The sequence below is a fragment of the Pelodiscus sinensis genome, chromosome 6 (assembly GCF_052426305.1).
Source record: "Pelodiscus sinensis isolate ZL-2025 chromosome 6, ASM5242630v1, whole genome shotgun sequence".
Lineage (NCBI taxonomy): Eukaryota > Metazoa > Chordata > Testudines > Trionychidae > Pelodiscus > Pelodiscus sinensis.
The window spans coordinates 104,856,287-105,000,465 of NC_143057.1; the positions used below are offsets into that span (position 1 = coordinate 104,856,287).

Consider the following 144,179-nt stretch of genomic DNA (forward strand, 5'->3'; position numbering starts at 1 on the left):
TACATAAAACAAATCAATGTAAACATATACACACTGGGACCAGCCTTTGGATCTCCTCTCCATTGCCAGATCCTTGAAATGTTTTCTATACACATATTACACATATTGTGAGCTACAGACCTTCAGTCCCCCGCCCCCCATTCCTTGTGAATTCCCTCTGATTTTTGTACGACACATATCTAATTTAAGAAACCTCTGACTTTCCTGTCGTGGGTTTAAAAATCTCCCCTTTCGTGTCATTCTCTCCTCTCTCTCCTGTAGTGCTCATTATTGCATAAGAGCGCAGCAGCTCTGATTCCCTTCAGCCCTGGCGTGCAAAGGGTTAAGTTTGGAAGCACCGACACGTTGAGGGGGAGTAGCCAAGCCCAAACAGCAAAATCATCACAGCACATTCCTGGGTAGTCCTCAGCTGCCAGCATCTGATTAAAACCATATCTCTCGCTGTGAGTGGCTAGCTCAGCTGAAGGCTGGAATACAACTGAATATTTAGCCGGGCCCACGGTGTCAGCTAGTCTGCCGGCTGCCGCCCGAGGATTACGCAGGAGTAGCTCGGAGCTAGTCTGTAAGTAGTTTTTTCCAAGAGGGAGGTGGATTTTCCTCCGATTTTTTTTTTAAATGGAGGGGAGCAAAGTAGAGGGGGGGAGCTTATTGTAACGTTTCCTGGGGTCTGTAGGGCAGGGTGACTCTGGCGCAGGCTGCGTTCAGACGCATTTCTTCAGTCAGCAACCCCCAGCCGGTTCTCGATTGTGAAATTTAGTCGTTCCCTGGGGTTGCTTTGATTCCTGCCTCTGAGCCGGACGCTGCAGCCTTCTCTTCAGCGACCCGTCTTCTCAATGTCGGGGGAGTGTTCTGGGAGGGTTCTACCCCCCCCCCCCCGGCCTCACTAGCGTCTTCTGCGAGACTCTGCCCCGCTTCGGAGGGGGCTAAGGTGGCCCGGGGAAGGCGACCTCTGCGAACGTGAGCAGACTAATCGCCTACCAGCTGGTATTCGTTTGTGCTTTTAGGAAAAAGCCGCTGGTGTCGAGTACCACGATAACTCTTCCAGGGCGGCTAATTGACACGAGCTCGTGGGGTGGGTGGTATTGTGGCAACACGCCGAAGTAAAAGGCTCTGCCGAAGGCAGACGCCCCAGGGGGTGCTAAATCCCTTAAAGCGTGAAGCTCCCAATTTTGGAAGTGCTAGGGTGGGAGAGACTGAATGGGTTAAATCTCTGGAGCCAGCTGTGACTATAACGGCTTTCATAGCCCAGGACTAGTGTCCCATAGATATGGGGGAGGGAATAGTAATGCTAGTCAGTAGCATGACACTACTCATAAAATGTTCTAGCTTAAAATTGGGTGGAAACGTCTGCATCCTGCCTCCAGGAGCCTGAAAAGGCCTCTTGACTAAAGAAGCCAAGAACTCAAAGCTAAACAAACAAGCACTTTCTATGGAAAGGCGGGGATGAAGACAAGCAGATTATTTACATTGCTATATAGATAGTAAACCCCTTCTGTTGCTCTAGAAATAGTTTCTCTGAGAATCTAGTCACTCATTGTTAATAGTGTGTGGAGGGAGGAAAGGCCTAAGAAGCATTTTGGCCAGAGCAGTTTGTCTGTTGGCTTTCTAACGTGTTTGCAACTGGGGCAAATAGGTGACACTCAGGAGTGATGGGAGGTGGGGAAGGAAGCCTACAGGCAAAAGTGAGAGGTGGTGTAGTAAAAAAGCTCTGCCTAGTGAAAGGGAGCTCCTCTTTTCAACCTGGAGGTTGGTTGCAGGAGAAATAGATGTCTCAGTGGTCAGATCATCATGGTGACACTCAAGTAGGGTCTTATCAGTGTTCAAGGTTGTGTCCTAAATCTATTTGCTCACAGTAGAATTTACTAGGCAGCTTGGGGTAAACTTTCTCCAATGCACAACACATTTTTAGAGTTAAAAAACCCAGCAGTGTACTCAATTAGCTAAACAAGCTAGGAAACAACTTGTCATCCAGTGAAAGGGTGGCCAATCAAGAGAAATACCTTTCTAAGGGCACCATGACCCTTGGGAGGAGGCTACACACTAAACCTTAAAGCTATGAATCTTGATCCCCTTCATTGCTGGTGGCTTCCACAGGTAACTAGGTATGGAAAAGTGGTCTCAGCACAGAAAACACCTGAAACTGATGCACTGAAGAAGCTTGAATCAAGATGAATAAGAATTTGTGCAAACCCCTGAAATGCTAAGTTGCATCTAGTGAGAGATTGTCTCTTATTTAGGCATGTGCTCATCTGCCCACACTTTAGGGGTGGGCAGAGACACAGTAGAAGGAATATTTTCCTTCTACACTTTTTTATTGAAAAGAAAAACCTTAAAGGTACCTGTGCCATCATTCTGATGGGTACTAGTACATGTGTCTACTAACCCTAAGAAATGCACATTCTGGGATGGTAAACCTACCTTTCAGCTCTTAGGTGTTATTTCTGCTGTTCCTCATTGTTAGGAGGGGAAAATAGCTTATTCATTCACAGAAGCTAAAGGTCTGATTTCAGACTTGGTTCTGGAGGAAACTTTTAATCATTGGCCTAGGAGCAGGGAAGGGGATTGGAAGGAATGTAATCAGATTTCTTAGAACTGGTCCTCAAAATAGTTCCAAGGGCAGTAACTGATTTCACAATTAGGGAGAATCCCCTAATAAAGTGATACTACATCTCAAAGCATGTGGGGGTTGAATGTGTAGAGCAGCTCCTACTGCTCTGCAAAACCAAAATGGCTCTTGACCTTTGTATGTACTTCTGAAATGGCAAAATTGCTTAAGTTTGGGTTTTAAGCATGATTGATATTCCTAACTTTGAAATGGAACCAACATAAACAGTAAAATGGAGAGCTCCCAAAGGTGTTTACGCTATAGATAGGTGAGCCACAGAAATAAAAGCCTTAATTGACTGAGGCATTTACTCCAACCTCTTCAAGTCTCTAGGGGTAGATCTACAGAACAGGGCTCAACTCTAACTAAGCTATGTAACTTGAGCTACACAGTTAGCATCTCTCGTCAAAATAGCGTATTTCAAATTTGGGTACAACTACACAGTACCTCAAAATAGAGCACTTTCCTCTGACTTCCCTTCCTCCTCAGAATGGGATTTACAGAAGTTGGAGTAAGAAGCCTGTTATTTCAAAATAATAGGCTTGCTGTGTAGGTGTGCAATATGTTATTTCAGAAGGATATCCATTATTCTGACATAATACTGTTGTGTAGAACCAGGCTACTCAAGACACAGCCTGTGGGCTGCATGTGGCCCATGGGCCACTTGTTTGTGGCCTGCTATGCAGCTTGGGTTTATACAGGGCTCAACACACGGCCTGCAGGTGAGATCCTGTGAACATGCTCCCCAGCAGTGAGCCAATATAATAGACTTCAATTGATGTGCATTTTAGTAGTTAAACTCCTGCACTGTCATTGCTCTTTAGAAGTGCTGTCATATGGGTGGAAATAGGGAAACATGTCTTATCAGCAGACTGACTTAAATGAGGCCTGTGTGTTGTGTAGTCTTGCCTTAATCTTTGTATTCATGCCCATCAGTGTGGAAAAACTATTTGCTTATATATGCCACCACACTTAACTTGTGACCCTCAGCATGTGCTGGGAGTATCATTGTGGCCCCCGGGACTTCCAAAGTTGAGTAGCCCTAATTTAGAAGTACTCTTGAACTCTTCTATTTACTTTTAAAGAATGGCCAGAATTGAAGATGGTATTCCAAGTCCACTCAGGTGACTCTTAACATTTCTGTAACAGAGTCTAAGTGAAAAAGTATTATCAGTCTCCTCCTGGCAAAAAAGGGCCCTGTCAGCTAAAACAAAATGCAAATTAAGCACCAGCTGTCTATTTGCCATGCTATGAACACAAGATGTGGTCCTACCCCAGAAAATGTAGCTAGCTGTGACTTCCAAAACATCTTTTTTTAAACAGTCTCCCTAACACTTCACATGAATCCTCCTTGACGGAAGGAAGGCATGTCAACATAACTGGACAGCATGGAGACAGGAGCAGGAATAGGGCAAGTAATTCTTGTAAAGGTCTTCCCTGTTTAGAACTGAAGCAGGGATAGGATGGGGGAGAGCTAGAGATGCATCAGTAAGGATTTACTTGGGGCAATGGAGGGCTGGCTCTAAATATATGCTTCTAGATTATGATAGCTGGGCACTGCCTGGTGAATGTGTATACCTGTGAGGTCCAAACACTGATCCATTTTATAGATAGTTTATTCTGCATTTAGGAAACTTGCAATACGTGGGACACTCAATGCAACAATGCAGAGAATACATCTGTCACTGTATCCCTGGGCTCAGTGGGACTTACTAAATATACTTGGCTTCAAGGAGGGATGTTGTAGCCTCCCCACTGCTGAAAGAGGGAACTAGAAGCTGTGGATGTCGGGTAAAATGGGTGGTATGGAACTGTGCTGTAGCCTTTAGGTACTATTGTTAGGACCACAGGCTTCTGATCTCCTTGAGGAGCTGCATGTTTCTAGGATGCTTGAGTGGTCACCTGGGCTGACCCTGCACTCTGAGGCTTAATCTACACTGCAGGGTTTTTGAGAGAAGCCTTTTGCAGAAGAGATCTTGTGCAAAAATGCATCCACACCTCAAGTGCACTGTGGAAAAACAATGTGCTTTTGCAGAAGAGAGCATCCATGCTGCACGGACACTCTGGTGCAAGGAAGCTCTGATGGCTATTCTGTTAATGGCCATCAGAGCACCTGTGATCTTTTTCTGATAGGGTTTTTTGTGCAAAAACTCCTCCAGAGCAGCCACAGCTGCAGCCTTGTGCAAGAGCTGTAGCACAAATGTTGTTCCTTGTTACTCTAGTGGCAAAAGCCCACTGTTCTCGTGATTTTTCTTGCACAAAAACACACTTGAGGTGTGGATGCTCCTTTTTGTTTTTGTTTGGTGCAAAAACTTTGCAGTATAGACATAGCCTGAGATGCATGTGGACCACAGTCAGCAGGGCCAGCAAGTCTGATGACATTGCTCTAAACTGAGTTCATGCAAAGCAAGCAGAAGCATTTATTGTCCACCAGGGTACTTCAAAGATATAGTCTGGCAGTCAAGTGACAGTAAGATCCCTCAAGATAGGGGAGGGATGAAGGTAATATTTAGTCCTTACTAGTGCCTATCAATTAAGATCTAGCTCAGTTTGGCTAACTGTAACCTTCAATATGTGCTGGATATACAGTGCTTCCTGCAGCACCCATTGTCTCACATAAGGCTTCCTGAGAACTTCAGTGGAAGAAACACTGGCTTTGTCCAACCTCTGTAGTAGTTTAAGATTGAAGTTCTACTATGGAGAAGAATGCAGGACCAGAGAGCAGTCAAAATTCTCTTTAGAATGGGTGTAATAAAAAGCAATCACGTCTTAACAGAACTTGATAGCCTTAGACTGAAGTCTCTTGCAGGAGTGGTTACTGAGGCTAGTCAGCTTACTGAAGAGGCTTTCTTGTCTTTTGATAGTGTGGAAGTGCTAATGTAAGCAGCTAAAATTCCCTTGGCTAACTTCAGGGAAGGGAGATGCCTTGATTGCATAGCAAATGGCTACATCCAGTTTGCTGGGGATAGACTCTGGCAGGCTGCTGCTACTGTATTCACTGTGCTTCCACAGGAATAAGTGATTGCAGCTCCCACTGGCTGAGGATCACCATTCCTGGCCAACAGAAGCTGTGTCCTGGGACAGACTGGCCACAGTTCCAATTGGCTGGGATAGGAGCTTTAATCCTCCATATGTGGAGGGGCAGGTAATTATAGTGGCAGTGGCCCACCATAGGGGCAAGTGGAATAGTGAAAGAATGCCCAGTAACAAGAAAATTGAGTTGGCTGCCAAATATTGTGGTCTGTCTGCATCCAGCTTGTTAATCCATTCTAAGATCTTGTCTAGGCAAGAAGAGCCAGTTTAGTTACACTGATTCAGCCAGTCTAGCAGCAAGGCCTGTCCTCTAGTATTGCTAATGAAGCATATTTACAAGTACTTTGCCTTGTTAAACATTTAACTTCTTCATTCTAATACTTTCTAAACACTAATCCCATTACCCCTGGGAGTATAGACCCCACCCTGCAGAATGCATCATGGCTGAGATGTGTATGACCTGATGGAAGCAAAGAAACTCAAGTTTAACTCTACAGCATTGGGGAGAGGGGAAACATTACTTTTTCTATTCCCTCTAACTGGCTCCTAAAGTAACAAATGGAAAGATAATAGAATCTTAATCATGACCCTTTCAGTCCAACAGGATTAGTTAAGTGCAATGCTTTGGTCTTAACTGAGTTTCTTCCTCATTTAGCCATTTCTATCCCATAGGGATAGTCTCTAAATTGGTTGATATTCTAACAAGGTTAAGTGACTGTGCACATACAGGAGTATTGTATAAAGACTGACGAGACATTTTCCCCCTCCCTTGCAAGAATGGTACAATATACACTAGCTGGCAACTTTCTTGACTGAAGTACCACAAACTGCAAATCTTCTGCTTTATAGAAGCATAACTACTGGGGAATTGTCACATGATATCAAGTATAAGACTTGTCTGCCTAGCCTAGGCTAGGCAGACTAAGAGCTTGGAAAGAGACAAATTCACTAAGTTTCAGTCCTTGTAGTATAGTACTTGCTCCTTGGGCTCATACCTTAGACTTCACTAGAGACAAGGATAGTACACAAGGCCAAATAACATCTTGAAAGGGCAACAGTGAGAAGGCAGTTTTGCTTTTCAACAGCAAAAGATTATAAGGGTTCAAATTGCAAAAACTTGAGGTTGATTTGCAAGTCGGAACTGAGTAGGATTAAAAGTTGGTGCCTATCCTCATCCTACCGTGTAGTGTCACCCTCTCTAAGCACTCTGAGAAGTGATGCAGCTAAAATTCTCAAATGGGAGTGGGTGGGGGGTGGAAAGATGGCAGGAAGGAGACAAGATGGCCCTAGAGATGACTGGCATGTAAAGCTATGAAGGAAGACTCCCATCAGAATTAGAACTTGGTGTTCTTGGCTGCTAAAGCTAGTCTGTCATGCTGTATGTCTGTCCTATTCTAACTTTCTAGAACATGCAAAATAGAGAGAATACTTCCAGGAAAAGGCTGCAGTCTGCCAGTAATGTCTACTGGGAGAATTCATTTGCACTTGTAAAATGCTGGATGACTAAGCCCACTGAAGTAGATTTATAAAAACAGAGGCCGAGAACATTTCAGAGGAACATCCCGTTTACATCTTTTGGGCAGAAAGCAGGCACATGTGACTTCCCCCTTCTGTAACTAATAAGACTAGTGAACAAGAGCTTCAGGTGCCAAAATTGAGCAAAGGCAGTAATGGCACCACTCAGACCCCTTTTGGGCTATCAGTGATGTAAAACTCTGTATCCTAGACTTGTAAGACCTCAAGAGGTATCTGACAGAGCATTTCATGTTAAACTGAAAGCTAGTAAATCTCCCTGGGAGACTAGTCTATATAGCCTTAGTCTTTACTACTGTGCTCCTTAACATCTGTGCACCTTCCAGTGCATTAACAAGCATGTGATGCATCTCACTGCTTCATGCAGTTCACTTATCTGCTGATCAAGGGTGCAGCTACACAGTGATAAAGCCCATAGCTGTGGTTGGCCTGTGGTGTTCAAGAGTAGTGTGATCTAAGTAGTTAAGATCTATTGGGTGAGGACACTGAACTAGGACTTTAGGCTCTGGGGCTGGAAGTAGGAAAGGGAAAATGTCTACATAGTTATGTTGCAGCCCAAGTTCTGGGATCTTGCGAAGGCTGGAGGGTCCCAGAGCTTGGACAGCATCCTGAATGTACACAGCACCTCCTTCTTCCCATCTCTGATTCCGTTGCTTGGGGACAGTGGTAGGCTTTTATTCCCATGTGGACAGCAACATATGTATGGAAGTAGACTTGTGGGTTTTTTAACATATCCAGATTAGCCATTAGCCATTCTTGGCTTTTTATTTCTTTAGAAACACTTCTGTAGACCAAGTTCTAAGCATTTGCTGAACAAACCATTGCCTGCTCAGACCCTGAGCATGCTGCAAATTCTCAGCGTCCTAGCCCAATAGATCTTAACGACTAAGATCACACTACTCTTAAACACTGCAAAGGTGATACAGTAAATCTCTTCCAGGTTAATGGAAAGTTGGGGCACCTGGACAGTACAACATGGCAGACCATAAAGACTGTTGTGTCTAATAAAAGTCACATGCCCAAGCTGCAAAAGATAACAAGAGTGGCAAATTCCACAACTAAGAACACTAACTGCTTCAGTGCAGGGGGAGAGACTTAATGTAATTCCAAAATCACCCTGTTTTATGAGATTTCTTCTTAGGCCCTCTGAAGCTACATCTTAAAATGCTTGTGGCAGATTGATACTGAAAACTCTTGCTTCCAACTTCTGGATCTTTACAAAAACTCTGGCCTTGCAGCGATCCATGAACTTCTCTAAAGTTTCCTAGTAAGAACAGTATCTTTGTCACCTATATAAGTTTTGGCCATTGCAGTAGCCAAAGATCATAGTCATGTGGCTTTAACCCATGTGAAGCCAACTGGTTTTGGGAGATGTGAAGATCAGCTTAGGGCACAATCTGGCAAATAACTTCCAATTAATATTTGAATACCTTGGTATCTGACTGGCAGTGACATCCTGGGTGCAGAACTAAATTGCCAGTAAGTGGAATTCTATTGTAGCTTAGAGATGCTGCATTCCTAGAGTTCGATCAGCTCTGTTGGGAACTAGCACAAAGATTTAAGTGTGCTTTTATTCATGGAGTTATACACCAATATTACAAGCTGGCCAAAACCATGCCCATAAAGCTGGCTATTGAATGGCTTCCAGCCAGATCTCAAACATGTGACATTCTAAGGAATCTACTTTCAAGAGAACTGATTTGTAATATGTTAAAATCCTGTAAACTGCTGAATAGTCAGTTCATTTGGAGAACTGTTAGATGAGTAGGCAACAGATGCCTGGCTGTAGTCAGCATTTACATAACTTTATCTAAAAACCTTCAACTGTTCTTGTACTTCCTAGATTCTTAACCGAATGAAATCCAAAGTAAAGAACAGGAAACCAGTGGAATGATCTCATCCTGAGAATGTTGCCCAGTTGATGGAGCAATAGTTAGCAAAATAGGCTGAGATGGAGAAGGTATTTGGATGGTAGGTCATCCAGTGCCTCCTTGTTGCCTGTACTAAGACCCTGGAGAACAAGGAGTTGTCCCAAATTAACCCCCCTCCTTCCACCATAGTGGCCACCATGAATGACTTGATTACTTCAGAGCCCTTCCAAACTCTAGTGAACAATTTCAATAATGTAAAACTTGGAGGCAGTGATGGAGACAGCTCCATCACTATTTCTTAACTTTTTACTTAGTGTTAGATGGGAGGAGGAGAGCCTAGTCTGGGCAGGGGATTATCCAGTGCCTTCTAAAATAAATGCAAATAAAGCACATAGGTCATGTGGTTTGACCAGAAAAGCTTTAAGAAGCAGGCCTGTGACCTTTATTTAATGAGGCCCCTCTTTGAGTGGTATAAACCCAGTATAGGACTGATTACAGCAGGTCATTTAAATGATGGAGACAAAACTCATTGGAAAAGTACTCTAAACTAGATAAGCAATAGCCTTGAGTGTGACTGCTACTTGTTAGCAAAGGTCTGACTAGCTACACTAAAACTGATTGTAGCCACACTCAGACAAGCTTGTTCAAGTGTGAACTTGGGTTGTGGCCACTTTAAAAAAAAAAAAACTAAAAAACAAACAACACAACCTCCAGCTCTTTAAAAAGAGGAAGGACTGAGTAGCTGGAAGGGGAGGGGGGGCAAGCATTTATGATTGGTGTGGAAAGAATGACAGTAATAGCATATCAAAATGATTCTAGAGTAACTGACTCAACTGTCTGAGTTTTGTCTGCATCACAGATGACAAGTGAGCTGAATGAAGTGCAGCAGTGCTTTAACAGCAAGTGGCCCATTGGCAGCCATCAAGACTTGGTTCAGATTTAGACCTCTTGGTTGCTTGAGTCTTTCTGTATATTGCTAGAACTGGATGGGGGGGGGGAATACTCCTGCTCTTAAAACTTGTCATCTGGTGGCAATGACAAAGCTTTAGGTCAATTCCATGCCAACTCTTGCCTGGGTTTAGGCACAGAAGAAGCAAACACTGCCAAAAATGCAGTGTGGCATAAGGTTTACCCTTACTGAGAGGGAAATGCTACATAAGCAGGTTTCTTCCGAAGCTTGCTTTATTTGCACTGATACGCCATGATGTCACTGGAACACTAAATTCAGAAATGTAAATTCATTTAAACTTCTCTGCCATGAGAACCAGAAAGGTGAAGTGGTAATCTCCTGACTTCAGTTGTCTACACTTCAGGGGAAGGAGAGGCTCCCATGGAGGCTAACCTCACTAGGGTCTCACATTAGACTCTACAACATGTCTGTTACCATAGTCAATTAGCAAGCAGTATGACCCCTTGATCAAAAGAAGGAAAAGTTCAATTCTTACTCAGCAGGTCACATCACAATCTCTGCTGTCAAATTACAGTATGTTTAGTCCATTGAAAGTGGAAACTCTATGCCCTTGTCCATCAAAGGAGTGCTCAACCTTTGTTTTAATAAAGCAAAAAAATTCCAAGATAGCACTAACTTTTCAGACATGCATAAAAGACCCTGTTCAAAAGGCAGATGTATCTGAATAATGCCTTCATTTTTTTCTCTCATTCACTAATGCTGGCACAATGCCTCTCAAGGTTATTCAGTGCATTGCCAATGCAACAGTGTTTAAAGAAAAATGTGCAACATTTCAGCATCAAGTCTAGAGATTTATGTGCATAATTGTTGTTGGTCAAGCCATACCAGAACCTACATGAATGTGCTATTGTCTAGCAGAAGCTGCCTCAAGTGTTAATGTGTAGTGGTGTTAAATTGATTATTCCAGATCTTATGAGAGCAATGTGGCTTGTTTAGCTTCAGCTGATCCCTAACTTTTTTCATATAAACTAACCTACTTCTAGGTAGTATATTCATTTTAAAAAATCAGAGCTGCCAAACACAATGCAACTTATGTAAAACAGTGCACTGCTGCTGGAGACTGAAAATCATTCAATAGCTCTTTAATAGACTAAAGATGTCTCTTTGGCAAAAGGTTTTACTTGGTATCTTTATACAATGACTTAATCATCAGGAACACTATTTGGTTATAGTGTTTAAGTACAAAAACCTCTGAAATTTCTAAACTATTAGGAATTCAAAGAGCAACAGTGCAGGCGTTAACACTGCCTTACAAAATTGTTCCTAGTACTTGTTGTTGTATTGCAGCAGTTCTGGCAACTTCTTCCCAACAGGATATGGTGGAGTCGGCAGGAAAGCAAGGCTTTATTGCCCTCTCAGCCGCCTGTGTTCTACCGCAAGGTTAATATTTACATGCAATAACTTTGAGCTACATCAAGTACATGCAGTACCAAGGGACAATGAAGAAGGCACATGCTGTGAGGACAATGTACTGGGCAGTTTAACAGAGATGTTTTTCCTCTGGCCTCTCCATGTTCCCCCAATTTCTTCTTTCACACAATTTTAACTTGCATGGTTCTTGATGAAAGGGTAGCAATGGAACTAGTTCAGCTTTTATAAATGGTAGACAAGTTCTCTTTAACGGAGTATAGAAGATAGCTGTTTCCAAATAGCAGAAGGAGCTGGCATACCCGTAATTGAAGTTTGAAAAATCCCTATTTGCTCAACTACTTGAAACAGTGCCACCCTTGAGTGATAGCAGCGCACTAGCTTATTGGCCACAACCTAAAATGAAGACTGTCTAAAGCAACTATCCAAAGATCCTAGAAACTGAGGAAATTAAACCTTTTAAAAGTGTATTTGTTAGCCTTTCAAGAAGTCAGCCTGCCTTGTTAAAGGGTCTAACAGTTTATGAAGTGTGTGCTAAAACTAATCTTCACCAATTGGGTGGATGATGGTCACTAAAATGCCTGAGTTAAGACTGAGCCTCTCTCAGGCATCTTAGTTTGTAAGTGGGGGGGGGGGGTGGGGGGAGGATAAACTATTAATCTGAAATAGTTACACTTCCTGGAACCACTCTGAAATCTCAGCAGGATTTCCTGCCTTGAGGTAGTTGACTGGGACATGTCTTACTATGTGGTTTCTTATCCACAAACATTACTATTCAAGAATTGCAGCACCACCTCACCTTCAGTATGTGCCTGTCTTGTGCTTTATGCATGGTCAACCACTAAATACATTTCATCACACAGGTTCCTGACAGTGCTAGGCTGAAATAATGCCACTAATTGGCTTTAATGGAAACTGATCTCATTACCACACAAGGAGAGGCATTAAGATTATTCATTTGCAGGCTCTTTCTGGAGACTCCAATGTAGACAATACCTTAGGTATCTAGATGGTCAACTTGTCAGAGCTTCTGCACATAGCTACTAAGGGCCAAATTCTACCCTTACTTACACTAGTGTAACTCAGGAGTATCTGAGGACCAATATTTTCAAGTGTCTAAAGGCTAGCATATTCTGACCTTACTAATTCTCAAACCAATTACTTCATGCTTTTTTCAGGTAGCACTTGAAGCTGCCACAAGTAAACATTTTTTTTACTCCTGAATTGAAAGTCCATTTAGGGGGAATAGTCCCATAGCTAAAGGAATGGGGGCAAAAGGGGAAACTTTAAGAGCTAAATGTGTCCCTCTTCTCAGTGCTATTGTAGACATGCCTTCATAAAGGACTGGCAACTAAAATAGCAGTGCAATGTACTCTGTATACACATGCAGAAGGGGGCAAATTAAGTTCCTTCCAAGATCTAATCATGCTCCTGTATCAAATCACAAATAATACAGCATGAGAAGTTGCCACGTCTGTGTGCCTGCCCTGTTTGACAAAGCAAGAGTAGATCTTGAAAGGAAAGGTAACCTGTGGTCTTTCAAATAGACCATGTAGCAGCTAGCAAAGTCAAAATACTGTTTGGCATGAGTTTTTAGTGGTAGAAAATTTTTTTTTAAGGCCTTCCACTTTCCTGGATGACTCTAGTATCAACTGTGGGATAAATATTGCATGCACCTAATGCTGAAAGTTGCACAAATCAGGTGGCTGTATAAGCAACAGGCCTATACTGGTAACAGGGTAGATTCCATATTGTATGTATAATAAGGTGATCATGACAGGCAGATGGACAGCCAGTTAAATGGGATTCATTGAGCATCATTTCTTCCCCTGAGACTGAAGCATTTCTTACAAAGTGTGAGCTTTTTTTCTTCAAATTCTTCTGAGAAGAATTTTACCTTCATCTAAATTGACTTTGATGGCACTTCTTCCCTCCTTGGGCTGTTGATAAAGTTGAATGGTGTATACTATCTTGGCTGCAACTAATCCAAAAGCTCTTTGCAATGGGATCATGATAGTGTTAGCTAAATGATTAAGTAAAGGCATCTGCTAATGAGCACTGGATAAGTACTGACTTGTACCTGTGAATACGGTCCCTTGCATGGCACTGCTTCTGATACTGAAGTGCACAATAGTGTGGCAACCAAAAATACTAGCTGTAGCTGAGCTAAAGCAATTGTTACTATTTGACTTGGCAATATGTTGTCCTCTACTGAGCCTGTCTGGGTTCCCACTGGCCTTGGACTTGGCAGTCCTGCTCCAGTTTGCAGCCAAGGAAACTAGGTTGAAAATAAGTGTCCTGTAAAACTGTGCCTCACCTGCTGATCACTGGGCTAGGGAATACCCTGGGAACACTAGAAACATTAGGTGGTCCAATTGATCACATTTGACTAATCTTCAGCTTCTTTCAAATGTGGGGACTACTTGTATACAGCAGACCCTCCCATCACCCCCCTGGTGGAGTGTGGGGAAGGGTCATTTGGTGTACATCTTTGAGATAAGATACAGATGGGGGAACTCTATTTCTGGCTGGGCATGTGTAGCATCTGAAATGACAAGGCCCTTAGGATCAGTTAACTCTCAGATGTGACCTGAGTCATGGTTTTACCTGAATCGCCTAAGAATGACTCAAATTAGGGCTACCAGCAGTCCCAAATCAGACAGGAAGGCCCTGAAATTTAAAGTTCCAGGCTGAATAACTCCAGGACCATTTGTAATCAGGCTGTCTGCAACTTTGAGGTAGCACCTGCCTGAGGCTCACTTGCCCCAGCCTCTTCCACACCAGAAGCTGGAGATGGACCATGGTAACTACCCTGGATGGTGAGCCTTGGGGGCCACTCAGGCATTCTGCTCTGAGCAGGCAGAGGTTTCGGGACTCCCCACAGCACCTTGGGCTCCCTGAGCATCTCTCACAATGGCCTGGCTCTTGCTTCTCTCCCCCCACCAAGGCTTTGTCCTGGCTAGGAGGAGTTCTGGCACATGCTCTCCTTCTGAAAAGATGGTCACCCTACTTAACGTGGTCCTTGCTGCAGGAAGTAGCCGTTTGTTCATTGCATTATCTGCAAAATGGCGAGGTAAAGTTCATACAGGACACATTCTTCTCACTCACTCCAGTGAGTTTTTACAATTTGGTGCTTTCGTGCTATTGAGGCTCATCTAAAGAATAAAGAAGCCTACATCGCTAAAACATTAACTTTTCAATAGTGTAACCTTTGCACATTGCTGAACATCTGGCTTAGTCTCCTAGCTAGCTAGGAGACAGATTCTCATGACATGGTAAAGGACTTCCAAATGGACTCTTTATCAAACGTAGTCTGTCTCTTCAGTAAAATCTGAAGGACCATGTTCTAGAGTGAAATGCTAGTAAACCATAGACTGCAAACTCCTTTTCCTAGTACAGGGTGGCAACAAGCCAAGGGATTTGAACAGGGTTTCTCAAACTTGGATTATTGCTGACTCATAAAATACTTGGTGAAAGCTCTGTATAGTAGGCATTTGCTGTTGGCTTCTGATAAATGATCCAGTTAGAAACTAGACACCCCTACAGGAGAGAAGAGACTTGGACTTCCACAATAAAAAATGGTTGTAAGTTTTCCTATCTAAACACTAGGAAGACCAAAAATGTCTTGGAACCTAAACTTGTGTAGACTAACAGGTGAGGAGGGGTGAGTTGATAGACAGGGTCATCTCTGTTCTGAAGTTGTTCTTGGAACTTGTGATTTTTTTTTCTGCAGTGAGTAGAGGAGTATATACCTGCAGTGGCAGAAAGTCAGAGGAAAGGCAGCTTCCATCTTGGGTATATAAACTCTGTAGGAACCAAGCTCCAGATAATCCCTTGCCTTTAGTGGGCAGTTGCAGCCTAAACTAAGATAATATTCAACTAAACTGGCATCTCAAAGCAGTTGTCAGTAGGAAATCAATGAGTATGAATCTAGTGGGGATCTGCAGAGCTCACTACTGGGATCAATATGATCTGTGATCTAGAAAGCAATTCAACATGAGCTCTCTGACAGTGTAGGAATGTAATCTCAGGTATTAGGATTAACTAATTGTAGAATTGCAGTACTGAATTGCCTCCCTAAAGGGCTGGGGTAGGGAGATGAGTCATTTAAAAGTTTTAATGGAAGAGTATAGCTAAAACTAGAATACCTGTGCATAGGAATCTTGTATCATAAAATGCCTACATATCCATGCATACCAAGTTACTCTTTTTCTTGTTTAAAGCAGATGCTTTTAGTGACTAAATGGGGTGAGATTACAGATGACACTGGTCACTAACATGTAGCTGACATCAGCTTTTTGGTTGAGTAGACTCTACTGGAAGTTGAAGGAATCTTTTCCCTGGATCAGACTGTCTTTGCCAATCAGTTTTCACCTTTCCCTATAGCATGGTAGAGTTCATTTGCAGGTTAAAAGTAGCAAGTGATGGATTCTAATTCCAATTTCTTCAAATCCTGACTGGAGGACTTGAGTAACTCAGGTTGAATACTACAGGACTGGGGTGGGTGAGGTTCTCTCCACCTGCATTTAGGAGATCAGGATGGGTCCTTTTGGCCTTAATCTACCTGTTGCTCCATTATAAATCTAAAGTTACATTGTGGTAGGGAACAAAACAAAAGTCAACTGTACTCGCCAAGAAATCATCTAGCTAAGGAAAGTCTCTTGTTGGGCTTTTCAACTAATATTGCAAACCAGTCTTTAAAGAGAACTTCTAGAATAAATGCTCAAAACTCCAGATCCATCAAATCTTGTTGACTACATATGACTTAATAGACATATAGTCTTAATATCAGATTTAAGATAGTGTTCATATTGTTTCTAATAAGCAGTCTTGAACAACATTCTGGATTGTCTCATTTAAATAAAATTGAATTTTTTACACAAACTTGTGTAATCAATGATCACTAGAGTTCACAGCTGATTGATCTTGCACTAACTTAATGTTGGCTTTGGAGGCTTCTCCAGAAGTAGGAGGAGCAAACTATGCCCAAGACTTATACATACTTAAGTCATCTTTTCTGATAGTGCAGAGTCAAACACCACTATCTCTGACTAGGTTGGAAACTCTAAAACAGGGTTTCCCAACCTATGGGTCAGGACCCAAATACGGGTTGCCATGACACTTCAGAATGGTTGCCAAGTGTCTTCCCCAGGTGGCTCTACCCCCTTCCTTCCTCCTCCCCCCACTTTTTTTTGAATTGCCTTGGGTCACCAAGTCTTCCTGAATTGTCAAAATGGGTCCACTTGTAAAAGGCTGGGAACTGCTGCTCTAAACTCAGCTTCCTGGTCTGCACAGATTGGTTTGCCTGCACCCTATCTGTAGGTTGTCGGGGGGGGGGGGGAGGCTCTGCCCTTCTAAGCCACCTCTCCCTACAAGAAGACCTAGGAGAAGTAGCAGGGGCCTAGTGCTGGGATCAGGATCCCCCTTCACTGGCAGTGGTCCCACCCTTCCAGCTGTTAGGGAAACAGGGCTTAGGAGCCAAGGGAGCAGGCTGGCACCAAGCTGCTCCATTTTCCCCTACTACCACCAGTGGATATGGGGCAGGCCTTACACCTGCTGGAGACCCAGGCCACCCTGGATTCCACGGCATGCATGTGCCCCCCCCCCCGCCCCCAGTATAGCATGAGGGACAGCTGCCCTAAACCATCTTATGGACCAGGATGGCTCTGCCTGTGCTAGATGCTTTATTGGCAGGTATAATTGCCCTCTTAGGGGACTGGCAGAGGATGGGGATGGGGAGGGAGCTGAGCACTGACTAGATAAGGAAACACAGCACCTTTTTGTTAAACTCCCAATGGGTTCTCTGGGTAACCTTACTCCCAGTCTTCTTTAAAACCAAGTCTTGGGTGCAACAGTGCAGCTTTCACTTCTCTAGTCATATTGAGAATGTACTAACCTTCCTAGAGGATGCTGTAACCTTACCCAGCAGCAGAACTGCATCTGAGGGTAGTATAAAATTCCAAATCTGTTTCTCAAGTTCTCTAATTAGACACCTTCATTGCTGTAAAAGTGGTTTTTTGACTCTGGTTTACCTTAGGCTGCATGTTCACAATTTCCGATGAAAGCAAATTGAAGTGCAGCATGTATCCCACCCCATCTCCACTAAATGTTTAATAGTGGACACTGAATTACTCCCAGTACTAACACTTAAACTCTAAGATGGTCATTTTATTATCCTTCTGACTTTTTTGGGGGGAGGGCGAGGAGACATTGGAATGTATCTAGATAGTTTGGTTTTCCCTGTGGCTGAGTCACTAACTGTTAATCTTCTAACATTTTGCATAAGAGACCCTTATGCTAAGGAGCACTGGATTGGAACTAATATTTGTCATCTGTAATCAGTATAACAGCTTTCTAACTTGTGTCTTGACACCAAAAAGTAAATCTGCTTAATTCCCTCAAGTGACCTAGTTTTAAAAGATTCTTAAAGTACTAGCTCATTGTGGATGACTTTCATATTTTGAAATCCAGTTTGGCCAGGTAAAGTACTAGTGCCATTTATTTGTTGCCTGTGTAAACCTGGAAATACTAGATCAGGGCAGTCAATCTCTTGTCAAGGTCCAAATTTCTTCAGTAAGGTATCAAGATCCAGACTCATGATAATTATAGATCTGTTCAAAAGCATGTGGGTCCAGATTTAGGTAGTCAATGGGTGACCTACAGGCTATCAACTTGCATGTTAAAACTAAGCGGTTACTTTCTGTCCCCAAACCAAAGGGGAGGGGGTAAAATACAGTCCCTGGGTCACATCTGGGCCCCCCACACTTCTCTGGGCTATGTGCTAGAGCTCAGTTGCATCCTCAGGCAGGCTCCCTGTCTGCCATGCTCCAACACTGCTCACCCATGGCCCCAGCAGCTGGCCACTTTCTCTGCACAGCATATGCCTTATGGCGGAGCGCCACATGCTTAACCTGCCACAGCACAAACCTCAGTTATGTCAGTGAAACTATTTGAGACCACTTCTTCCAACCTGATCAGGACTGCAGGATCAAATTACTTAATGGCTTATTAATCAAAATGACTCAGAACTAGGGGTACTGACACACCCCTGGTTTGAAGTGATCTCTCAAACTGTAAAGCCTGTTCAATGGCTCTCAGTACCTGCTCTGTATACATGTGTATAAATATATTCTAGTACCCTTGGAGGAACTTCTTGCTTTCCTTGGGCTGTTTGAATACCAAGGATCTTTATGCTATAAGACTCTTATTCCCTACACTTAGTTCTGGATATATTTTACCTTATGGCGCGCACATGATTTGTCTTGGATGGCTTGGCTGTCTGAAAATGGGCAAATCTGCAATAGACCTAGAATCTTTCAACTTTCTCATGCTAGCCAGAACTACCCTTTAGAATAATTAAACTTGTAGAACCCTCGTATTGAATGGCTTTTTGCTCCTCTAAAAGCAGAGTTCAAGTACAAGGGTTCTTCTGAAGACCTACATGAAGGGCACATACTTTACCCTCTTGTCAAAGTGGTGCCTCTGCCTACAACATTCTTGTTGGCCCAACTAGCATAACAAATGCTGTCCCTACTTGTATAATCCACATACAATACATGACTAGTATTTCCACATCCATGGATAGGCTTCATGTGGCATGTGAGGCCCTGAACTTCCAAGAATATGGAACACTTCTGGACCAATAGGTGTGACAAATGTTCTAAACAGACTGTCTTGTGCATTATTGGTGCCCAAAGGCTACAAAACTCATTCCCTAAAGTGCAACTGCAATACTTAACCACTTCAGATTCCACATGAGGTTGACATCAGTAGCTTTCCTCTTCTCCTTCACCCTCCTAAAAAGGCAAGGACTAGCCCGGGGAGGGAGGACGAGAGCCGTTTTGATCAGTCTAGACTAAACCAGCATCTGTGTGGCAGATAAAGCAAAAAAAAGCTTACCAAGATATATAGGAAACTGACATCTTGACCTCTTTAGCACACCAGGCAAAATAGTATCTAGATCTTAATCCATGTCCTGTAACTAAGCAGTTGCATCTAGTAGCCTAAAGTGACTCTTGGTGTCCCTTGATGGGAGACATTAAAGCTTCTTATTCAAGATCTGTAGCTTCAGTTAAAACATGTCAATTGTAACTGCTATTTTATGTATAGTGGGTCAATGGCATGTACACTTTCAATAGTCTTAACATTGTGACATTTTAAGTGAACAAAATTGGCAATTGAACTAAAGCACTTAATCTCCTTCCTGTAGGTGAAGTATTATGCCTGCCTGATCGCTGCTGGGACTTCCAACCCATAGCAAGTATCACTTTAATGTTCTGGAGTTGAGGCTAGCCTCCATCTCACAATGTCTAACGAAGTAGAAACCACTAATGTCAACAATCAGCCTGAACAGCAGGCAGCCCCAAAAGCACCTGCATCAAAGAAAGAGAAAAAGAAGGGTAAGCTATTCCATCTCCAGTACGTTGCTTCATATGCAGTTTAACTCTTATCCTCCCTCAAGCCCACAGTTCCTCAAAATACCATTTGGTATTCTGGGTTAGCAAGTAAGTAGTTCCTAAACACACTCCAAGATTTTGGAAAGTGTGTAAAAGCAAGTGTTCTGACTTTTTTAATGAAGTTGCTCATTTCATAGCCCTTAGCATCTATCCACTGCCACATTTGGTTTAATCCTAAAGGTATTGATACTTGCCTATTACCCTCTCCTTCTGACAAGACTGCTTCATTTAATACTGGATTTAAATTCCACTGCCTGCAAAACTCCTGCCAAGCTCTGCTTAATGATGAGCACAAGAGCCTTCCTTCTAGGAAGTGAGGATTCTGGCAATAGACTTAAATCCTCTGCACTTTGACCTGTAAGGTTTGGGTTTTATTTGGGGGTGGGGAGGGTTAATTCGTTTTGTTCATTCAGAACTGGTATTACCAAAGTGGAGGTCTTCTGTTGCAAGAACTGTATCTGAGCACTAATCCTTAGAGCTGACTTGCTCAGAAGCTTATTCCAGCTATTGCCAGTTCTAGTGTATAAACAGCTTCTAGTCAGTCCATGTGAAGTACCACCTCCAGGGAACAGTAAAGCAAGCTACTATAGTGGCAGGGAAAGCATAAGGTTTTGCACTAAGGTAAGAGTACACTAAGCCACACCACCAATTTTGCCTTGCTTTGACCCCTGAATTGGCTGTGCTAGAACAAACTTGCTAAAATCATCCTGGTCTGTAGACAGATGTTTACACTGCCTCAAGTTATGTCTTCCTGCATCAATTCTAGCAGTGCCTTAAGTCAGCATAGATCTGGGAGAGGGACTCCTTCACTAATCTGTCATAGGTGCCAGTGAACTTGGCTGTGTATTCCACTTAATTACACCCTTTGAATGTTCCTTCAGAATATTGGCTCAAGTAGCTTCCACTTTCTCATGGGTAACTAATTCCCTGATTAAAGCAGGAGAGTTGGAAAAGCTGTGTGGTGCTGTCCCTTTTCTAGCTGTCCTCAAACAACTCATTTGTAGGAGTTGTGTGTTTACTCTTTCACTTAGAGGAAGCTACACCAGTACAACAGAACTGCATTACTGGAGCTGGTTAAAGGGCAGAAGTAACATGAAGTCCAGAAAATAGCTGCAGATAGGACTCTGACATCAAATGCTGCTCCATCAGCACTATCACATAGTGTAATGACTAATGCCAAGTCTATGCTCAAGCATGTGCGAGCAAAGCAAACAAAATTGCTATATATTTGGTCAAATGACTGATTTATGATCAATGCAGGAACCTGTGTAAAGATTTGAATTGAATTTGTCCATACATTCTTTCACATCCAGAAAGGTTGAAGATTCTAGCAAACTTGTGATGCTGACTTGACTTTATCCCCTAACTTGCTAGAATCCACAATTGGAACTAGGTGGTAAGGAGGAAGCAACTTGAGTCAAGTTAACTGATACACTTCTATTAAACCTTCCTCTGTTAGTGTTTAGAACACTCTTCAAATGAACATACTCTTCCATCCTGCAGTGAGGAATAAAATTGGTCAGACCACAGATTTTAAAGCTTAGTGCCAGATGTTGGTATAAAACAGGATTGCTGGTCCAGAACCAGTGGTGATAGTAACCCTGTCACTCATCACTAAAGCTTCTTAGACTGTCACTCATTTACCTTGGGTCTTGACAAAGTAGGATATAGGAAGTCCAATAACATAACTAGACAATAAAGGAACAGGGAAAGAAACAGCAATTGAGGAAATTTGCTTCAGAGAATCCATGACAAGCCTCTAACTCTCTCTCCCCCACAATTCCCCCAACTGCCATATAAAACAAGAGTATGGACACTGTTAGCCAGTACCTTAAAAGCAATTCCCTAAACATGCAAGCATAGAAATGTTTGGTAGCACCAGACAAATGGATTGCAGTGCACTCTCTTCAGAGACTAGGCACTTAAAATTTGATCGCCATCACTTAATCTCTACTTTCAGGATCAGAAAAAACAGATGAATTTCTTCTGGCCAGATTCAAAGGGGATGGAGTAAGATACAAAGCCAAGCTGATTGGCATTGATGATGTTCCAGAAGCAAGAGGAGACAAAATGAGCCAAGATTCAATGATGAAGCTGAAGGTAAAAGCCTGAATTTAAGACCATGCATACTACTAGTATATGATGGTGAAAAGCACACCATGCTGCAATTCCCACTCTCTATCAAAAGTAACATTGAACACACTTCAACGTCATCACTGTTTGACACAGATTCTAACTGGAAGAAAGGAGTCTCTTTACTCAAGAGACTAGCAGAACTAGTAATGAAAGTAAGCAGTTGTGTTGGCAGAGCAACTTTCAGATTAGTGAGCACTTCCTAATCCTGACAAGAACTGGAGGAACTGGAAATTGCAGGTGGTGAGCCAAAAACAAACCCTAAACTTGGCAACTTAAGTTTCCTGGAAGGGAGAATTTCCATAGCAACTGAAGACTCAAATTGGATTAGTCTCTTCCATGTGAGTTTGGGTTCTATTAGACTCTACTGATGCAATTAAAATAAATTGCATGCTCTTCTAGCAATGCAAGGTTTTATTGAGAATTAGTCTTATAACCTATAGTAGTAAAGCCTAGAAAATTGAGGCCAAAGTGGAGAGTAAACTACTAAGCTCAGTTGGTAACATTAGTCATGGTCAGGATTACATGACTTACTGGTCTGATCAGCTTTTTCATGACTAATGGCTTAGGGTTTTTGGTTGCCATTAAAAACAGCACAACAGGTATGGCTTAGTTACTCTGGTTGGGAAGTATGGATCCACAACTAATCTGTCACCTATTCAGCTTAAACCACAAAGGAGATTTAGCCTTGTAAGGATACTGCCCCTACAGCTTTTGACAGAATTGCTATGTAAATGAGGTCTGCTTTAGACTTCTCACCTGCACTAGGTTAGGCTTGTAAGGAAAGCAGCAGGTCTCTTAACCTAAAACTCCAGCATGGTCTATAGTAGCATGGGTGCATAATAACTTCATCTCTAGTGAAGACCTATGCAGGCTCATGAAAGCAAATAGGCTGCACAGATCTCATGCTGTAAATTGTGCCTCAGTTAAGTATCTTTGCACAGATTTTACTTCAAAATGAACAAATTACATACATTCTTGTACTCTAATGGTAACCTTCTTCCCATTTTAGGGAATGGCAGTAGCTGCCCGCTCCCAGGGACAGCACAAACAGAGGATCTGGGTGAACATCTCCCTTTCTGGTATCAAGATAATTGATGAGAAAACTGGGGTAAGATACTACAGAATTGGCTATGGTCCTGACCTTTTAAGACCATGCAGATGGAGAAGAAACTAACCTAGCAACATCCTCAAAAAAAAAAAAACAGGAAAGTGTTCTACCCATACAGAACCTCTGAGGACTCTACTGCCTAATCATAGGAATTGATCTGCTCAGACTGTTTTGGAGGGAAGAGGACCCGGTCTGACATCTGTAGGCACTGAACTTGGCACCAATCTCATGTTGCATGAGATGGAGTATGCTGATCCTTAATGCTGACTTGCAAAGAAACTTGCATATTGCTTTGTTCAGTCTTTAGATTTGTTGAGCATGTCAAAAGACTAACTACTTTTAATTCCAGGTCATAGAACATGAGCACCCAGTAAACAAAATCTCCTTTATTGCTCGAGATGTGACTGACAACCGTGCATTTGGCTATGTTTGTGGAGGAGAAGGACAGCACCAGTTTTTTGCCATAAAAACGGCACAACAGGTATAAATCCAGGGATCTGTTGGGCCTTAAGATTGTCCAGTGGGACTTGCATGTCAACTTTTGCACATATCACCTATGATCTTCTACCAGTTGCACTAAGTCTTATTTGAAATGGTTATGAAATCTGTGGACCACTCAATCCAAAAATGAGCCAGTTTAAGGCCAACTTGAAGAAATGAAAAGCCTATTCAGCAGGCATATCTGAAATTAACTCAAAGTTAGTCTGTACAGAAAAAACAACAAATGGCACTTGTAGACAGACAAAACATGTACATGGTGGTATGAGTTCTTGGGCACAGCCAACTTCAGATGACTGGAGTGTTGAGTTTAAGATGTGCAGATTCAAAATAAATAGAAGGGGAGGGGGGGAGAAGAAGAGTGGGAGACAAGGAGCTAAAGCAAATTAGAGAGAATAAGTAAGTATCTGAAGATTGGGTAGTTAAATGAAGCGATAATCAGTCAATTCATAATATCCTTCCTGACAGGAATTTACACAGAGCTATTCGTACCTTCAACTATTCAGTTGATAGTGTCCCAACCATCCTTCATCACAATTGAGTCCATTAGCATGTGAATTAGAGTTCATCTGCAAATTCAATTCCAAAGTTTCTCTGATCTGGCTAGTATTAGTTTGTGACAAGACAGCCACTTGAAGATCTCTTTAATGTTCCTAATCACTGTTTAAGTGTTCCCCAATCACTGTTTAAGTGTTCTGTATGCTTCCTTTACATATATCTGACTTGTGTCCATTGATTCTTTCGTGTTGTGACTGCTATATATCTATCTAGGAAACTGGATAGTGGGGCATTACTGGCATTTGATGGCAGAACACATTACTGGATGTGCAGTTAAATGACCTTTTGATTTGGTAGCTTATGTTGGCTCCAGTAATGAATTTGCTAGCATAGATATGTAGGCAGAGTTGGCATGTCTGGTTGCAGGACTGGGTTCCTGGATGCTTATGACGTGGTTGTGTGGCATGGTTACAGAAATAATTCTTTTCAGGTTGGGGGGCAGAGGGGTATCTAAGCAAATAGGCTTTTCTCCCAAGACCGCAGAGTGAGGGGAATTACAACCCATCTTGGGATGCAGATTGTGTAATGTGCTGCAGGGGTCTGAGTTGTGGACTAGAGGTAATAGGAGTTGTGGTGGCTTGAGTAGTTCACGTCGAGGTACTTTTTTTTTGGCTGTCAATTTTTTCACTTCTCCAGGTGGGTATTTCAGTTTTAGGAATGATCTGTAAAGATCCTGTAGGTGATTGTCTGTTTGTGGGGTCAGAGCAAATCCAGTTGTAGGCAGCCAAGCCCTAAGATACAATAGACAGAAATGTCTGGGATGGAAGCTGGAGGCATGAAGGTAAGTGTAACAGTCAGTGGATTTCTGGTATAGGATGGTGGAAATGTGTCCATTTAACTGAATTGTGTCCAGGAAGTGGATTTTTTTGTGTGGACTGGTCCAGGCTGCAGTTGATGGTGGAGTGGAAGTTGTTGAAATCCTTATGAAATTATGCAAGAGTTGTTTTTCCATGGGTCCATATGTCATTGATGTAGGGGTGTTAAAGGCGCATCAGTTGAGGAATAATTCTGTCTTGGGTGTCTGTGGCAGCTTAAACTCAGGCTACATCAACACTGCAGGCTTCTTGCACAAGAACTGTTCTGCACAAAAGATCTTGTGCAAGAGCACATCCACACTGCCATGTGCTTTTGAGCAAGAAGTACTTTTGCGCAAGAGCATGCATGGCAGTGTGGACGCTCTCTTGCACAAACTCCTGTTGCCCTTTACACTGCTGCCTTGTGCAAGGGGGCTTATTCCTAGTGGAGTGAGGAATAATTCTTGTGCAAGAAGACCTCTTCTGATGCTTTACTGTAAATTACTTGCACAAGAACACGTGTGCAGTGTAGACACTCTGCAAGTTTTTGTGCAAGAACAGCCACTCTTGTGCAAAAAGCTTTCAGTGTAGATGTAGCCTGACTGATCTGCTTGGTTAAGCTTTCATGGGTAAATGCATCTAACAAAGTGGCTCTAGCCACAAAAGCTTATGCCCAAATAGATTCTTCTAAAGATTAAAGTACTACAGGACTCCTTGTTAGTCTGTATCTGCAACAAACATAGCTACCCCTTGAAGACAGCATGTAAATTTCTTACTGAAGCACAACATGGGTGTTTAAACCCAACACAGAGGTTGTGGTTACTGAAGTGACCTGAGCTATTGATTTGGTAAAAGTGCAGTAGCCAGTCTTCCTACTACCCAGAGTGCTACTGCTGGCCAAAGGCATGCTTCTCAATGGGAGCCACTTAAACATGTGCACACCATACTTTTGTATTCATAACCAGGAGCTCTGGTCTGCACTCTTAAGACTAGTAAAGATTTCTTAAAAGACCAGCTCAAATGCAATGTCTTACCATAAACACTGACTTGTGTCTGTTAATCCTGCAAGTTTGACTAATTGAAATTTCACTTTTCCTGCCTAAAGACTTCTGCTACTAGATGACAAGCTTCTCAATACTTCATGCCTCTTTCTGCTCTTGGAGCAGAGAAGCTAGAACACATGGATGATGGGACCTGGGATTTCTCCCAGAAAGTCTCTCCTCTTAAACTGTGTGACCAGAGTGGTATCTTTTCTGGACTCCACCTAATGTTTATCATACCTGGGGCAAGGTGGTTTGCTAACACCTGCCTTTAAAGGCTGACAAACGTTAAGCAAGAGTAATGGATTTAACCAGTGGCCTTCTGATCTATAGGGCTGAGAAACATTCAGTTCCTTGTATAACTTTGCCAAATGTAACCACTTGCCTTGAAATTGTGCATACTGGGCATCTGCCTAAAGAATTGAAGTTGGGAAACTTCAACCAATGTGCTTCCTTAGTTGCCCAGAACAAGGCAGAGGAATGAAACTTTCTTTGAGGCAAGGACTTCACTTGGCAAGGAGTTACTTCTCTTGTTGTCCCTAAACAAGCATGGGCAAGCTCTTCAATCTTAAGTACTTGCACATGCTCAGATTCTGTGCCCACTGGCCATGCTTACTCAACTGTTTTTTTTGGCTAGTAAAAGCTATTGGGTCCAGGCACCTGGAGTGCAGGGAGCCTGTAACTCTGCTCTTCATCCTACCCTAGTGCCTCAGGCAGTGTGGAGGAAGTTCTACACATAGACCAGGAAGGAACAAGAGCCAGACCTTCCCAGGGTCAGGTGTGGCAGCAGCAGCAGATACCATATGATATAATTAAAGAGTCTCTCACTTAGCAATGCTTTAAAGCTTCAAGGGCAACAGTAATTCTGGCACTACCTGGCTGAGTTTGATGTATCCCCTTATGCCATAGTATAGATTGCTGTAGCAGGCACATCCTAAACCAATGTAGGTAGAGCTTTGTATGTACCTCCTCACAAAGGGTAAGAGTTCCTCTGTCTAGCTGCATCTGCAGTGAAGTTTAGGCTGACCTAACTACATGTTTCACAGCTGTGAGACACTTCATGCTCTCTGGTAGCTAGGTCAGTTAACTTGTACCCAAAGACCATTAAAGACTAGTCTGCCTACAAGGGGTTTCTGTGAATTATCTCAAGTAATACAAATTTTGCTTTAAATAGATTGTTAGGAATGTAGTCCTTGATGTGGAAGGCAACTGGGGAGGAAGGCTAGGGAGCAAATGGCTTTAGCATAGTCTTGCTTGGAGAGCCTTTAAGACTCTCTGCCTACATCTGAGTGAGCATGGACAAGCCAGCTGTAGTTCAGCCTCTGGAAGAAAACAGGGAATGTAGCAAAAGCTCGATTAAGCAATAATTGTCAGAATGTGGGAAGCAGTTACCACCTACAGGGTTCACCAATGAGTATCTGCATCTCTTTAGACAGCCTGCATGATCAATTGTGTTGCTGAAAGCACTGTGTACCTCTTCTGGGCACATTGCTAGGCATGTTCTGGGAAGGCACAGTCCTTACCGTGGGCTGTTTGTTACATGAAACAGGTCATGCATCACTGCCCTTCAACTAAGTACAGAAATGCTGCTGCTTGTTGTACACATGAGCTCAAGTATTTTCATTAACTTGGTTGGTTGTGTTTTTCTGTTACACTCAGCTTCGCTTGCTATTGCAGTAATTCCCTTTAGTCAAACCCACTTATTAAAGGCAGCTGCATGTGACTGAATACACCAAAACCACCTTTCAGTAAGAGCTCCATGATAAAGCACTTAGCCTAGAAACTGCTAGTAGCCTACTAAAGGAATAGTGACACAGCATTTCCATACCACATATTGTTCAATATGAACAGTAAGGCACCAATTAGAAAACCTTTTCTGCAGAAACCTAAAGTCTAAAACTTTCCCTTTCAGGCTGAACCGCTAGTAGTTGATCTTAAGGATCTCTTCCAAGTAATTTATAACATCAAGAAAAAGGAGGAAGAAGATAAGAAAAAGGCAAGTAACTCTTGTCTCCAAAGGATCTTACCTGTATTGCTTATCAAAATGGCTACCTTGGCATTCATTTCAATGCCAGTATCACCCAGTCGCTAAGCAACTATAAAGCTGTAGCATCACTGAATCTGTCTGCTCTACTAGTTTCTGCAATAGTTATATGCAATGTACATACAAATAACTAGGAAGCATAGAGATTTAAAGAATTCTTCTACTTGAATTGTTCATGCACTTGGTGATTAAGGTTGGAGAGGCTAGTGCTCCAGTGCTTAGCTTTATTTTAGGATTATATCAACACTTATTGTTCTTTTGCTTTTTGGCACCATCTGCTTGGCTACCATAGCCTAGTTGAGTCCAATTAGATTCCTTCTTGTAAATGTTCAAATTTCACCTCTAGCAATCAATGTATATTAGCGTCTGGCCATTACTATTTTTCCATCTTGGCATGAAGAAGCCAATAAGACAGTTGAAGTAAAACTTTTGCTCTTTAAATCTGAGTAATACATGCACTTTGACCACGTGAGATTCTAATCTGTTTCCTTCCTTTTCCTAGCTAGCAAAGCTGGAGGCAACAACCTCAGAACACATGAATGCAACTAGTTCTGTAGAGCAAAACACACACTGCTGCACTAACAGCCTACATTTAGTCCAGTCTCCATATTTGTGGAAACTTGTGAATCAGTTAAAACCTAAATGAAACCAGCTCTTTATTCCAGTGATCAAACTTGGCTTGGCACTAAAGTTACCTTTATTTTCCCTTCCAGAATGGCAGTGAAGCCCTGACTGATCAAGTTGACAAAATAAAACTGGTATGTTTACATAATGCACGTGTGTGTAGTGTCCTTAAACCACACAGCAGATCTTAGTTTCTAAGCATACACATGTATGAAACTATTATAGTAAGCAGTTTGGGCTAAAAGTGGAATATCTTAACACATGTACACTAAGCTGGAGCTTACATTGCTTTACACAGAATGGAGGGATGATAGGAGTTACTATAGAGAACTTTCTGGGTGTCTGGCTGGTGAGTCTTGCCCACATGCTCAGGGTTTAGCTGATCGCCATATTTGGGGTCAGGAAGGAATTTTCCTCCAGGGTAGATTGGCAGAGGCCCTGGAGGTTTTTACCTTCCTCTGTAGCATGGGGTACAGATCACAGCTGGAGGATTCTCTGCATCTTGGGGTCTTCAAAGTATTTGAAGCCTTCAATATCTGAGAGAGAGGTGAGAGGATTATTCTAGGAGGGGTGGGTGAGATTTTGTGGCCTGCACTGTGCAGGGGGTAAGATTAGATGATCATAATGGTCCCTTCTGACCTTAAAGTCTGAGTCTGAGAATCTGAACCTCTTCCAAATTCCTTTTCAAGGGTGTTGACCAGATGGATTTGTTCGGTGATATGTCCACTCCTCCTGACCTGAACAGTCCCACAGTAAGTAAAGACCTGTCTTGTACTATATCTAGTTGCTAGCTGTTGTGTTTTGTGACTAAATGCAACATTAGGTCTATCTGAAGTCTCCTATAGATTACTCAAGCAAAGTGGAAACAGACAATAGGTGCAAAGGCAGCTTTGCCACTAATTGGAAGAAATACAACTTCAACTTCTGTCAGTGCTCATGTAGGAAGTCTGTTCCTACTAAATATCAAATGATGGTTCAAGTTTGTTCCCTCTATCCTTTCACAACCAACTTCATATCTGTCTCCTAGTTTAAACTTCAGTATTTGATATAGTAGCTCTAAGAGGCAGCCAGACTTCTGTACACACTTCAACTTTTTATGGTACTTGGGCATATTAACTTTTTATCCGTGTAATGAGTTTAAGTGCCACACTTAAGATGTTGGCAAAAGAACAGAACAAATTCTGGGTAAGGACCTGAGAGGCTCTTGCCTCTTGCATCTGTCAGATGCTGCTCCTCTGCAGGAGCGATGAGGCTCTTCAAAGTTGCTGTACTGCCCCCTCACACAGTGACTTCATAATCCACAGGCCTCCTTATTACTGACCTTGCTGAAATGTGAAACCAAAGAACACTGCCAAAATAAACTCTGCTAAGCTTACTCAGGCACCACCTACAGTGTTAACATATGTTTGCTCATAGATGCTATTCATCCAAAGAGTGGCTGGTGCCTTCAAGATGCCCTAGTAGACTATGCTTGCATTTGAGATCTAGAACAGAAAATGGTACTGGACTGCTACTCATCTGCATAAAGACTATACTTCAGTTGCCTGCATTCTTCTGGATAAAATACACTGCCTTAATGTAAACTTGGGCAGAGTTATGAAAGTCCTAAAGTGTCGCAGACTTTAAATGGCTATAAGTGATGTGGGAGAAACTTGCAGCATTTGAATTTAAACTCAGGATGGATTAAGGGTTTGGGCCATGCAGAAGACACTAGTTAAGCACTAGCCTATAGCTATTGAAATAAGGGCTCAGAACAAGGGGTTCTCATACTGATAGCATCTGTTATTGCAGAGTTAATCCTGAGTACAAAATCAGATGCATATTCCTGGCCCCTAACCCTGTGCAACTTTTATGCTAATTTGTTAAACAAGGTTGATCACTAGACTTCCTGGTAACACACCTGAAATGCTAGATGGTGCTTTTATTTTCTGCACAGTCATGATCAAATGCATTATGTGCCTTGCATCTGTTAAATCTTCAATTAACCTTTTTTTCTTTCCAAACTAATAGGAGACTAAAGATATCCTGTTAGTGGATCTAAACTCTGAAATTGAGAGCACTCTCTCTTCTGTAAAAGAGAGTCCCTTCTTGAATGGCATCACCGCCTCTCTTCCACAACCCAAGTCACAGACACCTTTCTTGCCTGAAAGTTCTTTCACTACCAATCTGAGCTTCTTCCCCACACCCAATCCAGATCCTTTCAGTGATGATCCTTTTGCACAACCAGACCAATCTGCACAACCTTCATTTGATTCTTTAAAATCTCCAATTCAGAAGAAGGAAAGTCTGAGCTTCTTGAGTAATGGTGCTGTAAATGGTGATATTGACTACTTTGGTAAACAGTTTGACCAGATTTCTAATAGAACTGGCAAACAGGAGATGCAGACAAGCCAGTGGCCAGTTGAGAGTAAGCCAATGCAGCCAGCAGCAAGGACACAAAATGGGGTGCCCGAAAGAGAACAGAATGGTTTTCTGACCAAATCATCCAACCTATTTGCGGAAAGCCCTTCCAAAGGACTGTTGCTACAAAATGGAGCAAAGCTGGACTCTGAAAGCAATATCCAGCTCATGTCACATGACTCAATAACAATTAGCCCACCTCCACAAAGTACCAAGCCAGGAAGAGGAAGGAGGACTGTTAAGGTGAAGCATCTTCAAATATATAATGGTGACATGCATGCTCTTAGATGGGCTGGGTGAAAATTTCCTTTTTTTACCAAAACATGGTGTGATACTGGCTAAACTACTTCTGCTATTCTACAACACCACTGTATTTATTCTTCTATTCCACTCACAATGTTCCCTCTGCAATCATGTTTTCTGCTTTCATGTGTACATTATAATGGTTATCACTAAGTATACACTTTTTTTCTTTTCAATGCTGCCATACTTCACTATTTCTGGTAAGTATTTTGATCTGAAACTAATGCAAATGTATCTGGGGCAGTTGACTTTTTTAAATGCTAAAAGTACATTAAGTTAAAATGCCAACTTAGAATTCTAAAGCTAGCACTACATTTTTAGTGTAATCTCTATCAGATGGTCAAAAGAGTACTTGAAGTTCCTCAAATTTTAGTAATTGAATACAATACATATGACCACTTTGGGAAACACTGCACTATATAGCAAGTTCAAGGCATGTGTTTCTCATGCTTTCCAATTGGGCTGTATAAGACTCCAATCCTATTTAGAGAACTAAAAGGGCCATAAGTTTCTACTTTGTTTTACTTAATTCTTTGGCTATATGATGTGAGCCTTTAGAACCCTGAAATCTCAAATATGAGTAGCCTAGATGTAACAACCTTTGACTTGCAATAGAATTAAATCTCATACTGCAAGTCCAGTATGACAATTTATTTTGCCAGCATGCTTCATTGTTTAATTCATAAGAATATCAAATAGTAGTAAAACGTTACTTATGCAAGAATCTAATTTGATATGCCTGGTATTCTAAAATACAACCATTTGAAATCTTCCAAGCTGGCTTTAGACAAACATCTAGTCCTAATTAAAACTCTTAATTTTCCATCCCACCAGTTATTAAAGGCTATTTTGGTTCTGAAATTGGGTATTGCCCAAGACAAGAGAAGACCTAGATAACACTTCCTGAAAATGAGGCCCAAAACTAGAATCTGCCCAAAACCTAGCATCTGTCCATAGTTTTACTGGGATATGGTAACCAATTTTTCATCTTGTTTCCAGACCCCAGCAAGTGACTTGTTCAGCTCAGATATCTTTGCATCTACTACAACAGAGGCCCCAGGCCTGACTTCTGCATCACAACCTTCACTGGTGCAAACCAATCCCCTGGATCTCTTCCGAACCAGTCCTGCCATCACACCAATGGCTGGCCTAGGTTAGTTCATTACCTTACTTAAGGGAACACAATTAACCTTATTGGTCACTTCAGTTGATGGTCTCTAACTTGTTTTAGCAAGTCAGACTTGCTTGTTCTCTTAACAAGCACATGCTATAGTGAATGTCTCCTTATGTCCCCTCATGCAGCAGTTCCCTCCTTCCCCCAACCTGACAGCATTTCCTTAATCTATTACTCAAAATAGATACAATCCTCTGGGGAGACTTCACACTGAGCTCATAGCTAACACTAGGGTAACAATCTCTTATCTATTAGTCTGTCTTTACAGTAAAGAACCTCTCTAAACTTCCTGATCTCTGTGGGGCATGTGAACACAATACAGCAAGAGTCTGGGGGTGGGGGGGAGGAGGGAAGAGAGTCACTTTATAACTGATACTGATCATGGGCTGGCCTTGCCCAGAAGGGGTAGGGTTGGCGGCCACAATGAGACACCGTAGCATGTATGTGCACACAGGGCATGTGACAGTGACTTTGCTGGCTGCTGTTGGGTACATTTCTGAGAAGCCACTCTAAGGAAAGTCTGTCCTGCTGTCACTCCCTCCCCCACTCTGCACTCCTGAGTCACTTACCATTCACGTTTCAGATTGGAGCAGTTCTGTTGTCTTCCCTCTCCCCAATTCCTGCTCTGCAGGGGAACACCCTGACTTCAGACGAACACGAGCTATCAGGCACCTCAGGCCACCCAGCTCATTGGCAGGATCCAGTCCCTGGACCTTATTTTTTGCCCACCCCGGTCACTCTCTCCCCTAGCTTCTCTAGCTGACATGTATCAAGTCTACACAGCAGCTGGGGGGATGTCTCTCTGGATACAATATTTTTAGCACATTAACTCAAGTACGTGTGCTACCTTTTGGGAGCACATTCCCACCTGAATAGCAGACATGCCTGTGTTTGGCTACTGCAATACAAATTGTAACGACTCAGTAGGAACTGGGGATATAGAGCCATTCCAATTGGAATGCCTCATGACAGTGAGACTGAAGCGACCTTGTGACTTTCCCAAGGTCACATGTCATTCTCAAGGATAGATTTAGTTCCCACCCCAGCCTGATACTGACACCACTTTTACGAGTGGTGTAACTTCTCAAACTCTACATAGATGTACTTAGCTTACCCAAGCCAGTCTGACAGCCAGGGCAATTGTTGCTGGCTGTGCAACTTGCTGCTTTCCTTACTCCACGGATTCTCAAAAGGATACTGCAACCCCCCTCTAAGTTGCTTGTGACCCCCTGCGGGATTGGGACCCACAGTTTGAGAAACACAGCCTTACTCCACTGATACTGCATATGTTCCTTGACAGTTGAGCTAGTGTACTAGATGTGTTCAGCAGTAATTTAAGTTTCAATAATGACTGAGATCATAGGTGCTGAGAACAAATGCAAGTTTTGCTTGCTGTATAGAATATATTTAGACTATTTGATAGCTGGTACAGCTATCAATCTTTAACTGTCTTCAGTCTCACATGGCAAGTGAGTTAAGTGTGGGTGGCTAAATGCCCTATGCAGGTTTACAAGAACAGATGAATAAATCTTCATGGTGGGAGGGGGAGGAAAGTGGGGCTTACAACCTGAGCTTCAGTCTTAGCTTCTGTGCATGATATGACCTTCCTCTTTCCCCTTCTCCCCCCCCCCCCCCCCCAGCAAAGCTCTCCTGCAGAGAGCTATGTAGGGCAGCAGTGGGACACTTAAACCAGATTCAAAGCAACTGTGTTCAGATCCAAGTCCAATGATCACTGATCCATCATGTCCTACTTGCATTGGGGATGCTAATCTAATGCTTCCGAAGCTTGCAGAAAGGAAACTGGGTCCCCTACAAGATGGTTCCTTTTAAATTTGCACCTTTGTTAAACTAAGGCTAATATGCAACTAGCTAAGTCAGTGACTCACTGGCCCCTTTGGATTTCTGCAACTAGCAGCAGTAGACGCTAAGGCTATTGTACTTCTTGTGGCAGAAGATCTGCTAGAGGGACTAATTAGCATGAGTTGTGATGTCATTAGCATATTGTCCTTTTTTGCAGAAGGGATTTTTGCACAAGATCCTAATGCCTCAAGGATAAGGCATAAGGATCTTGTGCAAAAGAGGGTTTTTGTGCAAGACAGAAGCAGCTACATTGCTTGTGCAAAAAATCAGCAGAAGATCCTAATGACATCACAACTCATGCTAATGAGTCCCTCTAGCATATTTTCTGCTGCAAAAAAATTGCAGTGTAGACCTAGCCTAACTCAGCTAAAGTGGAATACTCCCATCCAGTCACTGGCAAGCTCAGATAGAACACTAGTAACTGGGATGTAAGGCTTCCTTTTTTGGGAAGGGGGGGAGGGGAGAGAAGTTTAAAAATCAGCCTTAGATTTCTAAACTTTAGCTTGAGTATCAGCAGGACACATTGGTAAGAAGGCCTGGGGGCCATAACGGGAGTGGAGGGATGTAGTTAGCTCAACAAGAGTTGAGGCAATGTCCCTGTATTATGATGGATATTAAGTATTGATTAAACAAACACCGGACTATGCAGCACTTTAAAGACTAACCATCTTGTTAGTCTTTAAAGTGCTGCATAATCCTGTCGCTTGTTTCAGCAAGACCAGACTAACACGGCTGCATCTCTACAAGTATTGATTACACAGCTCTTGTATGCTAGTTGCCTTTGGAGCACAGGCCTCAGTTGAGGGTCTTGCTCTAAATCCTTTACTAGAGCAAGGTAATAAAATCCTGACTAGATTGGTGTGGGACAACTTATGGGCTACATGGAGTCAAATACAGGAGCAGAGGAATCTGATGCATAGACCCTTGGATCTTTAGAAGCGATGCAAGGCTTGCTTCATTCTGAGTTTAAACAGAGTAACTCCTCTTCCCACATGGCTTCTGCACATAATGGGATGCAAAGATACAACTGCAGTGGCTCTAGATAGTCACATCTAGATTTACTCCACTCTAAACAATCCTCATTTTAAGAGTATTAGAATGCACAGGCAAACTCGCATCATAGTAAAAGTCTTAGTTCTAGGCTCTTTCCTTACAAGAATTGATAATCCAATGTTTGCATTGGAATCTGGCTTGCTAGAGTAAGACCTTGCTGGAACATGTTACCCATGTCTCATTAAGCCACTTCTCCCTAACCTCAGCTTTGAGGATAGCTGAACCATCTGACAATGGCACCAGCAGCAGATCAGTCACCTTTAGAAGTGGTTTGCCTGCCTCCAGGGAAGCATGACACACAGTCTGCAGTCAGCCAGGTTCAAGCCAGCATGACTAAATTTTCTTTCAGTTTGTGGTCGTGTCTGTTGGACACTTCCAGTGACATTGTGCTGTATAGACATGGTCAGTGTAATGTCTGAGCTAGACTGCTACTTGCAAGCAAGACTTGCACTTGGCACTAGACATGGAGCTAACCAGGGTTAACCTGACCTCAAAGGCATTTGAGTGCCTTTGTTTAACATGCAGCATATTAATGGTGTCTAGAGCAGACAGTCAACACTTGCTGACAGAATAAGAACAAAGTTTAGGGCTACCACATTAGATTTTTAAAGTGGCTAAATACTCCATCCACTCTAGGATGAGGTAATATCTTATTGGACCAGCTTCCAGTGGTGAGAGAAGCTTTTGCACTAGGTAGAGCCTTGAAAGGGAAGTTTGCATGGGCACTAAAGTAACTTCTTGGTGATCCGTGTATATATTGTACTGTGAATTCAAATAAGGAGCACAAGTGCATTAAAGATGCCCCCTGGACCATATTTATAAGTCTTGCCTATCCTCTCTCCTAGGTGGCTTGCCAGCAACATCTCCAACACCATGGAGTCAGCAGTCCTCAGTGTTCAGTCCTGCCTCATCAGTATTTCCTGCATCCGTGATGGGTGCTCAGCCTACAGGATTTACTCAACCGCTGGCCTTCAGTGCTCCTCCAGCAGTCTCTGGTTGGGGTCAGCCTGCATCCTTTGGAGCCCCTTCTCCATCTCCTGGTCTCTGGGGTCAGCCAGCCCATGTCTCCTCTACTACATGGGCACCACCATCCACCATTGGAAATCCTTTCCAGACCAGTGTGTTTCCAACTCCTACACAGTCTCCTGCTATGTTGTCTTCTGTCTCTGCAACTAGCCCTCCTCAGCCACCACCAAGAATTGCACTCCTGAAGGAGCCATCCAAGAAGGAAAGTGATGCCTTCACCGCCTTAGACCCACTAGGGGATAAAGAGAAAAAGGATGTAAAAGAGCTGTTTAAAGACTTCCAGCTGACAAAGCCACCCGCAGTACCAGCAAGGAGGGGAGAACAGCAGCCAAGCCTTCTAGGTGCTTCTGGTGCTTTCACTAGTTACTTTAATAGCAAAGTGGGCATTCTGCAAGACAACACTGATCATGACGACTTGGAAGCCAATCAGTTGTTTACTAAAATCAGTGGTAAATTCCCTCATGCTTCATCAAGTCAGTGGGGAACCTCTCAGTTTGTTCTTCCCCTTCCAAGCAAGCTAATTTTAATCCTGTGGGCTCTAGATGGCTAGATTAGCATCTCCTCTTGACTAACAGGAAGTAGCCTGATACTGCAATAGTGTCATGAGGGTAATCCTTAATTTACTGCTGCCCAACACTGCCCTCTAGTATTCAGTTACACTAAGTCACTCAGCTATGTCTCCAGCACTTTCAAAACTGGGAACTTTAAACTGAGCTTAATTCATACTGAAAGCAACAAAAGTGACTCTTCAAAAGTAGAAATGCTGCACAATGTAGTGTCTAGCTTGACATCCACTTTCTGAAAACTAATCTTCAGGTTCTGGAAAAATCGTCTTCTGCATTCATGCAGAAATCCAGGCCTGCATAAACCTGAACTTTCTGTAAGGGAAGTAACTAACTTGTTTAAACTCTCTTCCCTGTAGAACCACCGAAACCTGCTCCCAGACAAAGCACTGTGCCAGCTTCCAAGCCTGACAGCCTGTTTGAAAACCCCTTTGAAACAGATCCTTTCAGCACCTCCTCACAACTCTCTGTAAGTACTAGACAAGTGTTCAGCTATCTGTACTCCTCTGAAGCCTCCAGTATTAGAAACCTGTGGGGTTTGGCCTCTAGCGGGGCACTTCACATTGGTAACAATTCCTTAGCATGGTCAGCAAATTCAACTTGTGTTCCGGTGACTTCAAACTCCCTGCTGCAAGGGAGCCAGCAGAGCTTGTCACAGGAGAAATACCACTTGTGAAACTGAGTAACTCTCAAATTTGGCTAAATCCCAGGGTGCATGTGCCACTAAACTGTGGTATGAGGCATCCTTGTCTTGTGCAGCCATACTGGCTTGACAGAATAGCTTTTCCAGCTAGCTTAGGCCCTTTGCACACCCACCCCTTTCTTCCCTGCCCTGCAGGGAGCTAAATATATAGCTTCTCTGTTCTGGCTGGAGGATGGAGCTTTCTAAAGTGGGAGGGAAGTAGCCTAACCACAGTCTGGAACATGAGACCTGAAGCCCTTCAAGGAACCTCTCAAATGATGAGTTTATTTTAGACAAATTTGAAAACTACCTTACTGGCTGAATTCCATGAGTATTCAGTGCACATGGTCTTCTCAGAGGTATGAATCAAGCTAAGTAGACTTTAATTCTAATCTAGTCCTAAAAAATTTAGGTCAATAAATTAAAACAGCTGGCTGAATTTTCATATTGTATGTCATTCAAGCACCTATAATATGGACTGTTCAAAGCTACTTGCCCAACATCTGACTCTTCCTCTAACTTGCATGGTGTATTGAGATTCCTGCCTGCTTATAAGCTATCTTCTATTTTAGACTGCATCTCAGCCATTGCCATCTTCTGATCTGTTTGATCCTTTTGGAAACCCATTTGCATAATTTGGTAAGTGGTGCTCTCATTCACCTGTTGCTTAGTTGATAGACCTTACGGGGAAACCACTGAAGGAAAGCTATTCTGACCACGCCAACTGGCATGGGAAGGTGGGTCAGTGCTGAAGAGTCTGACCTTAACTTGTATTTACCACCAGTAAAACTATTTGCCTGCCCAGTGGCTGTGGAAGAGAATGTTTGGATGTTAAAAGCAAGTACCATTAATAATGGGTAGCAGGTTTCAAACTAAAGCGACAGTTCTTCACACAGTGCATAGTCAGCCTGTGGAACTCCTTGCCAGAGGAGGCTGTGAAGGCTAGAACTATAACTGTTTAAAGAAGCTAGATAAATTCATGAAGGTTAAGTCCATAAAAGGCTATTGCCGGGGGTAGGAATGGTTTCCCTGGCCTCTGTCAGGCTGGAGATGGATGGCATGAGACACATCGCTCGATCATTGTCTAACCTGTCTGGGGCACTCAGTGCTGGCCACTGTCAGCAGACAGGCTCCTGGGCTAGATGGACCTTTGGTCTGACCCAGTACAGCCATTCTTAAGTATTTCAATTTAGAGCAATGTAAATCATTGACCTTAATGCCTAAACTGGAGGAAATAGGAAACTCCTCCTTGAGACCACTTAACAGTGCAGTAGGGAGCTACCTCCTTCTCCTAAAGTCAGTCTCGAAATTGGCAAGATTTAGACATTACCTTGCAGCAGTGAAGGACTTTGACTAATATGGGGGTGCAAGGGAAGCTTTCATGTTCTTAGAGAACAGAGGTTCACTGCATGTGGTCTGCTTTTTAATTTTGTTTCCAGAGTCAGATGACTGAAGTAGTAGCTGGCTTTAAAGCTGAGAATACTCCTCTCCTGAGATCAGTCTAGCTTTCCTCTCATAGTCCCCTGTTTACAGCAATTGTTTGTAGCAGACTGATAGTTGTCAGCATGAAATCCTGCTTTGAGTAAATGACACGGGCAGCCTGAACTACAGTGAAATGTAATTGATTCCTCAAACTTACTTTCTAGGTGTTACTGCAGACTGAAATCAACTTGTGCTAGTTAATGAAACTTGTAACTGCTATGGGAATGCTTGCAATACAACTTCATTTGTTAGAAAAAATATTCTACATCTCAATCTGATTTAGTCACTCCTAGTAGTGCTGCCAGGTGCACAAAGTTGGGAATGGACTGTACTTGAAGGAAAACTTTGCCCTTAAATGACAATAGTCAGGACAACTTGAAGAGTTGGCTAGCTTCAGACTGAGTAGATAACCATTTCCAATGTAAAAAGGCACTCAGCAGGACACTTTGCCCAAGACTACACTTGGGTCAGATTGTCTGAGTTAAATAGAAATCTACACACTACTCCACATAGCAAGCTTACAGTTAGCTGGGCAGTATTCCAGAATTCAAATTTCCACATTTGATAGAAGGCCCTAATGTTAAATCTTTAGCAAGAATCTGATAACCTGAACAAACCTCAATTCTAAACTTACCAAAAACTAAAGGGTTTCACAATTAATACAAGTGAAAGCAGAAGTCTCATGTAAAAACTCTGCCCACTTATCCAGTAAAACTGCTAGTAAACTGTTTTATAATTCTAATTACTAATCACTTTCTCTCTGCAGAAAGGTGTAATGAGCAAAGGACAAATGGAATAACCAGATACATCACCATTTTCTACAAGGGGTCTCTTTCTTTGCATTGCCTGTCTGCCTTCATCTTTGTTGCCTCTGAGTGTTAAATGTCTGCTGTGGACTGAAATATGAGCCCTCCTAGTGAACCTGCTGTTAACATAATTCAAGATGAAGCCAAGGAAAACACCCATACTTTCGTGCTTGAGGTCCAGATTCAAGTTGGTGGATGTGAATTCTTGTTCTGTAGCCTCTCCAGTTTCTTCTGATTAAGAACTACTTATGTCTTGTAGGAACACTGACTTTTCAGTCTTGTTATGGCTTTTTTTAAAGATGATCACCTACACTTAAACCTTGAGGCACTTGATTGTAATAGTTGGGTACCCATTTTGAGGCAGAAATCATGCATTCTCCTCCACATTGGGAAAAGGAATTGTGGTTTTAGAATTTTGCAAATTCTGCATCACTTGTATTTCAAGTGTGGGGAAACTTACCTGTATTTCACTGATGGTGCTGTCTCTACAAAATGGCAGCCAACTAAAGGTTGTTTTAAACCTCTTTTCAATGTACAATAGTCTTCTTGCATTTATGGTGATAGTACAACTGGTGATGTCTTATGGCTTTCCTCTTTCTCTATAGCAGAAAACAAAGTGCATGCCAATTCATATTGAAGATGGCAAAACATGGCTGCCGAATCTGGAGAGGCAGGGAGTATATGGAACAAACTCAATCAAAACTGTTTCTGCTTCACAAGTTAAAGTTTTAGGATCTGAATTGGACCAAAAGCTGCTTAAAAATACCTCATACAAATTTCAACTTGTTAAAACCTCAGGCAGTAGACTCCTCAAAGGGTTTTTGGGGCACAGAGGGAGAGCAATCAAATAGGGTACTGGATCCTATTTTCTGTCAAAGCTTGACAGATGACACTAAGCAAGTGGGTTTCTTGTGGAATCTAATTTGGTAAATGTCCCTATTGCTCTGAACACAAATCAATGAGCTGTTGTCACAGCATGGTTCCTGTATCGGTTGGAAAGGCAAGTGGCAATCTTGTATTAATCTTTACTTCACTTGATTGATACCTTAGTCTTGTGCATTTTGATGCACCTCATTTGAGGTAGCTATCCATCTCTCAAACAAGATAGTACAGAGGTTCAAAGATACTAACTGGCTTGTATGTAAATCAGTCACTTATAAACTAAATTGTTAGGGTTACATAGATGATTGGACAAAGGTCTAAAAAGCAATTACCATTCTGATGGCTAGTTTCCTATTCAAGTTTAGACTTGAATACTATCTTTAATGTTCAATTGGCCATCTAAACTCAAGCTAAACTGAGATTTAGGTCTGGAAAATCTGCTTGAAGGCAACTTTAGTCAATTCAGCCAGTTGTGCAACTTGTTCTGTATATAACCTTTTCTTTTGTGCACTTTCCTGCAATGCAATGAAGTTATGAATTTAAGTACTTGTGTCAAACTGGAAATGTAGAAACTTCAGATGTTACTATTATGTAAACTGTAGTCTCAAGTAATGGTTTCTAATGACATTAAAAAATGCAGCTCTTAATATCGAGTAAGGGTTTTCTGTTTCCTGAAAGAGCAGAAAGTACAGCAAGGTATATTGAACATGCCATGAAGCACATCTTGCTCCTTCTGGAGCAAGGAATTCAGCATCCTAGGAGTGTTTAGCTATTAACTTCCAATGTTATGACTGTTCTAGATAGATTTTCATAGTCTATGATCAGGGCTCATAGCATTCTGTGCCTTCTAGTTAGAATACTGTTAGTGGCTGTTCAGAGTTCGAGCCATTTTCCTCCAGTTTACTTCAGAATTTCAAGTAACTTTTGGACTAGTTTTTCTTCTCTACACCCCACCCCAAGCTATAGAAAGAAGCCCTAATACTCAACAAGAATAAGCATTGACACATCCCTCTAACACTGCAATTGCTTGTGGTTTTTAGCAAGATCCCAATCCCTGCTGGTCTTGAATCTTCTAATAGATTATCCAACTACAGGCAGTCCCCAGGTTACACAGATCCGACTATTGTCGGATCCTTACTTACGAACGGGGCTCTTCTCGCCCTGGAGGACACGGGCGGCGGGATCGCCCAGACGCGCCATGGTCCTGCTGCCCGCATCCTCCAGGGCAAGAAAAGCTGCTCTGCGTCTCCCTGGTCTGCTGGGGGGGGAGGTGCAGAAGACTAGTCTTTTCTCACTGATGCCTGTGGTAAAGCAGCTGGGGTGCCGCTGGGTTGGTCCTGCAGCGCTGCTCCTCGGCACTACTGGACCAACCTGGCAGCACCCCAGCTGCTCTGACCCAGGTGTCCAGGTTCAGCTGCTGTTGAAACTGATCAGCAGCTGATTCTAGGAAGCCCAGGGCAGAGAAACTCTGCCTCGGGCTTCCTGTAGTCAGCCGCTGGTCAGTTTCAGCAGCAGCTGAATCTGGATGCCAGTTCCGACTTACATACAGATTCAACTTAGGGACTGTAGGTTTGTTCTTATCTTGTACATAACCTGGGGACTACCTGTACATCAAAGGTTCCTCTGAAATAGCATTCCATTTACTCATGCATTTGTGAAATGAGATGATGGATGCTATGGAATAATGACATAGCCCTCTTCATCTGCTCCTATATTTGAGCCTTCCTTTCTCCAACACTTGCCAAAAATCACAATAAAATACTTGAATGTGAAATTACTCTTAAAAAGTACCTTTGCATATGATACATGCAGGCTGCCATAAGTGAAAGCTATTGGACTGTCTAAAGTAACACAGCTGGTCAACAGTCAAAGTGCTGTTAGTGAAAATGTTTAAATATTTAAACAGACTATTTGACTTGGATTGCTACAGAGTCAAATGGTCATGTTGTCTGACAGGAATGACATGCCTCCTGAAATAGTAAATCTTGCACCACAATATACTGGTTAGGAACAAGACTGGATTTCAACAGTTTTGTGTTAAAGTGCACCAGTAACTGGAAATTCTTCAGATGTTAGCCAGGCTTTCTATTGGCTCAAATAGCACTGCTCTCATTCAGTGGGCTATAGTTTGAGTTGAGGTACTGTCAGTATGCTCAGTTTGGTAGTGAAACTCATTTGGCAACTTCATCTCTTGCAGCAGCAACAACTGAAATGGCATTGAAGGTTAGATTCTAGCTTAAAGGAATAAGCTTGGGCCAGGTCTACACAACAGACTTTATGAACATAAAATCACTACTCGGGCTCCAAAATCCACATCTGAGCAACATCCCTGGAACTGCCTAAACTCATGTAGAAAACCCTACACCATGGCTATGTTGGTAGAAGCTCTGAATTTCCCTACTCTGAAGGGAGACATTCTTGTCACTTATGTGCCACAGCTGCCCCAATGCAGCATTTATGTGTTGGCATATTCTGTTTTGGGGAGAGGCTGGTAGAAAGCTTGCCAAGACCAGAGTGAGACCATCTGAGTTAAGTCAGATGGACTAGATCTGGAATCTAATGTTCAGTGTCATATCCAAGTTGCCATGTTAACACCACTAAGAGCAAGTGGCTTCTGTTGACTTGGCTTTGAAAATTCAAAGCGGATTCTGATAGAACTTCAAAGACAAAGATTATAAACAAAATAACCATACCTACTACACAGCCAACGATCCAACCTTAAAGTTTGGCAGAATTTCTACTGGATGTAGTAGTCTGCTATACAAGGATACATAGTTACTGCTTCAAACTTCTGAAATGGCAAACAGTTGCAGTATGAGATGTCGTTTAACCTAAGGTCCCACTTAGAAATAAAGCACAACTACTCAAAACTAATGTTCCTAGGACAATGTGCCATGCGATTTTTTTTTCTTATCCAAGACAGCCAACTTTTTGGGGGCCACATGAACAGATAAGTGTCTCCCGTGCCTAGCTATTGGGCTAGTCACAAGAACCAGAGCCTTAACTACAGGAGAAATCCCTAATGAAAACAGCCAAAAAGTTACACTGCACCCAAAGGCAGACTAAAGTCAGAGGGAGCAGTGTTAGTCTGTAATGTTAAAAATGAGTAGGCTTGGGGTAACTTAGACTAACAAATATAAATATCAGAGCTTTCAGTGGGTAACCAACTTCAGAATTTATAACAGGGAAGAGAGACCTCTCAATTATAAAGCACTCTGTCCTGGCATTTAACAAACTTTTGCATCCATAACTATGGGACACTTAATTAGCCTCAACTGTAGAACTGGTACTAACAGGTACCTTTTTGTTATAAATCCTGGGTTTATTTCCCCAACTCCAAAGTAGGACAGAACATTTAGGCTACATCTACACTGCAGGCTTTTTGCACAAGAACTGTTTTGCACAAGAGTTTTTGTGCAAAAATTCTTGCATAAGAGCATGTGTTTTTGCACAAGAGCATCCATGGCAATGTGGCTGCTCTGATGGCCATTTGTTGCCTGTTCACACTGCCGTCTTGTGCAAGAGGAATAACTTGCACAAGAAGCCATCTCTTCTGATGCTTTACTGTAAATTTACTTGCACAAGAGCATGCATGCAGTGTAGATGCTCTACAAGCTTTTGCGGAAGAACTGTTCTTGTGCAAAAAACCTGCAATGTAGATGTAGCCTTAGCTGATCTCATCTCTATGTAGTCATGAGGTTGTTTGGCACTGTTTTAGGGACTCATCTGATGTTCAGCACTTATACCCTTCAGATAAACAATTGATCCTTCTTGACCAAAGACTCTGACGTGTCTTTCAGTAGCATAGTGAGGCTCAAGAGAAATAATTTACACCAACTTGAAGTCTTAAACCATGATTTGAGGATTTCAGTAAACTAACCAGAGGTAAGGAGTCTATTACAGGAGGATTGAGGTTCTGTGGCCTGCAATGTGCAAATCCTTTAAGCTTGCTACCCTTCTCCCTCCCCCCCCCCCCCTTCCAAAAGAAACCCCTTCTAGTTCCTTAACCTAGACAATGTCTGGACAGTGCATTCCTTTGGTAGAGATCTCCAATGGAAACATATGTGCACTCAATAGAAGAACTCTATTACATGTCTAGTTGGCCAAAAGGAGAATTATCTCTGTTGGGGAAATGCTGCAAAAAAGACAGCCAGAAAAATTTTTTAAAGACTGACTCTTTCACCATACCTTAAGTCAACATTAGCTGTGGCCTATCATTGGCATGCTCTGTGTGGGCGTTGCCTTTGGTCTTCTGATAATAAATGACACAGCGAACAAAGACTCTCTAAACTTAGTTGCAGCAGTTTCTTCCCTCTAGCTAAAAAAAAAAATCTAGAAGCATGTATCCTATCCTGCTACTTACATATGCACTATGCATTTTGGAAGCAACTACCTTGGTTTCAGGAGAGATGAGAAGGTAACTTCCTTTCATTTTTCTTTCCGTCAGCAGCTTTGTATTTTGTTTTACCCAGGATAGCAAAGTGTGTGCATTCATCCACAAGTTGCATTTTCCTTGTAACCAAGAAAGGTTCTTGTTACTTTTTTAAAATGCCACTTTATGGTATTAGTTTTAGGCTCCTTGGATTTTATATTGCATCTGTATGGCATGATCAAGCGCCTATGATTAAAGATAGCAGTGATGTTATCTGTTATCTTAGCTCTGGTTTTATTATAAACACCGTACTTAAGTTTTGTTGCTTGTTTTGCCTGACACATTTCTCCCTGAGACTCATTCACTTTTCTAGTGATAAGACTACAGATTGTCATTTCAAAGATCCTACTCTATACTCCATTCTCTGAAGCCAGATGTTAATAGTGATCAGCTCTCTGAAGAGCTGTGCTAGTTGTATGGTATCTCCATAAAGAAAGATGTATTTCACCAGCTCTGGAAGAGTCTGTGCTCCTAAAGTAAGATTGACAATTCCTACAAACAAGATTAGGGCCATTTGGTCCAGAACCTTATCTCTGACTGAGTACCGGATGCTTTGGAGAATAAAGAACCCTGTGGTAGGTAGAAATGGGATAATTAAAGCTGGGAGAACTTTTTGATGGGATGTTCCTACCCCCACATTCCTCAGAGCTTTTTGGGGGCAGGAGTAGAAACTGACATGAACTTGACCTGAATAGTTTCAGCTGAAGGGAAAAATTGTTTTGACTTAGTCTAAACAAAACATTGAGTCAATGTTTTGATTTTCAATTTGGCCAATTAAAAAGTAAAACATACACCCAGGGTGTAACTCTCAAAGTGGCTGAACTGAAATGGAAAAACTCTACAGTCAATACTTTGATCAACTTAAAGCAACCTTTTCTAGGGGTTGGAGCTTTTTTCAATTAAACAGAAATGTTTGAAAATGGTCTGGGTTCAAATCAAAATGAATGTATTTTTTGTTGGCCCCTAATTAGATGCATCATTTGCTCAGTAACTTTCATCCTACCTTCATAAAAGACTGGCTTTAATCCTGAAGTTAGAAGTTTAGCATTCCTTCTAAAAAGTGTAACTAGATATTCGTAAGATTCAAAGGGATAGAAAACAGAAATAGTTTTTCCCCATTTATGGACTGTATGATTTTTAGTTCCATATTGCATGAAAATAATTTCTTCTTATTGGCTTTAAATTTCCTATCTTTTCAATTCCAATGATTGAATCATTGTTCTTCTGAGCCAAGAACCAAAGTTTCTGATCTATCTCGTCTAATTTTTATCATTCCCCATCTTATTTGCTTCCTTGTTATAAAGAACAATCCTAATCCTCTCTCCTTTCTTATAAGTGTTTGAGATGCTCCATCATTTTTGTTGCTTTTCTCCAGGCCCCCTGAAATTCTGCAACTATCTATTCAAAGGTGAGATTACCAGTAGTCACACAGATGAGAAACCGTCTTGGGTTTGAAAGTCAGATCCTTGTGGAGTCTGCAGCTTGCTCTGACTCAATCATCAAGCCAACTTCCTTGCTTGAATTCATCAATTTCATAGTTGCTTAAAATGGCCCCAAAACACATCCTCTTATGATTTAACAAATTATAGTGGTAACCAATAACAAATCACTAACATAATGGGATGTATTGCTGGCTCTCAAATGTGAGTTTAGCCAGTGTTATACAACCTCAGGCTACAGGAAAAGTGCAATCAAGTTTCTTTGCAGATTGGGAAATTGACCCAGGCCTCTCTTCTCTCCTGGACTGCTGAAATATCAATATTGTCAGCTAGCCAAGGTGCTCTGCTTTTCTATTTCTGCATTCAGGAACAGCTCTGTTAATCAAGGATCTTGCAATAAACTGCTCTAGAGTATATCTGTTCCTGCACTTCAAAGGCAATGCTTTGATGTGGAGGCCAACTCTTCCCTGGGTTCAGAGATGTTCTGGGTTCAGTCACATCCATGCGAGGTACATTTTCAAAGTTTAAAACTCACGGTGGAGAGTGAAGCAGCCAGCTGGGAGCTCCCTTCTGAGCAGAAATTAGAGGGCATGCTGTATTCAGCATTTGTCTTTGAAGTCCTTGCTCCCTGCTGTCCTGCTCAGCAGCATTCTTGATGGCAGTGCTGCTTTCAACTCCTTCCTGTTCAAACTAGGTGCATTAAATTGCTTGACTGAGCCCTGTGTGTCAGCAAATAGAACTAGTTCCCTCAGTTTAATAATGAGGTAACAAGCATGTCATTTTTCCTAATCTCATCAGCTATAAATGACTTAATTTAAAACACTATTGGCAGAGCTGTCACTGAGGCCTCAAAGAAAGAAACATGAAATGTGGGCCACTCTTCTTCTGAAGCCATCCTTTTTCAGGCTGAAGCTAAACACAAGTTCATTGTAGGTGGGGACAATGGCTGCTGACTGAGCACTGGCACACTGGAGGGCCATGAGATCATTTGTAGAGTTCTTTATCTTTAAGTACACACACCTGGGAATTTAAGGCACAAATGTCACAAATCCACAGGATCTAGCCTATGCCCATGTGACTAGTCCCTTTTTTGAAGTAACTCTTTTTTTGTGTGTACTGGATCCTGAGAGAGCTCTCAGTTCCTCAGGGGCAAGCATGGGGCCTGCCCAACTCTGACCAGGTCATGTTACTAAAAGGCATTTTTGCAGACAACCCCTCCCCGTCCCCCCTGCCGACAAAGCACTGTTTGCACTAGAACCTGCTATGGCAAAGCCTTTGTTCCCCTGCAGAGAAAGGTGGAAGAATCTCTTGGTTGTTAGGTGTGAATATCGTGGCCATTGGTATTAGTCTAATCTGGATCTTCCATTTATGTGTGCAGAATCTAATCCAGGCTGTTCTATGAATCCAATCAAATAACTTATCCCTACCATTACACTCAGGCTACATCTACACTGGCATGATTTTCCGAAAATGCTTTTAACGGAAAAGGTTTTCCGTTAAAAGTATTTCTGGAAAAGCGCGTCTAGATTGGCAGGACGCTTTTCCGGAAAAGCACTTTTTCCGGAAAAGCGTCCGTGGCCAATCTAGACACGCTATTCTGCAAAAAAGCCCTGATCGTCATTTTCGCGATCGGGGCTTTTTTGCGGAAAACACTACTGTGCTGTCTACACTGGCCCTTTTCCGGAACAGTTTTCCAGAAAAAGACTTTTGCCCGAACAGGAGCAGCATAGTTTTTTCCGGAAAAGCACTGATGATTTTACATTAGATCGTCAGTGCTTTTCCGGAAATTCAAGCGGCCAGTGTAGACAGCTGGCAGTTTTTCCGGAAAAGCGGCTTATTTTCCAGAATAACTTGCCAGTGTAGACACAGCCTCAGTAAATAGGAATGCAAAGCACATAGGAAAACTGAGGTATGCAAATGACTTATAAAAATTATTACCAAAATTATTACATTTATCACTGCAGGTTTCTAGCAAATGTGAATTCTGTACAGGATGATGATGGGTTAGGGTACCTTATTTGGCAATACAATCAGAGACAAGGCAGGTGAGGTTTATTATTAAGCCCATTGCTGTTTGTCAATGAGAACATTTTGAGTTCAAGTCTGAGGCAGGTAAATACCAGCATAGGTGCCAGCCTCTTCTGAGTTCCAAGGAACAGGGGGAGAGGGGCTAACAGAATTGTCAGGTGCCTGGATAAGGTAGGAAGAGGGACAGATCTGCATCAAAGAAATGGAGAGGCTTTTGGTAGAAGGGGGAAGCATAGGGACCAGTTTCCCCACCATCATCACTACCAGCCAGCCATTCAGTGCCACATGGAGCATATCACTTAGGGCTCTGACAGCTTTTCAAAGGGCTCAGTGCTCTGGCCACTGCTTTTGAATTTCTGGGCCCTGGAGCAATTGTCCCAGTCTCCTTCCCATCAGTGGGCTTGTCAGGGCCTAGGCCCCATTCCAACTCAATCCTTTCCTCCAAACCCCCATCTCTTTCTGTAGAGTTCCACCCCCTACCCCAAGCATGTCTCCTATCTGTTGCAGCTCCCATCCAGCACCTTCTCCAGGCTTTGGAAGAGCTGTTTGTAGTGGGTGGGAGACAGGGTGGAGGGAGGTGGGGAAGGGACAAGAGGAGGAGGAGAAGAAATTAATCAGGGCTGCCTGCAGACAGTGCTGGGAGGAAAGGCTGGCTGCTGTTGGTTACTAAGCACCTACTAATATTTTTTTGTTGGTTATGAATTCCAGTTAAATACAAGGTGGAATTGTCTGATACAAGAACTTCAAACAAGAAACTGTTTGAAGTGAGTATCACCTCTGCACTCATAGGACAGAATAGATTTGGGTTACAGATTCAGGCAAAGGTATGCATAGCAGCAACACGGCTTGAGGTTGCTTAGTCACTTAAAAATGTGTCTCAGAGGTAGCTGTCCTAGTGTCTACAAAAAAACAAAAATAAGAAGTCCTATGGGATCTCAGAGACTAAGGACGTATCGAGACTATGCCAAACAGTGGAAAGAGGATATGCAAGTTTGGCAGGAATTTGCATATCTTTTTCCAATCGCACTTTCAAAAGCAGAACTTCTGAAAGTGAAAGTAATTAAGACGCGGCTTTTTCGGCAAGCCTCCCCCTTCGTCAAAGCCGCTTTCTTAAAAAAGGAGGTTTATGCAGCTTTTCGACAAAGGGTGGAAAAAGCCACGTCTTAATTACTTTCACTTTTGAAAGCTCTGCTTTTGAAAGTGCGATCAAAAGAAGATATACAAATTCTGTGAGAATTTGCATATCCTCTTTCGACCGTTCCGTGTAGTCTCGATACACCCTGACAGATTTATTAGAGCAGAAGCTTTCATGGGTAAGACCCACTTCATGAGATGAATTGGAATAGAAATTAGAGGACTGGGTATATGTATTTACACCTGCCTGAGGTGCCACAACTCATTTTTAAAAAATATATATCATTCTTAACCTGAAGCCATATTCACTGCACTGTCCCATCCATCAGTGGCGCACTCTCTCTGTAGAGCTACCTCAGGATGAAAAGTAATGTAGAAATAGCAACAGAGACCAAGTATGGCTGTAACTCACCAGTAGAGAAGAGAACTTTCCTGGCAGAGGTGACCTCAGTGACTCAGAGCCATCTGCAATTAGTAATCCCCAATACTAGCATAGGAGGTGTGGTGCAGTGCTCTGCCTTTACACCAACACTACATTTAAGGACAGGATGCCGGTAGCACAAGATAGAGCATACTAGAATTGGGATGAGGAATCAGCTGGTTTCTCTGTCACTAGCTCTACTGCCCCAAGAAGTACTACAGCTGTGTGCATGTTGCTGATTTTAGCTTTCAAATTATTCCAGAATCCCGACTATTTAATGCATTTCCCCTCAGCAGGGGCAGATGACTGTTTTGCGGGGCTCCGGGCAGCATAATTCCGCAGGGCCCCTCCTTTGCCACGGCGCATGCACGGGGGTTTCTGAAGTGCGGGGCCCGGGGCGGCCACCCCCTTCACCCTGCTCTATATCCGCCCATGCCCCTCAGTCAGGCTACATCTACGCTGCAGGTGTTTTGCAGAAGAGGAAATGCAAATTGATTACTCATTTGCATATCTTCTGATCCTTTTTGAGGAAGAGGTTTTTGTGATAAGTCTTGTGTAGACGGGGCCATTTGTCAGGAAAAGAAACCTTTTGCACGAGAACTTGCAAACCTCATTTTTTGAGGAATAAGGGCTCTTGTGTAAAAGAGGGGGGAGGTTTCTGATAAATGGCCCCATCTACACAGGGCTTTTTATTGCAGAAACCTCTTCCGCAAAAAGGATCGGAAGATATGCAAATGAGTGCTCCATTTACATTTCCTCTTCCACAAAACACCTGGGGCTACGTCTAGACTGGCATGATTTTCCGGAAATGCTTTTAACGGAAAAGTTTTCCGTTAAAAGCATTTTTGGAAAAGAGCATCTACATTGGCGCGGAGTTCACGTTATAATGATGCGGTTTTGCGGAAAAGCGTCCGTGGCCAATCTAGATGCACTTTTCTGCAAAAAAGCCCCGATCGCCATTTTCGTGATCGGGGCTTTTTTGTGGAGAACAAATCTCATTTGTCTACACTGGCCCTTTTGCACAAAAGTTTTGCGCAAAAGGGACTTTTGCCCGAACGGGAGCAGCATAGTATTTCCGCAAGAAGCACTGATTTCTTACAGTAGGAAGTCAGTGCTTTTGTGGAAATTCAAGCGGCCAGTGTAGACAGCTGGCAAGTTTTTTCCGGAAAAGCGGCTGATTTTCCGGAAAAACCGGCCAGTCTAGACACAGCCCTGCAGTGTAGATGTAGCCTCAGGGACCAATTTACTAGCAGACCTAAGTTTAGGACCCAAGTGATTTTTGAAGTGAGAAACATTTTGAAGAGAGAGGCAGGCTGGCTGACTGGTGCACATTTAGCAACTAAAGTCATGCTGGCTGACCAGGAGAAAGAATCCCAACAAGGACAATCAGGGCCAAAGTTCAGAGTAGGGGTAAACCTCAGAATAAATTCCTCTGTCACTCCCATAGTCAAGTTCCAGGCCAGCATCAATACTAAGGGTCAAGAGGCATAATCCAAATCAAGCTGAATTCAAGAAATTTCAATCCAGAAATTCAGGAGCAGAAGGCGGGAATGGCTGTGGCAATTACAGGAGATCCACTGTTGTTTGGATGCTTCCTGGAATACTTTTTGGCTTTATCTAGTGCAGAGAGCCAATCAGGAGGTTTGAGGCTGCTGTATGTCAAATTTTTGAGGCAGAACTTCCCATGTGCTCTGTCATGATAAGTGGTGCACAAGCTGCTTGCAGCAGTTGTTGGATAGCAGCATGGCGATACTAGCTGTTTGGTAGCTCTGAAGACCTGGGTTCTCAACCATGAGATCTCAAACCCAGCACAAGAGCAGTACACTGCTTGATGGCAGGACAATTAAAGGATTTCCAAAGCCAGCTAAGGTGATTCGATCCTCCAAAGGATTACATGTAGAGTTGCCAGGTGTCCGGTTTTCTACTGGACAGTCTGGTATTTGCACCCTCTGTCCGGTAGAAAAATTCAGAAAATACAGTTCATATGCAATATCCGGTATTTTCTGAATTTCCAGCTGGGTGCCGTATGGAAGCCTGGTAGAGGTGGGCTGCGATTGGCATTGGGAGCCCTGTGGTCATGTGCAAGGGTGGGGTGGGGTGGGAGCCTCTGGTTGTGTGCAGAAGCTGGGCTGGGGAGTGGCTCTACCAGCAACTAGAGGGAGTGCCTGCCGGGGGTATGGCCCATTGGACTTCGGCTGCGGCCAGTGGCTGCACCCTCCCCATCAGCTCTGCTTCCTGCCCCCCCTCCTCCGGTCCCCCCTCCTCCCATCGATCTGCATGGCCCCCGACTTCCCCCTCCTGCCAGCCCCACCTCCTTCCTCCCGGCTAGCCCCACCCCCCTCTCAGCTGGTCTTCTCTCCCCCCTCCTCCCCCCACAATCAAGTGTGTCTGGTATTTTGGGGGGGTCTACCTTGTAACCCCAATTACATGGTGAGTCGATCTTCCAAAGGATTACAAGCTATTTAGCACTGAAGAGATGCTGTCAAGTCAATTTAGGCCCCAAGGTATTTGTAGAATAGTTTTTCTTGCTGTATCAGTAAACTGATTATATAATGGATGAGAGCTAGAAAAATGAACTGAGTAGGAGTTGATAGTAGACTGGGTAAGGTAATCTTAAAAATACTGTTCCAAATTTTTGAAAGTGACCATTGATTCTGGGTGCCTTCGCTTTGGTGTCTAATGAGACACCTTGAAGGAGTTGAGTGGCATTGGGACAGTTTTTGGAGTAGGAGTGCAACTGTGTCTGCCCCTCTCACTGCCCTGTAAAGCTGGGATGGCATCTGTGACCCCACATACAGAGCTAGTGGCTGGGACCCTGGGGCCAGTGGCACGTACCCTAGGTGAAGGGCCAGCAGCTGAGCAGGATCTGCAGTGAAGCAGGACCCAGTGCTGGTAGCAGAACCCCCAGGCAGCAGCTGGTCTGGCTGCCAGGACCCTAGACGGCCAGGGCATGGGATTGGTGGCTGGGATTCTGGGTGCCCATGACAGGGGCACAGGGTTGGGATGTCCTGAAGGTCCATGATGAGCTGTTATTTCATTACTTTCCCTGACCTGCAACTTAACATGATCTAAACAGACTGAAACTTGGGTGAATCCAGGAAGGAAAAAATGTTGGTTCATTAGCTCTTAGTTGACTTTAAATATTTGGAGAAAAAAAAGTAAATGTCCTCCATTCTCCCCTTTTTAACCAGGTGGAGAGTTTGAGATTGAGGCTATTTTGTATATCCAACTGCTGACGACTGCTGTGCAAGTGAGCCAGGACATAGCTAAAGGACATTTGTTTATAAGCCATTGACCGATGTTTTGACACTTGTGCTTGATTTTAGCTGATACTGGTTCTGAAATGTTTTGTTTGATAGCTCTTCAAAGAAAATTTTGCATAGGAGGACAAGAGACCCTAATGCTCCAACTCCAATGGACTGCAAACTGAGCCCGTGGAGCCAATGGGGATCATGTGACCCATGCTCAACTCTCCGGGTAAGTCCTAGGTGTAAGGTTTCTCTCACTGGTATTACTCACTGGTGTTTACTCTTATGCATCCTCTATTAAAGATTTTTTCAACATCCTGATCCTATGACCCAAGGATATCTTTAACGATTTATACCCAATGGCAGATTTTTGTAAAATATTTTTTTTTAAAAACAGACATTTTTTGCATAAAACATGTAAACTTGATTGGCCTTTTTTGTTTTCTGGAGTTTCATCCAACACAACACATTTTGACTGAAACAGGCTTGACTGTTTTTTCATTTTCTGATGGAAGGTTTTTTTTAATGAAAAAAATTTTATTAAAACTTTTTGGTTACCATGAAAAACAGCAAAAACTAAAAACACCACACACACAAACATTTCAGGACTAGTGATGCACCTATATATATATATATATATATATATATATATATATATATATATATATATATATATATATGTGTGTGAATCAGCAGTGTGATGCTGTTGCAAAGAAAGCAAACATGATTCTGGGATGTATTAACAGGTGTGTTGTGAGCAAGACACGAGAAGTCATTCTTCTGCTCTACTCTTCATTGGTTAGGCCTCAACTGGAGTATTGTGTTCAGTTCTGGGCACCGCATTTCAAGAAAGATGTGAAGAAATTGGAGAGGGTCCAGAGAAGAGCAACGAGAATGATTAAAGGTGTCTAGAGAACATGACCTATGAGGGAAGACTGAAGGAATTGGGTTTGTTTAGTTTAGAAAAGAGAAGACTGAGGGGGGACATGATAGCAGTTTTCAGATATCTAAAAGGGTGTCATAAGGAGGAGGGAGAAAACTTGTTCATGTTGGCCTCTGGAGATAGAACAAGAAGCAATGGGCTTAAACTGCAGCAAGGGAGGTTTAGGTTGGACATTAGGAAAAAGTTCCTAACTGTCAGGGTAGTCAAACACTGGAATAAATTGCCCAGGGAGGTTGTGGAATCTCCATCTCTGGAGATATTTAAGAATAGGTTAGACAAATGTCTATCAGGGATGGTCTAGGCAGTACTTGGTCCTGCCATGAGGGCAGGAGACTGGACTCGATGACCTCTCGAGATCCCTTCCAGTCCTAGTATTCTATTATTCTAATTATATATGCATGTGAAGAGTTAGTTACAACCAAGAGTGCTGCCTACTGGAATATATAGTACTGTTCATAGATAGTAAGTTCCATATATGTATTTTTCTTATGTATGGTGAGATCATAATCCAGATCTTAAAACCGATCTTAAGACATAGATCCTTTGCTAATTTATTTGCCATCCTAACATGTGAGAGTGGTAGGTCTGGAATTAATGAACAAAAGGCAAGCTCTCTGAAACCCCAGACATATGTTTGTTTGTAATTGGGACTTCCTTTGTAGTAAAACAGGGTTCCAAGTAAATAAAATACTAAACGTGGGCCAGTTCTGTATGAAGTCTAAAAGAAAAAAGAAAAGAATGTTTACATGCTTCACAAGAATTTGAAAGTGACAAAATAAGTGAGGTAAAGTATTTTACTGGACAAATTTCTATTGGTGTAAGATTTCCAAGTTTTTCAAGCTACACAGTAAGTACCAAGTACCAAGATTTCAAGCTACACAGAGCTATTCTTCAGATTTTGTTATTAATGAAGGATTCCCACAAAAGTGTCCAAACAGTCTTTCCAATTCCCAGTAATGTAAAGCAGCCTAGCTTCACTGATATTAATGAAGATATGCTGATTGATATTAGCTGAGAATCTGGACATATGGTAATTAAAAAATATTTCTAATTACTACTTAGCTTGCTCAATATAACATACTAATATAAATGAGAGAAAACATTATTTAATGGAAAAATGAAGACTCAGAATCAAGAAGATATCTATGTGAATTGACTTTTCAATTCTCTGGCTAAAAGAAAAAAATACAAAAAAAAAATCAGTTCAGGTTAACCCAAATTTATTTTTTTAAATAACACAAATTGGCAAAATATTTTGGTCAACCCAAGTCTACATTTTTGGCAAAAAAAAAATTGTCTAAAAATTTCATCCATTTGTAATGAGGATACAATTTTGTTCTGCCTCTCTAAACAACTTTCTGTGTAACAATAGCAAAGTCATTTAACCTATGTTCACTTTATGCTCTAAGAAAAAGAAGGGGAGTAGTTCACAGGTGTGACTTGTAAACTGTTTTGACATATTGTAAAAATGATGCGTACGTGCAAAATATTATTTTTGATTGTTATTAGGGCTAGTCAAGATGTGTTCAATTTCTAATGTTGACAACATTTACAATTTTGAGATTAAAAGACAAAAAAGAAAGCATTGATTAAAATTTCTACAAAATATATTTCTTAGTTTTCAACCTATCAGGTTGTGGACATTTTTCTAATTTTGATGCAATTTCAAAATTTTGATGGGGAAAATTCCAAATTATATTGAGATTATTTGTCTTTCCTTTTTTTAAGCTAGTGTATTTCTTGTTTTATATCTTTGTAGTTTCGCTCTAGAAGTGTTCAGCAATTTGGACAGTTTGGTGGGAAACGGTGCCTGGAATCATTGGGAGATGTACAAAGCTGTAAAACCAACATACCCTGTCCAGAAGAGCAAGAAATTGATTGTGGAGCTGACTTTCGATGTGATTCAGGTTGGTGTTTCTTTCACGCTAGGTTAATTATGGCTTCACTTCAGCAAAGAATACTATCATCTACTTAATGTTCAGCACATGTTCATATCACTTTTAATGCCAATAGATTTTAACATGCTTAAAGTTAAATACATTTGTTAGTGTTTTGCTGAATATGGATGGTTCGCTGAATGAGGGCCTGCATAGTTAGGCTTAAATTTCTTAGCTGTTCTTTCTATTCCTTGGTGAAAAAAGTTGCCAGTTCCATACGTTTCATTTCTTTCATTGCATCCATTTCAAATGGAGTTGTTAATTTTTTCCCCATTTGTCTCTAGAGATCTAAGTTCAAACCCGGTTAGAAAAAATAAAATTACAAAACTCCATGACATTGATTTATCAATGCCCCTATGTAAAATAATCTTCCACAAGCCATCTTTCAATATCCTTCTATAGACATTAGCTAGCACTTTACAGGCTAACTAATTGACATCAGTAAACTGCATCTTCTTAAATAATTTAAGTCATGGAGAGAAAATTAATCTTTCCTAAACTACTGAGGTGATATCAGCACTTCATTGAAGTTAATGGCAAAACTCCCAATGGTTTCAATGGTGTCAGAATTTCTCCCCTTGCTTGTATGTCACAAAGAACACAAATTATTGAGTATCTGTGCTACATCCTCTCAGATATTGATCACTGAAGCAACTCAAAATTATGACTTTGCTGATACTAGCCAGTAAGCACTAATGTTTTCCCACTCGCTTACACTTCAAAGAAAAATACCCCAAATCTAGAAATTACAGAATAATCTAAAAATCAAACAAAGTTTAATTCTCTATGAATGTCAGAAATTCTCCAACCATTTAATTTCCTGTGCCCTCCCAATAAAAAAAATGGGCCAATTTAAAAGTATGTTTTCCTCATTTAGAAGTTTTTTACTGCTCTCTGGCTGAAATGAAAATACACTTTTTAAGAGGAAGATCCCAGTGAGGAATATTTGCATTTCTGATTTAAAACCCATGTAAAAAAAGAATTAGAAATATCCAGTTCTTCATTCTTTGCTTAGGTCGATGTATAAAGAGGCGGCTTGTGTGTAATGTGGACAATGACTGTGGAGACTCGTCTGATGAAAGTGACTGTGAGAAGGATCCCAAATCACCATGTCGTGATCCAGACATTGAAGTATCAGAGATTGGACGGACTGCTGGACAAGGGTATTCAATGAAAAGCCATAGCTAAAAGGAAACACCCTGGTTCAGAACATATGGCACCAAAGTTAGGAGACATTCAGCAGATGATTAAGCCGCAGGTTTCCATTGGGCAAAATGCTTCTCCTCAGTTTCCTTTTACTCATCTGGGGTTAATAATACTTACTAATGTCCTGTGATCAGGCAGAAAGCACCATAAGTGTCAATTGTTGCTGCTGTAGTATTTGCTTTAGGGAAGACAGCCAAAGGTATTTTAATTCTGTTTTGCAAGAGATGGTACCAACATCATCAGAGCTGGGCTGTTCTTCCTGGAGAGTGACCAGAGAACCTCCTCCTTCCCATCCCCATTCCAGTATGTGGCCACCATTTTCCAGCAACATTTTGACTAGGCCCCACTGCTGTGGCTATATTTGTATTCCTCCAGGCACAAGGTGTATACGGGGGTATTCAATAAATGCACCAAAGGCTAAAGCCAGACCACCAGATGCTTTTGAAAGGACCCCAAAATCTTTATCGTTATTTTTTATTGTTTTCTCTTGAGTCTGAATTTTGATTCTACCTTGACCAAGAAATTTGGACTTCTACCAAAAAATAATTGACTGCCTCTGCTACTTTGTACCATGCGCTGTGTTCCAGAGCATATAAAGTTTGGTCATTATGGGTCTAAAAAAATGGCCAAGCCACTGGTGCTGGATTTTCTGACACAAATCTGAGGGAGTAATGCCAAGGAGGTTGCCAGAGGGAGATGGATATAATATTGAGACTCCGCCTCTCCAGTTCTCCACTCCTGGCCAGTCTAGAAATGGAGTTTAGCAAGAAACCGATAACCAAATATTTCAAGCCTTTATTTATATGGATTTGGGCAGGGAATACAAGTAAAATGTTTATAGTGGGTTTTTTTAAAATATCTTATGGAGTAAATACTCCCCTGAGCTTCATTGATTACAGCAGCGTTTTTCATCTTCATATGTTTGCCTTTCCTTTCTGCTCCTCCAGGTTTGTTAGTTGGTTTGTTCAGTTTGGTTATTGGTTTGGGGGCCTTGTTCTCTTTTGTTTTGGGGTTTTGTGAAAAGGTGGGAAAGGACCTGTAATTTATCTACAAATTGAACTGGAAATCAGCAGCATAAACTGGAGTAAAATATCAGAATTTTGCAGCTCCATCTAGCGTTCAACTGAAAATTATAGACTCTCCCCATCATCTCTGTCTACGAATAAGTCTGAAATGGGTAAATGAAGGCTTTTATAACAGGAAAACATGCAACAATTATTTCTGAAGTTCCCAAAAATGTGCTAGGAACTTTAAAGTCTTTCATCATAATTATAACACGAAGGCTACATCTACACTGTACAGTTATTTCGGAATAAGCTATTTTGGAATAGTTATTCCTAAATAGCTTATTTTGAAATAGCACGTCTACACTGCAGGGAAGTCTCAAAATTAGTCTGAGGCAGACTTCCCTACTGTAGCTGCGCTATCTCAATTTAGAGCCCCAGGAGGAATAACTTAGAATGGCCCTAGTGGGGGGCTATTTCAAAATAGCAGCAGTGGAGCATCTACACACACCTCATTTCAAAATAGCTCTTTTGGAATAGGTGTTATTCTTCATAGAATGAGGCTTACAGAAGTCAGAATAAGATGTCCGTTATTTCAAAATTATTTCAAAATAACGGAATTGGTGTGTAGATGCTCACATAGTCCTGTTTTTTGCTTCAGCTACATAGCAAAGTTATTTTGGAATAGCGGTCATTATTCTGAAATAACTATGTAGCACTTTAAATACTAATAAGATGGATTATTAGGTGATGAGCTTTCGTGGGCCAGACCCACTTCCTCAGATCAAACAGTGGAAGAAAATTTGCACAACCATATATGCCAAAGGTACAATTAAAAAAATGAACACATATGAAAAGGACAAATCAAATTTCAGAACAGAAGGGGGATGAGGGGGGAGGTAAATGTCTGTGAGCTAATGATATTAGAGGTGATAATTGGGGAAGCTATCTTTGTAATGGGAAAGATAATTAATGTCTTTGTTTAGACCTAGGTGAAAAGTGTTGAATTTAAGTATGAATGACAGTTGGTAGGATTCTCTTTCAAGTTTGGTGTTAAAAGGTCTTTGAAGCAGGATGCAGGTAATCAAGTCGTTGAGACAATGCCCTTTCTGGTTGAAATGGCAAGAAACTGTTTTTTCTTTGTGATCCTGTCTAGAATCAATGCCCACAAAACAGATATTAGACAGGATCACAAAGAAAAAACAGTTTCTTGCCATTTCAACCAGAAAGGGTATTGTTTCAATGACTTGATTACCATCTGGCCATCATAGTGATCTAGCACTAATTCTTCAGGAGCAGAGTCTACAATATCATTAGTTGTATATTCCTCCTGAGGGATGTGTGGCTTCTGTACACACTTAGTATTGCAAAATGCAGTAATAGACAGCATAATCGTGAGAATTAGAAACAATCTGATCAAAGTGCATTGGAAAAAAATCTCCTTATTTTGATCCCATAAAGATTAACTACAAATTGCTATTTGAGAAGAAATAGGTTTTTTTACAGGTTTCATTTCATTTGAAAGGATCCCATCATGTTTCATTGTTGTTAATAATATCAATCACTTGTTCATTCCTGCATTTTTCATCCACAACTTCAAAGCACTTTACAAAGGACATGTCATTCTCCCCAATTTGCAGATGGGAAAACTAAAGCTCCAAGAGGTGAGCTAGTGTCACTGAGCATCCCAGTTGCAGAGCTGGGACTAGAATGTTGCTCTCTCAAGTCCTAATGTCATGCCCTATCCATTAGAACATAGTGCTTCCTAGTTAGTCTTTTGATTTATACTATCAACATTTCCTCCTAAACTCCTGTGAACCCCTACATTTGTTTATAAAGATTGTTAACATACATACCTGATAGTACACTTATGGCTCCACTGATGTAGTACCTTCTGAGATGAATTAGGTTAGTACAATGGTTCAGAGGGACGGCAAACCCTCACACTTGTGGAAAAGCCTCAGGATCTTTAATATCAATGTTGAACAACAGGAACTCCAACTCTTTAAATTCCAAAAAGATTCAGTATTCTGTTAGCTGTCCTGTAATTTTTATGCTGTCTGGCTTTTCTAGTTCATAATACTGCTATCTACAGGCTAAAGGTGCTAACATCAACATTTTGGAATTTAACACATGCCTTCATTTTCCTTGTAGAATCAACATTCTAGGGATGCAGCCTATGGCAAGCCCATTTGAAAATGAGTATTACAATGGGGTTTGTGACAGAGTGCGTGATGGGAATACCAAAACCTATTACCGCAAGCCATGGAATGTTCCTGTTATCAATTACGATGTAAGTCTCTGCATAAAAGTCAGGAGGGAGTCGACTGAGCTTTAGTTTTTCAACAGGATGTCAAAACTGTCACTTCAATCATGTCCCATCCATGCCGGCTGGGGAAGTGCTGCTGTAGCTGAGGGAAAGTGCCCCTCTGCCAACCAAGACTCCGCTCATAGAGCAGTCTGAGACTCTTGCTGGGTGAAGCTCATTAAGTAGCTACAGGGCTGTGCTACCTCGCAGCTTAGAGGGAACACTTGTGTCTATTTGGAGCTGGAGGTGTGATTTCAAGCTGACACACACACATTTGTTCTAGCTCTCATTGAAGTAGTCCCTAAAATAGTAATGTAACTGAGGTGGCAGGGACTGTAATGAGTAGCAGCCTGGCTAGCCTCCCTGAGCATGTACTATAGGGTCTGGGTGGGTTTGTACTTCTTGCCACTACCTGTGCTATCAGTTAGACTACTATGTTAGTGCACTACCTCAGTGCCAGCCTGCACAAGTATGTTCACTTGAGCTGGGAACCACACCTCCAACTTCTAGTGCAGATGTGGACGACATACCCAAGTGGTTATCATGCTCTGTTCAATCAGTCCATCATAAGAGGCAGTCCTTTTATCAAATAAATTACAATCTAAATTGTCAAGACACAGATAACAGGTGAGAATTAGGGAGCATTATGATGCCCATTTTACAGATGGGGACTTAAAGTACACTGAGATTAAGTAACTTTCCCAAAGTTACAGGCCGCGTCTAGACTGGCATGATTTTGCGGAAATACTTTTAATGGAAAAGTTTTTCCGTTAAAAGTATTTCCGCAAAAGCACGTCTAGATTGGCACGGATGCTTTTGCGCAAAAAGTGCCTTTGCGCAAAAGCATCCGTGGCCAGTCTAGACGCGATTTTGTGCAAGAAAGCCCCCTTCGCCATTTTAGCCATTTTGCGCAACATTTTGCCAGTCTAGACACACCCACAGAGAGCCTAGCTCTTTTGACCTGCGTTGGGTCTCATAACCAGTAGATCACCTTTCCTTTGCTGATTCAGATGAAGATTTTCAGTGCCTTCTATGAGATTCGGACACTAACTCACATTAGTTTTAAAATTTCTTTGGTGCCTCAGCCTCAGTTCAGTTTATAGCTAAAGATAATTACTATACTATAGCTACCTAGGTCTCTGCATCTACATAAGCAAGACATTAATTTAAGGGTGCTTGAATAAGAAATTCCTGAAAAATATTAAAAGTTCCTTATTCAGTTAAATTTTCCCAGAGAAATATTTCCAGACCTAAGCAAGTATAACTTATCTATCCAATTGACTTCATAGCAGCTAAGGTTATCTGCCAATACAAGTAAGGCTAGCTAAACATGACTCATAAAGCATTGACATGCAGCATGTGTATTTATTTTTGGTGCTAGCAGCATTTCTTTGTTACCAAATCTATATATTTTGCTAATACAAAAAATGACACTATTAGTATATTTATTTAACATTAACAGGAGGTATTTGGAATTAGCCAGACTACAGGTACTGAAGATGGAAAATAAAATGGCAACTCTGCTTCATGTCTGACGTTGAGACCCTATAAAGATTCATATTTGCATTCTAATGGGAAATTGAAGATTATAATCCTTGAAATGTAATGGCATTTCCCCAAGTTTACATAGCAAAGACTTTACACCTACTGAACCAAAAAAAAGTGAGGGGGAGAAGAGAGTTGTGGCAACTTTTCTTACTTGTGAACAACTGAGCTGATCCAAATCATGTGTGTGTACATGTGCATGTGTTTTGTCCATTTGTTTTGTTTGTTACAGTTTTATGAAAACATTCATACCATATTTGAAACTGGTGATTTTGCCCTTTTACACTCACCCTTCAAAGGCAAAAATCATTAAAATAGCCATGCATGTCATAATTGAATCTAACAAAATGGTCACAATTTGACAGGCATTTGTCTCAGACTGCAAGCAGAGATAAAAAATAAATATCCAAATAAATAGCCAAATAGAAAAATAAAATCCAAATGAATCCCTATATTCAGCAGCCTTTGGCCAAATCTTCAAGTGACTTCTGCTTTGGGTGCCAATGTAAAGGAACCTGATTTTCATAGGTGAGGTGTATAGCATTTTCCTAAAAGACAGGTCACTTCAAAGTGTTTCAGATTGAGACCCTGATCTTGACACCCAAAATTGCTAGTCGCTTGAAAATATTCACCTTTATATTTTGAAAGCATCAAGTCTCCAGTTTCTTCTTGTTCTAGAGGGAAATCAAGATGAAAGTGCAGCAACAGTTATTTTACATACTAATTAATGCTGGTCAGAAAATGGGCTTTTATTCCACAGAAAATTTTGTTTTTATCAAGTTTTTCCACAGAAACGTTTAACACATTTTTCAGCTGAAAACCACAATTTTTCCATTTAAAAATGCTGGCATAGTGTCTCATGTGAGATGTGGGTCAGACTGTGCACCCGTTTTTCTATACAGGCCAGACTCCCCGATTCTGTTACAACTCCAGTGATAAACCACAAGTCTCCCCTCCTGATGAGGGGAGGCTGCTTTATCCTGGGAGTCCCTAGCCATGGCGCATCATAGGTAGACTTGGAAAGATTTGATTTTTCTCAATAACTGTTGGTAAATCTCAAGTCACTGTACCCACACAAACTGACTAAAATGTATTTCCATCAATAATAATCCAAATTTACCAATAGGCAAAGTAAGAAAAATGGTGCTTGAAATATTAAGAGTTTGATTTAAAGCTACTTACTTGGTGTATTTTGGTATGTGATGTTGACAATTTGACACTTAAAAAGCATTAGCTTTATGAAATCCATGTCTATTATCATTAAATAATTATATGATCCCCCAATGATTTCCCATAAATCTGAAAATTTAAATGGATAAAAATTGATGAAAACCCATATTTTTGTGTAACTGTGACAGTTAAATGGATAAAAATAACACAAATGCTGAAAAATGAACATTGATATTATCCATCAAAATAGTAAAAATATAAAATTCCACCAATCCTAATCATAGAGATGTAGCCCAGAGAAGAGAAAAAAACTATAGCTCCCATGTGGCACCACACCCTGACAACAAAACCTAAATATTTTTAATTTAAGACATTTGTTTAAAACAAAAACTGAAATTTTCCATGGAAAAGAGACTTTTTGCAAAACAAACAAACCAAACTTAATTTTATCAAAACACAATTTTCCATCTCAAAACAGTTTCAATTGATATCTTTTTTTGACCAGCAATCATATTAAGATTTTGCTAATTTTGAAATAATACAATCATAGAAACAAACCTTTCTGTTTCCCATGTATTGAATGTAGTTCTATTTCTTGAATGTTGGGTCTAAATCCTGTACAAACTGATTGTGTGCTATCCCTGTCAAATCCCTAGACCCTCATCTACTATGTACCCCTCAACACCTGTATTATATAGATTGTTTTATCATGCCATCAGCGATGACTTGAGAATGAAACTTGTAGTTTTAATATCTGTTCATTACATAAGTTTCAATTGATTGTGTTTTTGTTAATACATTTTTTTGTTAATGGTTTTTATCTGTTATGGTCTTTTTCCCCAAGACGAAAGCAGACAAAAAATTCTCAACTGAGTCCTACAGGGATCATGTGACCATGATAAGAGAGGTTTATCAAGAAAAACGAGAACATTTTTCAGCTTCCATGTCAATAAAATATACACCTACTGAAGGTGCACCTGCAAATGTGTCTGCTAACTACCAATTTTCAAAGAATAGAAGTCTAAATTCGATCTTGCGAGTCTCCAAAGAAACGGTAAGCTCAGTGGCATAAAGCGTCTGATGTAGTAATTTCATAGGACCTGAAAGTAGCATCCTGTTGAACTATACAAGTATTTATCTTCCAAACTGCTCAGGATGCCTCTTGCTTTCCTTGCATCATATATGTGGGACTGGCAAAATGTTGGCAATGTAAAGATTAAAGTTTTTATTTCAGTGGTTGCCAAATTAAGTTGTATTTGACCCACATTTCACCACTTTAGTCTTCAGTACAGGTTGATGCTCCCAAAAACCAGAGAGATCCATATGCTATGATCCATCTTTATCAGGGAACAGTTGTGATCTATTCCATTAGCTGCAAATAAGACATGGCCTTTAAATAACAACTTGCAATGAAAACCCAGGTGGGCAAAGCTTGAGTTAATATCCTAAGGGTTAGATCTTCAAGACTGGTCATTTTTTGCGCAGCACTTCTCCGAGGGAAACAGGTCACAAAGAACTCCTCTAAGTTTAACCAGTTGCAATAGCTCCTAAGAGTTCATTCCAGCAGTAGAGAATCTCCAGAGTCCAAGAAAAATCCAGCAACTCACCATTTTCCTTGGCCATTTCCTATGCCATAACCTGGGGGTGGAGCAGGAGGCAGGTACATCAGTTTTAAGCTGCCAGGGTAAACTTAAAAAAGAACAAATGGTCTGGTAGCACTAACAAAACATGTAGATGGCCTCGTGAACTTTCGTGATCACAGCCCACTTCTCATCTGACAATGTGTTTTCTGTTGTCCTCTGTCAAATGGGGGCAATAGTAGCAGCTTATTTTACAGGAGCATTGAGAGGATACAAATCATTAAATATTCTGATGTGTTTAGCTCTACTTTAATGAGGGTCTTATAAGACCAGGATGTGCAAATAATGGCCCACGGGCCTGATCATCAGAGTTATCTCCTGGCAGCCTCCACCACTATATTTACCTGTGTCTCCACAGATTTCAGCAACCACAGCTTTCATTGGCCATGGATCACTGTTCCTAGCCAATGGAAGCAGTGGGAAGCGGCGTCCTGGTCTGCACCACTTTCTGCTGCTCTCATTGGCCAGGAACAGCGATCCACAGCCAATAAGAGCTACAATTGCCGCTACCTACAGAGGTTCAGGAAAATAGAGTGGTGGAGGCCCACCAGACTGTTGCCTTTTTATTGTCCAACCCCGTAAAAGACTATAGTTATATAGAATGGGATTTGGCAACCTCATGCCTGCATTTGAAGACATTCCCCATAAATGGGAGGCCAAACTTCAGGCTCCTGTTTTAGAAAGTCTTGGGCTTTGTGTGGATTTGTTTCACTTAATGTTGACTTGAGGCATTGAATTTATTCTTTTGTTTTCACCATTTAAATGAAACTGTTCTGTGTTGCATGCTCCTATCTTTAGCATATGAAATATTCAACACCACAACCTCAATTTGAGCTGCAATGTGAGCTGTCCTCTAAGCATTAACCTCAGCAGTGTGAGAGTCTTAATGATGATTTGTATATAGTATTAAATCTAGTTCAAGCGGGGTGTGACGCTCCTACAACTTACACTGTTTTGCGTGGTGGGAACTCTGCTGATTTGCTTTCATCATATGTGTTTTTTAAACAAAACTATACCCTTCATTCTGACAGTGTAAGAATAGCAGGGTACTTTCAAAAAAGGAAGATCCTAATCCTGTTTCCATAGTAAGCAATGGTACATTTCCAGTTGATGTCTGTAGGTGCCCATTATTTGACAAACAGGTTTGAATTATTTTTAAGTTACAAAATTAAGTCAGGAAAGTATTTTATATAGAGTCTGATTTTTAAAAAAATGGCTTGTGTGATGTCTGTAAACTGTAGAATACAAAGGGTCTGATTTACTGAAACTGGGAATCAGAGTTGTGCAGAAATGGGGAGAAAATGAAAGTAATTTAACTTCTTGCTGCTTCTTCAGATTAAAATTCGGTGAAGTTTTAGGTAATGTCTTCTTTAGTCTAATAAGTTTGCCCAATGTTCCAAAACACTAGAGTATCCTGTACAATATTTGAAAGTTCTGCATTTTCTATTGAACAAAACATGTCCGATTGTGCATTTTGTACAGAAACAAACCTATTTGCATGTCAAAGGAAACGTACAACTGGGAAGATTCCAAATGCGAAATCGTGATGTCCGGCTAACAGATTCTTTCCTTGAAGATGTGAAGTATCTGCCCACAGAATATGAAAAGGGGGAATATTTTAGATTTCTAGAAACGTATGGAACACACTATGCTGTGTCTGGGACTGTGGGAGGAAAATATGAACTTCTGTACGTGTTGGATGACACTGCCATGAGTGTAAAAGGTATTCATTTTATTGCTCTTCCTATAGCTCCCAGCTCAACAAATAGGCCCCAATCCTGCAATGAAATGTGTGGACAGACAACCTTGTGCAGAGCTGACTGAAGTCAATGAGGCTCATTGCAGATGCAAAGATCTGCCCATGTTGTGTACCTCATTGTAGGATAGGAGCCTTGGCCATTAGTTTTCAGAATTAAAGTCCTGAGCCAAACATTAATCCCAGTTACACAAAAGTCACTTTAGTGACATCAATGGAATTACCCAGAATTCTATCAGTGTAAGTGAAATCAGAATCTGGATGGAAGTCAACCATCTGAGAAAATATTTTATTTAAACACTATTCAAGGTACTAGTACTGGTTGGTGACAATGTGGCCTGATTTATAGAGGACCCCAAATCTTAATGCTAGCTGAGCTACAAAATTCACTCAGTGACCGTAAGAGGTAATTTGTTAGTTGATCTCTTTGTATCCATTATTTTAATGGGTAGTAAAATCAAGAACCTACCTGAATGCAGCTGTGGTAGTTATTTGTGTTAGAACTGTTTTTGCAGTTTTTGAAAGAATTCTATGATACAACAGACCTAAAAATAAAGAAATGAGATGTGACCAAAAAAGACACAATCCCCAGATGAAAGACTCATCCCTCAAAAAAGGGCAACCCTGGAGAACAGGTGACTGTTACTTTTTGAAGAGCTGCAAGCAGAAAGTGTGTACCTAGTGTTTTCCTAATCAATAGGTCAAAACTACAGGGACAAACTTCACTGAATTCATAAATTGGTAGGGCAAAGGATAGGGAAAAGATGAAAGCAATAATTTTTTTCAACAGTCCCGAAACTTGGCTCCCAAGAAGTATAAAATTGTATGTATTTTTTCTGTTTCCTTTTCTCAACCCAAATATGTGTTTTCCCCTAATGATCTCCAAATTAATTGCATTTACAGAACTCAAGGTAGAAGATGTAAAGAAATGTCTTGGTTATAATTTAGATGTCAGTCTACTAGATAAAAGCCTGGATTTGAAATCTCATGTGAAAGGTGGTAAATGTGAACTCATCAATGTGAAATCAAATCGTAAGTATATGAGATCAAAACTGGAAGCTCTTCTGTTTAAAGAGGGGGGAGGCTACGTCTAGACTGGCCCCTTCTCCGGAAGAGGCATGCAAAGCTGGCAAGTCAGAATAGAGAAATCCGCGGGGGATTTAAATATCCCCCGCGGGATTTAAATAAACATGGCCGCCGCTTTTTTTCCGGCTTGGGGAAAAGCCGGAAAAGAGCGTCTAGACTGGCGTGATCCTCCGGAATAAAGCCCTTTTCCGGAGGATCTCTTATTCCTACTTGCAAGTAACAGTCTAGCCGGGATGTTTATTTCCTCCCCATCTTTTAAGACCAATTTAAATATTTAAGCTAATATTGATTGCAAAAGGCTAAGGGAGAAAAAGTCATTGCCAAGTACAGTTCAGTCAGGTGTTGCAAGGTTCCCTGCATTGCTTTGTATATGCAGCTCAGTTCTTAGCTGTGTTATCCAGGGCTGTTTAATCTTTGTCCTTTCCTTGTTCAGCTTGGCTGATACATAGGCACTCATTAAATAGTAGGTATTACACCCATTCCTGTGCTGTCTGCTGTACCCATCTGTCCATCTATGCCGTGCTTACCCCTTAGAAACTCTTTTTCTTTTCCTATGTTTTTGGCATTCCAATGTGATTACAAAAGTCAAAGTGAGATTTCTCTCAAATGATGGAGAAATAGCCAAGTGAGATAAGATTTCCCTGCAGTCATATAAAATGAAATCTTTCTTCTTGTCACTTTTGGGAGAGGTGGGCTGATTTGTGCTACAATCTGTGGTCCATAAACTTCAAGTCATTCTCTCTCTCTCTCTCTTTCTCTCTGTGCAGGGAGCCATGATGACAACTGGGTTATTGATGACATCATTTCTTTGGTTGAGGGAGGAAAGATTGATTTTTCCGTTAAAATAAAAGAAATGCTTCTGAGAAATGCCAAAGTGGTTGATGTAGAGGATTATATTCAGTGGGCTAGCTCACTGATTGATGCTCCAGTGCTGATACAGCAGAGGGTAAGGAGAGATTCTTCTATGCCGAGTATGTAATAAATTCATGTATCCTAATTACCTGTAAAAATTTCCTTTCCCGTGGTACGGAATATACCAGGATGACTTTGTTTACCATGAACTCTTAGACAGTTTCTTCCTTTTAGTTCATCTAGGCAGCTTTGGTCCTTTCTTAATGGATGAATACATTCTAAGGCTAGAAGGGATGACTGTGATCATCTAGTCCAGGGGAGGGCAATCATTTTTTACCCATGGCCACTTCAAAAAAATTTTAAGTGGCCCCGGGCCACTCCAGAAGTGGCAGGGCCAGGATGCTTCGGGCTTCCCTACCCCCAGACCATAATTAGTCTGGGGGTGGGGAAGCCCCTTTTTCCCCCCTTCCCACTAAGCACCCATGCCCCTTGCTGTGGGAAGAGACTTCCTATGCTCTCCCACTCCTAGGCCAATCAGGGCCTGGGGGTGGGGAAGCACGCAAAGCCTCCTCCCACCCTGCCAGGAGCATGTGGCACTTCTAAGTGCTGCACTCTTCTCTCAGGGTGGGGGCAGGGCAGAGGAAACTGCACGTGCTCCTGCCTTCCCAGGGCTTGATTGGCCTGGGGGCAGGGAAGCGCACAAAGCATCCTCCCACCCTGCCAGGGGTGCGCAGCACTTCTAAGTGCTGCATGCACCTCTCAGAGTGGGGCAGGGCAAAGGAAACTTTGCACTTTCCTCCCGCCCCAGACCAATCAGGGCTTAAGAATGGGGGAGTGTGCAAAGTCTCCTCCTGCCCTGCCAGGAGCATGTGGAGCTTCAAAGCACCGCATGCTCCTAGTAGGGCAGAGGAAACTTTGTGCTCTTCCTCCTCCTTTCCCCAGTCCCCAGGCGCTAATTGGCATGGGGGCAGGGGAGTGACGGGCCTCCGCAGGCTAGATCAACCCGCTTGGCAGGCCGGATCTGGCCCGTGGAGGCCCTTTTGCCCACCCCGATCTAGTCAGACTTCCTATAGAGGTGATAGAACTTCCCTGAAATATTTTTTGTTTGCACTACAGTGTATCTTTTAGATAAACATTTTTGAGATAAGATGACCAGAAAAGAACAGAGGATTCCAGGCAATGGGTGAATTGCTGGTTTATCTGCACAAATACATTATAGTCAATATCATTTTCCAACCTGTTCTTTGGAGGAAGCAAATGTCACTGAGCTCTGCAACATATTTTGGGTGCAACTAGGGGGATCTGAATCTTGAGCTATCTGGTCTGCAAGCCATTACTTAAAATAACCCACATCCACCAGGTGTGCCAAATACAGAGAGCAAACTATAAGGAGACTTCATGTTATCAGAAGAAAAGATTTGTTTTAAAGAACATTGTCTAAAGATTTGTATCAAGAAAGGACTGAGACATGATTATAGGGAAAATAATGTGTCTCATATGTGGGGTTTTTTGCCTTTACAGCCATCTCCGATACATACTCTTGTTCCAGTAAAAATGAAAGATGCACATATAAAGAAACAGAATTTGGAAAGAGCAATTGAGGACTACATTACAGAGTATAGTGTGTGCAAATGTGAGCCCTGCAAAAATGGCGGGACCTTGTTGCTGGTGGATGGAGAGTGCACATGCCTATGCTCCAGTTATTTTAAAGGAGATGCCTGCCAGATCCCCAAACCAACACCAAAGGAAGGTTAGTAGATACTCACACACTGTCAATGTTCTAAGCAGGGCTAAGATGAACATGTCACAGCCAGGCCAGCCCACAACATTTTGGCATCTGAGGCAGGGAGCTCAAATGACACCCCCATGCCCTCTCGCTTGGGCCAAAACTTTGAAAGGTCTCAATTCTCTGAGTCCTAGTGCTCCCCCCCCCCCCTCCCACTCACAGTCTGGCACCTGAGGCAGCCACCTCAGTAGGTAAGGCCAGCCCTGGTCACAGCACACTGTGAAAATATGGTCTTTATCCAGACAAAATGAAAGACTCTCTGTACGTTCCTATATCACAGAACAGACGTACACATCCTACTGACCTATTCAGCTGGGCAGGAGAGATAGAAGGTATTTTTAATCAATAGGGTATTTCTGGAAAGAGTAATGCAGAGAAGATATTCAACCAGAGATTGCTTTCTATCCCCATTCACTACTGTGCCTTGTAAAGACACCCAAAAACTCTCCCAAACAAACTGAACTGAGCAAAAATGTGGTTTGGCATTGACCAGAGCGCAGAAGAGCCTTTCTCACTTTCTTTGCTGGGTTTCCTCAGGTTCTCTGCAAAAGTCCCAGTACTCAGAAATGCATGTGTCATGTTGCATGATCTCACAGCTCAGGCTTACAATTAGATTGGTCCAGTATCACTTAGGTGCCAATAAGTAGGCAGACTAATATTTCAAGTGCCATCTCTACATCACATCTTTCCAGCCTTGCCACTAGCTATTCCCTGAAAGCTATTAACACAAAGGACAATGGAGGAAATCAGTCTTCTTTTGACATTCTACCTGGCCTGTAACACTCTTCTGTCCTGCAGTGCTCATCCTTCACAATTTGCCCCAGGCTTTAGATCACTAAAAATCCTTACTTAGTATTTGTGGCAATTGATAGGAAGTGTAAGGAATAATACTATCACTGAGGTAATCGTAGCTTTTTATCTAAGGCAAGGGTGAGCAATAAAATGGCAGCACTTCACCAGAGTTAGCCCTGATGGGTCACCACCACTATATTTACCTGCACCTCTGCAGATACAGGTGATTGCAGCTCCTGTTGGCCGTGGATCACTGCAGCTCCCATTGGCTGGGAACAGAGATCCACAGCCAACAGAATCTGTAATTTGCCAGACCTGGGGAGGCGCAGATAAATATATCAGTGGTGGCCCACTTAGAACTAACCTTGGGGAACCAGATCCGGCCTGTAGGCTGGTATTTGCTTACCTCTAATGTAAGGTGTCCTCTCATTATCTACACTGGGGTTTTAGCCATTGATGGGGCTGAACCAGTGCAACCCCCTAGTATAGACACAATTTGCACTAATGTGGTACAAATTATACAAGGGCAGCTATCTAGTTATAACTCATGATTAGCTGCACCAGTGAAAATTGTCTAACAGTGACTAAAAAATTTCAGCTGGTGTAAATCCTTGTATCTCCATGGTGCTGTGCCAGTTTACACTAGCTGAGGATCTGCCCCCCACTGTAGTCAAAGCTTAAGGTAAAAATGGCTATTTTAATGCTGTTCTGTCCTGAAAAGTGATCCTGTAGAACTGGCACATTCTCCTTTGTGGCCAAGGGTTAATAGAATAGGTGTCCACAATGAGGCTCTGCATTTGACTTTGACACTTACATATGTGGCTGGATTTCCAAAACTGCCAAGCACCCAGCAGTGTCTTTGGCCATATGTGTTTTCAAGCGCCCAGTCTGTGATGAAAATGCGGTTTTGCATTTCTAGAGCCATCATAGGTGAGAGTGTGGGCCAAATTCTGTTCCTTCTGTCGTACCTCAGTGTTTTGTACCTCGGTACCTTTGGTGGGCTGAACTTTCAGTGTCAGCGTCGTCTGGTCACGGTTGTCCTGGCATGCTCCTGACAGGACCTCTACTCCGTCGGTGATGATAAACTTTTGGCTGCATGCATAACAATCGGTACTCCCTTTATCTAGAGTGTTAGACCCCGTGCACTTGGGTCAACACAAGAGATCTCTGAGAGGCCCCGAAACGACACATGCAGGCAAAGTTTAAAATCAATCGAGCAGATTTATTGTCAGATGCGAAGCTCTACCAGTTGGTAACAGAGATCAGTACAATGTTACACCACTGGGCATTGTGGCCCGCATTGACAAGGTACCAACACCGGGCAGGCCTATTGCCATATATCAGATATTAACAGCAGTTAGTCAAAGTTAAGCTACTGTGCGTTCTGTAAGTTTAGGCAATGACACCTGCCGTTCAGGCACCTAGTGCACCCCCCCACCCCAAGGTCGGCCGGCGAGCACCCTTTGCAGTGTCCTTTTATAGACAGGTATAAACAACTTACATCACTTTTTAACGTACCAGGTTACCACCCTCTGTTGCCTAGTTACCACCCCTCATCTTACAGAAGGGGGGCTTACTTACTATCCTTCATGCTGTCAATCTCGACCCGGTCCTGAACCTAGGTTGGTATGTGCATTAGTTTTTAGGGAGTCTTTGTACCAAGACATTTCTCACTAAGATGTTCCGTTACTCCCCTTTGGCTTACAGTTTGTACCCAGTGTCTCCCTGCGTCCTTCCATGCTCAACCTAACTTACACAATTATCAATAGGGCCTCTTTCTTGGCTCCTGTGTTACTGAACCAAAGTCTTGCTCACTAGATTGTAGGCCTGTTGCTGTTTTTCATGTTACAGGCCTCTATTCAGGCCTGTTGACTCCATGTTACTGACCCTTAACTTACTACACCATCTTGTGCGCCTTCAAAATAGTAACTTCCTGAATTTCAGAGAGTTGCCCTTGTGCTACTACAGCCAAGGCAGCATGTTGCTGAACTAACATTACTTTGGCCCAATACAGTTAAAAGCGTCACTGATGGGGGCTGGAGCTGTTGGAGTGCTTGGTCCGACTGTGTGCAGGGAGAACGCACTCGAAGTCGCCAGTGTAATAATCCTGCACCGGGACCAGGGGGCAAGCCGTGCCAAGGTGACAGCATTGAAAAAAGCTATTGTTCCTAAGTAAAATAATTGTACACGTCTAAAAAAGGTGAGTAGCCGCTCATTGTGTTGCCCCATGACCCAAACCATTAAGCATTAAGTATTTGGGGTTTAACAGGTTTGTGTCCAGTAGAAGGAGAAATTGATGAGATGTGTCAGATATTGTTTGGTGTAATCCTGTATGCACATATCTGCTTTCTCTACTTTCTGCCTCTCTCACACAAATAGTTTGCTAAACTTTCCATTAGCTGCTGTGTTTTCAATCAGTCCCAGGAAAATCTCTCAATCCATACAGTTTAACCTCTGGTCGGCCTTGCCATATGGAGCACTGACTTGGGTAGTGAATTCCCATTGTTTCCAGCTATTACTGCGTAAAGAGACAGTTGTTCCTTCCATTTTTCCTGAAAGCAGGGTGGCTAGCAATTGTATTGGCTTTTATAAGGTCTGTGTTTCTCTAAATGAGACCTGCTTGCTGTCCAACATTAATACCTTCCAACATAACCGTGTATTTCAGTAAAAAAAATTGTGCTGCATCATGACCTGTACTTCTTCCAACACAACTCACATGAAAATATTTATATGTGCATCATACAGATCAAGTTAATAAATCCTGCTAAATATCTGATTCAGACCATGCTCTTAGACAAATTGGAGGATTGGGCCACAAGAAATCTGATGAGGTTCAACAAGGACAAGTGCAGAGTCCTGCACTTGCGACGGAAGAATCCCAAGCATAGTTACAAGCTGGGGACCAACCAGTTAAGTAGTAGCTCTGCAGAAAAGGACCTGGGGGTTATAGCGGATGAGAAGCTGGATATGAGCCAACAGTGTGCCCTTGTAGCCAAGAAGGCTAATGGCATATTAGGTTGCATTAAGAGGAGCATTGCCGCAGATCCAGAGATGTCATTATTCCCCTTTATTGGGCTTTGGTGAGGCCACATCTGGAGTATTGCATCCAGTTCTGCCCCCTTTCCCCCACTACAAAAAGGATGTGGATGCATTGGAGAGGGTCCAGTGGAGGGCAACCAATATGATTAGGGGGCTGGAGCATATGACCTATGAGGAGAGGCTGAGGGAGTTGGGTCTGTTTAGTCTGCAGAAGCGAAGAGTGAGGGGGGATTTGATAGCAGCCTTCAACTTCCTGAAGGGAGGTTCCAAAGAGGATGGAGAGAGGCTGTTCTCAGTAGTGACAGATGGCAGAACAAGGAGCAATGGTCTCAAGTTGTGGTGGGAGAGGTCCAGGTTGGATATTAGGAAAAACTATTTCACTAGGAGGGTGGTGAAGCACTGGAATGGGTTATCTAGGGAAGTAATGGAGTCTCCATCCCTAGAGGTGTTTAAGTCTCGGCTTGACAAAGCCCTGGCCGGGTTGATTTAGTTGGGATTGGTCCTGCCTAGAGCAGGGGGCTGGACTTGATGAGCTTCTGAAGTATCTTCCAGCTCTATGGTTCTATGATTCTATGATAATGTTCAAAAACTTACCTTCCATCTTGTGTCTGCAGTTTTTGGATGCAAATAATTGTGTGCTCTATTATGGTGCATAGATAGCATCTGCAAATTGGGTAGTTGGATATCTAGATGACCCATGTTGTGCTCACAAGAATGGAGATCTGGCTAAATCCAGGTGGAGAACTAACCCTTAAAGTCTAGTACGACTCTACCACTCCCCTTACTACCCTACCCCCCACCCCACCCACACACTTAATATCAATTCAGATTGATAGTTCTTAACTCCACATTTTTTTACTTGGTGAGTTGACCCAAACCTTCTAGTATTACTTTAACAGCAGTTTGGGGTCTTTCACCTTGAAAATGATGAAAACTAATTTTTATTGAATGTTGGAGGGAGAACCCACAAAAAACAACAAATATATAGGTTTTATTCCAGTTGAAAATGGCCTTAAACAAATAGGGAACAGATGCTGGAGAAGTACCCACTGCACAAGGAGAACTCTGTGGGTAAAGGCAGCTACATTGTTCCCTGAGCCAGCTCTCTCTCTCACCCACATTGTCAGGGGAAGGAGAGGCATATTGCTTTCAGGACATAGACAAGACTGGGAGCAAAACCAGCATGATGGAATGGAGCTCAGCCCTGTTCAGTCCTCTAGAAGCATAACACCCTGGAGGGCATCCATGCCTCTGGTCTAAGTTAGTGCTTGTGCAGGGAGCCACATCTGCAGCACCTCCTCTCCATTCCAACAAACCATGAAGTCCTGAAAATCACAGGACCTGCTTTACCTGACTTCTGCAGTTCACAGCTGGTCCTGTTTATAATATAGTCAGGAAGGTAAAAAAGTCATAATTACACCAAGCCTACATATCTTGATATGTTCCTTACTGTATTGCAAATCAAATCAGCTTACAAAATTATATTGTGTTGAGGCACTGTTTTTCAGAAGTGCTAAGCACCCATAACTCCAGCTAACATTAATCAGAGTTGTAGATGTGCAGCACTTCTGATAAATCAGGCCCTTTTGGACGTAATCATTCTGCATTAGAACCATATTAGATAGACACTAAGATCATGTTCCCAGTAATTTGTGACATTCAACCTACTTAAAATAAGGCAGCTAGCTGATTGACACGATAACTATTTGGTGTGAATGGTCTAATATTTTTTTCTATTGGCAGGTGTTTGTTACAAAAACAATACAGCCTTCAAGACCTGCATGAACTCTGCAATTATTTTACTGCTCAAACTTCCTGTTGGCAGAAGAGAGATCAGGCCAATGGAATTATATGCTCCATGAGTGCCTATAGCTAAAACAATTTATGTTCAAAAACAAACTAAGATTAAAAAAATGTTTGATGAGATAAGCTGGTGTGATTGGTGCATTTTTATTTGCTTCCTTTTAGCGCTGAGATACACGCTGTCCAATGCCTCCAGGAAAAAATAATTTGCCATTATTAGCAAAAAATAAAGGAGAATATTAATGTGAATTATTTAAATATGTTGACATTGTTTCCTAGATCTATGTTGCTCAGCTAGCAGGAGTATGATCTGCAAAGATACAGCTACACAGCAGGCCTAAGTCGAATTAAGCTATGCGACTTCAGCTACGTCAATTGCATAGCTAAAGTCGAAATAGTGTAATTCGGGTTTTTGCGCTTGTAATTCGGTTTTTCTACACTTCCTTCAACTTCCCTTACGCCTCATAAAATGAGTTTATAGGAGTCAGAGTAAGAAGTCCTTCACCTCGATATTGTTTCAAAATAAAGGCTTGGAGTGTAAATGCACATTGTTACTTTGGAATAACATCAATTATTTTGAAATAACGCTGCTGTGTAGACATACCCCAAGTGAATAGCAAGGAGCTGCAGGACTGGACAGTCCTGCCTGGAAAGAAATTAGCGATGGTCAAATGTCAGAGGATGTGGGTAGTCAATGACAGGTTTCCACTCCCTGTCCATGGCATGACAGATACCCAGCTTTAGCTACTCCCCACAACCGCTTCACTGGGCCCCTTTGCAACATTCTAGTCAACCTGGCAGACTCCCAACTTGAACCTTCCTCAGCTCCCTAGCTTTACTAACTTTCCTCTGTCTGTTCTAGCTTTCTTCCTTCTTCTTTTCAAACAGAGATTCTGTCCCCACCTACCCAGCTAGCAGAGTAAGGCATTAAAAAACCAACCAACCAACAAACCAACCAACCAAAAAACCCTCTTACATCTGACAAATTATTTTCTTATTGAACAAATCCTAAATTGTCTTCCATCTGCTTTTTTGCCATTGGTTATATTTGTAACACAAAAATTAGTGAGTTTGATTCATATTTGTACTAAAGCTCACATTATACTGCGAGAGCAAATAAGAATGTAACTCCACACATTTTTTGCATATGTCAGACCTGAGGAAGTACCCTAAGAACGGCCATACTGGGTCAGAGCAAAGGTCCATCTAGCCCAGTATCCTATGCCAGGTGCTCCAGGGAGAATGAAGAGAACAGGTAATCATCAAGTGATCTCACCCGCGTCACCCATTCCCAACATCTGAAAAACAGAGGCTAGGGACACCATTCCTACCCATCCTGGCTATAAGCATAAATGGACCTCCCCTCCATGAATTTATCTAGTTCTTTTTTGAACCCTGTTAAAGTCCTGGTCTTCACAGCATCCTCTGACAAAGAGTTCCACAGGTTGACAGTGTGTTGCATGGAGAAATACTTCCTTTTGTTTTGTTTTTTAAACCTACTACCTACCTATTAATTTCATTCGGTGACCCCTAGTTCTTACGTTATGGGAATAAGTAAATAACTTTCCCTTATTCACTTTCTCCATACCTGTCATGATTGTTTAGATCTCCATCATATTCCCCCTTACTCTCCTCTTTTCTAAGATGAAAAGTCCCAGTCTTTTTAATAGTTCTTCATATGATAACTCTCAGTAGCTAGTATAGGAAAGAGAATCACCTAGTGGATGGAACACTGCAGTGGATCTGGGTTCTATTCCTGATTCTGTCACCACCCAGTTGGTTAATCTTGGACATGTTACTTCACATCATCTTGCCTCAGTTTCCCCCTCTGTAAAATGGGGATAATTGCACTTGCCTAATTGGTAAAGCACTTTGAGATCTGCTGATGAAAAGCCCTGTATAAAAACACTGCAGTAGTAGTAGTAGACCAGAAAAGTATCATTTAAATGGCTTGGAATTCTGAGGAGTTTTGAGGGATCCTCACAAAGAAATGTCAGACTTTTTATATAATGAGTTGGGTGAAGAGTTACTGTTCTCTTTGGAATCCCATTATTGTGACACCCAATTTAACAATAAACCTTTAATTTAATTATCTAATCTCCCAGGCTTTACCACACATTCTGTTTCATCTTCCTGCTGAGAGTTAGATCCATATGCTTAGTCAATAAAATATTTTAAGAAACAATGTGGAGGTTTTTACTACGTTTTAGATCTCTGAATATTCATGGAACTAATGTTTTGGTTTAGTAGGAATTCTTTGCTAAGGCCAGGAGGCAACATCTGAGAACTGCTGTTGTATGGGAGAATGAGTGATCGTAGCACCAAGAGGTAGACTCTTGTCCAAGCTATTGTTTCTGTTGCCTGTGACAAAAGTTTCTAAATCTACATTTAAAGATTTCACATCCAAAATGTTAAACGCGGGGGTGGGGGAGGGAATAGCACATCTAGTAAAATCAGCTGCTGTACGTGCATGCTGCTTAAAGCATGCCAGAGTACTTATTCTGCCTGAAAACGCCCTTGGCTGATTTCACAAGAATGTGAGCCAAACCAGCTTGTCTTGCATCTGCCTAAAGCTCTGAATCACCAAATGCTTTTACAGAAACACTTTGAGGGCGGCATTACTGATAAAAGATAAGAACACCGGAAATAGCACCTTCACTCCCCTTACTTCTGATTTTTGCCTGGCATTGTATCTTGTCTAAGCAAAGACCTTGGAGGGTTAAAAATAAAGAGAGATTAGATTTTTGTAACATGGACACTTCACAGTATTGTAATGTAGTGAGCTCCACAACATCCCGTGAGATTGGGAAGTATCATTATTCCCATATTTTACAGAGAGGAACAGAGGCATAGAGAAACTAATCTGACCTCAATCATCCTGTGACAGAGCAGGAATTTGTGTCCTGGTAGTACCCCACTGAACCATCCTTCCTTTCTGGTTCAATCTAGAGCTGAATTTCGACCAGCTCCGCATTCAGGGGTATTTGAACAGAGGGTTATTGTTCCACCTGTTATAGTCAGAGCTTCAGATTCAAGTGCCCAATACACCTCAATGTGAGAGCAGAAAGGTGATAGATTCAGAATGGTGAAGCCTGAACATCTGAGTACTGATGGAAAGCAAGCCTGAAGAGGGTTTAAAAAGAAAGGAGTCAAAATATGATTTTAGCTCAATCAAACACTAGTGAGAAAATGTTCATACTATTTTCTCATCTAAGCATTAACTGGTTTATCATCCTTTTGGAGATTATATAATAAACATATGCAAATTCACTTACGCTTGTCCTTCTCAGCACTTCATTGTATCCTAAGAAAAATATATATAGCCATAAATATTGTTAGGCCTCTGATAATAATATGCAAAACAAGGATTTTGTTGTTATGGCTTCCTGTGAAGGCTGGACAGACCACATACACTTTCAAAAAAAGGAAGTGTCTTCTGACGGACAGAACGTTTCTGACTCACAATATTGCAGTACATGTTTTTTACCAGACTTGCAGACACTGCGTTGCTGAAACTATGGTAAGTACAGAACTTTCTATTTATTTACTTTTCATACGCACAGGCCTATGTTTTAGAACTAAAACGACAGTGGACTGTAAATGTTTGTCTGTTTCCAGCAATTTTCATTTCAGTTCCCTGGAGTTGAACATCCTGCTGTTCAGAGAATGATGAAACTTTTTAATTTCTTTACTGTCTCTTTCCAAGGCCTGATGTACTCTTAAAAATTAGAGCAACCTGATTATCACTCACACCTATGAAAAGTCGTCTGCCCTAAGTGCTGTAGTTAGATCGACCTCAAACTGCTGGTGTAGATGCTGCTAGATAAGTGGAAGAACACTTCCTTTGACCTACCTACAGCCTCTCAGAGAGGTGGATTGACTACACCAACGGAAAATGCTTTTCCTTTAATGTAAGACATGTCTACATTAGAGCATACTGGTGGTACACCTGCAGGACAATAGCAGAGTCTCTGTAATGTAGAAATGGGCCAAGTGATTGGGACAGAAAAAGGATGCATTTTACTGATTCTAGCATTTCAAATTAAAGAAGAGAAAGCAATTGTTTTCTTTAGAGTAAATAGGGGAAAATGTAGTGGTGAACAATATGAATGAGACCAGCTTTTAGTATGGGCTGCTTTTTCCTCTGGGGTTGATGTAAAACTACTGTATCTGTATATCACAATACATGTATGCAAATAAATCAGTCTTTCATTGAGGACAAGGATATTGTAGGATAGATTCTTCATCTGAACACTTCCATGTTAGTGCAAATGTGTGGAACTTGTAAGCCAAGATGAATGCAATGTGAATTATTCTGATCTGGCTCCAGATTCTGAACACCCCAAAGGTTAGGGGGGCTTGATGGTTCCAGTAATACAATAAAGACCATGTGTAAATGTTAAGATCTAGATCCAGGTTTATTCTGTAGCACCTTAAAAAGTTTGGAATGTCTGGATCTGGACTTTTGGTTAAGCCCTTCTCTAATGATGAAATCTTTCCTGAGTCTGAGGGATGGCTTCAGAGACTTAGAGAAAAATTTGGGATATCTAAAAATAACATTTCTTATCATCACTAATTTTCCTTGATTTTAATTACTAGTATTAATGATAGTTACTACCTAATATCCAAAGGTAAAATTCTGCTCTGTTACACTAGTGTAATTTGACTCAAACTCAGTGACGTTAATGTACACTTGATTTATTACGGGGGTAACTGGAAACAGAATTTGGCTCTAAATTTGTACAAGACTAGCATCCCATCATTCTATCCTGTTGTTTTTCTATTTATTGCAAAAATTTCATCCTTATCAATAGAGCTAGTCAATAAGGACCCTAAATTTGCATGCACCTCTTGCACTTGCAAACCTTTGTATTTAAATGTGTGCGTGGCACACACCAACTCTATTGGCACAATTCAAATGTTCGGCTGCTTATCCAAATGGTGTTGTTTTCAGGGTAGTGAGTGTGTGTACGAGTGTGTGGAATACAACTGTTGCCCCATCGCCTGAAAATAACAGAGCCACTTTTTTCTTTAAACTTAAAAACAAATTCTGCAAGTTTCTTGTTCTGAATCCAAATTTGATTATTTTGATAATTCAAAGAAATATAAAATAACCATGTTCATTTTTATGCTAAAATTACCTTAATCAGACAAGTTTATAACATTGTTCTGAGGATGCTGCTTTCTATTTCTTTTGTCAAGTTTCGCAACCATGCCAGAAATCTCCCAAAGGCAAACAAACAATATTCTGCAAAATTGCAGGAAGTGGAAATTAACGAAGGCATTAGACTTACAGATCCACAAGCCCGCTTTACAATCTTATGATATAGATACTGAAACATCATAGTGATAGAAATGTAGCCGTGTTAGTCTGGTGTAGCTGAAACAAAAAACAAGACTATTTAGCACTTTAAAGACTAACAAGATGGTTTATTAGGTGATGAGCTTTCGTGGGCCAGACCCACTTCCTCAGATCACTTTCTTCCACTATTTGATCTGAGGAAGTGGGTCTGGCCCACGAAAGCTCATCACCTAATAAACCATCTTGTTAGTCTTTAAAGTGGTACATAGTCCTGTTTTTTGTTTCTGAAACATCATAGTATCAGTTGCTATGGTCCTGGAAGTATAAAAAGCTTTTTTCTAGATGGCTAGGGAAATGGCTTTCTCCTATTTGTCCTGTCTAAAGTGTGTGGAGCAAGAGATGCTGAATCTGAGCAGTGTAAGGGTTTTTTTAACTAAATACCATAATTCAGCAGGAATCTCACCCAAATTTAAGCCAGGAGTCTGATAACGTGATAAGAAAAATATATGGCAATACTAGCTGCTGTCCATGGATATACTTGAACCCAGATTCCTAACTGGCTAAAACTGACTACAGTACTCAGAAGAAATAGGTAGCATTTTCTGATGATTTTCAAACCCAGCTGACAATATGTACTGCCCAGAGTTGTTGACTCGAGTCCCATGACTTGAACTTGAGTCCGACTTAAGTCACCTAGGTGACTCAATTTGAGACTTGACTTGGGTTCATTGTTTGCGACTTGAGCCTCGACTTAAGACTTGCTAATTTTGTTAAATCAGCTTGGTGAAAAAATTGTCCAAAAATGCCGATATTGATGGCTTATACAAAAGTGACTTGACATTTTTTAAATTAAGACTTGAGACTCGACTTGCAACTTGTCTCGGAAGTGACTTTAGGGACTCGAGACTTGACTTGAGACTTGAACTGTAGTGACTTGAGACTCGACTTGGACTTGACAATGACCACTTGAAGACAACACTAGTACTGCCGTTAGAAATAGTCCTTTGACCACAGCTTTTCTGCTGTAGGATAATCCTATTGAGAGCCTTAAACCTACTGCATGAATCAGGAGAATATCTGAGATGTCAGAATCCAGGTGAATTGATAGGACAAACCCTTTTCAGATCCGAGGGTGATCAGATCAGGATTAGGGATGAAACTTGTGGCTCACCTGGATCTAGAATGTAGTGTTAGATATTAATTCTTGCTGAACATCGTACAGAAGGAGGAGGTGTGTGGATGGTGCTTTTCAATCTTTAGGTGGGGAAGGCTCTAGGTAGCCTCTCTACCGTGAAGCAGAGAGCGAGGATAGCTTTAAGATTTAGAGTGTTCATTATTCCAATTAAGTTCCTTCTTCCATTTGAGAAGAAATCCGCTTTTTTCTGTGATTCTTTATTATTCTCTCACAACTGGGTCCAGGGTGAAAATGCAGCCCCAAATCCAGATATTGACTACACTTCAATTTTGGGATTATTTGAATTGTTGTATTAATACTATTAAATATTTATATTGAGGTAGTGCCTTAAATTCCCAGCCAGGTCAGGGTCCCACAGTGTTAGTAACTGTATGGATATATAATAATGACAATCCTTGCCTCCAAAACTTTACAATGTAAGACTTTACAATGTTCAGTAAGTCACTTAAATACATTTGTGACTTTAAGCACAGAATTACAGTACTTGTGTATTTAAAATTGTGCACGTACTGTGTCAGGGACGTGAACCAGCAGTTTTATTTTTCCAAGCATCTTTTAACTAAGTAGGACAAAATCATGGACATCTTATTTTCCAACACCAACCTCAGTTTAGGAGGAGTAAAAATGCAAAGTTAGTAAATGTTTTGAAAAATTGAGACCTCATTATTCAATAGTGAAAAAACAGCTAACAGCTTTGAGAAAGGGTTGGAAAGAAGACTATGTTTTAGCCAACTTTGGAAGAAATCCTATCGAGTAAGCTTAATTAAATAAATGAATTTGCAACACTCTTACCTGCAGCACTTTTAAAAAGTGCATGCAATGCTTTTGAAAGGTACTAGATAGACAGTGCTCATCAATAAAGTAACCTGTTTCTCCAGTGCAGTGCAAGTTATCCCATGTCACCCCTGCTGATATGACTAAAGTGTGACTCATGAGGGTGACCTTAAGGGTGAAGGAACATTTCTTAAGGGTGAAGGGTGAAGGGTAGGTCAGAGTCTGGGGATGTCCAGTTTGTGAGCTCTTTGCAAAGATGGCCTAAAAAAAGATTGCCTGCTGGGATATTTTCTGCACTACTCTTTCAGCTTGTGGAACTTTCGGTGCTTCTCCTCCACACACACATGCTATGTCCCAAATTTTTGAAATGTTCTGCTTGAAATTTGCTAGCAATGAAAAATCTTTGGTTGGTGTAATTATTTTGCTGCATGAGTTAAACACTCATTTGTTTTAGCCTGCTAAGGTTAACATTGCTTAGAAGCTAGGTGATGTAAAAGATACTAAGCGGATGGTGGTTTGTTGTCAGAGTCCCCTATGCTCTATGGTGTCAGAGCAAGATAGGTATTGGCAATCTGTCACATATTGAATTAACAGTTGTGACAGTGAATCATAAATAATATATGATTATTGGCTGAAATCCACAAATTCCGTCAGAACAGAGCCACATGTAAGTTCTCACTGACTTGTTTAAATTTACTTTTTATTTCCCCGTCATAGGAAGGATAACAGATTTTGCACAACAGGTGTTCACTGTACATTTTTTCCTTAACGATCATTTGTTTGATGCTCAAAGTTTCAAAAACCTTCTACTGCGGGAGCATTTTCCCACATGGAGAGTTTGAGATGTTGTGCATCTTTTTAGTTGCACCTGCCAACAAGTGAGCATAACTGTTCAGTGCCCAGAAAATGTTTTGGGTCCTCTGTTGTCTGCACAAGCTCCACACTCATCTCTGGGTGCAGCTGAAGCTACTGAAGTTGACTCTTGGAAGACCTTTATTATGGATGGGAACCTAATAACCTCCTTTCTCAACCTAGTCCCCTTCTTGAACTGTGAAGGGAATACACACAAGGTGTTTTTAGTACTTGACAGAGGAACTGATTTGTTGACCATTATGTCCCTTTATTCCCTCATGCCTTTCTTTGGAAGCAGCGAAAAAAAGCGCAGATGGGAGAGGATGATGGGATAAAATATGATGGCAAATGCAGTTACTGTTCATACATAGCATTTTTCTTTTCTAATTCTTTATTGAAATGAGCAGGTAGCACAAACATTCACCAGCCATTGTGTCACAGTGGGGGTCTACGCCACAACACATTCCATTCTTTGCCCTGATAAAGAGCAAATGTGACACTCTGAGGTATTGGGCCAATTCTTCAATTGGTGTAAATTAGGGCTGTCAATTGATATGCGTTAATGCCTGCAATTAACGTAGGGAAGGATTAATATGTTAATTTTTTAACATGTTAATTGCAGGCATTAGTGCTGCATGCTTCAAAGGGGCAGCACATTAGGAGCCTGGGATCAGCTGGGCTCATTGGAAACTCTGGAGCAGCATTTCCAAGGGGCAGTGAGGCACGAAGCCGAGGTCAGCTGGGAACTCTAGCTAATCCTGGGCTCCTGCAGTGCTGCCCCTTTGAAATGCCGCCACAGCATTTCAAAGGGGCAGTGCTCACGATTAATCGTGATTAAATTTTTTAATCACTTGACGGCCCTAGTGTAAATCATTCATCTCAGTGGAAGTCGATAGGGTTCTGCTAATTTACATCAGTGGAAGATTTGGCCTACAGCCTCATTTCAGCCCTCTACAGTTTACACACAAGTGCTAATCTCACATTTCGATTTGCGGTGTGCTCTGGAACTCCACCTACAGGAACACAGCAGCGTGAAACTGTGAGAGAAGTGGGGTGGGGAGAGAGTGGTGCAGAGGTAATAGCTATCTGCAGCCCTTCCTGGTGGTGTTCAGCATCAGCTGCCACAACTGCAAAGTGAGCAGACACAGCCCAGGAGGAGTCAGGTTTGGGCCGGGCTGGCCTGGAGACACACTGATTCAGCACATTTCTTGTTGCCGTCCGGTCTTCCCTGTAATTAGCGGTGCAAGTGGGCTGGTATGGTATGATATGCCGTACCATACAGTACTTTTAGCCGATGTGCCATACCAGAAACAGCCTGCCAGCCAGCCTGCCCCAGCCTCTCCACTGGCTCTGTGTACAGGGCTGGGGATGGCGTGGCTGGGAGAGCTATGGCAGCTGGAGGAGCTGCCAGCATTCTGCTCCTTTCCCCACTGCCCCTCCCAATGGAAGCTGCCAGCCCTATGTCCCCCCCAGCCCAGTCTACACAGACACAGCAGCTCTGTCGAGGGTCAAGAAGTGGGGCTGGGAGTTCTGCTCCTTGGCAGGGTGGGGCAGTGGGGGAAAGGAGGACTGCCAGCAGCTTCTTTAGCTGCCATACGCCTCCCAGCTTCTCCTCCTCCCAGGTAATATGGGATGGTGGGAGGAGGGGAAGAGCATAGGCATGCATACCAGATGGAATGAGGCAGAGTCACATGTTGTGTCACATGGTGTGTCCCCCCCCTTCGTTGGTGTGCCCTCCTTCCTCCCTTACTGGTAAGAACTTTTGGTTACTTACACTACTGCACATAGTCCTGTTTGGCAAAATCTCACCTCCTCCAACCCCCCTCCACTCTGCCAGGGGCTGCCAGCTGCTTTGAATAGTGAATGACTTTGCACAATCCCCCATCCCCAGGTCTCGATTGGTCTGGGGGCAGGGGAGCCACAGGGCAGGCAGAGGGCCAGATCGATGGCTTGACAGGCCACATATGGCTTGTGGGCCATATTTTGCCCACCTCTGCCCTATAGCATGAATGCCTCCCTCACAATTGCTGCCCCACTGGCCCAGGGGAGAGCAATGTGCAATCCCTCTGCCACTCTACAAAGGACAGTAGGATCCATCACTGGAAGTTTTAACACCATTGTTGCCACCCAAAGTAACTCTTACAACAATTGATTCCATGTGAGCACAGTGATCCGTGCAAGAACAGAAAGTAGTTGATATGATTATAGTAGGGGACAGGCACATGCATATGTAAATTGCTTGGGAAACTGCTAATGGTGGCTATAAATTTCTTTATTATACAAAGTTTGTGGCAGATTGTGTGTTCATATCTTTCCTATGTGTTTGGGGATGGTGGGGCAGTGCCCAGATAAGACACCCTAAATTGTGACGTCTGAAATTAAGCACTGTGGAGGACGTGGGCACAAGACCAGTGTATAATGGATAGGCAGTAGCTGCAGGGAAGTGGACCTGGCTGGGGTCAGAGCTGAAGGAGTGACAGGCCACTCATAGCTGATGGTTTATACGGTAACCAGGATCTATCTGTGCACAATTCAGCCCTTTGTAACTCAATAGTTCAATCCTTGGTGGAGAAGGTGGGAAAAACAGATCCCATTTGATATCTGAAACCTTGTGTGTTCCTGGTCTACATGGAGACATTTGGGGAATAAAACAGTTTCCCCAAGTGCTGAAGTACAAGTGCCTATTAATAACATTAATCTGATTAATGTGTGTTTTCCCAGTTTGCCACTCCGAGGATATCCATATATTCTAGAGCAGCTCTAGGATAAAGCATACAGCTCTGTGCCCTGGGATATGGTTAAGTTGCCAGTTCAGAATTTCCTCTTACATAGTGGGGAGACTCGACTATAGAGTTAGAATACACTGCAAAGTCTTAACAGCTCCCAAAGAGGGAAACAAGGTTGTATTTTCATGGATCATACTTTCTTCGGTGCTTTCCACCTGCTTTTAACAGCTAAATGAATTAAAACCTGGGAAGCCTTACACAAATTATACATGTATGGATTCACACTAACAATTCTAGCTCTTATTCCTTTCTGTATATCTCACTTCCCTGTAACACATCCTATCTTCTATAGCCAGGAAGTATGCAAATAACCTCAAGTCTGTGAGTACTGGCCTAGCCGCTGGACAGAACAGCTGCCTAAGTACAGGGCACAAGACATATTTGCTCATACAGATTAAAATGCCAGTCTAGATCCTGCCATTCCAAGTGTAAGCAGGAGAGAACTCATTCAGATCCTGGCATTTAGTAATGGACTGAGCAGAAAGGCTTCAGAAGCAGCCTGTATTTGCATTGATCTACTGTGCCCCGCTGTTCAGTAGACAGGTCTGCTTTTGCCATAGTGATTGGTTTGGGCGGGTTTGGCGTCCGAATTGCTTTGGACACAGAGGTAATGAAGTGTTGTTACTTCAGTGTGAGAGTAAAGGGCATCAGAACTATACTTCGCATGCCCTGGTTCAGGGGATCATTCTAAACAGAACCTCACTTGATAAGCAGGAGGTGGGGATGACAACTTGCAGAAAAAGTGTAAAGCAGTGGAAGGCTCCTACCTGATGATATGCTCTGCTTAAAGACTCCTAGGCTCCATTTGACCTTCTCCCTTGCAGTGTTTAAAGACCGAGTTGATTGGTCTCAAATGAACACCCTTTTACTGGTCAGTGCTTGCCTGAACTGAATCCCTGATGGGCTGGACTAGCAGCTAACTCTTGGACGCAGCTGGAGGGAACAGTATTGCAGTAAAGGACAATGCAGAAGCAGCAACAGACAAGTTCCCCACTACCCAGCAGGGGCTGGGCTAAGCAGTGGAACCTTAGAACATGGCCTTGTGGATGTGGCAGAGAGCAGCAAGCAACCAGTGATGACAGAGCACAGTCAGCAATAAGCGAAGGCAGCAAGCCAGCTGCAGAGCTGTGGTGATAAAGTAGAGACATTGCGCCTACACCCTCTCTCTTTTCTGGAGTGGAGGTGAACCCATATGAACACACTTCTGAACTCAGGGTCTTAACAGACCAAAGACAACCAACTGTGAGTGGGGTGCAGCAAAGGGGAAGAGGAGAGGAGTGCTAAAGAGACATTCGATGATTGTACTCTCATACCACAGGATGGGAAACTGATGCCAAAGACACTGCCCAGAACAAGGTTCTTTCTTATTTTTCCATCCATATGTAGACTATATTTTGTTACAGCTGCCCACAGCTGGCAGGAAGTGTTTCTATTGGTGGTGCACATCTGCACATGACTGGATAAATGTAAGTGCTCTGCTAACCAGCCAGGCACCTAAATCTCTCCTGGTGGCTTCCCAAGCACACAGCTAACCAGGAATATTGGTAAAATGTGGGGTGGTTTGCTCATGGTCAGATGATTTTGAACTGCAGTTGTGGTGTTTTCCCAAATTAATGCTGAGTTCCCTCTCCTGTTTCATAAAAGTTCTCTTTTATTTTGTTATACACGCACTCAAGGCATGAGAGTGGGGAAATATTCCCTCGCAGAGGCATCTGGAGTGATAAGAATTCCCAGCTAACTGGTTTGTACTCTTAAGAGGAACCCCTAGATATTGAACCTGTCTTTTGTTGCTGCTTACTCAGCCTGGCCTTAGGGTTGCACAAATGGATTAAACACCCTCTGCCTATATCATTGTTCCTGCATTCCCAATGCACATACAAATAGATTTTTTTTAAAAAGAAAAGAAACAGACTGAGGGGAATAGAGTTCATGCCTATACAAATAACTTACATTGATCTCCTCACTGATTTTAAATTTGATGCTGTGAGGCACAATAAGATGCCTGGAACACAAGTGTTATAACCAGGGCTACCCTGGGGCAGGATGAGTTTAACCAAGCTTCCTATCTCAGAGGGCCCCCAAACCAAGTGACATCACTAGCTGATGCACAAGGTTGCAATGCCATTCACTGAAATTGTTCCATCTGTCCTGGTAGAGGAGTAACCAAGCTAAACCTAAGTAGCGCTGAGATCCAATGCACCAGATCACTGTGCCCAGGAAGGGAACTGGGCACTGGGCCTAGCCATGTGGGACAGGAGCCAAGCCATTTTTATGTGGTGTGGCTTGTTCTCCAAGCCATCCTGCTTCCACCTCAGGGCCTCCCATCAGTGGTAATGTTTCTGGAAGGATTTCTGAAAACCTCTGTGCAGCCCTCGTAAGCCTTTGGAGCCCTTGCACTCCAAAATGGGAACATTATAATAAAATGGGAATAATAAGGGTGCATCTACACTGCACCAGTAGGTTGAAATAAGATACGCAATTTGAGCTACACAAATTGCATATCTTCTTTTGATCGTGTTTTAAAATAGCTCATTTCAAAATTTGGCACTGCCTACACAACGCCAAATTTTGAAATGAAGTGCTATTCCAAAATATTTCTTAACCCTCGTGAAACAAGGGATGCAGGGATGCCAGAATAGCATTCCCGTTATTTCAAAATCTATTTTGAAATAATGGCCATGTTTAAAGACACGGAATAGCTATTTCGGGATACTTCCAGTATCCCGAAATAGCACTGCTGTCTAGACGTCACCTTAGAAAGAGTGAAAAGGAGTGAAAGGTTCCTACCTGATGATATGCTCTGCTTAAAGACTCGTAGACTCCATTTGACCCTCTCCATTTCAGTGTTTAAAGACTGAGCTGATTGGTCTCAAATGAGCACCCTTTTACTGGTCAGTGCTTGCTAGAATTGAATCCCTGATGGGCTGGACTAGCAGCTAACTTTTGGACGCAGCTAGAGGGGACAGTATTGCAGTAAAGGACAATACAGAAGCCGCAACAGACTCTAAGAGCGTGTTAGATAAATATGCATGAAAGCAGAAAAGACTTGGTATAAAAAGTCACTTGCTATGCAAACTCCAGACAGATGCAGCTACCAGGAGTTTTTTGGACAGAGTTGAGAGAAGTGTGGGAGGTTTTCCTTCCAGGTTCAGCACTATCTGTGATATCAAGATGGCCAGTGATGGAACAACGGTGGTAACCTGTAATGGAGGTGCCTCATTTTATTTTCTGCCTGAAGACAGAAGGGATTTCTGTGTCATAAGTTGATGGCTGCACCAGAAAAAAATTGGAAGGGCAAGTTGAAATGCTACTGAGAAGCTGAGCTGTTCCTAGAAAACCAGATTTAGCAAACACCACTGCCCCAGATGCATGGAGGAATGGAGATGCCCACAAATGAATCGGTGAGATAAGTCAGAAAGGAGGCCTGGCATTTCCACTGTCACCAAAGGCAAGAGGTGACAGCATCATTCTGCACTTTGAGACAGAGGAGGATAGGCAGATTCAATGAGTCCCCAATCATGTAGACCTGCCTTTTCCTGGTGACAGTGCGATTCTCTGGTCTATCCCTTGTTTCCTCTGGCTGCAAGTCCTTTCCATTCCTATCTTTCCTTGTAATCTTCTTCAACCCATCATGTATCCTCCTGGTGCTCATTATTGGTGTTGTCTTCATCGACTCTTCCCCTTTATGTTTGGGACTAGCCACTCTTCTCTTCTTCCTTGCCTTTCCACCTTCAATGGCCACCTGCTGTATCCCTTCTCCATTCTCCAACTCCACATACCTGTTTTCGAGCTTTATTTCTCCTTCACTGGCCCATCTTTTCCTCTGCCTGGTTCTCATAGTCACATGCTTCCACTGTCCATTTTCTTCGCCCAGCAATCCCCCCTCAAAGGCCTTTGATCCTGCTTCAGTCTGCATGTCTAAGTTTTCCCCTTCGGCCACCTCATGCCTTTGTTCCATCATCTGCTCGAACCCCCTTCTAAACTCGACCAGAGTTTCCACCTGCATCTCCAATCCTCGGATCTTTTCTTCCATCAGTTCTATTAGGCGGCACTTCATGCAAACAAAACTCCTTTCAGGTACCCCCTCCATAATCATATACATACCACAGCTGCCACATCCACTCAGTCTCATTGTGTCTGCCACTGCTTGGGTCATGGCCACTGCTATCTCTGAGTTAATCAGCCATCTCACCTAAATCCTGTTAATCCAGCAACCACAAAAACAAAAACAAACAAAAACACCCCCCTACAGCACAAACAAACCCTAAACAAGTCCCACAATCCAAACTCCCTTACAAACTCCCATTCAAACTCCTCTGTTTACAGGTCTGTTTGCTGGCTCCTCGTGTTTCACAAATTAGAAACATATACACAGATCCTGTGAGGCATTCCATGAAAGTTAACCTCAGTCTCTTTCAGAGGCTCAGTGAAGCCACTGGACTCCACAAAGAATCTGGGATTCATCTTCACAGAGTTGCTTAGGGCTTGTCCAAATAAAATCAAGCTCAGGCAAAAACCCTACATCATACTACACATGGATCTTGCTATTATGCACTGAAAGTTCCCTACTGCACTTTGATCTAACCCGCCTTGATATAGGAGTAAATTAAAGTTCATTAGGAGAATTTTTAGTGCAAAGTAGTATTCCACAGAGTATTCCAGTAGTAGTATATGGATAGAGCCCTGTAAATCCGCAACACATATATAGAAATGCCCTTGGAAAAGCATTGCCAATTTTAGATCTTTGACATGGGTTTGTGCAAGAGGTAGCTTTCAAGATCAGGAATACTGACATGTTTTAAAAGCGATCAGTATTTGCAAAGACGACTCAATTCTTTGTCTATGAAGCCAAAAGATGTTAAAACATGATGATAGAAAATACAGGTTGAACCTCTCTGGTCCGGCAACATCCATGGTCTGTCAGGACCACAGATGTTGCTGGACCAGAGAGCCCTGGGAGGGAGTAGCTGGCCATGGAGCTCCAGCAGCTGTAGCAGTGGAGTGCTGATGGCCCTGTGGCAGCCCTGAGCCTGGCTAGAGAGGTCTGGTGGCCCTGGGCAGGCAGCAGAACCAGAAGCCCAGTGCCTCAAAGGGCCAACCTCCCCTGGTCTGGAAAATTCCCTCTTTTGGGACTAGTAGGTCCTGGCAGTACTGGACCAGGGAGGTCCAACCTATATCATTGTTCCTGACTTCTGAGCTTATTCTTAGAAATCATTATAACTATAAATACACTACTGTCCCATACAAATTAAACAAAAAAAATAATCTTTTGCTCATTATGCACATTTTCAATAGATAGAATAATTCAAACTATGGGTTAAATATTATTCAATTCACAATTAAAGGAAGCTGGTAAACAATATAGCTTCCAGAGTCAGTCATTTAGAAATCCAGATTAACAGTGAATGTAGAATTTTTCAGAGGAGATATCCTAGAAATTAGAGAGCTGAGCCTTACTTTGTTTCACTTTCTGACCCAGAGCCAAGATCCTTTAAAGCCTTTTCTCCTTCTGCAAAGAAGAAAAGAATGAAATTACTGTATCTACATTTACCTAGAGAAGCAAATTGTTTAGGTGTGTATCAAGGAAGGGAGAAAAGCAGTATGTATGTGAAAAACACCTGCGCATGTGTATGTAAATGTTGCAGAGGGCACAATATTCCTTTTGTCCTCTCTGATAAACACAATGAACTGTTCTTAAAAGTAATCTATCCTTATCAACCCAGTAATAGCAATGTTCTTCTGTAGTCCGGCACCCTTGGAATCTGACCAGTGCCAAATCAGAGAATTTGCTGAACCACAGGAGGTCAATATTGTCTAGAAACATTGCCAACACTTCCACTGTTTACTATGCTCCTAGAAAAACTTAAAATGCAATGAATAGTCTAGCAGCACCTTAAAGACTAACAAAACATGTAGATGGTAACATGAGCTTGTGTGGGTACAACCCACTTCTTCAGATGAGTGGAGTATTAATAGTCCAGTTTCCAAAATAAATAGGGGGTGGGTGGAAAGGAAGGGGGCAAAATAGTGAATTAGAAGTTGATAGAGAAGTCATTTAGGAGTAAATTAGAGCAAAATAACAGCACCAAACAGAGCCAGGAGTGGTGGTTGCAAACAAACTTTATGGGACTGTAGAAAACTTGGCCACACCCATGATAAGTGGACATCTGGTTAACTAAAAATCATGCCGGACCACAGATGTTGCAGGACCAGAGTGCACCAGACTAGAGTGGTTCAACCTGTAGTATTTGTCACGTGTGGGAGATGTTGCCAAGTAGTACCAAAAGCTCCCCACTGCCATTCTCGTGTTGTCAATGTTTTTTATTTGTCTAGCACTAAGATAAGGTGTGCCCAGAGCAAGAGAGCAGAGAAATCACCCACTTATTCAAACAAACAATTTGTTTCCATTAACTATTTTTTCACTCATTTGGAATACCTGAAATGTTGTATTTCTCTTTGTTAAAGACATCATCTTCTAGTACAAACTCATTTGCTTGCCTAATGATGGGGATTATCATCACCCATCACCTATGTTTTTTGTTGGTGTGGTAGGCTAGTAACAGCCTCTATATTTTGCATTAGTATAGGGAACCCATTGTCATTGAGCTCCTTAATAATTACACTCTGCATGTCTGGTTAGCGAATTTAGGGAAACATTGCATCAAGTTGTCTGGAAGTACAGATTTATTTTTATTTCAGTTTGCCAATCCATAGTTGAAGGTGTCACCCAATTCTTGCACTGAAGTCTCCCATGAAGATAAGTTTGTCTTCTTTGGCTGTAGCTTTCAGGACTGCATCAAGAGCACTGTAAGACTGCTCCTCGTTGTCTCTGTCAGCATCAAGTGTGGGAGCGAACACTGATGACCGTAGCATACTGGTTGTTACTAAGCTTAAGACAAAGAGTTATGAGCACTATTTCTTAAACTTTTTAAGACCGAGTGTGGCGGCCCCTCCCGCCTGCCCTCTTGAGTCCAAGGCCCTCCAGCCTGAGTCCACAATGTAGTTTATAGCTGGCCCTTTAAGCCAGGCCAAGGCCCTCCGGCCTGAGTCCCCAACACAGTTACAATGCAGTTTATAGTTGGCCCTTTAAGCAAGTCCAAGGCCCTCCGGCCTCAGTCCACAATGTAGTTCAGGGTAGTAGCGGGGATGCATCCTAGGTAGGGGGACCCGGGACCACCCTACTCCACCGGGTCCCAGCCCAGGGCCCTGTGAGCAACCGGGTAACGGGTCACTCCCTCGGCGGGGCAATCCGGCCGAAACGCACCAAGGTTCTCTGGGCGGGAGAGGCGGCTCCCACTCCCGCCCTGGGCCACTTCCTACCTGGTCCCCTGGGGGTGCGAGCTCCGTGCCTGCATCCCCTCGGCAGGTAGTCCCTGGGTTACACCAACTCACCTCCGCGTCCCTTCCAGCCTCTCCTGGAGACCCCAGTGACAGCTGAGTGGGAGCTCCCTGCACCAGTCCTTCTCCCCAGACTGAGTCCTTCCCCAGGCTTTTATAGCACAGCTACATCCCGGGCATGCTCGGTAGGGCTGTGGGGGAGGGGCCTCTGCAGCCAGGTAACCCTGGTTGGGCCCTGCAGGTTCAGTGCGGGGCTGCCTCGCCCCATCACACCGAGGAACATTAAACAATATTTTTTTTTGAGGAACACCAAAAAAGGTCAGGGGGAAAAAGGATCGGGGGAAAGTTATTGAGAAAAAAAGTCACCTGCCCCTTTAAGGGTGGCCATTTTTAATTCTGTTGTTCTCCGCAGCACATTGGTGTGACACAGAACACAGCTTAAGAAACAGTGGTCCTAAGACATTCATTGATATCCACAGGGAGCGCTAAAAGCCGATTAGCAATCTTGTTCTTGATGGCAAAGCCAACCCCATCAGTACACCTCTCTCTAGAAGATTTTCCTTTTCAGTAGACATCTCCATCTTTCTGTAGGCCTTAATCTGCATATCAATCTTACTGCGCTATAACACGTCCTATCTTGCAGTTTTCTAGTTATAATGGCAATTCTTTCAGGACAGTCACAACTTGCAGAATGTGACCATTACTTTGCATGTTCTGACCATAGGTAGAGTGATTCCACTGGACACACCCATCGAGCTGGAGGGGTGGGGCAGGGGGCAAGAATGGGAGATGGTGAAGACATCCTACATGTAGGGCACCTTTTCTAGCCCCTTCCCCAGTCAGGGTGAACAGAGGGAATCCTGAAAAGCTGCAGTGCCAAATTGCACTTCTGTCTAATAAATCCAAATACAAGATGATCAACATACTGCTATAGCCTGCATGCAGACTTATGACCCGGGACTCCCAGAGTGCAGGCTTCAGGGTGGAGACGGGAGGTTAAAATGGGGAGATCTCTGGCTGAGGGTGCAGGCTCTGGAGTGCGGCTGGTCTGTGTTCTGGGGATGAGGAGCTCAAACTTTAGGGTGCAGCAGGCAGACTACCCAGGGTTTAGGCCAGAGAAGATTCTCCCTCACCCAAGCCCCAAGAGTCCACTCAGGGGAAAAGGGGCCATCATAAGCTTCCTCCCTCCACAGACACAGCAGTTAACTTGCTGCCAGCACAATCCCTTGCAGCCAAGCTGCAGTGATAGCAACCGGCAAAGGAGTTCAGATGGCCCAATGCAGGCGCCCCCAGGACCCTTGACATTGATAAAATATGAACACTACAAGCCCATACAACTTGCCATCCCTCTTTGGGGTGTTGGGAAAGAAGAGATGGGGAAAGTCAACTCTAATGACATTCTTCTCAACAATGGTGTGGAGCATGATTTGTTTTATGATTTGCCGGAAAAAAGTGCCAGTCTAGACGGGGATCTTTCGGAAAATAAAGCCTTTTTTATTTATCCTCTTAAAAAAAGGAATAAGGGATCTTTTGGAAAAGGCTTTATTTTCCGAAAGATCCCCGTCTAGACTGGCACTTTTTTCCGGCAAAGCTCCAAGCTGGAAAAAAGCGGCAGCCATGTTTATGCAAATGAAGCAGGGGGGATTTAAATCCCCGCTTCATTTGCAATTGCGATGTGTCTAATTTGCATCCCTTTTATGGAAAAGGGATGCTGTCTATACACAGCCACTATGTTTAAACATAGAGACAAATATGAGACGACTTGGAAATAACCATGTTCCAGACACCGGCATCTTCTGAACTATGTCATCAGAGCCCGGATTGCACGGATGTTCATTTTACACAAGCCATGGGAAGTAGGGATGACTGCAGGACAGACCATCGCTTGGTCAGATCAATCATGAACATGCAGCTTGTATCACAATGCTGCATAAACTGAAAGGAATACAGAAAAGATTTAACATCAGTGTTCCATAATCATGCTAGTTGTGAGACACTCCCTCCACAACGGCTCTTTGAGAGGTTCTCTGGTCTACCTGACATCATCAGTGATATTCAAACACATTGGGAGGAGTTCAAGATCATTATTCACGTGGCACGTGTTATTCACTGCCATTAAGATTGGTTGGATGAAAAAAACAAAGGAATCCTAGCACTTACACATCAGAAGAGAAGCATACTTTACACTTGGTAAAATGAAACCTCTAACCCACAAAAATAAGAGATTTAGCCCTCTGAGAAGAGACTTATTAAATTAAGGCTGTAAATCAAAGGAGACTGCATGACATCTAGAGGAAGAACGGCTCTTGCGCAAAAGAAGTTTTTTGCGCAAAATGGAGCCATCTACACAGCGCTTTTTTGCACAAAAACCTTTTGTGCAAATCCCTTTTGTGCAAAAGGGATCCAAGGAGGAAATGCAAATGAGAGCACAACGTATGCAAATGAGCGCTCCATTTGCATTTCCTCTTGCGGAAGAGGATCATAGTATAGACGTAGCCCTAGTGTGCAGCTCCTCCCCTATGCAGTAAGGCAGCAGGGGACACTGCTTAGCAACAGCTGCTACCACAGCACAGCAACTGCCCTAAGTGCATTCTACTGACAGGCCTGAGAGGGTGGATTTGTAAGCAGGTGCATCCCTTGAGAGTAGAGTTAAGAGTGTGCTGCATGGTGTGTATCCTAGTGGCAATGGTAAGGCAGGGTAGAGGAGTACGGCTAAGTATTGTTATGGCAAAAGATGCTAACAATCTGGCAACGTCTACACTGGCCCCTTTTCCGGAAGGGGCATGTAAATTTCAGCAGTCGTCGTAGGGAAATCCGCGGGGGATTTAAATATCCCCCGCGGCATTTAAATAAAAATGTCCGCCGCTTTTTTCCGGCTTTTAAAAAAGCCGGAAAAGAGCGTCTAGACTGGCCCCGATCCTCCGGAAAAAGTGCCCTTTTCCGGAGGCTCTTATTCTTACTTTGAAGTCACTACTGTAATACAAATAATAAGATGGGTAATATCTCTTGATAAATAGAAGTCAATGGCCTAGACAGGGCCTTCCATAACACTGCATATTGCTTACATTGATCTGGTGGTATAAAAGTGGTGGAGAGTGTATGATAAAAATGGCTCTCCATAAAATTCCCCTCTCTCCATTGACCTCAACAGGAGTAGCTGAGCACCCAGAGTATCTGAAAATCAGACAGTCAGCTCGGGTATGTGTTTGTGAGCTCTCTTTAGACTCCTATTATTGAAAATATTGTCTTTATTTCCTAATTTTGACTTCCTTCGGGAGCTGGATTCTCTTGGATTTAAAGCTATGGCAAGTCTTCATCTTTATGTTTCTGTTAGTTGCCAAGGTTTTTACCCTGTTCTTTTTACATATCATGATGTACATAATTCCTCATGCAGTATTAGTATTGTAATGTCCCCCAATAGGTACAATAGTACAGAACTAATAAGACTAACACAACAGCTTGGATTATGAAGTAAGAATAAGAGCCTCCGGAAAAGGGCACTTTTTCCGGAGGATCGGGGCCAGTCTAGACGCTCTTTTCCGGCTTTTTTAAAAGCCGGAAAAAAGCGGCGGACATTTTTATTTAAATGCCGCGGGGGATATTTAAATCCCCCGCGGATTTCCCTACGACGACTGCTGAAATTTACATGCCCCTTCCGGAAAAGGGGCCAGTGTAGACGTAGCCTCTGTGTTTCAGGGCTCACGGAGGTATACACACCCAGGAAGAAATACCTCAGAGTTAAGATGTCAGGCAGCCACTGCCAACATTGAGTGAGTACAGGTATTGTGAGAGTTAACACATGAAGATCCTTGTTGTTGCAAAGCAGTTGTACTGACGGAAGATGGACTCTTAGATCCAGTTGGCCAATACCTATAGTCTCTGCCTTGGATGACATTTGCAGCTGTGATGAAGCTCCTAATGTCACACAGTAATCCTTTCAGAATTAAAAAATAGGTGAGCTTTGTTTGAATTCATAATCCAAGCTGTTGTGTTAGTCTTATTAGTTCTGTACTATTGTACCTATTGGGGGACATTACAATACTAATACTGCATGAGGAATTATGTACATCATGATATGTAAAAAGAACAGGGTAAAAACCTTGGCAACTAACAGAAACATAAAGATGAAGACTTGCCATAGCTTTAAATCCAAGAGAATCCAGCTCCCGAAGGAAGTCAAAATTAGGAAATAAAGACAATATTTTCAATAATAGGAGTCTAAAGAGAGCTCACAAACACATACCCGAGCTGACTGTCTGATTTTCAGATACTCTGGGTGCTCAGCTACTCCTGTTGAGGTCAATGGAGAGAGGGGAATTTTATGGAGAGCCATTTTTATCATACACTCTCCACCACTTTTATACCACCAGATCAATGTAAGCAATATGCAGTGTTATGGAAGGCCCTGTCTAGGCCATTGACTTCTATTTATCAAGAGATATTACCCATCTTATTATTTGTATTACAGTAGTGCCTAGAGGCACCGATCAAGTTCAGAGCTCCATTTTGCTAGTCACTATATGAACTGTGACAAAGCTCCTAATTCCACAGAGTGTCCTGTGCTTTTAGGTCTGAGTATTCTTTCTCCCTGTCTGGGAGAAAAGGCAACTCCCAGTCTAACTGCACACCTCAGTGCTCACTACAACTCTCAGTCTAATCCACTTACTTCAGGGGCAAGCCACAGTGTGATTTAGCTACTCTCATCATCAGCATAGCGGGGGGGAGGGGGCGCGGGAATCTTAGTCTACATCTACACTGGCAGCTTCTTGCACAAGAACTCTTTTGCAGAAGAGTTCTTGTGCAAAAACTCTTCCACAAGAGAGCATCTACACTGCCATGTGCTTTTGCGCAAGAGCATCCATGGCAGTGTAGACATTCTCTTCTGCAAGAAAGCTCTGGTGGCCATTTTAACCATAGGGGCTTCTTACACAAGAAATTCAGGTTGCCTGTCTACACTGCCCGCTACTGGAAGAACTCTTGCACAAGAGGGCTTATTCCTCATGGGGAGAGGAATAACTCTTCCAGAAGAAGCCCTGTTTTACAATGCTGTACTGTAAATTTACTTCTGGAAGAACGCTCATGCAGTGTAGACAGCTGGCAAGTTTTTGCGGAAGAACAGCCATTCTTCCACAAGAAGCTGCCAGTGTAGACATAGCCTTAGTTTCTTGTAGCCTCTCTGGACATGAAGGCAACAGACTAGACTATTTAACTCAGTCTCTCCCCTCTAGCGGGGGTTTCCCACCCTCAGACTTTTGGGGCCATTCCCCAGGCAGGACTCTCCCTATTGATTGCCTCTGTAACTTCAGAGTTCCCACCTGGTTCCTGACAGCATCTCTACAGTTCTGCTTCCTTGTATCACATCCTCCCATCACTCTTAGCACACTACTAAAAGGAAGGCTTTGAACTAGTTCCAGCCAATCCTTGATTGGCTCCAGGTGTCCCAATCAAATCATTGTCACAACTGGTACTAGAAGATTCTTGATTGACTCAGGAGTATTAATTAATTTGGAGTGGCCCTTCTTTGGTTACCAGGGAAATAGGGACTTCTTGAACCTAATATACCAGCTTTCTGTTACTTTTTTGTAGTTAGCTGACCTGACTCTATCATATCAAGTGCAGGGCCTAAGGAGTAAAAAGGACAGAATTTATTAAGCAGAGAAACTGGATAGAGACAGAAGGGCAAAACAACTGCCCCTAGGAATAGGGCAGAGGTGACCTGAATTTTTTGTTAAAGGGAATTGCCCCTGTGCCATTTCTTACCATCCCTGCTGCAGGAAATGGGAGTTGAAGACATTTTCTGAAAAGCAAAAGGCTCTGACTCTGTATCACTGGTTTCTGCTGCAAACAGGAAGGTGACCTGCAGGAGCCTGACTTCAGCTAGTGTGTGGTAAAGGGTAGCACTATTTACTATTAATTGGCTTAACTTTCCTTTCCTTTGCCTTTGGGGGGAGGGGTTGTCAGACATCAGGCATGTCACAAGGTGACTGTTCCTTTGAGAGGAACACAGCCCTGGCTGAGATGATTTAGTTGTAACTGGTCCTGCTTTTAGCAGAAGGATGGACTTAATGACCTCCTGTGATCTCTTCCAACCCTATGATTCTAGGAGATGGATCCAGCCCCATGTGTGACTCCCAGATGATGTTTTGGAGCCATGGTTGGATGATAACCAGGTGTTATTCAGGGTCTCATAAAAACCAGCAAGCATTTGTTTGAGTTGGAGGTCTATAGAGAGGCATTACAGTTAGTTGCATGTTGTAGGTGTTGAGTGAGGAGAAGGACTCCAACTGTTAACCGACTTCCAGCTCAATGGCTATTGGAATGAGAACTGAAGGGAGTAGACAGACTCCTGTGAGTGTCTGGGACAGGATGCAGGCTAAGAGGTGAAGAAAAGTCTCTGGGGGGCTGTAGCCCATGAGGGGTAGAGGAATTCCTTTCTTTTGGTATTTTGCTTGAGCTTCTGTTTAACCCATGAACTGTTCCTTGAGGGAAGGACCTGAAGCAGGCTGTGATGTGGCATTGATCTTTCCTGGGCTGTTTAGCTAGCCCCATGTCTTACAGTGTTATTGCTGTAGCAAGTTCAACTGTTTTGCAAAGTGTATAACTGTGCAGTACTGTAATTCAATGCACTGCGCCAGTGCTCTAAAGACAGGGCTTTTCAGCTAACAATCTGTTTTTCAAGATGACTGCATGTTATCAGTTCCATTGCCATAGGAGTGATCTATTTTCCCTTCTATTGTGAACTCTCCCTGATGTGGGTAAGTTTGTGGTTTGTGATGGGAGTGGCATACTCTGCACACAGTCACAAAAGCTGAAGATTAATCTCCTGGTGAATCATGGCTGATTGCACCAAACCCTCCCCTTGCTGCCAGAAAGAGAGGCTAGACTCTCACTTAGTGGTTTCTTGCTGCTTGAAAACTTTTTAAGCAGAGCACTTCTAGCGAAGTGATTAAAATTTAATGCAGGGCTAAATATAGGGAAATGTTTGCCACCATCTGGATTTAGCCTAATCAGCTGTGGCTGTTGCAATCGGCAGTATTAGCCAGCTGTCTTCTCAGTACAAAGATTTGAAAGATACAAATGGCTACAGCTACATTTGGTATTACTGAAAGGGTGTGACCATGTGACAATTTAGTTCCTAGTAAAGGCACTTCCTTGTCTGTTTGATAAAACTCAACATTAAAAGAATAAGGATTCAGTTTAAAAAGATGCAAATACACACTTCCTGCTATAATGTATATTTAATCCAGAAAATGAATGGCAACAGCCATCTGCCATGTCCTATCTCCATATTTCACCCAGCTGTAACTCACCCTTCAATGCGCACGTTCTATACACTTGCTAAAGTTTGCAAAAGAGCTTCTTTGAGGCTTCTTAAAATCAACTGGAATAAGAGTCCCTCCTGGTGACTGTTTTTTATTTAAGAATTTAAAAGATTATTGTGATGGGCTGTGATAAGAGTGTGGGTGGCTTTCCTTGTAACCCAGAAAATGGGCTTCTCCTGGCTTTGTGTCAATTTTCTTTTGTTTGCTGTCTGCCTGTCCTTTCCTCTGTATTTTGCTCTTAACTAGAGACAAAAGGTGTGTCAAGCCTACCATGACAGTATGTTGTTTGTTTGAGTCTAACAAGATGGGCTCTGGTTCCCCTGAGGAAAGGGGTAGAGGAACTTCATCCTAGTGTAAGAGGAAGGTGCATATCGAATTTGGCGGCCCTCGCTCTTCCCATGTTGGGGGAGTTCTTGAACAAACAGACTCACAGACTGCCACACTTTAAAATATATACATGCGGATAAATAAAAATATACTCTTTAATATGATGCACGTGCTGACTAAGAAGTAAAAGCCTTAGGCTATGAAAGAAAACCATAATGTTGTTCTTAGTAGCAATGAACAGTGTTCCCTCGGAGATTTTTCCAACCATTAGCGGAGTGAGTTTTGGCTTGTACACCAATATTGAGGTCATGTGCACTGGTTTGGATGAGTGACACCCAATTTATTAACCCACACACATTCCTAGCTGCCGGAGCAGGCAGACAGACCCCCTCCCCTGCTATGCTGCAGGTTCTGTTCCTGGATTCTGGGGTAGACACCATCCACCACCCCGCCATGCACCATGTCCCATTCACCTGCCCCAGCGACTCCCTTACCACACCATCTCATCCAGCCCTGTCTGCCGAAGCAGCCACCTGCCTCATGAGTGCTGCTGTGCGGCTCTCCAGAGTAGGTGGGTGAGTGAAGAATATTTTGTGCACAGCCACACAGGCACTCACGTTAGGAGGAACTATGGCAATGGGATACACTAACATAACTAACCCATAAGCCACAACCATGGATGGCGTGATTTGGGGCAGTAATAGGACTACATAAAAAATTACAACACTGTGGTGAATTGACTGCATCCCTGGGCAACAGATAATATCAGCGAGGGAAGGTATTGCCTTCCCAAGATGACCAACGTGGCCCTCCCTATGCTCCGGCTGGCCGGAAAGACTGGGCTGGGATGTGGCTGCCCGGCTGGCCAGCGCTCCAGCCAGTCAGGAAGTCTGAGGCTGCAGTGCAGCTGTCCAGTTGCTCCTGAGGCCAAGCAGGGCTGGGGCCAAGTGGCTGTCAAGCTGCTCCAGGGGCCAGTGGAGGGCCATGTGGGAGGTTGGGAGCAGCTGCTTGGCACTGGAGAGGGAGGCTATAATGGGGAAAGCTGGGGGGGCTAAGTGCAGGGGCCAGTAGCAACAAGACTACAGTCGGCATAGAATGGATGGGGCTTGCCTCCCCGAGCCAGCTATGCACACACTGCCCATGACTTCATCCCTCATCTTCTCATTGACAGATGTGATAAAGGTTTTAAGAACACAAGAACATCCATACTGTATCAGACCAAATATCCATCTATCCCAGTATCCTGTCTGCCAACAGTGGCCAATACCAGATGCCCCAGAGGGAAGGATCACAACAGGTAAAACTCATATGATCCCTCCCCTATTATCAACCTCCAGAGAAACAGAAGCTAGGGAAACCCATTCCTACCCATCCTGGCTAATAGCCATCGATGGACCTAACCTCCATGAATCTATCTAGTTCTTTTTTGAACCCTGTTAAAGTTCTAGCCTTCACTACATCCTCTGGCAAGGAGTTCCACAGGTTGACTGTGTGCTGAGTGAAGAAAAACTTCCTTTTGTTTGTCTTAAACCTGCCTCCTATTAATTTCATTTGGTGACCAGTAGTTCTTATACTGTGGGAATAAGTAAATAACTTTTCCTTATTCACTTTTTCCACACCAGTCATGATTTTATAGACCTCTATTATATCCCCCCCCTTAATCTTCTCTTTTCTAAGCTGAAAAGTCTAAATCTTTTTAATCTCTCTTCATCTGGGACCCATTCCAAACCCCTCATCATTTTTATTGCTCTTTTCTGAACCTTTTCCAATGCCAATATATATTTTTTGAGATGAGGCAATCATATCTGTATGCAGTATTCAAAATGTGGGCGTACTATGGTTTTATATAGAGGCAATAAAATATTTTCCATCTTATTCTCTATCCCCTTTTTAATGACTCCTAACATTCCATTTACTTTTTTCACTGCCACTGCACACTGAGTAGATGTTTTCAGAGAACTATCCACAGTGACTCCAAGATCTCTCTCTTGAGTAGTTGTAGCTAAATTAGTCCCCATCATAATGTATATACCAGTGGTCCCCAACGTTTTGGGGCTGCCGGGAGCCTGGGGGCGGGGCCGCTCACAGGTCACGTGACTGGGGGCGGGGCTAAGCATGCGACGCACACCGGAGGTCGGCACCAGCATGTGCTGCGATCCTGGGCAGGGGCTGCCCAGGTTCCACGTGGCACAGCCGGGGCTGGGGCCGGGGCCAGGGCTGGTGCGGCGCCCCTGGGGGCGGGGCCAAGGCTGGCGCCAGGGCCAGGGCCAGGGCATGCACGGCGCACACGGGGGCAGGGGTCAGGGTCAGCACCAGTAAGCGCGGCGCACCCGGGGCCGGGGCCAGCCATGCGCCCGGGGCTGGCACCTGCCGCACGCCCGGGGGCGGGGCCAGCCCAGATTGCTCCGCGGGCATATGTAAAGGGCCCGGCGGGCGCCATGGCACCCGCGGGCACCGGGTTGGGGACCACGGGTATATACAGTTGGGATTATGTTTTCCAATGTGCATTACTTCATATTTATCAACATTAAATTTCATTTGCCATTTTGTTGCCCAATCCCTTAGTTTGGTGAAATCTTTTTGAAGCCCTTCACAGTCTGCTTTGGTCTTAACTTATCTTTGGTGCTTATCTTGAGCAGTTTGGTATTGTTTGCAAATTTTGCCACCTCACTTTTTACCTCTTTCTCCAGATCATTTATAAATAAGTTGAATAGGATGGGACCCAGGACAGACCCTCGGGAGACCCCACTAGTTACCTCTCTCTATTCAGAAAGATTACCATTTATTCCTACCCTTTGTTTCCTATCTTTTAACCAGTTCTCAATCCACAAAAGGACCTTCCCTCTTACATCATGACAACTTGCTTTACTTAATAGCCTTTGGTGAGGGACCTCGTCAAAGGCTTTCTGGAAATCTAAGTATACTATATCTACTGGATCCCTCTTGTCCATATATTTGTTGATCCCCTCAAAGAACTCTAGCAGATTAGTAAGGATTGATTTTCCTTTACAGAAACCATGTTGACTTTACCCCAACAAATTATGTTCATATATGTGTCTGACAATTTTATTCTTTACTATAGTTTCAAATAATTTACCTGGTACTGACATCAGACTTACTGGTCTGTATTCGCCAGGATCACCTCTAGAGTCCTTTTAAAATATTGGCGTCATGTTAGCTATTTTCCGGTCATTAGGTAAGAAAGCCGATTTAAAGGATAGGTTACAAACCACAGTTAATAATTCTGCAATTTCCCATTTGAGTTCTTTCAGAACTCTTGGGTGAATGCCATCTGGTCCTGGTGACTTGATACTGTTAAGTTTATCAATTTGTTCCAAAACCTCTTCTAATGACACCTCAATCTGGGACAATTCCTCAGATTTGTGACCTAAAAAGCATGGCTCTGAAATAATCTTTTAAATAAAGTTTTGTTAAATGTATTTCTAGGTTGGAGCAGGAGGATTTAGCTGTATTCCACCAAAATATCCTTTTAGCCGTAGCTATTTTCTAATTCGGTGTGTGAGAAATTTGTCAAACAAGACTCTCTGTGACTGATAGCAACTTCAAAATCTTATTTTATGATCAAACTTTATACAAATCTTTTTAAAAACAAAAAACTGCCCACTTCTGATGGTTTATATGTTGTGGGCATTGACCATCAAAATGGGTGCCTCTGTACAAAATATACGTCACTAATTCTCTTCTCCAATGAGTTTTTAAGGGTACAAAAGGACTTTAGGCTCCCAGTTTATGTTGAAAGTTACTGGTTGGTAACAGATTTTCTAACTTCTTTATGTGCCTTGGGGAAATCTCACCTACTTATTCTCAAGGCACAGGGGAGACAAATGTTAAGATACACAGAAGATGGAATGCTTCCTGGAGCTTGAATGCTTCACGTGCAGCATTTTTTGAAGGACACAGAAAGGGCAGTTAGCAGATTTGGATTCAGACTCTACTCCAAGTGATACAGTATAGTACAAAAAAGGTACAAAGTTAGTTATGAGCAGAAAATCAAGAAGACCTTTTAAGTCTGGCCGTCATATGACATCATATCATTTGCATAACTTCTGGCAACAGATTTGCAACTTCTTGCACATTTTTCTTTTCTTACACAGAAAAGAGAGGGAAGGATAATGTTATAGCTAAGAAGAGGAAGTCCACTGTGTTTGTTAATTCTATCAGTTCCTTTTTTCCTTTTTCCTTCTCTTTCCTCATCGAGAAATCAGCCGTATGGGGATGCTGAGCGGTAACAAGTCAATGTGATAAATTCCTGGTCTGAGTGCAGGGACATAAAAGAAGTGCTTAGCAGCAGAGAAAAAATTGAAGCAACTTCTCTTTGGTCAGGGAAATCTGATAATCACCATTTATAGTTCCCACACTTCTCTTCCGCATGCATGAGGTTATTCCTGACCAAGCAGTTTCTAAAATTAATCTAAATAGACAAGTTAGTATGGAACATATTTGCATTCATATGAAGGCCATAGATGTCCCCCTCTCATCTCACTCACTTGGCCTTCCTCTCAGACATTTCTACAGTTCGGCTGGATCATCAGCTACCCAGTTTTACAGTGGAAAGGCTGCAGACTTTTGTTTGGCCTTTCTGCCACCAGGGGCCACTGTGATACCTACTGAACTGATAGCCCAGTGTGCCCCCTGCTGGAGCCAGGCAATGCAATCAGGCAGAGATGGCAATAGAGCAGGGTGGGGCCAGATCCGGCCTGTGGACTGAGCATCTGGAGCATCTGGCCAGTTTCTATGTATATCCTGCTGTCCATGCCACCGAATTTCCATGCAGTGACTCAGTCAGCAGAATCGTATTTAAATGGTTCCCAGCTCCCGATCATGATGCTACTGCATTAGGGGCTAGAGCCACGAGCCTTTTAAATAGCCACAACAGCCCTGGGCAGCTGTCAAGCAACATGGCAATGGCAGGGCCAGGAGCTACAAGCCCTTTGTTGTGTCTTTATTCAAAGCCTAAAGCCACAGACAACCTTGGGAGAGGCTAGTACCCAGCTCTGCCCCTCTGCCCCAGGCCCTGCCCCTTTCAGAGGTGGAGCTGGTCCATGACCACATACCAAAGTTCATTGAGTTGGCCCCCTCTGCAAAAATTATTGCCCATCCCTGAAATAGAGGCTGCAGGAGGCAATGGGAAGAGCAACAACAGAAAGGCATAAGAATGCCCATAGTGGGTCAGACCAAAGGTCCATCCTGTCATCTGACAGTGGCAGATGCCCCAGAAGGAATGAAAAGAACAGGGAATCATCACATGATTCCTCCCCTGTCCCCCATTCCCAGCCTCTGACAAACAGAGGTGAGGGGCACCACTCCTACCCGTACTGGCTAATAGCCATTGATGGATCTAGTCTCCATTAATGTGTATGTTGAATAAAGAAATACATCTTTTTGTTTGTTTTAAATCTGCTGCCTATTCATTACATTTGGTGACTCCTAGTTCTTGTAAATAACTTTTCCTTATTCGCTTTCTCCTCACCAGTCATCATTTTATAGACCTCTCTTATATCTCTCCCCTTCTCTCCCCCCCCCCCCCCCCCGCCCACTTAATCTTCTCTTTTCTGAACTACAAAGTCTCTGTTTTATTAATGTCTCCTCATATGGCAGTTATTCCAAACCACTAATAATTTTTGTTGCCCTTTTCTGAACTTTTTCCAAGGCCAAGATATCTTTTTTGAGATGAGGTGACCAGATTTACATGCAGTTCTCAGATTTATATAGAGGCAATAAGATATTCTATCTTATTTTCTATACCTTATTTGTATTCCTAATATTCTGTCTGCTTTTTTGACTGCTGCTGCTGCACACTGTGTGGATATTTTCAGAGAACTATCTACAATGACTTCAAGAGCTCTGTCTTGAGTAGTTATAGCTCCATTTGTGCCCATCATTTTATACACATTGTTGGGATTATGTTTTCCAATATGCATTGCTTTGCATTTATCAACATTAAAATTCATCTGCCATTTGCCCAATCACCTAGTTTTGTGAGACCTTCTTGAAGATCTTCACAGTTTGCTTTGGGATTAACTATCTTGAGCAGTTTTGCTACCTCACTGTTTACTCCATTCTCCAGATCATTTATGAATATGTTGAATACGTTTGGTCACAGGATGGACCCTTGGGGGGACACTGGTAGTTACCTCTCACTATTCTGAAAGCTGGCCATTTATTCCTACCCTTGTGTCCTATCTTTTAACCAATTATCAATCCACGAGAGACCTTCCCTCTTATCCTATGACAGCTTACTTTGCTTAAAAGTCTTTGGTGATGGACTTGTTAAAGCCTTTCTGGAAATCTAAGTACACTATATCCACTGGATCCCGCTTGTGAACATGCTTGTTGATCCTCAGCGAACTCTAGTAACGCATGATTTCCCTTTACAGAACCCATGTTGACTCTCCCCCCCACACACACATTATGTTTATCTGTGTGCCTGACAATTCTGTTCTTTATTATAGTTTCAACCAGTTTGCCCAGTATTGCTCAGCCTCCCTCACCAGCAGACCCAGGCAACTAGCAAACACCCACCTGCCTCAGCACCTGCAAGCTGAAGTATCACTGATCCCACATGCACCCACTGGGCTTCAGCCACCTTTGTCACCTCTGACATCACCATCAACCGACCTGTCTACTCCCTGGACAGCCATCAGCCTCCCCCTTGACACCTCACTCCAGCGCCCCACTACCTGAAACATTTCAGCCAGCACTCTCATCCCCAGATACCTCCAGCCACCTCCCATAGCTGACACTTTCAAGTTGCATGTCCTCCTGTCTCCATTGTTTATGCTGACCCACACCATCGAACATTATGGTAACATGCAAAAATTGTGCCAATATGCAAATGATCTCATTAAATAGTTGTCATTCTAAGTGTCACACATTATTCACAAGAAACTACCTGACTCTGGGGAGGAGATCACATACATCAGGGACCACATACATCTGTGTTCCTTCTGGATCCATAAGAGTTGCAATCCTGCAGTTATACCACACTTCGCCCCTACCAGGTGCTTCAGGGCCCATCAAATCATATCCTGCTCCTTTTAGTGGTCCCAGAGGCAACTGATGACACAGACATTTGTTGCCTCCTGTGATGACTGTGCCAACGTCAAGGCATCATGCCACCAACTCTGTAGTCTCCAGCTCATGGTTACCCCCTCTTGATCCTGGGTGGTCATCACTGTAGACTTTATTGTAGAATTACCAAGGCCCAGTTTATAGCAGTTTTGATGGTAGTGGATCACTTCATCCTTTGGATGGCTTTTTCTCTACTGAACAGACAGTCCGGCCATGTAATCTGCTTCCTTTGCTTAGGGCCCCAAATCTCCTTAGTTAATCACCAAATCAAAATCTCTCTCTAGATTTCTTCAAAGATTACATTGTGCTCATTGGCTCCTTCTTGGCTTCTTTCTCTGCCTCTGAGGGTATGTCTACACTACACGCTTATTTCAAAATAAGCTATTCCAGAATAGTTATTCCGAAATAGCTTGTTTCAAAAGCAGGGTCAAGGTTTGGTTGTGCCAGGACAATGGGATGTGCCTGGAATACTACTGTTTCTCCTAAAAGGGAAAGGAAGAGGTCTGCTAGCAGGCACAGTTATACTGCGGAATGACCTTGGGGGTAGGTGTATGGGTAAAAGAGTGATCTGCTGGGCCACAGGGTCAAGATGTTGCTTGCCACCATACATGGGTAAGGTTCCTGTGCTGGTAAGCTGCCGGCCAGCAACAGCCTCCAACAATCCAGACATCCATGGAGATCCCCTGGCCAAATACCACATGCACAGCACTCCAGCCAGCCCTGGAAATCTGCTGCCCCAGTCAGCCCCAAGAAGTTGCTGCCTAGACAATGTGGTCCCCGTCGCCCTGGCTAGCCACAGAGAGCTGCTACCTGGGCAACAGTAGCTAGCTCCAGGGAGCCTCCAGCTGAGCATCATGACCCCTGCTGCTCCATCCTGCCCTGAGCCCTACACATGTTTCCTGCCCTGCCCTCCCCATTCCCTGTCCTAACTTCTGCACTCCCCACCCCTTGTCCTGAGCCCTCACACCTCTCAGCCTCATGCCCTGACTCGTGTACTCCCCACCACCTGCCTTGACTCTGCACCTACTCCCCCCAACCCTGATTCCTACAGCTCTAGACCCATTCCCTGATCCCCCCACATCCCTAAGCTCCTGTCCCAATTCCTGCATCCCCCAAACCCTGAGCCTCCTGCCCTGAGCCCCTCCTTAAGGACTCATGCAATGTTGAGTCAATGTGCTAGTAATCATACATAACTGTACTAGAAGACTTACATGGAATTGCTCAGGTCCTTCAGGGCAAGGGGCTGAGAGTGTGGTGGGATGCAGGAGTAAGGGCAGCGGCTTGAGGATGTTGGGGGGACAGGGCTGGGGTGTGGGAGGTATGGGAATCAGGGTTTGGGGGGAGGACAAACTCAGGGACGGGGGTACAGAGCAGAGGTTAGGGAGCTTAGTGCAGGGGCTGGGGAATGCAGGCCTTGAGTACCTGCTAAAAATGCTTTATCAATCAATAAATGCCACAGACAGAGCAGAAAAAAACCCAGAAGACAGTGGCAACTGAAGTTGTAAAACCGTCCTCCTAAAGCACTTGAACATAATTTTTGACTGTGGATAATCTAGTGATCTGTTGCAAATGGTAAAAACAGGCAGCTTCACAGCGAGTTCACTGTATAAACTGTGATTCTGACTGAAGGACATTGGTTATAAGGTATACTCTCAACAGCAGTAAAGCAACTAGAGGTATATTTTTACATTCGTCCATTGTATGAAATAGATGAAAACCAGAAATTAGTCTATCAGTCAGAGCTACAAAGAGCAAGCAGCTCTTTCTTTGATCATCCCATGATTTGCTTAGTACTGATATTGTATGCAAACTCTGGCAGCAGTATCCATCTGTATCAAAATAATGTTGATGTTTTAGCTCTCAAACAGAGATGCAGATCAAAAGCTAAACTGTCAATAGCCAGTAAGTGAAAACTTCCTTGGCATTTAGTGTTGAGTATTCCTTCTCACTAACAGCATGAATTGTATAAATGAAATACAGTGTATAATAAAAAAGATAATGAACAACATGTATAATTCAATTATATTAAAGAAAAAAAGATGGGAGCGGGTGAGCATTCATGCGTTACATATTCTTTATCCAGTAGTTCTTGTCCCAAACTGGATATTTTGATTATTCAAATGTACAGCAAATCTTATTGCATCTCTTCGTGTGATCTAATCCTACACCAAGGTCACAAAAGTCAGCTGTGATGGTTGTTTTCAGTATTTATCAATTATTTAGAAGTGTATGCATAGATGGACACATTTGCACACACACAATACTCACATGGTCTTCAAGTGGTTAATACCTTAACCCTAGTTCTGGCTCCTGTGCTTAGCTGTAAGGATTGTGGATTTAAAAGGTAGATAGAAGACAAGATGCATAGGAAATAGAGGCAGTTTAGTGACAGATTGTTCTCTACTTGTGAATTACACAAGTACAAGAATTAGAAACTTAAGGAAGTTGTCCTTGTGACATTTTCCCCCGTGTTGTTTTCTTTCTAAGGCATTTACTTCACACCGTAACATTTTGGTCTGAAAAATCACTAGATCTCCTGAGGTCCAAAGAGTTTCTTCTTCTTCTCTGTCAACTCTTGGCTGCCCTTCACCGCAGTCTCTTAGCAGGAGTCAGGCTGCCAGGAATATTCTGCATTCACTGATTCTGATTCCTCTAGAACAGTGGTTCTCGTAGTGTGGTCCACGGACCACTAGTGGTCCCCAGTTGTCTTGCGGGTGGGCTGCTGCTCCCCATTCCCCCGCAGGACATTGCTTGCCTGGAGGTTTTCACTGCCGCTCCCATTGGCCGGAATCACAGCCAATGGGAGCACCAGAGGCAGTGTGTGGGAGCAGCGGGAGGCACAGAGTTAAGTAAGTGTTCCCCAGTCTCCCCATGCCCAGATCCTACACCCCCCACCTCATTCCTGCACCCTCCCTCCCAGACCCTCACTCCTGGCCTGCTTCTGCACATGAACTCCCAGTCAAACCCCCGCCCCCAGATGTCCTGCACCCATTTTGTCCTCATGGGTGGTTGGCTGGTGGTCCACAAAAAGGTCTGAGTTGAGCAGGGTGGGCCATGGGCCAAAAAAAATAGAGAACCACTGCTCTAGAACCAATACCATCAGAGATGTTGCTGCCTGTGAAATGGGAACTCTGCTAAGTTGATGCTAGCAAGGTCAGCATTAATGTATCAGGAAAAGACCTGGAGAGCTGAGTAGGTACAAATGCTGGTAGTGCAGCCCAAACCGAAAAGTTTAAGGTCCTTATTTCACAGCCTGTTCTGATTGCAATGACCAGCCTGAGTCTGATCATTTCAAGTGTTGGGTGAAATATGATTTTATCCATGCCACTTTTCCCATCTTTATTTGAATTATAAATTACTCCCAGTGCCACAGAGCTGCAGGCACGTGTATAACACTTGGGTTAAAGAGAGAGAGAAAGAAAAGAATTCCTGCCTGTTTCATTAATCATGGCACAGGAAGGGCCAAATCCTGTAAAATGCACACTGACTTCTTGGGGTGCAGGCTTTGTTTCTGGTACCTGAACTAAATGTATAATTGCTATGCACTCTCTTTTGGATAATCACATGGAGAATATTGCTGATGCCATAAGCCTGAACAAACTTGTTTTTAGTTCCTTCCCCCCCCCCCCCTCCCCACGTTTCTTGCTCAATATCCTGTAAGTATTCGAGACAGAGAGTTTTTGAGAATTGCAGTGTTGAGTTAATGAAATCCACACTAGGCTTCATTCTGCAACCCTCTGCCAGGAAAAGAGGTTCAACACTCTGTGCGCTTAGGAATCCCATGCACAGGAGAGCGGCAGCAAGGCCACAATGGGGGTGAACTTGTGATTTTGTCACACTAAGAGAACCTGAAGACTGTCAATTTTTCTGGCCTTGCCAAAATATTGCAGAGCAGAATGCAGGTAAATGCCATGTATATTTTACAAATGATTGTACAGAATGCCAGGAGAAGAAGGCACATTTGACACTATTTGCCTCAATACAGTTTCTTCTGGAAGTGCTAAGTGAGCTGGAGAGCAGATGAGATCAAGGCACAATACAATACATTATTTACAGACCTCAGTGCAGACCTATTGCAAGACTTAAGTACCACAACATTGCCCCCTCTCTCTCTCTGAAAAAATGCATATGTGAAATTCTCTGAGTTGTTATAAATGCCTTACATCTTGAATACTAACTGAAACACTGACATCAAGTGGTATGTTATGGTTGTGACCAGTGATTTCTTTCCTAGCATTTTCATGGATATTGTTTGTGTTTGGTTTCGTTTTCTTGTATGCATTGTATAGTGGTTGAATATGGTTAGGTTTTTTTATGGTAACCTGGATTGACCTATTAGTATAGTATCTATCTTGTTTGTAAATAGCCAAGGAAGAAATTTTTTGTGATGATTTATTATTCAGAACAGTACCATTTTTATTCATAGAACCAAAACCTGAAGTAAATCTCCTTGAAATTACATAGGCTACAGATAACTGCTAGCATACAATCCTTTAAAAATAGTGGAAAGGATCAATAGCTTTCAGTGCTTAGGAACACAGAGCTGTTGTGTAAATTCTGATGGAATAGATGGTCCCAGAAAATCAAGTGATCCATCCCCTGTCGCCCATTCCCAGTTTCCGACAAACAGAGGCTAGAGATAACAACCTTACCCATCCTGGCTAATAGCGAGTGACGAGCCTCTCCTCCATGAATTTATGTAGGTTTTTTTTTTAAACCCTGTAATAGTCTTGGCCTTCACAACGACCTCTGTAAAAGACTACCATGGGTTGACTATGCATTTTATGAAGTACTTCCTGTATTTGTTTTAAACCTGGTACCAATTCATTTCATTTGATGATCTTATGTTTTGGGAAGAATTTTGTAGACCTCTATCATATCCCTCCTTAGTTATCTCTTTTCCAGATGAAGAGCCCCAATCTTATTAATCTCTCCTCATATGGCAGCCATTCTGTATCCCTAATAATGTCATTGCTATTTTCTGAACTTTTCCCAATGCCAACGTATCTTTTTTTGAGATGAGACACCCACATCTGCATGAAGTATTCACGATGTGGGCATACATGGATTTATATAGAGGCAATAAAAATCCAACGGGTTAATATGGTCATATCACTACAATACTAAGAAATCAAATAATATTTAGGGATTTGAAAACAGAGACTTTGAACTGCTTAATCCCATGACAAACACATTAGACAATTCATGCCAAAGTTTGAAAAAGTATTGATTAGGGTATATACACACACAAAAAAAGAGTTTTAAAAAGTTTTTTGATAATCAAGTGGTTATATTAAAAAAATCAAAACCCTTTTAGGGAGAGAGAGAGAGAGAGAGAGAGAGTGATCAGTTGGAGACTCTTATTTTGTTAAATGATCCTTCTAAGAGGAGAAGAAAAGGTTCGTTCTGCTGTTGAACTTTGAATTGGCAGCTTTTAATAGTAGTTACTCTTCCTGCTTTTGACAAAACAAAGAGGCACAAAAAAGAAGACGGTTGGCGGGGAAATGCAGGTTTTGTTGATGCTCTCAGGATACAAGGCTGCTGTTCAGTGATGAATGAATGTTGTAGGGTAGCAGGTCAGCCATGATGGTTGATGCTTTATCGGTGGCTCTTAATCTGGGAGGGCTAACCTCTCAGGGGCTAATTTGGCAGATGTCAGGGGGTAGGTAATAAGTTTAAAATACAATAGGTATTCTTTTTTATTCAACATAATGTATAAGAAAATGAAATATAATAAAAATGATTCATTGTAATTTTCTTTTTGTGTCTTGCCATTTTAAAAAGGAGGAGGAGGAATTTTGGTTTATTGGTTTAGCTTATGGGGTAGCAGTGCCAAAGAGGTTAAGAACCACTGCTCTAGATCCTGGTTCATTCCCCTGGTCTGGGATGTCATCTCTTATTATTATTTTATTAATAATGAAGTTTATAACATTACAGCATAAAGGAGAGAATGGGGACCCATTTAGAGTCCAAATAGAGAAGGCTGACACAGGGTGAGAAAAGGGATATAATACACAAGCAGAGTGAATGATATGATGATTAGTTCCACTTTGGGGGGGGGAGGCAAGGTAAGGACAGGAAAGAAGGTGGATTATGGGACAGAGGTAAAAAGGGTAAGAAGGACAGATGTGAAGGAAAGCTGAGGTGACGAGATAGGTGAATCTGGTCAGGTCCCTCTTCTTCACTGGTCCTTCTGAGTTTGGGCATAGCTGGATGAGCCATTTCATCTGGTCATCCTGGTGCCATGTCATGGTGAATCAGGTAAAAAGATAATGAAAGGGGCCAGGAAGCAGATACTAGAAATAAAAGAATATGAGAGAAAAGGGCAGACAGAGTAGGGGCTTTCACATGTCAAACTAGAGTCCTTACTGGTACAGAGGTGACATACTGATGCTGAGGCTCACCAACAGAGGACAGCATCTAGGGGGCATGGCAGAGATCTGTTGGGCTATCACCAAGGAATCCCCCCTACCCTCCAATTATTTTCCACTCGAATGCCTAGAGTCTGTTTCTTTGAGAAACCCCAAGAGGCAGATTGGAATCCTTTCCTTGATTTTGTTCACCAACTAAGCATTATTTCCAACACATCAATTTTGGCCCATTAATTTGTATTCCAATGTTATTTACCAATCATGATCTTAACACAGCCCTTAGGTTGCATCACAAGCCCATTTTCATTGGATGAATTCAGTTCTTTTGTACCTTTTCCATCAACATTTCTTGTCACTGGTTATTGTAACATTTGATGGACTTTCTCCCACTCTCCAGCAGTGGGACTTACAATTTGAGTAGACCCCAGAGGTGTAGCAAGGGTGTTATGCGCCCAGGGGCATGGGCAAAATTTGTGCTGCTGCCACCACGGCACAGCAGAGCCCCAAACCAAGCGCATGGCTGAGCCCAGCCATGGAGACGAAAATGGTCACTTAGCCATCCTGAAAAGTACTAACTTCAATGGAGGCAAAAGGCACCAGAACATCCCAGGAACAGGACTGTGTTTTGCAAAATAATTTTCAGATCTATATTTTTCTTTCTTTTTTTGGTGCCACTTTTCCTGGACTGTTACTATTTAGTTCCTTTTTTGACCTGTTCCTGGGCAAGATCTCACTTCCCTTACTGGCTTGCAGATGCTGCGTGCCTTTCACTAAATATGGAACATGCTGGAGTGCATTGTTTTTCTCCTAGAATTGATGCTATCATTGTTTTCTCATAAATTCCAAAACCTTCTGCAAACTCAACCAGATCTCAGTCCTTCACAGAGTTTCATTTTTTTAGGCTATGTCTACACTAGAAAGGTTTGGTGACAAAAGAGTTGTTGACATGCAAAAAATCACCAAAACTAAAAACTTGTCAAACATATGTTTCTGTCACCCGTTGTTCACATTTCATGGCCACATTGTTAGCTCCTCTGTCGACAGAAAGAGCAAAGCAATATGGGTAAGCACCCCACAGTGTCTGGCCTCACCTTCAGTTGCTAAGCACTGTGGGAATGCACAACGTAGCACTAGGCATTTTGGTAATGTGAAAAATATCCTGTCAGCCACTTCTTTCCTCCCCAGCTCCCCTGGGCTTCCGGCTTATTTTGGCACTACTTGAATGTCCTTGCTGCAAACTCCATCATCTGCTGTGAGAAATCATGGCTCCCAGACTTCTCTCCCATGATCAATGTGCTTAGGACATCATGCACTGCAGCAGAACTACTTATGCACCTAAGAGCAAAGGATTAGAACTCTGATGCAGATGACATGAGTGACAGAGACAGCAGCAAAGGGGCACTGCATTGGGCTGTCACAGAGCACGTGTGCACGGTAGAGCGTTGCTTTTGAACTAGGGAAACACCGACTACAGATGTGGGATGGCATGCAGGTGTGGGTTGAAGATGTGTAAAGCACATTTTCTGGAGCTGTGTGCTGAGCTGGCCCCTGAACTGCGGCACAAGGGCACCCGAATGAGAGCTGCTGTCTCAGTAGAGGTATGTTGCCATTGCTTCGTGAAAGCTGGTGACTCCCAATTGCTTCTGTTCAGTTGCAAATCAGTGTGGGGTAGGGAAGCCTATGATCAGGATAGCACCTATGCATGTGTGCAGGGCAATAAATCGCATTTTGATGGCTAGAACTGTGACTCTGATAAAAGTGAATGACATAGTGGCTGGCTTTGCTGACATGGGCTTCCCAAACTGTGGTGGGGCAAGTGATGGCACACATATTCCCACCCAACCTTGCCTCAGAGTATGTCCATCAGAAGGGGTAATTCTCAATGGTGTCCCAGGTGCTTGTGAATCACCATGGGCATTTCACAGATGTAAAAGCAGGGTGGTCTGGAAAGGTACGTGATGCACACATCTTCAGGAACAGTGGCCTGTACAGAAAGCTGCCCGCTGGCACTTTCTTTCCAAACCCGAATATTACAGTGGGGAATGTGGAAACGTCCATAGAGATCCTAGGTGACATGACTTACCCCTCACAGTTCTTGCTCATGAAGCTTTATACCGGGCACCTAGACAGCAATAAGGAGTATTTCAACCACAGGCTAAGCTGATGCCTCATGCTTGTTGAATGTGTCTTTGGCAGATTGAAAGTGAGATGGAGCTGTCTCTATGAGGAGGCTGCACCTTTTGGATGATCATATCTCCACAGTGGTGGCCACATGCTGTTATTCACGTAATTTGTGTGAGAGTAAGAGTGAAGCATTTGGCCATGGGTGGAACAATAACACACAGTACTTGGAAACTGTTTGAACAGCCAGAAACTCATAGGCTGTGTCTACATTGGCCCCTATTCCGTAATAGGGATGCAAATGTAGCACTTTGGAATAGGCAAATCCACGGGGGATTTAAATATCCCCCGCGGCATTTGCATTAACATGGCTGCCGCTTTTTTCCGGTTTGTAGATAAGCCGGAGAAAAGCGCCAGTCTGGATGCGATCCTCTGGAAAATAAGCTCTTTTCCAGAGGATCTCTTATTCCTAAAGAGCTTATTTTCCAGAGGATCGCATCCAGACTGGTGCTTTTCTCCGGCTTATCTACAAGCCGGAAAAAAGCGGCAGCCATGTTAATGCAAATGCCGCGGGGGATATTTAAATCTCCCGCGGATTTGCCTATTCCAAAGTGCTACATTTGAATCCCTATTACGGAATAGGGGCCAATGTAGACACAGCCATGGTGTCAGAGGAGCCCACAGGGTGGCCATCAATATCAGCGAGTCTCTGAGGAACCATTTTGACTATGAGGGGTGCTGACATTTTTGTGTTATGGGGTTGCCTCCCTGTCTCAACCCACTACTCATCCAGAGTGAGGCATTCCCATGAAATTAAAGGAATATTTCAGCCTTCCACATGGGCCAGAGTGATTGATGTGGGTTGCATCACATAAAATAAACTCATGGAAACCTGCATGATACTTGCCTTTATTGATGTCTTTCAGTCAGGATACTTGGTAGGGGTTATTGGAAAACCTCACAATGGTGTTAATGTCTAGCTGTTAAAGTCAGAGTTGCTTTCACAGGGAGCGGAGTGTGGTAGGGGAAAAAATTACTTAATTGTGAAAATGAGTGTGTGGGCAGAAAGGGAGAGTTGCTGTGAAGAGTTCTGCATTTGTTGACAGGGAGGTCTTTGGTTCTGTTCGCTCTGCATCTTGATAAGATGCTTCAGCACCTCATTTTGGTCTTCCATGAGTTTAGCATGCACTTATTGGTTTGTGTTCTCACTTGCATATCCGTAGTTCTTCTGTGCTCCCTTTTCTCTGTTTCAAGTGGTGAATGACACGACACAACCTTGACCAGATCCTCCTTTGTCCTCTGTGTTTTTTTGTCAGTTGGCAGAGTCTGTCTGCAGTTGAACGTGCCTGGCTTTTCAAGGTCTGGTCTGGAAAAGTAACAATAACAATTAACAAAGAGTGACTGTACTTTTCATGAGAGATTATAAAATTTAATTAAAATGCACATCTCTGACCAAAACTCGCCACCTTTCTTGTTACCCTAGATGCAAACACAGACCTCTCCAGACCTTCTGATCATGCTGAATTTTAAAAGTAGAAGGAAAGGGGGAAAGAAGGGTTGGGTATGATTCTTCAAAAAAGTACAACCCAGGCTTGTGCAACAGATGTCCATGGAAACAATGTGTAGTAACCCTACACTTGTCCATGGTCTGACATTACTCGGGTTGTTATATCCCTGCTGAAGGTTAACAAGCAAATCCTGGCTCAGCTTATACACATGAGTGTGGGACGCCTCAATCCTTATGCAGCCAAACTCAGTGCCACCTTGGTTCCAGCAGCACAGTCTGGGGAATGGTTTGGGAGAGTGTTGTACCACAGTGGTGGGGAAATGGCAGCCCTGCCATAGAATCTCCATGAGGAAACTGAAAAGTACCTCAGGCAAACCTCCGGCCGCATCCCCCAGCAAGATTCTATTGATAGCTCTGTGTACGTTGATGCTCTGTATGGATATAATGCAGAGATATATAGCCTCTGGTTGCTCTATGCCTCTGCCACTCCCCTCCTCCCCGGCTGCAAAAGCAACTTCCCGTGCTGCCACAGCCTCCTCCCCCCCCCCACTCCCGTCCCTCCTCCGTGCTGCAATATACAGCAACTTACTATCCCACGCCACACACCCCCAGCTGCCCTAGAACAACTTATCCACCTTCATGGCCACCGCCTCCCCCTCCCACTCCGGGTTTTGTCACCAAAGTTTGTCAGTGTAGACAAGGCCTTAGAAGCGCTGATTATGGCCCCTAACTTTTCCCAGCTGTTACGGAGAGATGAGAGGAGAAAGAAAAGCTATCACAGGTGGGAAATGTGTCCAGAATGAGGAAATGGCTTTGCCTTTATAAATCAGATTTGTATGTATTTTTCATGAGAACTGGGTGTTTCTTACGCTTAATGTAAAGATTGGTATCGCTCCCAGGGGAAGGGGAATGCGTGCCTGTATATGTGCTCATTTGATCTGAGCAAAATTGCTTTGTTCTTTTGTTGATTGATCCAGTGCTGCTGTTTGCTTGAAAAAGAACACCCAGAAGAGGAAGTTAAAGTGAAATGATCTCTGTTTTAACGAGAGCGCAGAGTGTGTACTGATATGTTCGTGGAGCAAACATCATTTCTGAGGACAAACCATGCTCCCACTTAAGACCAATTGCACATTTCCTAATAATGTCAGTGTGATTGGAACTGGGCCTGTTAGCTTTGTTGCATTTGAGCTGTATTCTGGCTTGGTGTAATGTTATACTTTTCCATTAAATTTAATAGCGAGTGGCACCTGCTAACCCCAACATAAAAATAAGTCCTGGGCCTATAAGTCCTTCCATACAAGTGGGCTCCAGACCCAGTGTGGAGCTTTATTGGAGAAAATAAGTGATTGTACTGGTACAAGGTTTTGCTCATGCAAAGTTCCTTGCAGTACCAAGACCCTGGGAAGCAGAAATAGAGCTTTGTGAGAAATGCAACTACAACTGGATCATCAAGTCTGGATAAAATCACAATTGCACAATTTTCAGCATGCTGACACCAAACCCTTTTTGAAGTTAGAAAACCATGTTTTTCCCCTCATTACTGGAAGTGGAGGTTGAAAGACCAAAAAGCTTCTCATTGTATTTCCTACTAGACTGTAAACAGGAAGTGCAAGAAATAGCCTAAACTCTGGTTATGTGAACCTGCCTAGTCCAACAGGTTTGAATATCAGGCACCCAAATATCTCGGTACTTATTCAAACTGAATCTAATCTCAGAATTTTTTCAAGTGCCCATATTATTAACTGCAGCATTTTGTCTGCAGCTTTCTGCACAGACGTATAGTCACCAGATTGGTTGCCATGGTCCCTTTGGAGGGAGAAGCGCATTAGATATGGTGTCTATTCCATGTCCAGGGGAAGATTCTGTATCTGGCCCAATCCCTGTAGAGAATCCAATACATCATCCCTCTACCACCTCCGGTCAGTCAAGAAGTACACAAGGAGCCAGAATTTGGCCCTCAAAAAAGAAACAACAAGCAAAGCCTCCACAACTTTAAATCACAATTTAAAAAAAGAGAAAAAAAGATTCTTGTTCTGTTGTCCTGACTACTAAAAACAAGTAAGAATGGGCATGTTACTAATTGCGTCTCCTTGCTGCACATGCTCACTCACCATTCCCTTTTTTCTCTGGAGAACTTGCAATCATGTATGAAGAAGGCAAGAGCTGTTCCCTGTTCAAAGCATAGTAGAACTCCAGGGTAGAATGTATAAATGAAAGGGCCAGTTATGTGCTTGAATTCCTCTGATCTCTAATGAAATCAGCAAAAGCTAGGGATTCTCCACACCTTATGGGAGGAGCTCAGCACTTCACAGGCCCATATTGTATTTAGCTAAATTATTGAAAGGCTTTCAGGATATTCCCTTCTACTTCTCAGTTGATAGCCATTGTGCTTCATAGTTGAAACGATGCATGTATAAAGGGAAAGCTTTGGTTTCCCACAAAGCAAACATGTAGGCTGTGTCTGCATTGGCACCCCTTTCCGGAAAAGGGATGCTAAAGAGACTAGTCGGAATTGCAAATGCAATTTAAATATCCCCCGCGGCATTTGCATGAACATGGCTGCCGCTTTTTTCCGGCTCGGGGTTTTGCTGGAGAAAAGCGCCAGTCTAAACGGGATCTTGCGGAGAAAGAAGGAATAAGGGATCTTCCGGAAAAGGGCTTATTTTCTGCAAGATGCCTTCTAGACTGGCGCTTTTCTCCAGCAAAACCCCGAGCCGGAAAAAAGCGGCAGCCATGTTCATGCAAATGCCGCGGGGGATATTTAAATTCCCCGCGGCATTTGCAATTCCGACTGGTCTCATTAGCATCCCTTTTCCGGAAAGGGGTGTCAATGTAGACACAGCCATACTGTTCTGCTATGTTTATTTGTTCTGCATTTATTGGATACTGAATCTGGTTTGCTGGGTTTGGTTCTTTTTGCTTTGATAATTGTGAGGGGAAAAAAGATACATGAAGTAATAAAACATGTAGGTTGATCAAAAGCTCAATGAAATCCATACAAAGATTTCTGATTCCCAAGGACTTTTCATGAACCCCATAGTGGAAATATTCCACTTGCCATATGTCAGGTGAATAATTTATTACATTTTAAAAGCATATATAAGTGTAGTAAGTGCTGCTTATTGCAAAAAACACAAAGGAATTTGCAACAAACTGTGCCCAACCAATGGGAGAACTAATTACCATGAATAATATATATCGAAATAATCCTTATAATTTAAATCAGATGGAATATGGCAAATACTGTTATCCTTCCATTGAAAACAACCATCCACTGAAGGTATCTTTTGAAACAAAGGCAGAAGTATTCTGTCTTCTCTCTGAAGCACCTGGCATTGGCCAGCATCCAAATACGAAATAGTGAGTTAGAAGAACCACTGGTCTAACCCAGCACAGTCATTCTTACATTCTTCTTTTTGACTTCCAAGGAGTTGATTTGCAACAATTCGTCTCAGCATCAGTTTGGTAGGATTTGGGAGGGGTGGATTCCATACAATTTGTCTTTTTAATAAAAGATGCTCCAGAAATCTTATTTAATCAAACCTCAAATTTCAACAATAACAACAACAAAAAAGCGTATTTATTAGCAGCCAGATTTCCAGCACCTGTAAGAGCTGTGGTCAGATTCTGTGACTGGCTCATATCTGCAAGCTTCATCTTGTAACTGTCATTTAACAGAGTGTGAGTACAGAGATCATTGTAAATGAACACATGTGAACTGGCCAAACTACTAGGCACTGAATGGAAGGAATACAGTAGCCATCTGCATGTTCCTGCAGCATTCAAACACACTACACGGCAGGTTTTGAACATCTCTGATTGCTAGGATTCCATTACATGTATTTTAAAAAACCTTGCCTTGTGACACAAATAGTGTAGTCAGAGCAGAGACCTGGGAGCCAGAATTCCAGAGTTCTATTTGTGACACTTTTTCTACCTTCCCATTGAGGAAATCCTTTCCTATTGAAGCTTTTAGTCTGGAAGTTGGATTTTAGTGTAGTTAGGCTTTTGTGTATGTATGTATGCACACATGCATGTCAGTAGTAGTTTAAACCTCATAGTATCTATAGTGAATGTGATCTTGATCCTGCAAGGAATATTTAATGTATTGGAGTTAATACAATAAATAAACAAAACCTGGTCTTTTTAATAATTAGAAACATTAACCAAAATTAAATATTTGCAGTGAGCATTAGGGTTATTGGGGATTTTTTTCCCATTTGTTTGTTTCGCTTTTTCTTTCTTAAAAAAATAGAAAGTGGGTATGGGAAATTCCAGCTAAAGGTTACATATTTCAACCCTTTTCCCCCCATTTTTTCCTTGGTTTTCCTCACCACTTCACCCTCATTTCTCAGTTTCAAAATGGAAAAGAAATAATAGAAGAAAGAGAGGTGAAAACAGAAAAAAAGAAGGAAGAAAAAACCCTGGAAAAAACCCAGGGTGTTCCAATTAACACAAAATAGTTGGCAAAATAACAGTATATTATTATACAGGTCCAAAACCTGCTTAATTTGACTGATAAGTCTAATTTTTATTTAGGAATATTATTTACAAAATTAAGGAGGGTTTATGTATAATGTGTCACTTCCAGGTTCTGCAAATAAAAAGAAAAGAAGAACAGAAATTACAGTCACAATGCAGTAGGTTACAGAACCAGTCAGCAGAAATAATGTCTGAACTGAAAACTTTAAAAAATTGTTTAACCACGGCGAAGATATAACAAAACAGTCAACTTGTTTAGCCATACAGGAAGATGTGTTACAATATCTCCTCAACCAATCAGTAGTGCTGTGAACCTCAGACCAGGAAACCCTTTTAAATACAGTATATGTGAACATTACAACTAAGACTTCTCACTTGCTGCTCTCTCTTTTTTTCTTCTTCTTTCTGGTTGTAGGCTGGCAAGGCAGATGTGAAGGCCCTCATGGCGAAATTTAATGCTGGCAACCACCCATCAGAGGACGTTTCGGTTAGCAGTCAACCTTTCAAAATCCCAGGACACCTTTCTGCTTCAGGATTACAGGCTAGGAAAGCTGCACTTGAGAAATTTGCTAATCCAGGGAATGCTAGTTCTCCTTCAGGTTCCAGTATCCACAAGTCTGCATCTCCTAAACCGTCATTTGGAGTAAAACCTTCTACTGAAGATAAAACAGAAAAGGATCCCAAACCTCCCTATCTGAAACCTAAGAAGTTGGACTCTCCGCTTAATGCAGCTAACAAAGAAGCTGATGGAAAGTCTGGGTTCCCTAAATATATGGGTCCTAAACCCCATGAACTGCCAAAAGAAGATTCCAAGCCTGTGTTTCCAAAACCTGCTGTAAACAAATTCCACAACTCTACCACCCAGGAGAATGACACAAAGCCGCTAGGACTTAAGCCAAATTTTAATTCTGCACCACAAGAGAGTGGGCCAAAACCTGCATTTTCCAAAGTAGCTGGGTTTAAAGAAAAGTTCATTGCTGCATCACAAGAAAATGATCCCAAGCCTCCTTTCCCTAAGCCACCCGTTGGATTAAAACATTCTGGAAGCCCTGATGTTTCCCACCACGAAGATATTTCCAGTAGAGCTGCACTTTTTACTAAGGGATCTTCAGGCTCCCTAGGCCCCAGGCCAAAAATACAGTCATTTAAATTACCCAGGGAAGCAGCAGAAAATAGCAGTAATGGAACTGATGCCCCAGCGGGTCGTTTTCCTTCAGTGACTCTGAAATCTGTTGGTAATCGAAGCAGCCCAGGACAGGTCCCAAAAAATGTTGAGGAAAAGACGGAAGATAATAGGCCAGGGATCGCCAAGAAAATTTCCCTCAATAAAATTAATCAGGAAGATTCTGGTCCAACTCCTCCTAAATTCCCCAAGCCACCTGCCAAGCTTGCTGCGGGAGGACCGTCACGCAGCTTCAAAGAGAGAGAAGAGGGTGACAAGAGTTCTGCAACCCCCAAGCACAAAGCATTAACGCCATTATTTAAATTGGGCCCGCCTCCCCAAAAGCCCAGCCGACCCCCAACTGTGGATCTGGAAAGATTCCGAAAAAATAGTGCAAGAGACAGTGAGTCCCTTTTTTACTTTATTGATTGGTTGATTTGCTACTTAATTCATTCCAGGTGAAATTTCCCATGGTGTTCAGGGAGAGTGCATTATTCACATCCCACATATGCCTTTTATGTCGCAAGTATTGTCCCCAGCATGGGGCAAAACCTACTGAAAGCAAGAGAAAAATAGTTGCAAAATAAAAATCACTTGATTCTCCTAACTAATATCCGGTGGAGAAGGGGTGTCTTTAAAAGGTGTATTTGTTTCTGAAAAATGCTTAGATGTGATTATAATTAGAATCAACTATTTCAAGTCTTTCTACTACAAGGTTTTTATTTTCTGTTTCCTTAAACTGAGGTGTTCATGTCTAATGTCGTTATTCACAAAGCAATTTCCTGGGTGGAGATGGGTAGCTACAGGTGCTGTATAGACTGTGGTTTGTAATTCTAAATGCCCAAGTTTTGAGTGGTCTCTCAGTGAGTCTGGGAGAGCCTTTTTAAAGTGTGTCTGTGAAGATGGGCCCTACGCAAAACCTCACAATCAAGTGTCCTCTAAATATGGAGCTGTTTGAAACTCAGATCCTGGTCAGAATCTAGATTTCACAAAGACCTTCTGGGCTAGCTCATCTGCTCGTGTAAACTGTTGCAGAATTACTCGGCTCAATAGAGCTATGCTGATTTATATCAGTTAAGAAGCCAGCTCACTTTTTTTTATGAAGAAGCAAGACCTTTGGTGATTGTAATCCCTATCTGAATGTTGAGGTTTGTGACCATCTATATATACATAAATATGGAGACTGCTTTATACATGGGGCTTCTTCAAATGCACCTGCCTGTCACTGTCTGAAATTCAAAATTCTGTGCATGCAATTGTCTTATGTAAAATAAGTAAAGTTAGCCCTGATTGTTCAAGGAGCTCTGCCTAGATAGACCCCCTTCCCTCTCACAGGAGCAAATGCAGTACCTGGGCAGGTGGATATAAGTTACTCCTTACACAGTTGCTGATTTTGCACACTGAAACAGGTGCCTGCATTGCTGCAGACTGGATTTTCTCAGACTTTTTGAAAAATATGTCACTGAAAATCTAAGATCAAACATGAGTCAATCAAAACATGAATACCTAAAAATTAGACTCCCGTGTCCATATTAGATCCCACCCCAAAGCAAAAGTCATCAGATTTTCTAACATGTTCAACACCTTTAATGTTGACTGAAATCACCCAAGTTTGAAACTGCTGGTTTAATGTCTCTTTCCATAGAGTAACTGTAAGCATGTTCAAGCAATTTTAACTATTCCTGTGCATCTTAGTGTTGATGTTGCTCCTAAAGCCATAGCTCTGGAGTCAGACACAATCTCCACTTTTTTGTTTTTAAAATAGAAAATGTCTCTCCCTCCTGGTTGAAGAGAGAAGCTGGAAAACTTGACCCAAGTGTACTCTGAGGGATTAGGAAAGTACATTTTTAAACACCCTAATGTTATTTTTTTAAATATGAATTTTTAATACAGTCTCATGATCTTTCTGGTCTGGTTTCATGATTTTTGAATGCTTGTTGTTGGTAATATGGGCACAATAATATTTGGTCTATGTCAGATAAATAATTACAATAATACTTTGAATGTCTCTAGCATTGTTTGTCTGAAGACCTCAACTTATTTCACAAATGCTTAAAGCTCCATGAGATATGGTTAAATTGTGTGTGCGTAATACATTTTTTACACTAATGGTTTGCACTGATGTAGCTACATGAATCTAGTTATGCTGGTGCAAAAGGGTTCATTGTAGATGCTGTCTAAAAGGCCCAGTGCCTTTACTCCTTTCTTATTTAGAACATTGTTGTTGGTAATATGGGCACAATAATATTCGGGCTATGTCAGATAAATAATTACAATAATACTTTGAATGCCTCTAGCATTGTTTGGCTGAAGACCTCAACTTATTTCACAAATGCTTAAAGCTCCATGAGATATGGTTAAATTGCGTGAGCGTAAGACATTTTTTACACTAATGGTTTGCACTGATGTAGCTACATGAATCTAGTTATGCTGGTGCACTGATGTAGCTACATGAATCTAGTTATGTAGATGCTGTCTTAAAGGCCCAGTGCCTTTTCTCCTTTCTTATTTAGAACATTGCATTTCATGCTTTTCCTTTTAGCTACTTGTTGCTGAATATATTGCTGAATGGACATAAGCAGCTCTATGTTACTGAATGTACATAAACAACATCTTATGCCCACAGAGGAAAACTGGAGAAAAAATAGTTCGGAGTGGTGTGGTGTCTTTCACTGAGGATAAAAGCAAGGCTATGAAAACAGAGTATGGGTGCAACATTGTATTCTCTATTAATTCCTCCAGTACTGAGATAGTGGCTGAACATGGCTAATTAAAGTGCACAGTATTATCAGCAGCAACATTCTGGTTTTCCTGTGTAACTATATTTTGAAATGTATTCATGAATTCATACAGGGGCCAAATGCTTATCTGGCGTAAATCATGGTAGCACCATTGACTTCAGTAGAGCTATGTTCATTTACAGGATCTGAGGATCTGGACTGTTGTTTTTAGAGTATTTGTCAGTATCATGCAACTTATTATGATGACAGCACAGAAGTGAACAGAACATGTTTTAAGTTAGTGACACCATAACTGTGAAATTCACTTACAGTGAATTCAAAAGCAACAGCAGTACTGCTCAAAAACATTACGAATGGGGCCACAAAAAGATAAAGCGGTTTTTTAAAAAAATAATTCAGAGGGCTAGCTGACTTAGTCTGTACAGGATAAACTTAAAAAACAACAAAATAATATGGGAGCACTTTAAAGACTAACTTTAGTCTTTAAAGTTAGTCTTTAAAGTGCTACCATATGATTTGTTGGTTTTTAAGTTTAAAAATAATAATACTTAGGGTTTCACTGTATTTGTCTCCATTTTCTGAGCTGCTAGGGAACTGTCAAGTCATGTTTTCAAGCTTTCCTCTGAAACCACTGGGGCTAGAAACATATTTTTTTAACAAATGAAGTGGACTTACCCTTGGCTCCACATGGGTGTGAAGGTTTAGCCATGCACAGAGCTTGCATGATCAGGGCCTTCCTTTGTAGACCCTTTGGTGAAGAATCCATGTGATTGTACTAGTGCTATCAAATGCCTCAAACATTCTGTGACAATAATAGTAATAGAAAACATGTTGAAGCAAAATTATTGGCTTTCAATAAGTGCCATTAATATCCATGTCTGTTGTTCAACATACCTTGTACTTGAGGATGGAAAGGTGTTTTCTTAGGTAGAGTAAATGAAAATAAGTTCTGGAAAAATTAGTTTTCAAGAGAACAAAGACCATTCACAGCTGTTGGAATTCTTGGAATAGTAGTTTTGCAGCAATGTTGTTATTTTTACTTTCTCTTTCCCATTGGCATCTTTTCTGCTCTGGGGAAAACCAGACAGTTAAACTTTTTTTTATAAATTATGGTCATTTCAAGAATCAACGTTCAGCTAGGAAGATGCCGCTTGTTTATCAAGAAGTTCACTTTTCCCATTGCCTTACTTCTAATTTTGACCTAAAGAATAACAGTGAGGACTTACAGTATTTACTTCTGTGATTCTCAGTGCTGAGTAAGCAGAGAAGGAGCAAACTTATTTCGCTTTGGGTTTGTATGCAGGCAAACTATTATGGTAGTATCCACTGATACCATTCCCACTGAGAGCGAAATACAGTGCAGTCTATTATCAGTTCAGTCCTGAGTCACAGATACTGTAATGGCTTTCCAGATTCACATAATAGTAACCACAACAACAATAATTATTTGTGAGTGTCCAAAAGTGTACTAGCACCTCACAGAAACAAGCAAAAACAACACAGGCCTTGCTCCAGACAATTGACAGCTTAAGTCTTAAGTCCTGCAACTGATTACACAGAGGAAATCTTGCACCTGCAACACCATGTGGGTACAGATGTCCTCCCATGTGAAATCAGTCACAGGATAAGATTCTCAATACCTCAAAGAGCTTCCTTTTTTCCCACCCTAAATGAAGAGCATTTGTGTGTTTGAACGTTAGTTGCAAAACTAAAAGGCAATGAATATGAATTAGTTCCTATGTCTCCTTTTAATTTAAAAAAAAAGATTTCACAGAGACAACTTTCTAAGCAAATCACCTGAGAAGAAGAGAGGGATAAAGGAAATATTACAGAAATTGTTCTAACCATGGTATTCAATTTCAGGGGGAAATAGATAACTAAACAGTGGCAATAATTTTTGGTAGATGCCCATTCGATATTGAGACGTCATTGTGCTAGGAGATGTACAAACACACACAAGGTAGTGTTTCTCAACTAGTGGTACAAGTACCTTTAGGGGTATTCAAGAGGTCTTGGGGGTACATCAACACAACTGAAATTTGAAGAAAACTGAAATTTTGTTTGAAGCTTTACAGTGCTTTATTATTTTTGTATTTTTTACACCTAAAAATTTCATCGCCCACCCGGCTACGATTAAGTTGTTTAAACAAATGTGTTGCAATGGTAGAAAAAAATTGTGTCTCTGAAAACTGCAGATACTGGAGGTCCTTTTTTTTAAGGGGGTACTTTGTAAAAAAAAAAAAAAAAAAAAAAGTTTGAGAAACACTCGTCTAAGGGTATGTCAGCACATCAACTGGGAGGTGAGATTCCCAACTAGAGTGGAAAGATGTGTATTAGTTCTGCTTGAGCTAACACAATGCAAATATTCTTGAATCTGGACTTTCAATATTCCAGTCATCTGAAGAAGTGTGTTGTACCCACGAAAGCTCATGATACCATCTACATGTATTGTTAGTCTTTAAGGTGCTGCTAAACTATTCATTGGTTTTTTTTAAGTTTTTACAATGAAAATAGCTGTGTGGCAGCTCAGGCTAGCAGCCAAAGAACAGTCCCCAGTCAGGGGTGCAGAGGTGGGGGGCAACCCTGCGCTGTTGCCCATGCTATTACGGCAATAGTGCTGTTTTAGCATGCTCACTGAGCAGTACTAATATGAGTGCATCTACCCAAGCTCAGAATTACGCCCCTTAGCTGCGGTGTGGAACAGACCTTAAATTAATATAAAAGACAAAAAGTAGAAGTAGAGGAGAGAGGGAAGGCACAAAGAGGTGAAATCCTTTACCCAAGATCAGAGATTGGCAGATTAAATAATTAACAATTAAATAAGATAATCAAATAAAATGACACTACTTTCATAGTACATTGGAACAAAGGGAATGCTGTTCTGATGGACATGTAAGACAAAACAGTAACTACTGAAATAGCGACTATACATAAAAATAGAACACCCTTGATTTGGTCAAATGTCTTAAAACTGATTTGTGAATATTTTTATGCATAAAACCACCAAGTTAGGTGCTCTGTTATTTTTTGAATAATTCATTATTTGTGAGTATTTGGTTAATGATTTGGTTAATGATAGTCATGAATATGTGACTCAATTTCACAAACTGAATTCAATGGAATAAACTTACCCATTTGCATGTAAATTTTCAGGATCATGACCTAAGGGATTACTGCAGGGTGTTTTGTTTGCTTAGTTGGTAGGTTTTGCTCTGGATACCTGACTTACAGAATGGGAAAAGATATAGATAGAACAGCACATGTAGTGTGTATATATATATATATATATACACACCATGTGCTGTTCTAACAAAAAGATAAGATAAGAAAAACAAGTTTAGCCTAAGACAGAAACATCAGTTTAAAAAGCAATTCAAGCTCAAAGAAAAAAACACCCATGTATTGTACCAGAGACAAAGCTGCACCATAGTTTTGTTTTTAGTATCTAATGGAAGAGACCACATCTGTCGTGCAGCATGCCACAAAATCTTGTTTGGCTGAGATGGTTCTCAGACCAATGGTGCTGTAGCAACAAGTGTTACAGAATGCCTTACTCTTGGTTATTTTGCTATTTCAGATTGATAAAATATCCTGACATAAATTTAAAAACATTCATGAAATATGCATGACTGACTGTGCCAGTCTGCCCTGCAGGGACTTGACCTAAGTGATCTGAAGGTCTTTTCCATCTCTAGATTCCATGATTTATTTTATTTTATTTTGTGTGTGGAAATAAAAATTAAGACTTGAGCCGAAATGTTTGCCTCCCAGATGTACTAATAAATTTAATGACTACATATGTAGTAGTGCTGTTACCACAGTCAGCTGAGTTACGTTTGGTTTAATTGAGAGAATTTGTCCTGTCATAATTGTGTGACTCCCAGTGGAAAGCAAGTAGTGGTTAACAAAGTGGGCTCTGTTAGTGAGTGAAAGAGCTATAAGCAATTAGAAAAGAAAGAGTGTGGACTTTTTCCCACATGCTATGCCATCAATTAGTTGCCATCAATCAATTGCAGGACTGAAGTATTACTTGCACGGTGGAGGGGATTGGCCATCCAGAGGCACCTGAAATCATCAAACTGGCAGTTGGAATTTGGGTGAGGGGTCACAAACTCATAGCTTTTTAGTTCCAAGCCTCCCCAAGCATGATTATATTGCCACACAAATGCACAACTTCAATATAACTGATGGTTAAAATGGAAATATTAAAGTGATGAGACCTGTGCTCTCAGGATAAATTTGATTCAGAATCAAATCCTGGAATAAAAGGTCGGGGGCATCTCTGATGCTAACACTATGGTGGTCACGCCAGTACATTTACATTCATTCATGATAGGAAAAGCCAGGAGAAACTGCTTTACAGAAAAGATAAATTAATTATGTGCAATAAACAACCAATTTTTGCAATAGAAAAAAAATTGTGAATGTATTCAAGAGAGAGCCAAACGAATATTTTTAGCAAATCTGGGCCAGATTATCTGCTGATGTAAATTGTTTACTAGCTCTGTTGAATTTGACAGAGCTACACAAACTTACACCAACTGAGATCTGTCCCCAAATTGTTGTCCAACAGCACAGGATCAATATAATGTCTATTTAAAAAATCGTTAGAGATAGTGTTGACTTCCTCAGTTGTAGCAGAAGTGCTCTGAGTAGCTTTCATAAGCCAAATATTTGTGATGCAGAACAATTGAACTACTATTCTCCAAATCCTTTCTGTTTTTTGTTCATACCAGAGTGAGAACTCAATTCACAGTGACGATAGATCCCATAGTTAAGAGAACAGCCATATGAATTCTGTCTGAAAGATTTTTTTTTTAATTTTAGATTTAGGAAGAAAGTATCCATGAGAGAGAACAGGATATGTCTTTGTTTAATCATATTGATGAAATCCTGGCCCCACTGAAGTAGCCAGGTTTGCCATGGATTTCACAGAGCTCGGGATTTCACCCTGTGCATCTGCCTTGTCTGACTGCTCTCTTTTCAACCAAAGATTGCTGAGATGTTTAAAGATTCATGACCAGCTAACTCTTCTACAGGTGTAAGATGGTAAAGCCACTGAAATCAGGAGAGTGACTGCAGTTTATACTAGTTAAGGATCTTTCCTGCAATGCTTAGTAAGCAACATCATTACAGGTTTGAGATAAAAACTTCCAGTTAGACAGGCAGATTAGGAAACCAGACAGGAGACTGATATATATATTTTTAAAGGAGTAAATCTAATTAATTGTACACAAAGAAAATCTGCTGTAAAACAGTAAATTCCAGTAGTTCCCGTCAGAAGATTGTGTAAGATGCCACAGTTGTAAATATTTAAGAGGAAGCAAAAACACCACAAAGATTGCTACAATGCAGAAATGTTGCAAAGCTGTATTCATACACATTGCAGTCTACAAATTGCTTCCTTTGTTTTGTGCTCTGCAATATTTTTTGGAAAAAAAGTTCTAATCTCAGAGAGAAAAAAATTGTGCATAAAAATGCAAAAAGGGCAGTCTTCAACTGTCATACTCTGTCTATTGGTGATCCACTGTAGCTATGACTCTTCCCAGACATGGCTCCATATTCTTGTTTTTACTTTACTATTGAATAGATGGGATGCCCTTTCCCTTCCATACAAGTCAGTCATTGAGAAACAAAGCACAAGATAAAAGTTAGATAAATGAGCCCTAAATTATTACAATAGTATTGAGATATGAGGCTACAACTTTGTGTAAGTGCTAGGGCTCAATCCTGCAGTAGTGATTATATTAACTTACATTACATCAGTATAAATTATTCCTGAATTAGGACTGCAGGATTAGACCCAGTATAAACAGGTTGGCTACGTCTAGACTGGCATGATTTTCCGGAAATGCTTTTAACGGAAAAGTTTTCCATTAAAAGCATTTTTGGGAAAGCATGTCTAGATTGGCAGGACGCTTTTCCGCAAAAGCGACCGTGGCCAATCTAGACACACTTTTCCGCAAAAAATCCCCAATCGCCATTTTCGCGATCAGGGCTTTTTTGCGGAAAATAAATCTCTGCTGTCTACACTGGCCCTTTTGCGCAAAAGTTTTTCGGAAAAAGACTTTTGCCCGAACGGGAGCAGCATAGTATTTCCACAAAAACACTGACAATCTTACATGAGATCGTCAGTGCTTTTGAGGAAATTCAAACGGCCAGTGTAGACAGCTGGCAAGTGGCCAGTCTAGACACAGCCATTAAGTATAGCTGCCAATGCTTTTCAGTAGAGCTGAACAAATAAAAATCTACAAGGATATATTTGAATTTTGAAATTAAAGTTAAGTAGGCTTAAAAAATGGTGTTTAGCATGAGTTTTCTGAATCGGCTGATATGTACACCAACAAATGGGGACTATGAGTAGATCAGCATAAGTGGTGGAGTGGTAGTTGGATTACATTTATGTTAGGGACACAGTATTGAAAACATTTGTCAGGAGAAATAGTAGTGAAATTATAAGAACCGTAATTCTGAAAGGTCAGTAAGAATCAACAAACTAGAGTGAAAGTAATAGTAAAATCAAGGACTGAGCAGGTGTCTTAGGAATCAGTTATGCTTACCAAAAGGGATAGTTTTTCTTTTAATTGTGCTTATTATTGTCTGGGATCTTCTAGGCTGGGTCCATAGGAAATAACATTCATCACACAGATATACAAGTTCTGTTGAAAATCTAAATCTGCCACTGGTGTTATAAACTCCTGCATTATTGATACCCTTCCATAAGAAAATAATATGAACACAATTAATATTAACACAATTTTAAGCCAGTTAATAGAGCTTGAGAAGGATGCTGTGCATTTGTCAGATGTACTCCGTTTTAAACTCTTAAGTACATCTTTTTCCAAAAATCTTTTTTTGTAACTAGTTATAGCAATAGCTGTGATGTGAAACTCAAATCCTGGCCTCATAGACTTTGCCTATAACAGCGATATTTCTTCTTCTTTCTCCAGTAATGGGAAAATACCACAGACACAAGGAGAAAATTGTCCTTGACTTCTGATAATAGGACAAGAAGCAATGGACTTAAATTGAAGCAAGCAAGATTTAGGTTGGACATCAGGAAAAGCTTCCTAATGATCAGGGCGGTTAAGTACTAGAATAAATTGTCTAGGGAAGTTGTGGAATCTCCATCAATAGAGATATTTACGAGCAGGTTAGATAGATACCTATCAGGGGTAATCTAGCTGGTGCTTGGTGCTGCTGTGAGGGATGGGGACTGGACTTGATGACTTCTCAAGGTCCCTTCCAGTTCTAGTATTCTATGTATCTTGCACTGTAATGGCCGAATTTCAGCTGGCTTCAAATATGTCTCTATTTCTGTGTTCAAAAATGTGGGCCCTTTACTGTTTATTCATACAGACACACAAAATTGTAAAAAAATTAGCATAATGTGTATTATGTTAAACTCCAAAAGATTGCACAACCTCAATAGAGAGCAAGTAGCCAGAAGAAATTAACTTATTCATATAGACAATGCATACATGTTTTCAATTTAATTAATACAGCTTTTTCTTACTGTTTCAAGTTAATGTGACTATACTTAAAGTTTGAAGTTTGCTAAAGCACGGTGCTAAACTGGGGTCTATATTTCTATATATACTTTATCCTTCTAGTAAGGTTTAATAAACAATCCAATTTATTGCATACATAAAATTTACAGAAGATGTATAAGATTTCTATATAACACTAGGGCCAGCAAGTTTATATTTAGATGCCTAAAGTTAGGAAAATTCCAGGAAATGTAACAGCCATACAGCAAATGAAAAATTATTGCTAGGAAGCATCATTACAGAAGATGGCAGATTGGAGCCCCAATTCAGCAGCAAAACAGCAAGAGCAAAGAGACATTCTGGAAGAATAAACCTCCAGCGTGAGTAGGTACAAGTTTGAATATTAAATTCTGTTCTTAAAAAATTACATTTATCCTATATTAAAGATGGACAGCTGTGAAACACAGACACTCAGATAATCCATCATAAAGGAACTACAATCTTTCAAATTATGGTACTATGGAAGAATCAGCTGAAAACATTGCAGATAGACTATGTAACCAATTAAAAAATATTGAAGATTATTAGAACTCAGTATAGGCTAGTTCAAGACCTGATGAAAAGAAAGATTGAAATTTAAGGGTACATTTAAAGGGTTCAGTGGGTGATAATGCATATTTGCAGGCACTAAAAGGGAAAGTTAATGGCTAAAGAATATGAGACCAAAAAGATCTTGGCTCGGTATTGGGTAGATGAAAATGGTTATTCCTCCAAAAAACAGATTAGCAGTGGATCATACGAATGGGCTGCCTACATTGCAAATCTCCAGTAATGGAGAGGCTACATGAAAAGAGAAAAGTTAGGTATCCACAGAGCACTTACAGCTCCTTTTGGGTTCAGGTTAATTTTGAATTCTTTCCTGACAACTTTTCCAATAAAGAAAAGTATCCTTTCTACTTGAATAGCCTCTATTATTGTGGGAGTCTGATTCCTCCGTTATTCACCTATTTATCTCTATGTATGATTGTGGCCCAACTCACTATGTTTCCTGAGCACCTCCAAGTGCTTAACAATACAGATAATCATATCTCCTTTTCTTTCCTCTATAGGAGAATCAGCTTTTTTAGTTGATAGCATTTGTTAAAGTTGGTTGGGGCTGGGTGTATCTGAGTGGACGAGTGGCTTTTTGTTTGTGTAGGTGTTCGCATGCACATGTAAAGAACTTATTGAAGGAAACTGAATAAATGAGTTTTGCATTTTGTTCTGAAAGTAATAAAGTCCATGGTCATTTCTCTTTTTTGCAAGAGTTTGTTCCACAGCATATATCCATTTCCCAGGAAAGCTCTGTCTCCCACAGTCACAAGCCTCCTTAATGATGGATTGATTCATTGTTCCAGTCTAATAATCCTTAATCCAAATATGAGAGACAGTCATGCATAGGAGAAAGAGTTGATCTTTCTGGTAATTCCAAGCAATGTCATGGAGGCCTTCACATATCCGAACAGAGATGATGTACTGGAATCAGAATTCACTGGGGAACCAATCCAGAGAGTAGAGCCTTTGGGTGATGGAGTCTCAATGATCTGTCTGTGTTGCTAAATTGACATGCTGCTGCATTTTGTAGAAGGTAGAGTCTATTAAGAATATCTAGTTTCAGTCTTAGACATGAACTGCAGTGACCTAAGCTGGAGATTATAAATGCAAGTATCTGTCTGGCCTGCTCAGAATTCAAAAACTTACAGTGCAAGCCTCTGGTGAATAACAAATGTAAGTGAAAGTGTTTTGCTGTCATGACTATTGGGCCGTCCAGTAGCACTGAGGAGTGAAAAAGGCCCCAAAGTCTGCTGAACAATTCAGCAAATTGAGGGCAGATGTTTTTGACAGAGAAGGGTATTGCTTAAACATGTTTCTCTTCCTACCAGCAGCATCTCAGCCTTGCCTGGCTTTAGCTTAGTCCTACTGATTTTTATGCTGGTCTGATGGCAGCTAAACAATGAGAAGCCAGGAAAGCAGGGTGACAAAATGGAGTAGTCTGTGTTCTGCTCACTAGCTCTCCCTATAAGGGAGGGGATCCAGCCTTGTGGGACTGGTTGGTGTGATCTCTTGAAGTACAGGAAGGACCCTCGGTGTTCAGTCCCAGAGGAAAGAACTCAGCCATTTCAAGGCATTTCTGTTAATCCCTGCTGCAGTATTGCTAGTTAGTGGTGCTGAGAGGTGCTGCATGAGGGGTCTAGATGGACATCTCTTGTCTATAGCCAGGAGGTCTTTCACCAGAGCCAGATATGCTGACTTTGTACCCTTCTCTATCCTGAAGCCTGACTCAGAGGGTCCATTGCAATGTCCAGTCGCAGAAAGTGGCAGAGGCTGTTTTTGCAAACTGGTTTACTGACAAATTCAGACAGTAGTTTGCAGTCTCTAGTGCTGAGCCACAGTTGCTTTAGTACATGTCGTCCTACTATATGTTTTAGGGTGGGTAACAGATTACTATTCACTTCGGTAGAAGGGAGCCTTGCTACTCTCTTCCCATCTGGAAGGGCCAAGTCAGAGCCACAGGTGCTAGCTTTGAATTCTGTTCATAAGTCCATGGTTTCTTCTGAGCTTCCAAATATTCAATGATATTTCTTATCTACATTGGGCCTGGGCCAAAGCAATGTCCAGAGTTTGCCAGACAAATAATGCTCATTATTTTATTTTTACTGAAGGTTCAGCTCAGGACCATACATACAAAACCCCAGCAAAATATCACCACAGAAAAAGCTGTTCCAAATAAAAATAAAAGCTCAATGCATACTCTGGGAAATGTATATTTACATGGAAATAATAAACACACATGGAAATTATAAACAAAAGATCATTTGGGGATAATTTCTGTCCTCCATTGTACAGACAGGGCTCCCAGGGGAGTTACTGTGACAGCACATTTTCAAAATCAGGTTCTGAGCACCTGCACTCAGAGAGCAGGACCCTTTAAGGATCCCAAGTTGGGCACCTGAAAATTTCAACATGAAAAATCACTAGTCTCTTTTGAATCCCCTCCCTGGGCTTAATTGCTAAATAAATATGACAGCAGCCAAAATAAAATAAAATAAGAAAAGGCTCAGTCATCTTGTGGTAAAGATAATAAGGGACTTATCAGTCAAACATTCTTATGCCTAACTTCCTATTCATGATCTGGAAAAATATTTATTCTACTATTACTATTTTTGTAAGTTGCAAATTTGTGACTATTCCTGTTTTTTTACAAACCTCTCTACTTTAAAGTGACGCTTTTTGGAACAATGATGCACCTTGTGTGCTGCTCTTGAATAGAAAATATGCAAAGAAGCATAATTTAATGCAAAGCCATGTGTTGTCTGGGACTACTTGTCTGAGTGAAGCTTTGCATAGCTCACCAGTAGATATCTTATAATTAATTGTAATTATTATACCATTTGTCTTCCATAGACTGTTGTTACTCTTACATGCCATATAAAAAGATCCACAGGTTTTTAAAACCGAATGATGCATGTTTTAGCCAAAGTACCTCCAGGTTGCTAATTTGGGAAACAGGGGACACACCAAATTGTCTTGTTAAAATAAATTCACACACCCCTTTTCCTTTCTGTACTGAATCAATGGTTTTATTAATAATTTATTTTAGATTATCAGCATCCTATTAAAACTTACATATTCTGTGTCTGAATAATTAAGATTTTGATTATTTTTATTAACAAAAATTATAAGATTTTGATTATTTTTATTAACAAAAATTATAGAAATAAACATTTGTGGTATGAAAGTTATCTGGCTAATATTTATAAATACTTCAATATCAGTCATTAAGAATCTATTTCAAGCTATCAGGAGTTGTGTCTAAGAGTTTGGAATTAATGAATTCTATCATAAATAAACACAAGGGGCCAGCTTCTGCTCTCCATTGCATTGCTAAAAAATTTCAATTTCAATTGACATCAATGAGAGCTGGCATATCCTTAACACTTCTTAATATCTTCCCACTTATTTAGATGTCAAAAGAGTTCAGTCCTGCAAATACATACTGAATAGCTTTATTCATCAGAATAGTCCCACTAAAGTTCAGGTACTTACTTGTAATAGAGATGTAGCCCTGTTAGCCTGGTCTTGCTGAAACAAAAGACAGGACTATGCAGCACTTTAAAGACTAACAAGATGGTTTATTAGGTGATGAGCTTTCATGGGCCAGACCCACTTCCTCAGATCAAATCTGAAGAAGTAGGTCTGGCCCATGAAAGTTCATCACCTAATAAGCCATCTTGTTAGTCTTTAAAGTGCTGCATAGTCCTGTCCTGTATTTACTTGTGTTACTAAACTTACTAATGTGCCAAGGGTAGTCGGGATTTCCCAGCAATATCAGACTCCAATTATGGATTTAAGTGTTGAATTTAAGCACTTAAGTTTGAACATGTTGCCCTTAAAACACTCTGTGTCTCTGTTTTTCCAGTGCTCAGAAACTAGAATGAGAATTGATGAGAGTTTGTAAAGCATTTTGAAAATTAAGGCATTATGTAGGAGCTAAGTATTTTAATAACTATGTGGTAGAAAGTGTTACTAATGTGAAGTTCTGCTTAAAAACTGAAGGTCAGATTCTCCAGTCTGCCATTTTGTTTGCAATCCTTGCATGGCACAAAATCAACTTAGAACAGCTAGAGATTTGTACTGAAGAATTTCCTGAGGCAGGGGCAATTGTTCTTGGTACAAGGTGGCAGAGGTAGCTCCATTATCTAACAGGAGTAGAAGGAAGTGGTGTTGAGAGGGGATGCAGCAGGATTGCACATGGGGTACAGGAGATGGGGAAGAAGAGTGTGTCAGAAAAGAATGGAGGGGAGGAATTGTTCTGTACAGTTCTCAAGTGGGATCAAGGCCCTCACATGTAACATTTCTGCACAGAAGGAAATATTTTTGAAAAGTTAGGGGCATACAAGAACTGGTGGCCATTAGTAAGACTTTTTTCAAACTTCACGTTAGTAGTCATTCCCAGTGTCCACAATAATTAGTATTTTTGTGCCTCTATCATGGTAGCACAAATGATAGCAGTGTGATACTTATCAAAAAGATTCCAGTTTCAGTAACACTATGAGCTTAGGTTATTTTGAGCAATTCTAAAGCAATATTAGAGGGAAACCAAGACTAATCGGTCTGTTGCTAAAGTAACATGCAAGATAGGGAAGCTGAGCTAAGAATGGTTTTCTGCAAAACGCGAATAAAGTAGGAAGTGGGTGCTCAGCTGTAACAAGTACTGTTGCAGCTTCTTTGTTTTACAGCCAGAGCATCAAGCAAACACTTTTTAAAACCCAAACAGTTCCCTGGGCTCTCAGATAGAAGTAGCTCAATGTGATTCCTTTTGCTTTTTCAAATGTTTCCTGCTAACACTAAAGAATCTTAAGAAATTTTCAAAATGTAATAAATATTTTTAAAAGATCTGGGAAAGTAGGTACTATTTTGAGACTGCAGATATTTTGTAATGATTATTAAAATTCAAAAAATTAGAATTGGCAAGATTGAATGTACTGTCCCTGCCAAAAAAAACCCCACAACAGTTAACTTTGTTTCTCCATGGTTGAAAGAGAAGAAGCATGAACAGTTTTGGATTCATGACAACTACCACTCATTTTCCCACTTGCATTTCTTTGCTACCTCATCAACAAGTTAGTGACAAGCTTCTGTGCATCTGTCTATCATCTTCTCTTGTTCTCATGATTGTAGTCTCTAGCTCTTCCCATGTATTCCTGGATAATACACTTGTTGTGTGTACATCTGAGGACATGAAAGAGTGTGACAATGGTCATAGTATAGCATTTGTGTCTATGGAAGGATAAAAAAATGAGGTTGAAGAACCAGTGGATTGAGGAGACATAATACAATGCACTAGATGAGGAGAGCTGTTTGAAATGTATTCATTTTTTTAAAAATGTCATTTCAAAATGCAAGACCTTTTGATCAGCCATTTAAATGGTTAAAAAGAAAAACAGAAAACAATTTTTGAGACTGAGATAAAAATTGTCCCCCAGAAAATTTTGAACTCAACCAGTTCTGTGGTGAGTTGGCTGGTGTTTCGGCTGTGTGTCCACTTGTACTTGCTCAAAACTTTTGTCGTTCACGGGGGTTTAAACTCTCTCTCCTCCTTTCCCTCCCCCAACCTCCCCTCCTCCAGCCCTGCAAAACTACGAAGTTTTGCCATGGCAAGTGCAAATGTGAACACTGCTTTGTCAGCAGGAATGCTCTCCTGCCGAGAAAAGGAAACCCACTAGCTGGGGGTATTATTTTGTCCACAAAAGTGCTGACAAACAGCATTCACACATGCTGACTTTTAGCAACAGAGCTGTGTCAACGCACCCTAGTTGCTTAAAGCTGTACAGTGTAGACATAACCAAAGATGCAGCTCATCTTCATATGACCTTTACACTAATCAAAGCAGACTGCATTCAGTACTGATGAGTAGTATTCCACATCTCACAAGATCAGGCCTTGAGGGCAGAAGGTTAAATGAATGTTTGATCAGGGTGTGCTTGGAGGTCTCCAATATGATGTTTAAAATGAAGAGACATTTTTTACTAGAACTTTAGGCAAGGCAATAAGATTTTGGAAAATAGTAACATTAAGATGAGGTTAGTGCTGCTAATATGGAGGCTTCTGAAATCATGAAGTACGCATAAAAGGCTAGCCTTGATAAGCAATATCTTTCACTGGATGGACTTTTGTTACTGAGAGAGATAAGCTGGCAAGCTACCCAGAGCTCTTCGGATATGAAGAGGTAACTAAGAGCTTCACAGCAAAACACAAGATAAACTGATAGTTTAGCATACGTGGTTCGCATATAATAACCAGGACCATTCCAGGTGAAGTCTAGGGTTGCCAGATGGTTTCAATAAAAATACCGGACACACTTGCCATTACATTAAAATCTACTTTACATCTTATTTAGAAAATACTGGACATTGATATTTTCTCAATTTGTTTTCCGAACAGAAAACTCAAATACTGGACTCTCCGGTTCAAAACTGGACACCTGGCAACCCTAGAAGTGACCGATTAACACCCCTGCAGTAAAAGGGGAAAAAGAGGTTATTGAGTTACAGATGTTATAATAAGCTATAAATTCAGTGTCTTTATTTAGACCATGCTTTTTCATGTCTAGCAAAGTTATGAATTTAAGCTCCCAGGCTCATCTTTTGGAAGTGTGCAGGTTTCCTTTGAGGGTGAGGCCTGATAGGTCAGACATAGAGATTGCTTTGTGAAATGCTCAGCCACAGGGGGTATGGTGCCCTTATCTTTTATCATTTCCTGTGTGAGTTCATTCAAGAGCATAGAGATTGTCTGGCTTCACCCACGGAGTTGTTATTAGGGCACTTTAGTGCTTTGGAGGAGGTGTGATAAGCCTGTGTTGGACTCTATGGATCTTAAATATGTTGGGGGAGGTGTTGATCATGGTAACAGACATATCTGCCTGCAGGTTTTGCCTTTATTGTTCTTGCAGGGTCTGCTGCCACTTTGAGTTGGAGTTTCCTGGTCTGTGGGGTACTTGCATCCTTTGTTGAAAGCTTGCTGCTCTCACCAACAGAAATTGGATCAATAAAACATTACCTCATCCACCTAATATCCTGGGACTGAGACGGCTACAACAACATGGGATATAATTTGACTGTGTCCTTTAGGCTATGCCCCTTCTTTGGCACCGCTGTGTGGGGTGCAGGAAACTATCACTTGGTATGGCAGGCCAGCTCTGTTGGCTGGTATATAATGGGCTGACCTATAGTCCTGTGCCTGCCCCTTTCAGGTGCCATGAATCATCTGTGGAGGAACAGGGATCGCATATCCCCTGCAGTCCCCAGGGTACACAGTAATAAGGTGTCACACATGCTGGTAAAGATTCGTTTTTATGTACTAGTCCTGGCCATCTGATATGGATCAGGGGTTACAGAAGGTCAGTGTCCATTGTTTGCAGTGGTTATTGTTACATAGGGAGCTGCAGTTTTGCTTGGCCTCTCTGTGCAAGCACTCCATGCAAACATGGAGTAAGAGCTGGTCACAATCTACGCCTGGAAGACACAGAAATTGGGAGCGGCATTTTGAATTGTTATAATTGTTTACATGATGTTGGGTGGTCTTGTTCTGGTAGGAAGTAGAGGACTTGGAGAGTTGTATACTGGTGTTCAGTTGCATTATAGGAGTTGTTGGAGACCTTTTAAAACAGCTAAGTAAATTATATTCATCTCCCCCTTAACCACCCCTCCAAGAGCCTATGTTAAAATAACATGAAAAGTTAAATTCTCTTACCTGTTATATCCATTAGGGCCCTTCCCTGGTACAATGTCGCTTATTCAGGTGGTATAAGTCAGAATAGCAATGCTAGATCTGGGATGCATAATTGGCTTCCTGTGCTCACCCTGAAGATGATTTTAACTGAGGGAAACTGAGCCCTAATGATCTTGACAGAGAATGGGGAAGAAAAGAAAAATCACAGTTAAAGGGTCTATAGCACTTATATTTCTAGGGAGTGGTCAAAAGATCCTCACTGAGGGTATGCTTAGACTACATGCCTCTGTCGCCAGAGGCATGTAAATTAGACTACACGACATAGTCAATGAAGCCGGGATTTAAATATCTCTGCCTTCATTAAGATAAAAATGGCTGCCACACTGTGCCAGCTCAGCTGATCATCGGCACAGCACGGCAGTCAAGGGACCTTTGTCGACCGTTCCCTTATGCCTCATGAAACAAGGTTTACAGGACCCTGAGTGTTATATGTTAAGGGAATCTTAATCATAGAATAACTTTCTTCTATCATTTTCTGTCGAGCATCCAATATCCTATGAGAAAGAGAACAGAAACAATAATGGAAAGTGACTGCTCCCCAGACGCTG

At 42.0% G+C, this 144,179-nt stretch overlaps 3 protein-coding genes across 8 annotated transcripts in view; all 3 read left to right on the forward strand.

Moving 5' to 3' along the window:
- Window positions 1–380: 380 nt before the first annotated feature.
- DAB2 (DAB adaptor protein 2) lies at window positions 381–41,516 on the forward strand. Of its 3 annotated transcripts, none has more exons than XM_014581754.4 (14): window positions 382–562; window positions 19,590–19,779; window positions 21,797–21,936; window positions 22,982–23,080; window positions 23,430–23,561; window positions 27,883–27,966; window positions 28,728–28,772; window positions 29,328–29,390; window positions 30,649–31,281; window positions 32,341–32,494; window positions 36,274–36,903; window positions 37,377–37,486; window positions 38,272–38,338; window positions 39,948–41,516. In XM_014581754.4, the coding sequence occupies exons 2-13, from the start codon at window positions 19,686–19,688 to the stop codon at window positions 38,332–38,334; spliced, it is 2,247 nt and encodes a 748-aa protein (XP_014437240.3). In that variant the 5' UTR covers window positions 382–562; window positions 19,590–19,685; the 3' UTR covers window positions 38,335–38,338; window positions 39,948–41,516. The 3 variants fall into 3 exon arrangements, with proteins under 3 accessions (XP_075788628.2, XP_014437240.3, XP_014437241.3); XM_014581755.4 differs by having other exon boundaries at window positions 36,274–36,795; XM_075932513.2 differs by lacking the exon at window positions 19,590–19,779 and having other exon boundaries at window positions 381–562.
- A 3,611-nt stretch (window positions 41,517–45,127) lies between these two features.
- On the forward strand, window positions 45,128–76,564 carry C9 (complement C9). The gene is made up of 12 exons (XM_006139482.5): window positions 45,128–45,286; window positions 53,683–53,800; window positions 56,274–56,421; window positions 57,467–57,614; window positions 60,816–60,954; window positions 64,529–64,738; window positions 66,807–67,047; window positions 67,984–68,112; window positions 68,934–69,112; window positions 70,540–70,768; window positions 73,611–73,796; window positions 76,379–76,564. The coding sequence occupies exons 1-11, from the start codon at window positions 45,210–45,212 to the stop codon at window positions 73,766–73,768; spliced, it is 1,776 nt and encodes a 591-aa protein (XP_006139544.3). The 5' UTR covers window positions 45,128–45,209; the 3' UTR covers window positions 73,769–73,796; window positions 76,379–76,564.
- A 3,246-nt stretch (window positions 76,565–79,810) lies between these two features.
- Window positions 79,811–144,179, forward strand: part of FYB1 (FYN binding protein 1) — a 121,453-nt gene continuing 57,084 nt past the window's right edge. For 2 of the 4 annotated variants that reach the window (XM_014581770.4, XM_075932510.2), the window contains exons 1-2: window positions 79,811–79,958; window positions 124,323–125,472. In XM_014581770.4, coding sequence (XP_014437256.3) covers window positions 79,956–79,958; window positions 124,323–125,472 — 1,153 coding nt within the window. In that variant the 5' untranslated portion in view covers window positions 79,811–79,955. Of the gene's footprint in view, window positions 79,959–100,248; window positions 100,573–113,172; window positions 113,329–124,322; window positions 125,473–144,179 lie in introns of those variants that run through there. The other 2 variants (XM_075932511.2, XM_006139480.5) reach the window with 2 other exon arrangements.

Coding starts and splice junctions, on each gene's coding strand:
- DAB2 (XM_014581754.4), top strand. CDS start 19,686: ATGTCTAACGAAGTAGAAACCACTAATGTCAACAATCAGCCTGAACAG. Junction 31,282..32,340: donor GAGGAAGGAGGACTGTTAAG/GTGAAGCATCTT, acceptor TCTTGTTTCCAG/ACCCCAGCAAGTGACTTGTT. Junction 37,487..38,271: donor GCACCTCCTCACAACTCTCT/GTAAGTACTAGA, acceptor CTTCTATTTTAG/ACTGCATCTCAGCCATTGCC.
- C9 (XM_006139482.5), top strand. CDS start 45,210: ATGTATCCTATCCTGCTACTTACATATGCACTATGCATTTTGGAAGCA. Junction 68,113..68,933: donor CATCAATGTGAAATCAAATC/GTAAGTATATGA, acceptor CTCTCTGTGCAG/GGAGCCATGATGACAACTGG. Junction 70,769..73,610: donor CAAACCAACACCAAAGGAAG/GTTAGTAGATAC, acceptor GGCCCAATACAG/TTAAAAGCGTCACTGATGGG.